The sequence below is a fragment of the Nothobranchius furzeri genome, chromosome 13 (genome assembly GCF_043380555.1).
Source record: "Nothobranchius furzeri strain GRZ-AD chromosome 13, NfurGRZ-RIMD1, whole genome shotgun sequence".
NCBI lineage: Eukaryota > Metazoa > Chordata > Actinopteri > Cyprinodontiformes > Nothobranchiidae > Nothobranchius > Nothobranchius furzeri.
In genome coordinates this window covers 48251247-48373142 of record NC_091753.1, presented here as the reverse complement: position 1 = coordinate 48373142, position 121896 = coordinate 48251247, and the positions used below count along the sequence as shown (strand labels likewise).

The window sequence follows — 121896 nt, the reverse complement described above, 5'->3', positions numbered from 1 at the left end:
GGCGATACAAACACACAGCAATTGTTGCAAGATGACTGCTCTCTAGCTGTTGGTGACACCAGGCACCATCAACCATCATGTCCTCTATCTACAACAGTGCTGTATTAATGTGGCAAAACATGCGATAATAGAAAATAAGCATAAGTTATCAATATCAAGGGAGAGTAAAAAATACAATTGGAAAAGATATCTGTAAATAACCATCTTTACTAGACAGACCTCCTATGGCTCTGTTGAAATAATATATGAATGGTTATCCCTGCCTTATGAAGCAATCAAGAGTTAGGACTATATCACACAAACATGCACCTTCCGGCTCTGCCACATTCAAAAACAGAGGCTGTATAGGACAGGTTTTGATTCAACACTGATACCACATGAAAACGTTAGAGCTCTGAGACTGAAAAACACCGAGACACAAACAGAAAAAAATGGACATCGTCAAGCACCTTGAAAAGTATGACTCATCAAATCTTCACTTGGCCTTTGAGGAAGAGGGCACCGTGAGGGCCAGGCGCTGCGATCAGAGCGTTTATTACAGGATCAAGCTTCATTTTTACAAAGCCAATCATAAGGGAGCCAGAGGGTCGAGATGGGTTTCATTTAGATCCCTCGCCCAGCGTTGGGTTGTAAATTGAAAACACTCTGGCCTCTTCGCTTTGATCAATTCGATATCAAATCAGCTCTCGCGCAGTACAAACCCCACCGGCCCTCACTAACCCCTCAGGGAATTCCCTGGCACAAAATGAGATTCATCATCATTTATGTTGTAGGGCATAGAAATAAAAGAAACAATTAGCAGCTGGCATTAGTTTTTCACACTGCTGCTTTTTTTTTTCTTTCTTGTTTTATAATTATACCAATCTGCTGCAACTCACAACAAAAATCCTTCTCAAATCAACAATCACACACAGACCCTCGTCTTTGGCTTTGGAGAAGTTTAGGACAGTCGTTTTTACTTTGACCACGTGTTCAAGGAAAACAACCGAGACAAAAATGTTAGTACTGATTTGCAAACATTTCCCCAATTTTTTAATTATATATATATATATATATATGTATGGTGATGCAAACTTTTCCCCAATTAAAAAATTGGGGAAATGTTTGCAAATCAGTACTAACACTTTTGTCTTGGTTGTTTTCCTTATATATATATATACCAAACACAACAAAAAGAACTAAGAAAATCTGTCCAATGTTCCGAGTCCTGACTTTGAGACCAGCATGGCCAGGGAAGAAAACTGCCGTTTACCGGTGAAACTTCAGAGCGTGTACCATAGGGGCCAATTGCAGTTTAGTGCCTAATTTTTAAAGATAATCTCAGAAAAGTGCCTTTCTTCTGGCTGGAAAACGTTCAAACTAGAAATCCTACGGTGCAGGGGCTGTGGCCGTCGGTTTATTGTAAATAGAAAGCCTTGTTTCAAGGCAGTGGGAGAAGAAGAGCGATTCAGGGCAGAACCCTTAAAGACAGCACCAATCCACCGGTTTTCACGAACCACGGTAAACTGAGCTGCTGCGCATCATGCCACAGTCCTGCAGGTGGCATGGCACAGGTGAGACAGTTAACCATTTCTCTATTCTACAATATAATAATCATCTGTATTCCATTTTTAATAAACTTAGTTGTATATAATAAAGTACAAAAATATTAGAGAACATATACACAGTTTTTTTGTCATATTGTAGTGACTGCGTAGCCTGGTTTTCTGAAGCATTCATATATCTTTGTGCTGAACAGAACAGATCTCAAAGTATTTTTGTTTCCTTTTGTCTTGTCATATTGTTGATGTTCGGTCTGTTCCATCTGCAAAACAATAAAAATAAAAAGGTATTACACAATCAGATCTGTGATACGTTCGTACGTGTTGCGCGTGTTTTTTGTGCCTTTATTGAGTATTCATGACAATAAAATCAAACCCATTTATGGAGGAACATCAGTTGCAGTAACAATCAAAGAAAATATTGCTGCCAGTTAATGTTTTCATTTTCTAACCTTGCTGCCATGATTTTCACAACAAAGACACACAAGTTCAACGTTGAATCACTAGTATACCAAGAACCGGCACTAAACTAGAACCCAATTTGAACTTGTTTATACCAAAGCACCAGCAAAAGCAGGGTATCTGCAGGTTTAAGGGAGCCAAATTTAAGACTTTTTAAGACCTTTTTTAAGGCCACTTTGACCAAATTTAAGCAATTTTTAAAATTAAATTTAAGCTATAATTTCCAGCTATTGCCTGGAACCGGTGCTAACCACGTCGCGAACGTGGGATTAGCCATCCAGTTACCATTAAACTTGCACTTCCCTGTGGCGCAAGCTCCCACTAGCTTAACCAGCTAATGTGCTCATCTAAAAATAGCCCCCTTTCACAACCAACTGAATGTGTACGGTTCCGCTTACATCGTACACAAAAAAATGCTGAACACTAACTAGAAATTCACGAAATTTTTACAGAATTAAAAGAATCTTGTTTATTGGGTCTTTGGTAATTTAAGACCTTTGGAAACTGTATTTAAGGATTATTTGTCATTTTTAAGGATTTTTAAGGCCTTAAATTTGGAAAAGCAAATTTAAGACTTTTTAAGGACCCGCGGATACCCTGAAAAGTTATAATCACAAAAATCCAAACCCAGTTTCACCAAATGAGACTTAAAAGCATGTAAGCTGACAAAACACGTATCATGGTCTCTCATTCACTAATTTTTTCCCCATTCGCTTGGGTCTCTTGTTTGAATGAATGCGGTGAGAGTGGTTTCATGTAGAAAAGAAAATCTGGTTATCCCGTTTCCGGGCATTAAAATTCGTCAGAGGAGTGAGGGGCAGCAACAAAAGAATTATGAGTCTTACTCATTAATATTCATGATATGCAAATGTGTCACCCCTGATTGGCTAACTGCTATGCGACTCTTCCACTGTCCCCATTTGCTATCCTTTCTTCAATAGCAAAAACACTCATGTGCTCTCCCTCTCTTTCCAAAGTTGCAAACCAAGGTGGGATGGGCCGTGAATGCTATTTTTACCCAAGGGGCCATTTTGGTCTGCATTTTTTTAAGCCAAGAAGAAGTGGCTACAATTGCAGTTCCACCCTCATCCGCTAGGGGCTGGCACCAGAAGTGAGCAAATCCTCACTGACTCCAATGTTAAAAATGCTTTTTTCACAGCAGTTCAAAAGCCTGTTTCAAAAAAACATTTTAAGTTTAATAGATCTAGTTTGCGGTCATGACAAATCTGAGGGCGGTGGATTTTTTTCTAATTCTTCTGTTTAAGTGTAATTAAATGCTTAAAAATTCTGAATACTTAATGAGCATCTGAGCCACGTGACTTCAGACCTAGCTCCGGGGAAAGGCCTCGGGCTCATGTTAGATGTTCGACCATTTCAACTCTCCGAATTTAAGTTGTGTCCTTTGTGTGTTCGTGTTGGGATGTTAATCTTGGAATTATTTGGACAAAGAGGGCAAGCTGTGGTTGACTGACCGCAGTAAAATATCATCCAGGCAGTTTCTGCTTCTTTTTATCAGTAAGTAAATTTATATTTCTATACTTTATTTCACTGGTTGAATATGGGGGTGGGGGGCAGACCGGCTCCCAGCTCCGTGTCGACACGGCCTACCAGAATGTAAATTACAGAAAAAAACTGGGTATTATTTGTCATTTCCTTCACAGAGAATATGTACCGGTATATCAGCTGTTTATGTGAATGGTGTGTGCGGTTTGTTAGCTCATCGTCAATGAGGACACTTACCCCCTAAGGCATGCTCTGTCATACTGAGGCACAGTGACTCCAGCGTAGGGTTGATCTCCAGGTCTGAACCTGGAACTTGGCATTCTTACGGAAACAAAAACAACAGTCTCAGTTCTCCAGAACGAGAGAGATTACAAATTACATTTGGAATTAGCCTTGTTTGTGTGCGTTTTACATCAGTCACTAAAGAATGCAATATTTTAAATGGCTACAAAGAAGATTTATGCATAGTTTTAGGACTGGGACGATAATCAATACAGCAATTATTTTTACAATAGATGAAAATCAACTCAATTTTTCCAGCCTCAATATATCGAGGTTAAGAAATGTACAACTCTTATTAATATTTATCATTATTGAAATGTAGTTTTGGTTGTTGACGACACTGGATAGGCCATTTATTTATTGTTTGGGAAAGACGCCTTTTTTTTCTTGTTTAGTTTTGTTTTGTTAATTTATTTAGAAGTTCTAGCTTGTGACATTCCAATGATAAATAAATGTTTAATTGTTGTATTTTAAATGGTGTATTTGCATTATTATGATATATCAACATTACAGAAGTGGTAATTTTGGTCTCGATAATGTCGAGAATAATATCGTTTATCATCAATAATTTGTTGGACAATATATCGTCCAACAAAATTCGTTATCGTCCCAGGCCTACATAGTTTACATTTTTAGTATTAAGGTTAAAGCCTTTACTCAAAAAATGCACCGAGTGGGGAAGAAGTGAAGAAGACAAATAAAAAGACAAAGAAGAAATTATTTTTATATAGCGCCGTTTAAGTAAAAAATCCTGAAGCGCTTCAGAAGAACAAAATTAACAAGAAAAAAATTATGAAAAAATATAATTAAAAAATGGGTAAAAAGGAAAATTTTAGATTAAAATTTGTGAATTACAGAAACTGCTAACTAATTAAAAAAACTACATAAAATAAAAATAAAAAAAGACAAATGCAAGGAATTTGCTCAATTAGATTCTGTAAAGGATATCATTTAAACACTTTATTGAAGGCTGGTAAAAAAAATCAACTATCAGCTCTAGGAAATGTGAGGCCAGGTGTGATTATTTAAAAACTTTCTTTAAAAATTTAAATTATTTAAGAACACGATAGTAATAAACACCTAAAATCAACACCAACAAAACTTGAATAAATGACAAAGCTGCTATGTTTTAATAGACATTAAGTTGTGAATTTTTACAGAATTCTTTGTTATGTGAAGTACATTTGTTTATACCCGTGTCTGACACACAGGTGGGGTGAGGGAAAGGTTATCTATACCAAGTGAGGTGACAGACTGTTAACTGTGACATGCCGTTAACCCGTATTGCCATTTTGTCCTTGGCACAGGGCAAGAGCAGCTCCTTATGTGATAGGAGACCATCATTCGACAAACACTGTGGAGGTTTTGCTGTTTGCAAAATATCTCTACTATGAGTCCAATCAACCACTTTAAAACAGTCGAGTTCCCGAACAACTTAAAGAGTTTAGCTTAAACACACAGTTTGCAGAAAGAATGCAGTAAAGTCGCATTTAACCAAGGACAACAGCCGGCTGCAGGCGAGTACAAGCTAATGACTAATATGTTCAACCTAGTACCGTACCTTGCTGCTGGAACAAGAGCATGGTTTGTGGGGATGTGTGGACAGGGAGTGAGTGTGTCCGCTGCACTGAGCTGCGACTCTGACTTGGCATGCTGTTACTGCCCCCGGGGTTGGCAAACCACAGGTTCTGCAGAACAAACACAAGATCTTTTTAGTCTTTTTTTCTTATCCATAAGGGTTGGTGATCTTTTCTCAATTCCTCAAGCCTCAAATCTACTATTCTAAGTAATAATATACCTTATACTTTTAATAATAATAATATATCTGATAATATGACTTCTCAGTGGCCTAGCGGTAGAGTGTCTGCACTGGGACTGGGAGACCAGGGTTCAAATCCTGGTCGGGCCGTACCACAGAATTTAAAAATGGGACACAATGTCTCCCTGCTTGACACTCAGGATTAAGGGGTTTGATTGGGGGTTAAACCACCAAATAGTTCCCGAGTGCAGCCACAGCTGCAGCTCACCGCTCCCCTCGTGGATGGGTCAAATGCAGGGATGTAATTTCACCAGTGTGATGACGACTAATGGAACTTGAACCATAATAATATAAAACAACATTTTAAGAAGAAGGATCATTTAAAGTCCTCAAAAGCGAAAGTGATCTCTGAACGGTGTGATATTATGAGACGTGTAATGATATTTATCTGCTAACAGCGATACTGACTTGTCTACCCTGGCTGGCCAGTGCTGGATTAGTGAGTGTGTGGCGCGGAGACACGCCCCCGATCCCGCCTGACAGACACAAGCGCCCAGCTGGGACTCCACGAGGGCTCATTGGAAACGGTCTCTGTCCTCTTCGACTTACACCTCCGCTCACAGAACCTGCTGTGGGGAGGGAGTTTGACCCATAGTTCCAGCTGAAACAGTAAAATACAAAAAAAGAATCAGAAATGAACGACCCACAGCATCACTCTGTTGTTGAGATCCTTTAGTTACTAATGATTTTAATGAGAAGGAAAAAGTGCAGCACAGACAAATCAAACAGACGAGAAGACATCGGGGAGTGCTGCGTTAGGTCAACTGGACGTTCACGCTGCTAAAGGAGACCAAAGGTAAGAAAAGGCCAAAAGTCTCACCCCTTCTGTCGGTATGCCGGCATGTCCGGCATAGCTTTTCGAGGGAACATGCGCAGCACCCTGAGGACCTGCTGCTTCCAAGAGACTAACCTTTTCTTATGCGTTTCTGTAAAAGCCTGACACCCAAAACAGAAAAAAAATAACATTAATCTACTCCTAAACAATTAAAAGGTATTTTTTCCTCCATTGTGAAGTGTGTTTGTGTATAAAAACGATAATCACCGATTCATCCATTAAATAGGCTACTTGAATGGTTTCTGATTGGAGCCTAAATGATGACTAATCCAAGCACAGCAAAGCTAAAACACTTCTAAAATGTTATTACACAAACTTCTGCATGGTTGTCGGTTTTGCATTACACGATTACCTTCATGGAACTCTATGGCAAAAACAAATACTACCAAAACTTAGTATTTCTGGTGGTTCAAGTCTGCTTAGAACTAGAAAACAAATTTCCATGAACTTAAAAATTGTTTTAGGGAAAGTGGCAATCTGCTCTGGAGTTAGTTTAATTCAGTGTTTATCAATTACTTTCCATCACCTGAGAAGATTAATCTATTAGCAAATTAGCTCCACCAAGCGATTACTTCGCCAGCTACTACTGTAGTCACAGTTAATCCTGGGGTTATCAAGGCTTGGTCTGATTTCTTGTCTTTTTTTCAGCCAACCACTTGTTCCGCCGCCTCTGCCTGGGTTAAACAGGCAGCCTGTCAAATAGTCTGAGTGCTGCTCCCACCTAAAGACTGGGGGGTGGTTTAGCGTCCCAACGTGAAAGATGATCCTAAAAATAAAGTATTCTCTTGCCTAGGGCTGCTCAATTAATCGAATTTTAATCACGATTACGATCCGAGTTTTGAACGATTATAAAAACAAAACAAGCCGATTATTTGCTCCTCCCGCTTGCGCTACCCCGAGTTGCAAATGAAGCGCTCCTCCCACAGTGTTACCAACTTGGCGACTTTGACACTATTTCCAACAGCTTTTCAGACCCCCTTCTTGACTTTTTAATCCTAAAAGTACCTAGCGAACACCTCAGAAACATCTCTGGTAACCCTTAGCTACTTTCTGGATAACTGTCGTCGACATTTCCTGCAGGTTAGCTAAACACTCCGCCTGCGCTCCGGACCGTTCTTCAGGACATTAGGAAAGGGAATGATGCAGTGATGTGTCAGTCGCTAAAGAAACAGCTCTCGGAGCCGGCTCCCTGTTGGAGTAACCAGAGTGAGTGACACACACACCGTACCTGCGGACTCCTGAGCCACTAAAAACAGCTAAATGTGCGCGTGCGGCGCGCTAAACACACGTGCAGCTTGCCCCGATTGCTGAGACCAGGTTGGGGGGTGGGGGGTGCAGCTGTGGTTGGGACAATTATTACATTAACTGATGGACCTGTAAATAAATAGTTTATAAATAAGGTAGAAATAAGTTCCTCACGCTGATAACTAATAACTAATCTCTCTGAGGACACGGTGCTAGTGCACTCTCCTACAGCACCTTGACACGACTCAATAAATGTTATGCAACATTTTGTGAACATCAATTTATTTGCATTTATTTGTTATAAATGCCACTGCATAATTCTTGCTGTCAGTATTTGCAAGATATTGGTATTTGGGTCTGTACTGGTTAGACTTAAATGAGTTAAACCAAGGTCTATAACCCTTGGGTCATAGACTATGAGCTATAAGTATATTGGTCTTTTTATACTGGGAATCAGGAGTTCTTTTAGTGATCATCTTGTTTCTTATTTTTGTCCTGATTGTGCCCTGAGCAATTTTATGACTGAATAAAAACAAATAAAACCAACATAAACTGAAAAATTGTCCTAAATAATCGAGATCTCAATTTCAGTCACCATAATCGTGATTATTATTTTTTCCATAATCGAGCAGCCCTACTCTTGCCTCTTGCACACCCCTGACAACCCCATGCACGCCTCACTAAATGAGAAACACTGGCCTAACTCCTAAGCAGACTGCAGAAACACACACCAGACCAGCCAAAAAGATCATAAAAGCATGAACATGAGACAGCAACAAAAATGTATAAAGCCAGTACCCACCTCATGAGTCAGACACTTTTCAATAAGTTGAAGATAACCACTAATATTTTCCTCATCTGGTCTAGACACCAGCAGCTGGGTGCACACTAAAACAAAGAAGCAGGAGTTTTCAAACTGCAACACGGTACATTAAAGGTCAACGTTACTCATTTTTAATACATTTGCAGCGGTCTCTAGTAGGAATTAATGCCTTTTATGTCAGCAGCAGGAGAAAGTAGCTTCAGACGTCAGGATTTGGAGTCTTATTTCCTGACATTTGGACATCTTGCCTCTGATTGGCCAACAGCATCACAACTCTACCACTGACTCTGTTTGCTTTGCATCGTCAATGTTTTATCTCCACAAATAACACAAGCCTGGAGGAGTTCAGCTGTGTGGTGGAGTTGCTAATGCTACAAATTAGCTACTACTAGCCGAGACGTTCTCTGCTGTTTCCTGGATGCTAAACCAACAACAGCCTTCCCGTTGTGAGCCAAGATAGGTGAGTCCATGAATGCTAGGTGACAGTGCGACGTAGACCTGTCACAATTTTAAAATCCTAGAGTTTCGCCATCTATTTTCTCTCAGAAGCTAATGCGAGAGATAGGTGTAGGAGACTATTTTCAGGTTCAGCCTGCTTGAAAAACTCAGAGTGACTGATAATTATTTAAAAATATATATTTAAAAAAATTTTTCAGTTAATTTCACCTTAAACGTGAACAGATCATCACTGATGATTTATAAATGCAGGAAACTCGAGGCAGACCAGAGTAAACATGAAATACTTAAAAAAAACATTTCTTTAAATCTGTGTTTTGTTATTCTGAAAATTATACAAAAGTTAAAATCACAACTGTATACAGTCACCAGTTTTGGATGCAACCAGTCTACTACGGTGGCCCATGCGGTTCAAATAAGTACAAAAGCCTAAAACGCATAAAAACCAGTAGCAACACAACAACATTACCATAAATGGAAGTTATAACAAAAAGGAAATACCAGGATTTTGTTTTTTAATAAACCAAAAACGTTCCCCAAATAAGTAAGTGTGTGTGTGTGTGTGTGTGTGTGTGTGTGTGTGTCTGTGTGTGTCTGTGTGTCTGTGTGTGTGTGTGTGTGTGTGTGTGTGTGTGTGTGTGTGTGTGTGTGTGTGTGTGTGTGTTGGGGGGGGGGGGTCATGGCAGACTGGTGTACCAAAACTCAGTCAACATCCTACAAAGATCCTATTTTCTCTGACTGTTGTACAATGCTAAAAGTTATGACTGCTCCTGAAGCAGGAAAGCCTCATTTTTACGGGGGTAACTACATTGACAGAACACCTGTCTAGCACAACTTCCGTTTTCCTGGTATTTTTTTTTAACTTGTTTTCCATTGTAGGCAAAGTTGTTGTTCTGAGAGGAAAAAAGTTGCTTTTCAGCTTATTCTGTTGTGCTGAGACTTTTGAATTCAGGCCACACCTCCATCAAGTTCTTACCTTTACCCATGACACGGGTAAACTGCCCCGCAATGTCGCCGTCTGAGATGGGCGTGACTGAGGAGTCTCCATCACAGGGAGGTGGGTTGCTGGACTGGAAGTCTTCCGACGGTGCCTCTTGATCCGCTCCCGTTTTTGTGACTTCTGACGAGGAAGAGGAGGAATCCGGGGCGGGCTGCGCTGCGTCGGGTGGACTATAGGGCTTAATGGGGGTGATGATAATCAGCTGAAGCTCCTGAAGGGCGTTGCGCAGGTTTCCACCTTCTAAAATATCCTAAAAATGTAAGATAAAATTAGCATCACGTGCTGCAGAAGTCATCCAGAAAGGCACATGTAGGATTTAAGTGTCTAAATAAGTTGGGTTAGGTAAATTCTGAACTCTCCATTAGACAAAACAAACGCTGGCACAAATGGAGCAGTAAGAGGAAGACGCTGAACTCCAGCAGCACTGCTTGTTTGTTTGCTACCAACTAGTGGAATGGGAATTTCCCGACAGAGCTAAATCGGGTCCACGTGATCCTCACACAAGAGGGTTTTTGAAAAAGCGCAGTGAAAAGCCACCTGAAAAACATTGTTTTCCCGCTTTTTTTAGCCTAAAATCACCACAAGCTGTACCTTTTCTAACGACTTGAGCACACTTTGCCTCTCTCGCAGTTTCTGGATGCTCAAGGCAATCTTGTGCCGTGCTCCTTTGGTGACATTCTAAAAAACAGAGGAAAGATGGGAAATAACAAGATAGCATAAGAAATCTTTTCTTGAGGCAACACTGAACAATTTATACAGTCGCTAAACAACCAACCTAATCACCATCTGGTTTTTAAAGACAAGAGAAAAGAAAAACGTACAAAACACTTGTATGGTGCTCGATATAACTGTAGCGTGCACCGTTTAATTTCATGCCTCATTGAGAGTTGATGTATCATCAGACTGGAGGGCGGCAAGAGAGGAAAAATGAAAGTCTGGGCCGAGTGAAGGGATACCTGAGACTCTAGATGCTGCTCTGTCAGAATCATCATCTCGTCGTAGGTCATCTGCGAGAACAGCGACGCGTATTTATGAAGCCGAAGACTCTTCAACCAGGCTGGAACATCTAGAAAGAAGCAGGGAAAGTAAAGAGTCACCCCAAAAAAAAAGAATGGAGTAAGGAAAGTGCAGGAAAATGTCCTGATGTGGTTTGGGAAGCAAAGAACTCTGACCTTTCATGCCACTGCCATCCTCCGTGAAGGTGTTGCGAGCGGAGCCCTGCTCTTCTGTCTGCTCGCTGCCTGAAGAAGCGATGCTGCTCTGGGGTGAAAGAGGAGCGTGGTCCGTTGGGATGAACGACTGCCGCCCCCCTGTGTCGTCCTGGGTTACCCACTCAGAACCACAAGTCTGAGGACTAGAAGGAACAATGGACATGGACTTCTTCAGCGGGCTGGGCTGCATCTGCCCCACCAAACCTAACAAAGAATACCAAAACAAATATTCAGTAAGAAAAAAGCTGATTTCAAGGCTGGATGTGATGCTCGAAGTTAAGAAGCATTACCTGTATTATTGCTGCTAATAGGTGAGGGCAGCCCGCCCGGAAAGGCCATGTGTCCGTTCTGTCCTGCGGGAGACGAGCTGGATGACGGGGACTTGTCGTGCCAAGTGTTGCCAGGGTCGAGAGCCTCGGCAGAGCTCGGCCACTCGTCGGAGCCCTGGCGTGGGTGGTACGGGCTCGACGGTACCCGAGATGCATAGCCACCTGAAAGGTGTTCCTCTAGGTGGTTTAGCCACATGGCCAGAGACGTGCGGTCCTCCAGGGTGGTAGCAGGGTGGATGAGTGCATAGGAGAGCAGCTGTCTGCTTGCTTCCACAAAGTGGCTGCTCTCAATTGTGTGACTTAGCACCTTCTGCAGCAGCTTCATGTACTCACACTTGGCCTCACAGTTACGTGGCTGCAGCAGGGGCAAATGGGACAACAGCAGGGACACCACTTTCTCTTTAGGCTCTTGATGCCACTGGCTGACTGTTGCTGGTCACAGAGAAAAACAAATATTTATCACCGATTTGTCAGCCCCAAAAGAAAGAATCAACACTCTTATCATCAGAAATGTTCTTTTTAACGAACCTTAAAGTGAGACTTACCTGCATTATTGGCCTCTGCTTCTAGGATGTGAATCTCGGTGCAGTCTGCCAGCCAGTGTTCAAGACAAATGTGCAGAAAGCGGGCCTGGGTGCGGGACACCCTCTTCAGGAGGGATAAGAGTGCCACCGTCTGTTCACACTCATTCCAGCCTTTGAACCAATCTGTGAGGACACCCACCTGGTCTCGGAACATCATGGCGTGTCTCCTTGTTGAGGAGAACGGGGAATGTGTGAACAGGGAGGGTTAGGCTGATCAGAGAGAGACAGGAAAAGTCTTGCTCCGCACAGCGGGGTTATTCCTTCAACCGCCCTGAGATCCCCTCAGATTGGACCGAGGGGCCCTCACATGGTTCAGGTACTGGAGGAATGTTGTAGGAAGTTTTTGGGAGGATGTCTTCAGGCTTAAGGTGGATGTCAACTGTCGTAGGTGATGATCCAAACAGGAAAAGCTGCTTTTTTGTTTTTTTACTCCAACATGATCTGGATCTTTGCCCTATAAAATCAGCAAAGAAACAAGGTTAAAATAAAATCACCCAAGACCAACTTCAGCTTTTAGGTCTCAAATACTTATTTAATCAAATAAATGCTAATTTGCACATGCAGAATTTACCCAGAAGTGTAACCTGTTTTGTAGTTTAGTTAATTTGCAAGAATATAATTTTATTTGTCCTAATCGGAGAGCTGATGATGCAGCAAATGGATGGATGTTGAATTTTCTTTTGCCGATACCGATGCCGGTAGATGGAGGTCACAGTCAGTCAATGGCCGATATGTGCTGCTGACGTTTGAGGGCTGATTTTCATTACCAATACCTCGGCGTTTTCTACCTCGTCTGCCTGCTACAATGTCTCTAATAACAGTGGATGAAGCGCTAAAACCAAAGGTCGCGGCCTACACCCATTTGTGGGAGTCAAAGGCGGCTACGAAATCACAGACTGATGGTGACCTGGCTTTGTTACCACTGGACTTAGAAGCAATAATATTTTTTTGTCCAACAGTGGTGGATCTTTTCACTTCTCGGCTCATTTAGTATCTGTTGGCTCGTGTTGGCTTTAGCTCGCTGTTAACACTAGCTACAGCAGGCTGCAGCAGCGTGGTTTACAACTTTTGCAATTCTGCTTTAACCAGAAGAGGGAGAAGCAAGAAAGTGTTACTTTAAAGTTATGGTGTGCATTTTCCCTGGTGATTGGGGGAAGTACACAATTAGAACTTACCAAAGGATTGCCGTTAGGGCCAAAAATCCTTGGGAGCGCAATTTTCTTAGGAGGACTTTGACTGATTGTTCAACCTCTAGTAAAACAACAAGCAAATCAGACTTCCTTTCAGAACTGGCAACAAGTGAAGAGGTAAATGTTTAAAACAACGTTTATGAATGTTGAAAGTTTTGTAACCGTTTGTTACAAATGAGTAAATGTGTTTTGTCCTCACGGGCTCCCGTGAAAGGAAACATGGCATCTAATATGACATTGCCCAGAGACTTGGGGGGTGTTTCTCAATGCAAAGGAACCTTGCCGTGACGTCTTGGACCCGTCCCGGTTGCCTTGATATACGTCATCAGGAACCGCCAAGGCATGTTCCAATGTTCGTGTGCTACCGAGGCATCTGTTCCCCGTTTGTTAGCTGTTAACCTAGTTGAGCAAGGATACATGGGAGGTACCTTGTAGCCTGGCCTTGGTCATAAATTTCCCACAATATAGTACGGTATTTTGAAAAAGATGGCAGATCAGAAGCCGGCAGCTACTTCAGGGCAAATTTCCAGTTTAAATTTAAGTCAACTAATTGAAGCTATTGGGCTGATATCTAAAATGTTTTATCAATCAAAAGCAGTTATCTTTGGTTAGTTGCAGCTTTGGTGGCTAGCAGGTAGTAACTCACTTACATATTTAATTTAACAAATATATAAACAATTTAAAAAGTAAAAGTCTCATTATTAAGGCCCGACCGATATTGGGGTCATTAACAGTATCGGCTATCGACCAAAAAGACGACCGATATGGCCGATATTGCGCTACCTATCCAGCAGATGGCGCCAGCTTTATGAACTCATGTTGTGTGGCTCCACTCCTTTGAACTTTGAACACAAATTATTGTTTTGGAACTATTTTTAAAATTTATTCTTATTTATGTTTCTGATGTGCAATTATTTCCTGTCCAGGGTGAATGAGTTCACCAAGTTAACTTCCACAGAGTGTTACTTTGTTACAGAGCACAAGTACTACGTTTTATTTATTGCTGCATTTTTATTATTTTTATATTCTTATAGGGATCTTCTGTCCCTAAACTTGTGTGTGTTGTTAGATTCCCCAGAGTTAGCCAAGTCAGAAAAAACATGTTGTAACCAGTTGTTTTAGCATAAAGCAATGGAAGGGAAGGCTTGCATTCACCTACATAAAAAACACTACAATGTATGTGAATTGACTTACATTTTTTTATGCTAAACTAAGAACACCAAGTGCTGCCAGATCATATAAGGCTGGTTATAAAATGCTTTTTCTGACTTGTCTAACTCTGGGGAATCTTAACAAGACACAAATTTACTAGGGACGCACCGATCTGGTTTTTTGCTGCCGATCACCGATACCGATATCAAAGAATGCTGTTCAGCGATACCGATCACCGAGACCGATCATGTGGATTGGCCAGAAATTTTCTACAACATTATAATGAGTGCTACAAACTACATAATCTGGGAATAAAGGAAATGTAACCTAATCTAAAATGGTCTGCAGATCGGTCTGCTTTGATCTATTTTGAAAACTCCGATCAAAACCGATAGGGGCGCTATTGGCCGATTGGAATCAAATGCCGATCCATCGGTGCATCCCTAAATTTTACTGAGTGGTGGAATATTCCTTTATGTTAAAATGTATTTGTGGAAACCACAGATTACAAGAAAAAACTTGAATGTTAGATTTATGCTGTGACTTAGGCCCTATCCACACGTAGCTGGGGATCTGCCAAAACGTAGATATTTTTCTACGTTTTGGCCTGTCATCCACACAAAAACTGAGTTTTTTCACACGAAAACGGATCTTTTTAAAAACTCCGGCCAAAGTGAAGATCTGCGTTTTCTCTGTTTTGGGTGTCTGCGTGTGGACAGACAAAACCGGAGTTTTAAGGTCCGCAACGTCACTTTCCGCGACAAAAAATGCTGACATCACGTGTGCGACCTGTGTTTACACTAGCCGACAGCATGGATGCCCTCAGAGCTGCGCTCGCTTTATCAATTGTCCAAGCGCTTTTTGCTTGTTTGTTTTTGCAAGCGGAGTTACTGCTCCTTGCGGAAGACCACAGACGAAGGACGAGGTTAAGAACGGGGGAAGTACTGCCGCCTACAGGTCTGGCATGTCCTTAACAACGTATTTATCCGGGTACGTGTGGACAGAGTTTTTTTAAAACGAGGTGGTGTGGATGCAAGTTTTTGGAGAGGCGGATATTCGTTTTTGAAAAAACCCTGCTATGTGTGGACTAGGCCTAGTTTGTTTGTTCTGTTGTTTTTGAGATCTTCTAAATAAATCTTATTTGCATTACTTGGAAACCCTAGTGAGTTATTGAGACAGTTCTTTGGCGTGTAATAGAGAAATAAGTTTGCACCAAAAAGGCAGAGAATGAAGGGTTTAAGCTTAACTCATTCACTGCCAGCCATTTCCTGATCGCTAACGGCCTTCGCTGCCAGCGTTTCTCACCGTTTTTACTGTTTTTTTAAGAGTCACAGAACGTTGCGTGCTAGGATGATGTCGACGCCAAAACAACCTAAACAAAGCGGAGACTCACCTCTTACATCAGGAAGAATCCATGTGTTTCGAGCGTTATCCGTTCTTTCATAATCCGTTGTCGAATTGTGATCGGCAGACGCTTTTCCGGTTCGCGCCTCACTTTTTTACAGGAACGGCCCAAAACGATCTCCTAATACATGGATGGTCTGCTTCCTGATCATGTGATGTGTGACGTATGCGGATGAATATCGGCTTCAGGGCTGAGATGTTTGTTCGCTCAGCGCGGGGGCTCGTTCTGATGCTCAAACAGTAAAAAAAATGCAAATGACGACTTTAGTCGTCAATGGCAGTGAATGAGTTAAGAAAATTTGTATTTCTTTTTTTTTGTGAGGGAGATTTATCGGCCATTATATCGGCTATCGGCCTTTGTTAAAACTTTTGTATCGGCATCGGTCCCAAATAAAGCATATCAGTCGGGCCCTACTCGTTATACATTTTTATTTAAACTTGACATTGAGAAACACCCTTAGACCCGCTCCCCTGTACCCAATTTTTATGGTTATATGTTACGAAGCCGCCAATATTTTTTAACTATTAGGCATCATTTAATTAATTTTCACCAACAATAAAACAATGGATGTTTACTTATGAGCACAGTATTAAAATCAAACATCTAAACAAAGTTAATAAAACAAATCAATAAACTGACCAAGTTTTAAAAACAAAAACATGAAAAATTAGAAATGTCAGGCTATAATGTTTAAAAGCATTCATTCAGCAGATGTTTTTCAGGAACCTAAATATGCGTTTAAATAAAAATTGGAAGCAGCGGGCTGCCTGATGTGCCTGATGTTAAATGGCTCCGCTAAAGAGATATCTTGGCCAATGCCAAAATAAAAACGGCAAACATCAGCTGCCTGATATATCAGTCAATCGCTAGATGGGAGGCTGATAATGAAGAATGAGCAAACATTAATAAAATACTATAATGGATAAAAGCATATAATAGTGTGCAAATAAAAGCAAAAAAGAGCTGATTTAACTGAATTATTTAGACTCAATGAAGAATAACACAAACACTTTAAGCATTCAGTTGAAATTTAAGAGTTCAAATTACCAAAAATAAATCAAGTTTCTATATTAAGCTGCTTTAACTTGTATATGAATGATCCAGATCCTGCGTTTATAACAAATAATTACAAATGGCGTGTATCCGTTACTTATTAACAGAAGCACAATCGTCTTATCAGACGATATCTTATTAATTCAATTAATGTAAAAACTGCAAACTCCCATCACAGTAAGTCATTTTCTTCCATTATAAACTTAACATTGAGGAAAAAGCAGAGCTCAGTATTAATAGCTTAGGTTCTTGTTGAGTTCATTAACTTGAACTAGGCGAACGTTTCACCCAGTGGCGAAGCACTGGGTGTCGGTAAACTGGATTTAGCCCGGTCGGCCTAGTCTGATGAGGGACTCAGGATTTGTATTGTTTTGCGTTGACGCTGTTGCTACTCCTTTTCTCCGCCTGGTACTCCAATCTTGGCGAAAGAAACGGAGCAATACAAACACAACTTTAATCGAGAGCGCGTTACTGCCAGAACGCAAAGTAAACCGGATACCAGGTAAGTGAATGACGATGTACAAACCACGAAATGAAAAGATATGTTTACCTTTTTCTCAGTTGTATCTGGTCAGGGAGCTAGGCTAAAGCGCTAATGCACAGCTAGCTCGTCAGTATGAGTAGAGGGAGGGATAGCAGGGAGCTAGCAGCTGCAGTTACGTTGGCTTAAATTAAATAGGCGTAGATCTCTATTTCACACGTAGGAACCTTTAAGGATATCCCAAATATAGCAGTGTGTCTCTGTTACTTCAAAAATAACATCTTAAAGAACGTATATACAAAAATGCTAACTGGAATACAGAAAATAAGGAGTGTACGCCTGGAGAAATCCACTTCGATTTTGAGTTGACGTAAGACGTGGGCACAACGACGTACGTCACCACGTACGAATTTTTTTTTCCACAATAGCCCCCCCCCCCCCTTCTTCTGTCCACACCATTGTTTATTCTCCATTGACTACCTTGAAAGTGAGGTTTTCTGGTTCAAGAAAGAATAAACAAATATTACATTATTTATTTCTTCACAGTCAGTATTTCAGATTTCCAGTCAGTGGTGGAAGAACAAAGGAGTACTTGATTTTTTTCTTTCAACAAAGTAAAGTTGCGTGGAAGATTAAGTTTGACAGGATGTATTCAAGAACATTTTGTCTTGATTTTGGAGACAGCAGCAGCTCAGGAGGTAGATTACTGCCAACCATACTTGTCCAGTAAATGGAAGGTTGCAGATTTGATCCCGGCTCCCACCAAAGAATCCAGCTGTTGTGTCCTTGGGCAAAACACATAACCTGCCTTACCTGCTGGTGGTGATTGGAGGTACTGGTGGTGCCAGTGTTCGGCAGGCCTTGCCTCTGTCAGTACGTCCCAGGGCAGCTGTGGCTACATTGTAGCTCATCTCCACCAGCGTGTGTGTGTGTGTGTGTGTGTGTGTGTGTGTGTGTGTGTGTGTGTGTGTGTGTGTGTGTGTGTGTGTGTGTGTGTGTGTGTGTGTGTGTGTGTGAATGGGTGAATGACTGATTTTGTTGTAAAGCGCCTTGAAAGAGTTGTAAAACCCTAAGAAGGCACTATACATGTACAGGCTATTTACCACTTAAGTAAAATTATTAAAGTATGCATTTTCAAATGTACTTAAAAGTGAAATATTAAAAGTATTCAAATTACATTTAGGTATGTGTTGTGTATATAGAGCAATGCCCACGGATCTTGGGAAAATTGCTGTAAAAAATGAAATAGAGTAAAAGTTAAAAGTAGGCCTCAAGAAAATTACTTAAGTAAAGCACAGATACAAAATAAATTGTACTTAAGTACAGTAACTGAGTAGTTGTACTAATAAAGCACTTGCATTTCAATACATTCCATCACCGCAGATGTCTCAAAATTAATTCCCATTCAAACAAATTCCATTAATGTGAATCAATCATTCTCTAAGAGAGATTTTATAAAGCCACCAGATGCATTTCTAGTTTGATGGACTAATATGCATTTTCTGGAACTGTATTGCAAATATAAATTTAAAAAATATCATTGAAGTTAATTTAGCAGATTTTAAAAGTGTGGTACACTGAGGGCTGTGGTGGCCTCATGGAGGGGGCCATCGACTTGAACACTGATGCTAACCACTTAAACATTCTCCCTCTCCTGATAATAACATTTTACTCTCTTTGACATTGAATGTGCTACTACTAGTTTACCCATTTAATTGTGGATTCACTAGGATAAATACAATAAAGTTTATCTCTCACCAAATAGAATATTTACTAAGAAATCTCAATGTAACCATAGAAACTCTACTTGGTATATATATATATATATATATATATATATATATATATATATATATATATATTGTGTGTGCGTGCGTGCGTGCGTGCGTGTGTGTGAGTGAGAGAGAGAGTCTGCTCTGTCTTCTCCATCCCCAGTGAGTCGTGGCTAATGGCTGCTTAAACTGAGCCAGGATCCTCTGGAGGTTTCTTCCTGTTAAAAGGAAGTTTTCCTCTCCACTGTCGCTAAATGCTAGTATGAGGATTGCTGTAAAGACACTGACACTAGTCAGTGACTTGATGCAATTTGCTGGGTTCCTTCTATAGGAAACTTTTTACTGATTGACTTGTTGAACTGACCTGTATTGGAATGTTTACTGTGTGAAGTGCCTTGAGACGACTCTTGTCGTGATTTGGCGCTATATAAAGAAACTTGAATTGAATTGAATTGTAAAACATTTTTTAATAATTATTTCTGATTATAAGTGGTCACTGAGTTTTTCAAGCATTTTTACACCTATCTCCGGCATTAGCTTCTGGTAACTGTGAATTCGCATTAATGGCCCCGTCCATCTTGAGTTGAGCCTGCCCACAGGAAGGCTTTATTTCACAGCTAGGAGAGAGAGAGCTGAGAGTGTTTTGGTGATAGTGACTTTGCAACGTGGCTGAATGCATTCTGTTAGCCCATCAAAAGTGAGGTGTGTGCATATCATTAATAATAATGAGTAACCCTGCTAGTTTCAGAACACCTCTGCACCACCAAATGTTGCATCGCAGAGCAGGAGCATAATAGCTTTTTTTAATGACTCATAAGGCATTGGTTAAAATGGTAAATGGTAAATGGTAAATGGCCTGTATTTGATATAGCGCCTTCTAGAGTCCTGGAACCCCCCAAGGCGCTTTACCACACAATCAGTCATTCACCCATTCACACACACATTCACACACTGGTGGTGATGAGCTACGATGTAGCCACAGCTGCCCTGGGGCACACTGACAGAGGCGAGGCTGCCGAGCACAGGCGCCACCGGTCCCTCCGACCACCACCAGCAGGCAAGGTGGGTTAAGTGTCTTGCCCAAGGACACAACGACAGCGACAGACTGAGCGGTGCTCGAACCTGCAACCTTCCGATTACGGGGCGAGCACTTAACTCCTGTGCCACCGTCGCCCCGGTTTACACTAGAGAACACTGCAATGTATTGAATAAACAAGTAAACCACACCTTTAAGTTAAAAAAAATCACATTTTGGTGTCCCACAAGGACTAATAACTTGCTGATTTTGGCCCTTGTTTTAAAAAGTTAGGGTACCCCTGTTACAAACAAAAACATGAAGTCTTCATCATATTAATGAATAAAATACTTGCATCACATTTTATGCTTCAAAAACACACAAAGGATTACCACAGTTTAGGCCATACAGACAGGTGACACAAAAAATGTAAACACTTTCTTCGCAGTTTCTATTTCTTTAGCCTCCTCTTCATCTGGACCTATACAGGTTGGGGTTGCGTGATGTAGTGAGCTTGAAGCATGCAGAGACTTGGACTATGTTGTAAGTACCCCCTGTAGTTAAATACTTTAACTTTTTTTTTGTTCTCAAAATTGAATTTCAAGAAAAAGGGCTACACATTTTTGCAGTTTTGTTTTATTGGATTGAAGGATGCCCTGAACAGGTGCACGTTTCTTTTTAACGTAACTGCCATTTCAGCAACATGCAAACGCAGTTGATGCTGCAAGACTGTGTCATTTCATGTCAGCGGAAAGAGGAAATAGCCCTGCTTCAAGCTTTATCTAAAGTGTCTGCCCTCCCCTCAGAGCATGTAAAGGAGGATCTCCTGACTCTCTGAGAGCAGAAAAAACATTTCCAAACGACCGTGTCGCCCTACAGACCCCAAAACTACACGAGGATCATCTGAAAATGGTAGGTGAAGCTATGGCCAAAAGTCTGAGAGCTCCAGGATTTTACTATTTCTATGTATTTCTGTATTTATACATGTTTATATTTCTTAAATCATCAAGTTGGCCAACCTTCTTGGAGTTTCAAACAGGAAACCACATTTGTGCACACTGTGGCAAAACGTTTCCTGCTTTTAACGCACAAAATGGATTCTCCACTTTTATTTACATTTATTTATAACCCATAAACCAATTTACTTTATTGTATCGGGGGCATAAAAACTTTCTTTGAATCTGATCTACATTTGGTGCTACGTTTGCAGTCCAGCTCTTTGGTTGTGTGTGAAGTGGATGAAAGTCTAAAGGAGAAGCTGAGAAAGTTTAGATTTCGAAAAGAAACCAACAATGCTGCCATACTGAGTGAGTGCGACACGCCTAAAGTGAATGTTGGTGCAAAAGAAATCCAACACAAACTATAGCATTTAGTAAAAAATGCACATAAAAAGTCTGAAGAGTAATTCTTATGTTTCAGTGAAAATCGACATGGAGAAACAGCTTGTTGTCCTGGAGGAGGAATATGAGGCAAGATTGGTTTTTGTTTGTTTTAAAAGGGAAAGTGGGGTTGAGGGAATGCACGTGTGTTTCTGCTTCGAAAACAACCTCAATTTGTTTTCCAGGATATTTCCCTGGATGACCTGAAAGAGGAGCTTCCAGAGCGTCAACCTAGATATCCTAACAATGAGATAATAAGCAAAGGAGCAGGAGCCTGTTCAAGATGCACAGCTTGAGAGGCAGGGCGGTCTAACCTGGGGCAAATAACACGTCTTCACAATTTATCTGCAGTTAAAGTTTTGAAACACAGTTTAAGATACTGAAGTTTAAAGGCTTAGAATACTTGTTTGATCAATACATTTGCAGTGGTCTGTAGTAGGAATGGATGTCTTGTAAGTCATACTCGGAGGGGCATGTATAGTTAGACCATTTCCAGGAACTATAGTGACCCACATCACAGATGAGCTTCAGAGGGCAGAATTTGGAGTCTTGTTTCGTGATATTTGGGCGTCTCGCCTCAGATTGGATAACGGCAACTCAACTCGACCACTGACTTTAAACCTGAATGTTTAATCTCCACAAATAACGCAAGCCTGGCAAAGTTCTGCCATGTGCTGAAGTTGCTAATGCTAATGGTTAGCTTCTACTAGTCGAGACATTCTCTGCTGATTCCTGGATGCTAATCCAACAACAGCCTTCCCCGTCGTAAGTCAAGATGGGTGAGTCCATGAATGTTAAGTGACAGTGTGACGTAGATCTGTCAGGCTTTTGAAATCCTAGAGTTTCAACGTCTGTTTCTATCAGAAGCTAATGCAGGAGGTAAGTGTGGGAGACTTATTTTCATGTTTTAGGTCTGCTTCTTTTTAATCTATATATTTTACCCTTGGCAGCCATTTTTAGAAAATTCCGGGTAAATTTTCATCTCTATGCTGACGATTGTCAGCTTTATGTGGCACTAAAATCTGCTGACCCCGTGCAACCACTGACTGCCTGCCTGAGTGAAGTCAGGTCCTGGCTCTCGGCTAATTTTCTCCATCTTAACAGCTCCGAACTGGAGGCTATTTTCTTTGCCCCCTGCTCCCCCTCGTCTGTGGAGCCATCTCTGCCCCCTTCATTGTCAGTCTTGGTGAAGCCGACAATTACAAATTTGGGGGTCACTCTGGATGCTTTTTTAAAATGGATGCACAGATAAATCAGGTAGTCAGGTCGTGTTTCTTTCATCTTCGCCGGCTGGCTAAACTAAAATCTGTCCTGAACAAAAAAGATCTTCAGTCAGTTGTTCATGCTTTTGTAACGTCACGTCTGGACTATGCCAACTCACTTTTATATGGTATTCCCCCCTCTTCAGTTGTACGCCTCCAATTGGTACAGAATGGTGCCGCAAGGTTTCTTACGGGCATAGACTGACGGCAGCATATCACCCCTGTTTTGGCAAATTTACACTGGCTTCCAGTTCGGTTTCAGATTAAGTTCAAAATTCTCCTGTTGGTTTACAAATGTATTCATGAAATGGCCCCCTCCTATTTGGCACATCTTTTGAGTCCCTATGTTCCAGTGTAAACCCTGAGGTCCTCTGACCAGCACGTTCTGCTTGTCCCTCCTGCCCACTATATGGCCCGTGGTGAACGGGCTTTTTCAGTTTGTGCACCTAAACTTTGGAACCAACTCCACCTGATGGTCCAACTTGCCCCCTTCCTTCCCACTTTTAAAGAACGTTTGAAGACATATTTCTATTCCCTGGCCTTCCCGGCTGAGACTGTGACCCTTGTGCTTTCCTGTTTTTTGTTTTTTTGTTTTTTACTTTTTTTTTTTTTTTGTTTTATCTATTTTGGTGATGTATTGTCTTGTACAGCACTTTGGTTGGCGTTGTCGCCGTTTAAATGTGCTTTATAAATAAAGGTTGATGATGATGATGTTCAGCCTGCATGAAAAACTCAAAGTGACCCATTATAATAAAAAAAATCATTAATTTTTTTTTCAGCGTTCCACCCTGACGTTGGAGAAACCTTCTCAGAATTCCCAGACTTGTGTTGCTTCCTTGCCTCAACTTAAGCTCTTTTCTTGTCTGTTTTGCCAGAAAAATCACATTTTGACTCCCTGACCAACACTGCATTTCCTTGACAACCATGTACATTCATTGTCTATAGCTACAAATACATCCATGCAGATGGAAGAGTGTCTTATCCTCTCTGCTTCATATTCTCCAGTCCGATGGGTAAGTAGCTCCTGGAATCAGAAACTTTGCTGTTCAGTTGTGCATTCCTGAAGTGTGAGTGTGATTTTACAATAATTTCAGAAACAACTGACAACAGGGGGTGTGTGTTGGCAAGAATCTGGCAATACAATAAATATCCCAAACAGCAGAGGCAATGTTATTTATTGTGCTACTAAAAGCATGATGGTTCTTTAGTTGTGTATGGTAAATAAAAGTCAATCAAAAATGTGTGTGTGCGTGTGTGTGTGTGCGTGTGTCATTTTAACAGGGTGTAAACCAGAGCAGCAGATGATGTACGCAGGCAGCAAGAATCGGCTGATTCAAGCTGCAGAGCTCACAAAGGTGGATACTGCAAAACTGTGATCTCTAGTTCATAAACATCTTTTAGATGAAAAACAAAAAATACTTGAATGAATATCTTTGGAACGTGCTTTTTTCATGTGCATATGTTACTTGTTTATTAGTACTGGTTGAAATACAATTTGATTAGGTTAGAATCCTTGCAAGACCTAATGTTTATAAAATGGGATTTTATTATTTTGATATTTTCCACTTTGTTTTAAAATTAGGTCTTTGAAACAAGAAACGTTGATGACTTGACAGAAGAATGGCTGAAGAACCGGCTGGCATTTTTTCGCTGAATATATTCGTGTCTTCCATGTCAACATTCTCAGCCTTTTTCAAACATGACTATACATTTGATTTTCTTGTGCTCTGTGTATTAATAAATGATTTAATCAAAGCAGCTGAGTTTGGTTGTCAATTAAAGGTGCAATAGGTATGAATTCTACAGTGAAATAATCACAAAACAGTCTGATATCTCAATCATATTGAAAGGACGGATACATTGAAACTGAGTTCCTTCTCAACCGGCTGGAGGTTTGTCGATTTTTCTCCTCTTTAAAAGGCCATAGAAAATAAATAAATGAATAAATAGATAAAAGGCCATAGAAAAAATAAATAAATGAATAAAAGAACATAGAAAATGAATGAATAAATACATAAATAAAAGGTCATAGAAAATAAATAAACAAATAAATAAATGGCCATAGAGGGATGTAGGGTGTTTCTCAATTTCAAGGAACCTTGCCTTGATGTCTTGGCCCCGCCCCGGTTGCCTAGGAGATACGTCATCAGGAACTGCCAAGACGTGTCATGTTCTATCAAGGAGTGTGTTCTCCATTTGTTAGCCGTTTAGCTAGCTGAGCAAGGATACACGGGAGGTGTTTGTAGCCTAGCCTTATTGGTCAAAAATTGTCCAGAATACATCACTTTATCTTCAAAAGGATGGCGGATCAGAAGCCGGCAGCTACTTCGGGGGCAAGTTTCAGGTTTAAAAGTAAGTCAGCTAATTTAAAATGTTTTTTTTTTTTTTTTTTAGATCCAAAGAAGTTAGCTATGGTTGGTTAGTTGCAGCTTCGATGGCTAGCGGGTAGTAACTCACTTATATATTCAATTTAACAAATATATACACAATTTAAAGAGTAAAAAGCTCGTTATATATTTGTAATGCTTTGCTGCATTTTTTGTCAAAAACAGTAAAATAAAGTTAGAGGTTTATCCTTGCCTTTTTTTTTTGTTGAGTGATGCTGCTTTTGCAGCTGTAAACAATGGCACTACAGAGAGAGAAGAGCTGTTTTCAGACTCAAGCCCAGACTCTGAGCTCTCTCCCCCTGAGCCTGAGACCACTGGACTCAGTGGTCACCTTTAAAAAGCAGCTGAAAACTCACCTGTTCAGACTGGCTTTGTGTGACATTCATCACCACCCTCTCCTGATATTTCTACCAACTCTACCTTTCCTGGGTTCCACTGATTTCCCTCTTTCCCTTCCCTTACATTTTTAATCACTTTTTTTTTTCCAAATTTTTACCAAGTTTTAATTTTTTTAAAAATCTTCATGAATTTTTGGTTCCTGTTAAGCGCCTTGTGATTTTTATCTTTTGAGAGAAAAGATCCTTTTCTTTCCTAAAACACGGGAGACACGGCTGAAAATGCAGAGAGAAACAGACTAAATCACAGTAAATGTTTGGAAGTCTGTGCGTTAGTACGGTTAGTACTGTGGTAAAAACAAACGGTATTTAAGTGAATTTGCATTAATGAGCTACTAAAGCAGATAAGATCATTTACTCTTGCCCAACATATTTTACTGAGGATGCTTTTCTGCTCAACATCCAACTCCATAAAGCCAATGTTGCTCCATCTTCTTTACGCGCATGCCTTCATCCACGTGCTCGATGCTGCAGTAGCAACCGCACCTCGACGACACTTATGCACAATCGGGGTTTGCCAGCAGTCAAAATCTCTACCGTTGGCTAAATTTATATCAAATCAACTGTATACGTTTGTCGTGCATTACAAGTAGAAACCGTCATGAAACTCACAAAGGGAGCGGGATGTACAGAGAGGACTCTTGTTGTGAAACATGAACTGCAGTACCCAACTTTGACCATAAGGGGTCATTCTTCATGTAACTAAGCCAATTTAGAAGTAAACCATGTACCGTAATAATCCTTTGCTGATTAACTCTACACTGGAAGTTAATGAAGAGGCTGAGGATTTCTTCAGGAAGTACATATAACCAAACAAAATGCAAAGTCTGACCCTAATGTGACCTGCTGTTTATTATCAGTTGTAAAAACAAAGAGAAAAAGATATTTTTTACATGATGCTGACAGACAATAGTGGTGTACTAACAGCTACTGGTGAGTGATTTTCACCTACAACAAAAAAACCTGGACAGAAAACAGATGTCTCATGTCGACTCACACGTCTTTTACTTCATCAGACAGCTACAGCCCAGACGAACGTATTCTGTTTAATGACAGGGTAAAGGGGTTGTGTTTGGAGCCAAACATGCAGGTGACAAAAGGTGACTATCACCATGGCGATCGCCACTGTGCCGTAAAGGCTGCAGGTCTTATTCACTGTCACTGGCCTCACTGGAGTCAGACGCTTGCTCACTTCCACTCTGAGCCTGAACGTCTGAGTGGTCGCTGCTGCGGTCGCTGTGTGCCGGAGTGGCGCTGCGACTCCTGCTGGCTCGTCTGTTCCCCCCCTCATCCTCACTCCCGCTGCCCTCCTCCCCGCTGCTCCGAGCTGAATTCTTGGGCTCGTTGTCATCGCTGTCATCATCGCTACCAAAGATCTCTTCCTCGTCTCGCATTTCCCTAGCCCTCTCCTCGCCACTATCGCTACCACTGCCGCTTGCTTTCCTCCTTCGTTTCCCTCGATCCTCATCGTCTTCGCCCTCCTCTCCGCTTTGTTCCTGGTCTTCGTCTTCCCTCTCAGATTCACTGCCGGAGTTCTCCACCTCGCTTCCGCTGCCCTTTTCTTTCTCGTCACCTGGGGGAAAAAATAAAATAATAACAAATTCAGCAAAACACTGGAAATCACCGAAGAGGATTAGGGTTATGTACAAATTCTGACTTTTGACTTCTGAAATTAAAATCAGAATTATTATTTTCTGTTCGGTGACCCTAATCCTTTTCCGTAGGAAAAAAAATAACCCTCTTGGTTTTTTCCATTTTAAAAAGGATCTGGAATGATGAACTAAATGTGGCTCAAATCAGTTTAATGAGTTTTACCAGGTTAGCTCCACAAAGCCTATTCCTATTACCTATAATAAACATCAGATGAGATCCTCCTTAAAACACACAAAAATGTATTCATTCACATCTTCCAAGCACAAATCAAAAACGGTAGTGAAAACCTAGCTGACAAGTTCAACAGATGTCAAAAAACCGCTAAAACAAAGAGAACTAACCAGAATCCTGCATGTCCTTGTCCATGTCTTCCTCCTCATCCTCTGGCTCGTGGTTCTCCAGCTGAGCTTTACGGGCTTCCTGTTAGAAGTCACATTTTTAGCATTTTCAGATAATGCAGTGATGCGTAATAACACAGCCTATCGTTCATCACATTTATAGGTTCTGCTTTTACCAACACTGAGAAAAAGAGTCTGAATGAGCTTTAATGACTTTCACTGACCTGAGCTTCCAGCTCTTTCTCATTCATATCTCTGTGCTTACACACTAGTACAGCATTAGTAGTGGACTGGGCCCCAGCCTTGGCTCTCCTCTTACTCAAACGCACCCTGAAGGTCAGAAGAAACCATTTAAGGACACCCCCACGACTAAACCTATTCTTACTGCATGAACAGAAAACAACTGGAGTGAATGATGACCTCGTCTCCAGCTCGTTGTAGTAAACACCATCTCCATCTCTGAAGATGAAGAAGTAGTTCTCTTCGTAACCTTTGCTGGCTTTGTTTTTGACGTTCCAGTTGTACTCCCTCGCAATCTTGTAATCGTACCTGAGACACACGCAGAAGATGGTTTTATACTTGATACTGCAGCAGACTCCAGCAGGAGTCCTTCTAACAAGACAGAGAGAATATTTTGTGTTTCACTCACAGATCCTCTGGCATAAAGTCCAGTCCCTCCTCAAAGTCTCTCTTTCGCTTACGGAGCGTGTCTTCATTAGGCAGGAAGTAAGCCACAAACTGATTTCCTTCCTCGTCCATCATTCCTCTGCGTTAAACAATAAAGGGATGCTTTCAGAAAAAAAAAAACACCTTTTTGTGACGTATACTTATACCATCATTTCTTTAGCAGATACCTGATCATAGCTTGAGACATCATTTCCACTCCTGCTGGAGCAGAAATGTCCTTGGGTGCCGGATCAGAGTCGAAGATGACCTGAGCACACGGGTTGATCCACATCTGAGGAGAAAATGTGAGAGGAAGGTATTTATTCAGTTCTGCTAGTGAAGCAGCTACGAAAACAACAACGTGTGTGTGTGTGTGTGCGTATGTGTGTGTGTGTGTGCTCATTCTTTAGGCGGCAAGGTCACCTTAAAGTCAGGGAACACAGGGAGGATCTCCACAGGAGTAACTCTGGGTTTGCTGTAGTGCTGTGCGATCTGGAAACGAGAAACAACAACTTTTTGGTTTATTATCTCACCATACATGATGTTTTTCCACTTTTGCACCAAAAAGCTAATTTGCAGATTAATATTTTAAAGGTGAAAACACTTCTTGCGAGCACTTTTCTGTCTCAGTTGCAAATTGTCTGCCCAGCAGGCTGCATTGCTTCCCGCTGCTGTTGGACTCATGAATGACAATCCTAGGGCCGCCCACTCAAGTCGCTTGGTTTCAGTCACATGACCCTGTGTTGTGTTTGCACCTGAACTGATCCGCTCTGATCAGTACCTACACTTTCTTGTATATAGTAGCCATTTCTCTAATTATTGCCACTTTATATTATTATTTTATCATGATTGTATTCTTACTTCCTATATTTACGTATCCCCAGTTTGTATCTTTCTTTTTGCGCCAAGTACCACAGAAATTTCATGAATTCTTGTACATATGGCACTAAAACCCTGATTCTGATTCAGCTGGATGGGGTTATAGCAGCATCATCACGGCGCACCCCTCCCCATCCAGGTAGTCTTTAGTCCAGATGCCTCCTCCCCTCGACTGTAAACACTAACACCGGGTCTCACCATGTAGCTAGCAGGGAGTTTAATCTCCACAGTTGTGAAGAAGTGATTTTTTTCTTGTCCAGTCTGCACTTTAAATAATGTCTGGAACCAAAAAATGGACGTGTGCCAGTGAGAGAACAAGACTCCTGTCTAGTCTTCCTAAAGAAGAGTTTAATCATCAGAAAATGTTGGATTTTAACTTCAGGAGCTCTCAAAAAGTGACCGTGATTTGACAGACTGCTTGTTAAACCACCACCAGCACTAGAGATGCTTTACTTCTTCAAACCAGCACCAAATCTTTTTATATTTTAAATTCTTTGTTTTTGTGAAGCGCCTTGTGATTTTTATCTTGAGAGGCGCTATAGAAAAAGATTTTGTGTCTTTCATTCCAACGTTGAAACCACCTGGTGGAGAGTCATGTAGGTAATACCAAAATGCTAACTGCTAGCTGAAAGGTTATCAGAGAAAAACTGGGACCGATTCACCCCAGCTCTGTATGTGTCACCCTCCAGCTAAAGCCTGATTCATGCTTCTCCATCAGCTCCGCAAGGGACAGACACGCACGGATTGACGGAAGCGTTTTGCTCTCATTCTTCTCCGTCTCCTGGAGAGCGTTGCAAAGCAATTCCCCGGCAGGACAACAGAGGGCGTAGCACTGTTCTGTGGTATCCTATCATGTATCGGTCCAAGATAGTGTGTTTATTTTGTGTTTTTTGTATATAAGAGACTTTTTAACACAGACAAATTTGTCTCTCACCCTCCTCCACCTCTTCATGCGCTCGCCACCTCTAAACCCACGTTTCCTGTCATTTCTGTCCACAAATAAAACGCTTGCTGCGCATCTTTTCATTCCTCCAGTCACGGGGAATTAAACGTTCATATTTTTAGAGTTTTTTCGCGAGGTATTCTTCAAGCTTCTCCGTGTCTGCCGCTTGTTATCCTCGGCTCTCTTTATGTTTTTGAGGGCGCAACAGCGGCGCAGTAGACAGCAGCGGCGTCCTGACCAATCACAAGCTTGCATTCTCCGTCTCGACTGAAGGATGTTTAGAAAAGAGAGCTCTACTCCGTCCGTCCTTGCGGTGCTCTCCGGCAGGCCCGCAAGGACGTTGCGTGTCTCCGCACTGACGCAGACGGGAGAAGCATGAATCAGGCTTAAGAATTCTACGGGGGGGACTCGGCAATCACTGAGTGGGTCATGATGAATGACCCGCACCTGTATAGCGCCTTTCAGCGTCAGAGGACTCTAAAGCGCTTTACACTACAGTGAGTCATCCACAAACATATACACACACTGATGGTGATAAGCTACAGTGTAGCCACAGCTGCCCTGGGGCACACTGACAGAGACGAGGCTGCCTTGCACAAGTGCCACCGGTCCCTCAGACCACCACCAGTAGGCTAGGAGTGTGAAGTGTCTTGAGCAAAGGACACGACAGCAGAATTCGCTGCAGGGAGCCGGAATTTGTCCTGCAACCTTCTGGTTACTGGACAACCCGTTCTACCCGTGGGGCAGCAGTAGGTCAGGTGGTAGAGCGGGTTGCCTCATGATCGGAGGGTCATGGGTTCGATTCCAGATCCCGCCAGGGGTTTCCTGCTGTTGTGTCCTTGGGCAAGACACTTCACCCAACTTGCCTGTGTTAGTGGTGGTCAGAGGGGCCGACGGCGCCAAATGGCAGCCTCGCCTCTGTCAGACTTCCCCAGGGCGGCTGTGGCTACAAGTAGCTTACCATCACTAGCAGTGTGTGAATGTGAGAGTGTGTGAAAGCGTCTTTGGGTGTCTAGAAAAGCGCTATATGAGTTCTATGCATTATTTATTATTACCTCCTGAGCTACTGCTGCTAGTCTTTGGGTCTGCAGCCGTGCACTATTGTGGAATTAACACAGATAGAAGCTGGGTTTCATCAAATCCAAGCAGCTTATTTCTGGGTTAAAGGTATATCTCACAAAAAATAACATATTTATAAAAAATTACATCTCAGTAATGCCAACAGTAATATTTTATCATATAAAGCGTCAGCCGTTGCTTTGGGAGGTGTAAAATAGCATGATACAGGCCCTATAATTGTGGCGGGTTCCTGGTGAGTTCCTAAAATTCCCAAAACCATGGTTAACTGGATCAGGAATGCTGATCTTTGAGTTAGGTCTGGGTCCCTGCAGGAGCGCCAGGGCTCCATTGGACTTGTTCTTAACCTGTAACCTGGGTGAAGAGAGCCGGTTTCTGGGTTAAATCCCACCCACACAGGGTCAAACTGTGTCCACGAAGATAATCTTCATATAAAAGAACATGAAATGTTATTATTCAGAGCCGTTAAACAAACGTCAAACTTACCGATTTCTGAGCATCCTCGAATGTTTTCTCAATGGCAGAAATCTGACTGTCTCTGTCCTTGTAGATCTCTTCTTCTGTAAACTGCTGTTTCACAGAAACTCCAATCCTAAATGCAAAATAATAATTAAAAAAAGACGCCTACTAACACACACACACACACACACACACACAGACATATAAAACACACACTAAGAAAATCAAACTTACTTGACTTCCACCTTTTCATTAGATACACCATATCTGTTGAACTCTGTGGAGATGTATTCTGTTTTTCTCATCCACGGCACCACTTTTGCATGTTGTTGTGATCTTAAAAATGTAGAATAAACATATTCATTCCCCAACATTACAAAAAAATATGAAATGATAACGCCATATTTATCTTAGAGTTACCTTTTGGAACTGGACGGAGCCTGGATGTCTTCTTCCAACAGTTTTTCATCAGCAGGGTCCAAAAGAACTGAAAGGGTTAAATATTCAAATGTCTTTATTAACGTAACATAATCTAAATAGAAAACAACATATAAGGTGAGTCTGTAACTGGAAACTTACCGTTAGAATCTATGCGGTAGGTGTCTGGGTTAATGAGATCAATTGTCACCCCAAGGTCTGGTTCTGTCAGGAGCTCATGTTTGTGCTGCTTCTCCAGAGATGTAGCTTTATATTGAACAAACCTGTCAGAGCAGATCGATAAATGGTGTGTGTCTGTTTGTAACCTTATTTATCGAACTCAGAAAGCAGGAGAGTGAAACTACCGATGCTGATCGAATGGATATGTGATGAATTTGGGGTCAAAGGGGATGTCTGGCAGGCTGTTGCAGTACTTCACTCGACAGACAATTCCCGACCTGTCATGGGGACAAAAGAAAATGATAAGTCAAATCAATATGCATGACATGTAAGATATACATTTTAAAAGAGCTGAATTTACTTACCTTTCTGGAACAGTTCTGTGAGAAGATGGCCTACTGGGAAATAAAAGTAGTTTTTAAAAAATGCCAAGAAACCAGGAAAACTGCAACCTTTTAGCTTTGTCCCCCAAAATAACACTGGTGGAGACCTTTCACACCAACGAATGCAGCCCGAAGAATATTTACGTCGATAATAAACCAAATACACCAAAAGCCACAATGAGAACTGAAAGAAAACAAACGTTTGGATTTCTACTGTTTTTCTATATTGCAAAAATGCAAAACTATTCTATTAAACATAATTATTTTTTATATTTATTCCGACAGTCTTGAAAACACATTTTTTCTCCTTTCTTTCTTCCCATGGATCTCTGGAGGGAGCTCCAAGTCCCAGAGATCCAGGAGCTGCCCCAGAGCACAGGGACCCCAGGGAGACTGCAACCAGAAAAGCCCCTGCCCCCCTCGAGGGACGCAGTGGATTGCCCCGGAGGGCCACAACCAGCAGCGTCCCGGGAGATATCAGCAGCAAGCCCACAGGCCCGCCCGCAGCCTCCCACCCCCCAGCTGGCCGAACCCGGTACCCAGCAACCCAGGACCCACCACCGCCGCCGGGGACCCAGCAGAGCCCAGGGACCCAGATCCCACCAGGCAGCCACCGGGATTGATTAGGCAGACGCCAAAAATCTTAAACCCCCTGACCCGGGAGCCACGAACACTCAGGCAGACCAAGGCAACGCACTCCACATCAGGTGTGAGGGGGAGGGGAGACGAAGATGTATAGCATCAAAAGAAGTCCCATGAGAGGGGAGGAGTCAAAGGCCCCACCTGACATATATGGTCATACAAAGACACAGTCACACACTCCCTCCCTCATGCTCACACATGCACATACAACCAAAGACTTACAAAAATTCATGCCGGACACCCAATCATGCTCCCCATACACACCCTATTCACTCTGGTCCCGGTACTGCTGCACATGGGGTACAACCATTACCGGTTCCCAGAGTTCGACCCTTTCTGTTGGGGTGATGGTGAGCAGGCTCCCCGCCTAACGCTGAGCAAAGCAACCCACCACCCAGACCCCAACCAGACCTCCCTCCTAGCCTCCAGCCCCGGGAAGCTAAGCGACAACAGAGGTGTGCCAAGACCCCTAGTCTCCCTCCGCCTGCTCCAATACAGTGTTAGCGCATGTTGATGAGGTGTATTCATGGCTGTGGTGAGTGGGCAGTTCGGGCATCGTCTGGCCTACGCCAGCTGATGCCACCACACCACCCCACTTGCACCCACAGCCCTCAGTGTCTAAGTGCAGTTTAAAATTGGAAGTGGGCACTGGCACTCGGGATGAGACTGAAAAATCCCCCTGCCAAATGCCGTTAAATGTGCTCACTCCCAAGGCCCTAAGTAAGTAAGTAAGTCAGTAAGTAAAAGTTTATTTATATAGCGCCTTTCACAGATATAAATCCCAAAGCGCTGTACAACATGATAAAGATCAGGGCAAATACCTCTAACCAATAAAAACATCAGAAAAACAATAGCAGTGATAAAATCATGAGTATAAACAAAGTGAAGGTGTGAACCCGAACAAAGCCATCTTTTTGAACATTTAGGGAGGGAACGCCTGGATGAAAAGGTGAGTTTTTAGATGATTTTTAAAGACCTCTACAGTGTTAGAGAGACGGAGATTTGAAGGTAAAGTGGTAAAGTGTGTGTTTGCGTGGAATGTCGGTGGTGGAAGTGTTTAAGGTGCAAATAAAATTGGGAGGGCTAAAAAAACACTTTTTACAATGCATCACAACCCAAAGTATGGTCCGATCTAAACAATCCCTGAGTAATTATAAACCTGAAACTTTGTTTCAAGTTTTTATGGCAAAAATATATATATAAACTTTTAGTTTCTAAGACTCTTTTATAATAAACATCAGACAAAACGTGTAAAAGTGTGCAATAGTATGTTCGAGTGCAAAAACAAGCAACTAACACATTACTTTTAGTTTTTTATACCCTTAAGTTTTTTGAATGATATAAAGCATTAAATTATAATTCACTGTGTTAGTAAAAATATTTACTCAAAGCAGTAATTAAAAACGTGCACACTCGTTTACACCAGTAAGCACATTAGCTCAAGAGGCTAGCATAAACTACTTTAGTTTATTTTGGCGATTTTGTTACTATTAAAGAAAACAAATATTAACCAGATTAATTGACTTAGGAACTTACGAGCCATTTTACTCCACGTACATTTACGTAAACATGTATATAAATTGACAAGTATACACAACTAAATAACTTAAAAATTAATAAACGTACCTGTGACCGTCCTCCCGTTGAGCTTGTGTCTGAATCGTAGGAGCCATGTTTTAGAGAAACCGCTCCCAACTAAAAGCGACTAATCAACACAGAATTGACAGTAGATACCCGAAAAATTAATTTCTATAACGCACGGAAGCCAAATCTACACAAAAAACAACAGACAACACATTTTTGTTGAGCCTACGGCAAAACACATCCGGGTGATTTAAGGATTAGCTTAAGAGCGCCACCTTCCGTCTTGGAGGAGAATATCCATGTAAAAAATACTGTTTAGATGGGAAAAAATAAACAACTTCAACTTAATAATTCATTTTATTTAGTAAATTCAAACAATAGACATTCAAGTATATGAAAACAGGCCTAAATCGAATGTTCTCAATAAAAAATGGAAAATACTAACAGACGAAATGTTTTAGATTCTAAATATTTTTAAATTTGTAATGCAAAATATATAATACACGCAATTATATCAGTAAAATTGAATAAGCAATTAAACAGAGCAATATCCTTGTACAACGAAAATAAAGTTCAACAACATGTAATAGAAATGTGTGGAAAAATTAGGGATTGACAAATGTGAAAATGTTTTCATTGCTATTCATAAAAGTCGATCAAATAATTAGAGAATGCAGAATATATAAAACATAGAAAAATCATCAACAAAGTATTCTGTCATATTTAATACTCAAAAATAGCTTAGTGTTAGAAGTTGTAATACACAACCTGATCTTATTGCTGTAAATAAACAGACACGTGTTCAGTTGAACAGATTTACTGTAACCTGTTATCTAAAATGAAAAATATTTATAATACTGAGAGCAAGTAATAATTGCATAGAATCATTTTAGTGGAAAAAATTGTATGTAGTTTAGAAGTTTTAAAAACAAAAACACACAGATTCACTCTGCATTTTCAACTTGGCTCTTCCAAAATCTGGCAATACAGGTTTGCAGCTATGGAAAAGATGTATAAAGCTTTTGGATGAAAATTGCACTTCACCAAAAATGCACCTCTTCATTTGTTATTCAAAGTGGGTTGTGCATGTTATTGTGACATGCAAAAGAAGAGGAGTGGCTGGTTTTCTTTATCTTTTCTTCAGTCAAAACAACTGCAGCATCCCTGCATGAACTTGTTGGTCCAAGTTCAAGTCTGAATCTCTGTCTGTACAGGGCTGTCAAGTCTGCAGAAAGGAACAAAATTAAAACGTGCATGCAACAACCTTATCAAAATCAGACCTAAACGCAGTTAATCAAAAGATTGCATGCCTGCTCAACATGTACATCATCTCTCCAGGATCATCTGCGACCACCCTGTAACATCAAATAAATACAAAGGAAATAAAACTTTCATTGCATGCTATTTTACTTTCACTTATATGAATCCATTTTTATTTGCAGGATGTGTACAAAGCAAATGAAACCACGTCTTACCCATCTCTCCAGTGGTAAAACACCTGATCCTGGTAAAACATGGACAGAAACAACCATACGTTTATTGTCTCGACCCAGAAGATGACAAACAGGAACCATAGCGACGAAAGAAAGATCTCACTCAACATCTTGAAGTTCTGTGAGGGGAGAAGTCAATAAAAACAGAATAGACAACGTGATTGGTTAAATGGGTCAAACGGAATCCCCGCAATACCAAGCCGGACGTCAACAATGATGGCTAAAAACGTAGAAACTGTACTTTTAACATGTGTACTTACTCAGGACCTTCTTCAATTTTGTTTACAAAGCTCGTCACAATGCACATCAGGCAGACTTCCGCTTATTACTGGCTGGGCTCACCCGATTGGTTATTAGGAAGGCACGTGCCGCTCGAGAGACAGCTGCGCGCATGCTGCGCGCGCTCCCGCAACACCGGCTGACCGGATGTTGTCAACTTGTTTTTGTTCTTGTTAAATTATTCTACTATGTTCTAATTTTTAAGGCTTAATTTGTTTCCATCTTGATTTCTTTGGGCTTTAATTTTATTCCTCGGTTAATTTATTATATTTACTAGTTTAATAAAGCCAGAAAAAGTGCAAGCTGGCAAAGCCACCAGAAAAAGTACAAGCTGGCAAAGCCACCGTACGTCGTCCCAGCGACCACGGTGACTGCACTTCAAATATAAAATCCAAAAACAATGAATCAATCACTACAGACAACATTGAGGCTTGAATAGAACAATTTTTTTAGTTTTGCACAGCAGTCATCAACGCTTGCTTTTCATTACAGTGAAAGAAATTTATTTTGTTCACACCTGTGACCACAGAACCTGACATGTTATAGACTCACAATTAATATTTATATGGATATATCAGATTAGAATTTAAACTAAACTAAAAAAAGAGGGTGCGTAAGGAGCAGTCAAAATGTCAGAAAAAACAAATTTGAGTGCTGAGAAGAAATGTTGAAACAAAGATATTTTCCAAAATTTTCCAAGTGAATGCAAGTAATGTGCCAGAGTGTGACTCCACCCAGGGATTGACCAACCCTTAAGTACAAGTCACCCCCTGACCGGATCTTGTGGTGCGATCTGGTCATAGGCGTCATTTTAACCGGGGACGCTGGGGACATGTCCCCGGCAAAATTTGTGATTGGCAGCTGCGTCCCCCCCACTTTCAAAAAAGCCTGCTGATGAGGATTTTCATTTTTGTTTTTACCAGCTCAGATCTTATGGGCTCGACACACGGGAGGCGACAACCGACCGCGATCAGCGAAATTTGTCGCCGTCACTTTTATTACCTGACACACGGGAGGCGACCCGCGGCAGCGGCAAAGCCGTTGACGAAAATCGAATCTTCCGTTGTTTTGATTGGCTGTTTCAGGTTGGAGGGAATTAAGGTTATTTAAGTGGTTCAGAGTAAAAAAGCGGTAGATGTGATGTTTCACAAGGTGCTGCTAGAGCTGTGTGAAATCTCCCTTTTGATTTTACTATATAAAAAAAACCCGAGAATGGGTTAATCCCATAATAAAAACCAGAGAAAGAAACGGAGAATACCATCATTTAATGAGGGACCTCAAGGACGACCCTGATAAATCCCGGACCTACTTTCGCCTCAGCCCAGAGCTATTTGCCCATCTTCTCACCCTGGTAACCCCAAAGATAGAGAAGATTCACACAAACATGAGAGAACCAATAAGCCCAGAAGAACAACTTGCCATCTGTCCAAGGTGAGTTAATATGATACAGTAATTATATTTTCATATACACTCACCTAAAGGACTATTAGGAACATCTGTTCAATATTAGTATGGTGTTCCAAATAATCCTTTAGGTGAGTGTGTTTTCTTATTACCATAATTCAATCAATCAATCAAAGCTTTATTTATAAAGCGCCTTCCGCAACCCTGTCAGGAAGCCCAAAGCGCTGGGCTTTTTAAAATTATTTTTCACGTGTTTACAATAGCCCCATGACACTGTGTGAAGTAGTCATTTGTAATGTTCATAATGTATCACAACATATAGAAAGTAGAAAAGTTTTTATTAAAACTCACAGCGCTCGACTTGAACGAAACGAGGTAGGCAACAACAAAGAAAATTATAGTATATAATCTGCAGTGCCTAAAATGTGCTTTGCTGCAATATATTAAATTAAAATTAAATAACAAATAACTGCCCTCTGGGTCTGTATTAAAGAACAAACATACACAGACTATGCTGTGTGTAGAACAGGTGAACTACAAAAAAAATAAACTTGTAGAAATGTCACTCCTCTCCAAATTCAATTTTGTGGAGCACTTTCATGATCTCCACCTTGGCCATAGATTTTCTAGCTCCTGTCAGACGCCTGAATGTTGGCAAAAGGCTCTGAAGGTACAGTTCATCCTCATCACCCTGCTTCAGCTGGGCTTGAATGTTGTCCAACCTGTTGAGGATGGTTGCTTCAAAGCTGTCAGCAGGCCGCTTTCGTTTTCCATGAGCTGACTGGTGTGTTTGTTGAATTGAAGATGGCTGCTGGAATGACTGGTCAAGTGAGAATGGACTACTGGTGTCACTGACCATATCAGGGTTGTGTGAAAAAACACTGGAGCTATCTTCCTCCTCTAGTGCTGGTTCCAGAGTCGATATGATCTCCTCTTCTTGCTGGAGGTCATCTGCTGTTAGGTTTCCACTTGTGACTCGCTCTTTGAGGTGTGGCTCCAGGAAGGACATGATCTGATAGTACTTCCAAGTCTTCTGCCCGCCAGCAGCTGAACCACTCTTTCTTTCTTTCAGAGATTTGCAGACTCGCATGTATGTGTCTCTTAGATTTTTCCACCGCTTTTTGGCCTTTTCACCTGCAAAACCAGAATAAAATGCATAATCTTATCAATATTTTACTTTAAAATTGAAGTACAAGTCTGATATAATGTTACCAATACAAAAAATGTTAATAACCATATTACAAACAAACACTGATGTCATTTTTCCTTTTTCAGATTTCTTGCAACAGGAGACTCCTTCTCCGTTTCAACTACCGTGTGGGGCGCTCAACAGTTGGAGAAATAGCGGGCGATGATGTCTCACAGGCCATTTGGGATGTGCTGCAGCCTGAATACATGCCAGAGCCAACAATGGAAGATTGGAACGCCACTGAAGAGGGTTTCAGAGAACGATGGAACTTTCCAAACTGTATAGGTGCTCCTGACGGAAAGCATGTTGTGTTGCAAGCGCCTCCATCTTCTGGCTCTAAATATTACAACTACAAAGGCAGCCACTCTATTGTCCTTCTAGCTGTGGTAGATGCTCATTATATGTTTAGAGTTATTGATGTGGGTGGTTATGGGAGAAACAGTGACGGGGGCATACTGTCAGAGTCTCCCCTGGGGAAACACTTAAAGGCTGGGACACTGAGCGTACCTGAAGACACCACACTACAAGGCTCAGAGCACCTGGGTCCAATGCCACACGTACTGGTGGCAGATGAAGCATTCCCCCTTCAACGCCACATTATGAGACCATATCCAGGTAAAAATCTAGAGAGAAACAAGAGATGCCACAACTACCGCCTGTCTCGCGCCAGAAGAATAGTAGAAAATGCATTTGGCATCCTTTCTGCACAGTGGCGTGTGTATCGACATGTTGTGGGTATCTGCCCAAAGAAAGCCGACCGTATATCACCACAGTCAATGAGGCAATTCTACACCACTATCGAGTCCATCCTCACCTCCTCAATCACCGTGTGGTACGCTGGAGCTACCACCAGGGACAAGAAGAGGCTGCAGCGTGTCGTGCGCTCTGCAGAGAAGGTCATTGGCTGCAAACTCCCCTCCATTCAAGATCCGTACCCCTCTAGGACATTGAGGTGTGCAGGTCGGATAGTAGCTGACTCGTCTCACCCTGGACACAGTCTATTCGACTCGCTCCCATCGGGCAGAAGGCTCAGATCCATTCGGACCAGAACCTCTTGCCACAAAAACAGTTTCTTCCCCTCTGCAGTTGGACTTTTGAAGGAAAATCCTAGGGCAGCCCACTCAAGTTGATTGGTCCCAGTCACGTGACCCGATGCTGTGCTTGAACCATTCAACAAATACTCAGATTAATACCTACACGGAGTAGATAGCTGCTTCTCTAATTCCTGCCACTTTTTACATTAATAATTTTATCATGAGTGTTTTATTAGTTCTTATATTTGCTTATCTCTTAATTAATTTTTTTTCTCTTACCTTCTGCACCAAAATACCGCAGCAATTTCCTAATGTTGTGACTTGGCACACATATGGCAATAAAAACTTCTGATTCTGATTCTGATTGTGAAGGCCACCTGTGTTCTTCAAAACTACATGCGGAAAAATGGTGAGGTTGACAGAGCTATACCTCAAGCATCACCCACTGACAACATGACAACAAATGATGGTTTGCAGCCCATCCCTCACACTGGATCCAACAACTCAAGCAGAGAGGCTTATAGAATAAGAGACAAATTCTGTGATTACTTCTCCTCACCAGCTGGAGAAGTGCCCTGGCAGCATGACATAGTTTGAAATTATGATGACCACATGCCCTCTTTTCTCAGAACACTTCCACTTTTCTTTCTGATCATTTTTTTAATGAATCCAGGGAGCATTTATTTTTCACAAAATTCAGAAATAAGACTTTAAATATGTTGAAAGGAAAGTTTTCTTTAACTAAACGGAGTACAGTTGGAAGTGTTTCAGTCCTGGGCCAAGAGCCCTTGAAAGTAAAAATATGATCATCCTAATAAAATGTAAAAGAAATGTTTCACAACCAATAAAGCAATCCAATAAATTTGTTGCATTTAAAAAAAACGTTAGAAAAGCAATTATTGATAATATTGTTTGTCACCCAAAAAAGAATGACGTTTTAAGTGATTAGATTGTACATGCATAAACGTGTTTCGTTAGGTTTGCTATTGCACTAGATAAACTTACAAAACCCTTTAGCGGTCGTAAAGTACACTTACCTGATGTGTTAATTCTGGCACCAACAAGTTCCCATGCCGCGGCCTTTTTGTGAATATCTCTATATTCTTTCGCAGCGGTATTGTAAAGTTCGGGGAAGTCCGTCACAGCAACAATCAGCTTCTCCTCCATGTTTGCTCGGAGATGTACGGAGCATCCTGCCCGCTCATTGGTCAGTGAATAAAACCTCCGTTGATTGGTCCTCGTCCGAGCGACAGCGATTATTAGACAGATTTCTCACCATAACATGCAAAACTAACAAAACGTTTAGTATGTTCAGCTTAGAGTTGCAAGCACTACATGTAACACTGGTTTTAAACGCACTCTTCTTTAGTGTGTTTAGTAAAATAAAAACATTTCACCCAAAAGTTGTTGTTATACGGTGAGGTGCAATTTTGGATTTCGAGTTCTGAAATTCTTCTGAGTTTCTGGCTGGGAGGTCCGACTTTGGGTGGCATTTCATTTGATGTCTCCTACTCGGAGCTCGGGATTTCCGAGTTCCGAGGACAAATCAAACGCACCATTACTTTACCATTACCACCATAACTTGGGGCAGCAGTAACTCAACAGGTTGAAGAGGATGTCCAGTAATCGGAAGGTTGCAGATTCAATCCCAGCTCTGGACAGATAATTCTGCTGTTGTGTCCTTGGGCAGATCACAACATGCCCTATAGGTTATAAATTGTAAGTCGCTTAGGATAAAAGTGTCCGCTAAATGAATAAACATAAACCTAACCCGCCATGCCTGCTGGTGGTGGTCGGAGGGACCGGTGGCGCCTGTGCTCGGCAGCCTCGCCTCTGTCAGTGCGCCCCAGGGCAGCTGTGGCTACATCGTAGCTCATCATCACCAGCGTGTGAATGAATGAGTGATACACTGTAGAGTGAAGCACTTTGTAGTCCTCTGACTCTGAAAGGCACTATAGTGAGGGTCATTTATCATTACTCCATCCAAACTTCCTGTTTGAAAAATCTGCTTAAAGAAGGCATTGCTAGGCGAACCAAGAGAGATGATCTGAGACAGTGACTGACAGCAACCCCGCTCAACCCCACCCTCACGGAAAGACCCTCTCGGAGTTTCGCCGTTAAGCACACGCGTGATCACTGGAAGCTTCAGTGTGCATTGGATACAACCAAGTAGTGATGTGTGGGTCGCGAACGAACCAGCTCTAAGAGCCGGCTCTTTGAGGTGAACGACGGGAGCCGGCTCGTCGTTGGGAGCCGTCCCTTCCCCTCCCCCCTGCCCCGGTGAAAGCCACAGGCGATTGGTCAACATGTGTAACTGTGTGTCCAGACTGTCCACACACAGAGCAGTAGGGGCGGGGAAGAGGGACGATCATACTCCGACAGACACATAGCAGAGCACATGTGGGAGGAGGGAGACGAGAGGGAATGAGGAGGAGGAAAAAGGCGAGCGAGAACAATGCGGCTCAAAAATTGAAGCAATATCCTGGAAGTACCAAAATTGCAGTTCCACCCTCATCCGCTGGGGGCTGGTGTCAGAATCGAGCAAATCCTCATTGACTCCCATGTTAAAAATACCAATTTCACAGCAGAAATAAACATGTTTACAGCCTGGTACCAAAAGATGTTTTTGGTTTAAATGATCTAGTTTACACTCATGACAACTCTGAGGGGGGTGAATTTTTTTCTCACTCTTCTGTTTAAGTGTATTAAAATCCTAAAATTCTGTATAATTAATGAGCATCAGACCCACGTGACCACAGAGCTAGCTCCGTGGAAAGGCCTCAGTAGAGCCTCGGTCTGGCCTGGAAACTGTTCCGGGATTTTGAGTCTCTGTGTTTGTGTATTCTTTTTTGGATATTTTTTGTGCAATTGTTGGACAAAATGACTTGCTGTGTCATTAATTGCACCAATAGAGCATCCAAGGAGTCTCCACTTCATTTTTTTCAGTAAGTAAAATTATATTTATGTATTTTAGGTCACTGCCGAGCTGAGCTTAGATTTTAACATGTACTGTTTAACCATGAAATTTAAATGTAATAGGCTAAAACCCAGTGCATTTAACATAATGCTGCATTTTAGAAAATGGGTTGAAATATAACATGTTGGTGGAGCTGGGTTCCGACTATCGGCTTGTGGAGCTCTCGGGAGACCGATGTTTTCCACCCGTTCCCCCCTCCCCGCAGCTCGGCGCATCTCTGTCTGCTGCGCGGGCTGCTGGCTTGTGGAGCTCTGGGATGGAGAGCTTTCCACCCGGTTCTCCCCAGCGGCAGCTCTGCGCATCTCAGATCACAGCGGTGCTTGTCTGCTGTGCGGCTGCCGGCTTGTGGAGCTCTCGGAGACCTCTGTGTTCCACCCGGTTTTACCCAGCGGTCAGCCCGGCGTATCTCTGACTCAGAAGCTCTGGTGTTGTGCACAAACTCCGGTTGTAGCTAGGTTGCTACCTCCATTAGCTTAGCTCCCACCTCTGCATTAGCTTCGGGTTAGCTTGTAGCTAGTTCAACCGGGTGTCATCAGTTGATCCCAGCCTTACAGCCCCACCCTCAGCACCACCTCTCTTCCCTTTTGTAGAATTGTCTGGGCTTGATGGAACCTGTGACACGGTCAAAATGGCGGTGGTGGCCACCTCCCATTTCTCCTCAAAAATGTGTTATTGGAGCCTATGGAAACCCATTGTCCATATATGTATATGTCCATGGAACAGTAACATTATGCTACAACAACTTACGGATCATTACAATATTTAGAAATATTTTCAAATGTTTATGGTGTTTTGTAATAATTCCTAATAATTATAAGATGAACCCTAATTCAATTCAATTCAAAAATACTTTATTAATCCCCAGGGATGAAATTTTGATTTCAGAAGTGGGGGGGACACAGCAGGCTTGTGCGGATTTGGGGTGGGGGTGTTATGTAAAGACCCCTTGACACGTCACGTGCCCATCTCAATAATTTTTCCATCCTCAATATATATATATATATATATATATATATATATATATATATATATATATATATATATATATAAGTTAAAAAATTTACAACTCTATTATTATTTTTATTTATTATCATTATTGAAGTGCAGTTTTGGCTGTTGACAATGGATAGGCCATTGTATTTATTGTTTTGGGTCTTTTTTATTGTTTTTGGTGCAACATTTTCTAACAGGGAGTGAGATTCCTTTTTTATTTAATTTTTGTTTGTTATTTTTATTCATTTAGAAGTTCTGGTTCTGGACATTTCAATGTTAAATGAAGGTTTCTTTGTTGCATTTTAAAGGGTGTACTTGCATTATTATGATATATTAACATTATATTAGTGGTTATTTTGGTCTAGATAATGTTGACAATATCGTTTATCATCAACAATTTGTTGGACAAAATATCGTCCAGCAAAATTTGTTACTTTCCCAGGCCTAGTCAAAAGTATAAAAATTATTTATACATAAACGGTCCTCCTGAGATCTGGCCGTTTGTTCATTTGCTGTGTTAGAGGACATGCTGAACTAATGTTTTACACATGATCATCACCCTAACATTTGAGTGTATAAAAACATATTAAATATGTTTTTTCCCTTAAAAGTGTTTAAACAGTTGTTGCATTTCAACACACAAAAAATAAATGGAAAAAATAAGATAAATCTAATGAAAAGTGTACATCTTTGACATTAAGCTTAAAAAAATCTGTTGACGATGATGATACTGTTCATTTTTCAGAGCTTTTTAATGTGAAAATATACATTGCAATAGATAAGTTTACAATAAAGTTAAATGATAAAAGTTTTGAAGTTACACTTCTACTACTACTACCACTACTAGTAATAATAATTATGATGATAATAGTAATAAAAAAATAATAATTATAATACGAATAAATTGTGTCTGAGGAGTCAGTTATGTGGAGGAGATTAGTTTGTAAAAGTTAATTTTGAGTATGTTTGTGAAGGAGGAGGTGAGTCTGAGCTTAATGCAGGGGTGTCACATGTTCCAACTTACGTTTTGACTTTGAAAGAAGTCTCTTATATCCACTTTTCGTTTTCTTGACATGCTGCCTCCTGGCTGTGCCTAACTACCAAAGACTCACAAATGAACACTTATTCAAATGTTATGTAATGGAAGCTGAGCTGAGCTCTGATATTACACAGCGTCTAGTTGACGATGTGACTCAGTACTGGTGTTCCCCAGCGGCTCCAAACTAGCAAAACAACGTGAGCACGTTCTGACTGTTTACAACTTGAGTGACAGCAGCAACAGCCAATAATACGTTAGCAAGTATCAGCAGAGCCAATAGATTAGCTTTTGGGCGGGTCTAATAGTAAAGCGGTTTCCGTTTCGGTCCTAGTGCTCAACCAAATCCATTTAAAGGAGGGTAACATTGTTTTTGGACGGAAAAAAGTGCAGGGGACCAAAACTGCCTTTTGAAAAAGTGGGGGGGGGACATGTCCCACCCGTCCCCCCCCCAAAATTACGTCCCAGTTAATCCCAGAGGGAAATTGATTGCTGTAGTAGCTCAGAATAATAATAATAATCAAGTCATCAAAGAGTTATTGTATATTACAATGGCTGTTGGCAGGAAGGATCTCCTGTAGCGGTCAGTGTTGCAGCGAAACTGAAGAAGCCTCTGACTGAAGACACTCTTCCGTTGTCGAACAGTCTTGTGAAGAGAACGCTCAGGGTTGTCCATCATTTTCTTGATTCTCTGGAGAATCCTTCTTTGCATTATCTCCTCCAGTGGTTCCACAGTCGTCCCCAGAAGAGAACCAGCCTTTTTTATTAGGCTGTTGAGCCTTTTCAGGTCCCTGCTTCTGATGCTGACCAGCACCTGATTTATCATTGCCCATTATGATCGATGGAAGAGATGGTTTGAATTTCCTCTTTCTCTGTCTCCGTTTTGCTCCCGCTCTGCATCCACGCTCCTTGCATTTTAGCTCATTTGGGATTTGTGGCTTCAGTTGAGGTATTATTTCAGCCTTTCCAATGTTAATCAGCTGCTCCCGATTGTAAACCAGCTTGTTATCATGGTTACGCATCATGACAAATGCTCAAAAAGTGAAAAAATTGCAGTAAAAATCCTTCAAGCTTCACAGCACCAGAAACAGAAAAGTAAAATGTCAAAAAAAAAGTTTTTCTTGAGAAACTAGAAGAAAAAAATGTCCAAAAAAGGCAAAACTTACATATAGTGAACAGAGCTACTCCAACATGCAGCCACCCAGAGCAGCGCAGTTCCAGAACAATTTTCACTTTCTGTTGATTTTTCCGAGCAGGGACGATCTAAATCTCATTTGAACCCTCCTATTTCGGCACAGTATTGTAGCTATAAAAATGTGTAATGTGTAAATATCACTAATGAAGTACATTGTCTTTACATGTTGAATTTATTAATTGAAAACTAGAGGATCAAATACATCCGATAGGGAAGTACATTGTGATGTTTAAAACAAGATGTGGACTTGTAAATTCTTTTTAATATGTTGAATTATTTCAAATCGCATCATGAATTGTATGGAATCAAAATCGTTTTAAAATCATAAACGTTTTTTTTTTTTGTTGTTTTGTTGAGCTGTCCGGAAAGGGAGGAGACTAAGACACTCATGTATAGTTTATCAACAAAAAAAAGTAGATCTGGAGGAACTTGACCTTTAAAAAAACTTGTTGAAAATGTTTTCTTGCAAACGGGCCTCTCTAAAAGGCAGCTGGCCCCCCTCACGGTTAGAAAGAAAGAAAACTATATTTTATATAGCGCCTCTCAAGATTAAAAATTAGGTGCTTCACAAAATAAAATAAAAAAAACACCAAAGTATAAAAAAGATTTTATATATGTTAGAGAACCTCCCCTGCACATACCTCAAAACATTTGAGGCTTATAAAAAAATTATTTTCCATTAAAACCCTGACAAAAAAATACGGCACACTTATTCTAAACACGTTAAGTATACCAGTAACTAGTTTGGCTGCGAGAATACTGAAGTACAGTCACATTTATTTTACTTTTCACTTACTTTTACTTAAATAAGTACACTAATAATAATAAAAACACAGGGATATTATACTAAAATTACTTTATTACAGCTGATTTCTGTTCAACTCCCCCTCTGCCAACACAATGGTAAATACAATACAAACAATATAGTAAATGGATCCTATTTTTTACTGTTTTTTTTCTTTTTACACAATTTAAATCCACTTTTAGTACTATTACCATCTTTTATGTAGCATCTTCATAATCTCTGACATTCAATAACAATCTTCACCATCTATACATTTTAATACAGGTTATAGGTTGTAGTGGTAATGTGCCAAAAAATAAAAAATAAAATACTGACGTCTTCAAAGAAATGCAATCTTTTCATCATCTGCCTGTCACACTTTTTTCTTCATCAGCCACTAAACCAAAGCCAACTGGTCTTTGTGTTTCATACATTTCACGTCATTAGCCTAAGAACAGGTGAAATATTAGAGAAAACAGTTGCGTTGATGTCTGGGCTTGGCAACTCGGGTATGGCACAGTGTTTGACCATCAGTCGTTGTTTTGTTGCCGTTTCACATCTAGTATCCTGCTCACTTTCAGTCAGTAGAGCAAAAACTGGCAAAAGTTACTTGTAACTAATAGAAAGAAAACCCATAAAATGACATAAAGGTTGGTGATATCCTCTGACCAACAATATTATTTAGACTCCAACACAAGTGACGTAAAAGTGAGTCAAACTCGATATAAACCTAAAGGTTGGCATGTCAGGGAGGTTGAAGTGGCCTAACATTCAAACTCTGGGTATTGGCTTTTGACTCTTGGTGAACCTCCGATAAGAAGTACATCCTTATTTTTACCAACCACACATACATCCTAAAGGAAATGAATACACTTGGATAGTCATTGGAATCAAGTCAGAGTACTGGGACCCAAAGTAAAAAAATTTAACTAGGTAGTTGGGGTGGGGGGGCTGCACTGGAGAACATCTCCTGCAGAGGAAATGATCTGCTGACTACATGAACATTTAAACAGGATGGCAGCAAACGCAAGAGTGAATCATTTTTCTGGTGCTCAAATACCTCCGTGCACAACTCAATACCACGTAAAGGACAGAGTTGGATAATGGGCTTATTTTGTATCTTGTTCTTTAATTAAATCAAAAGTACTTCAGCTTTGAGATATGGGGAGCAAAAGAAGTCTTTTCTATCTGTTATTTGTTGTAGTAAATTATTTCTGAAGGCCTCTGGAACACCTTTATCTGAGATCGAATTAAAAACTGCAGAGAAAAAAACTAAAATAATCAGAAAAAAATGTTTGTTATATTGGAAACTTTTTTTTTTTTTTTGCATTTGCTCAAATTTATCATTACTCAACTACACTACCAATTGTAATTAAATAGAACTTTTATTTTTGTTCGGATGAGATTGTATGAGTTTTAACTTGGCACCTTTTTGGATTTTAACTTATTTGGTCCTGAACCTTTTTTCATGATCAGTGTTTTAGTTCAGTAGTGAAACACCTCTTCTTCACGGTCGCTACCACTTCCTGCACATCAAGGACTCCTCTTTAACTTTGTTCAGCTTGTTTTATAGAAACTGTAACCAAAACATTACACGAGAACATTGCAGCATCCTTTAGCACGCTGTTCAATCAGACATCAACAGGTAAACAACCCAGAACAGCTAGTGCCACAAAGCACAATAAAAGCTGTAAAAAAAAAAAGATTCTCTTACATACTGTATGCCAACATGCACAAGTTTCTGGTCTCTACTTGGGAATTTGCTCCTAGAAAGAAAAAAGTCACAGCACATGTAAGTTTGACTCGTCTATCGATGTACCGATGAAACATTCCTCAACCAGAAGCTTTGGGGGGGGGGGAAAAATGTCAAATATAACTTCTAAAAGCATTAAGCTGTATAAAGTGCTTTAAAAAGGCAGCAGTTTAAAAAGGCACTAAATAAAGACAAGCACTGGGATTGTACTTCAAGGCAAACTAAGGTTCAGATTTTCCCACAATTCCACTTGAACGTGTAGTGACATTAGTCCGTCTCAGGGATATACAATTCTTGGAAGTTTAGAATTAAAACTCCAACCTGACCTGAACTGAAAACCATAAATAACCTATGGTGAAATCTGAAACTGAACGGTGTCAAAGCTTTAAAAAAAAAAAAAAGGCACAATATTAGTAGAAGCATTCATCTGAAACAATTTGTTTTGGTTCTGGATCCGGAAAAGTCCCATTTTGGTTGGTTTCAGTTAAAAAGAAAAAGTAAACAGTAAAAAGGATGCGTGGAAATGATCCCACTGACCATGGATGAGCGTTACAGCAGGCTGGTAGACAGCTAAGCATCCTCAGGTAACTCTGAGGAGTCTTCCACCGTACCACAGAAATTTGGCCAGTGCGTCACTAAATGTGAATGGAAGTTAAAAAGAAAAGATCCTGAAGCAAAACCTGCTAAATGAGAGCGCTTGAAGCTACTTTTCTAGAGGCATGGTTAACATTAAACAGCGTTTTCTGTGCAACATGAGAGCAATGGCTGTGATTAGAGCTAACTTATGATTTTACAAAAGAATATTCTCCGTAGGAGAGAACTGTGAATAAAAACACATGGGATGCTGACACTCAGACCGCTTCTGTAACATACGAGTAAGAATCTGTGTGTGTGTGCCGATAAACTGCTGTGAGGACAGGCCATGCCTCTCCCAGCCCTTTTGACCTGAGCAACATTTGTTTCATCACACATCTGTACAGGTGTAGTGTTGCAGGAGGGAGGGGGGGGGGGTCTAAGTGTAGGAGAGGTGTGACCCATTGGAGATCTGAGAGGTGACACTGGTGCTCCTACTCATACCCTGCTCACTGTGCCCTCCCGTGGGTGTCATACCCATCACTTGGGGGCTGTTCTGTATACTGCCGCTGCTGCGAGATCCAGCAGACTGGTGGCCCCAAGGAGGCGGACCCCCTCCACCATGCATGCCCTGCCCCCAGTTATGCTGCATAGGTGCTCCTCCTTGACTGGAGTGATAGTGGTGATGGCTGCCCTGGTGACTCGGGCCTAAACTCGAACTGCGGCTGCCCCCCCAGCGGGACCCTTGGGAGCTAATGGACGAGTGCAGTTGCTGATAGTGACTGGGATACCCCGAAGCCCCGGGAAAGCTGTTGTTGAGCGCCTCGGGGGAGATGTTTGATAGCACCATGTTGCTGAACCCCAGGCGCAGGCTTTCTGAATCAAAAGCTTCGACTTCTCGGGCTTGGCGCTCCAGCAGGCTCCGGATTCGCTCCTGCCGTCCATTCTGTAAAGTCTGCATTTCCTCCTCAATCTACAAAAACAAAACAACTGTCATGAGTAACCGAGGAACGGACGTATTCAGACATCGGGACAAGCCAACACGAGAAGAATATATGGAGAGGAGAACCTTTTGCTCTAGTAGTGCTCGTCGGAGTAACACCCTTTGCTCCAGGTGCTTCTTCTCACGCTCATGCTGAGCATCTGTCTGCATCTTGATCTTGCTCTGGTAGGCATTCAGAAGCTCCAGCTCCTGCTGCAGCTGCATTCGTAAGGCTTGGCACTGAGATTCCTGAGTTTCATCCAGGCGTAGCTGAGAAAAAATAAAGGAAACGGGTGTAAAATATGTTTAAGGACATTAATTTTTCTCCTTAGGGGGCATGGTGTGTTCTTAATTTGACTGCTAGGGCATTACTAAACTCACCGCCTGAGTGGAAAGCATCTCGTTGATGGAATGATCGTATTGCTCAGCCAAAATGGCGAGCTTGCGGTGCTGCTCCTGCTTCAGCCGTTTAAGGATGGCTTTGTGCTCGGACTTTGGCGTGGTCTCCAGAAGGTGGTTTCTCAGTGCTTTATACTGCCTGGTCTGGATCTTACACGTGTCCTGGAACTGCTTCTTGATCTGTAGCTCTTTTGACTAAGCAGCAGAGAAAAGGTGTTACATAGAAAAGTAGTGATGCCCATCAAAAGAACATTTGAAGTCATCAGACATCAGAAGCGAACCTTGAGGCTCTTGGGCTGCTGGCGAACCTCCATGGCATGTTTGCGTCTGAGTTCCCTCTCTGTCCTCTTGTTGTACTCCTGCTGATTGGTGAGCTCTGTCTGGTGCTGCGTGCGGATCAGCTCGTTTCTCGTCTTTTGGATGGTGTTGAGATGACGGAGCTCCAGCTCTTGCATAGACTCATGGTGTCGAAGAAGCATGGCGTGCTCCAGGTCCTTCTGGGTTTGACGCTTGTTTAACTCCTAATGATGAGCACATGGAGACTTCAGCAGGAATTAAAGTAACGTTACCTGTCAACTGTAGACTAAGACATCCTTTTCCCTCTGGGATTAATAAAGTATCTTTGAATTGAATATTCAGCTTGTGAAGAAATAAAACTGTATTTATAAGTCCTGACCTCTCTCACTAGGTCCCGTTCAGTGGAGTGACGGGCGGTTAAGATCCTCCTTTTGAACCTGCGAGACTCTAGCTCCAGGTACTGCCTCTGTCTGCGCTGTAAGTTGGCTTCCTCCTCAGCCTGGAAGTGTTGGAAGTTCTCTTTCTGCTTGGACAACCACTCCTGTTTTTCCTTTTTGGGTGTTGACTGGTTTTCATTCAGCTCCTGAAGAGGAGGAGGACTTCAGGTCAATAAGTACAACTACATTTGTAATTCTCTGAGGTTTATTTGTCGTTCAAGCCTCTAACCTCTTTCAGCTGCTCCTTGCGAAGTTTGTATTCCCGTTTCTGGGACTCCAGAAAGCTGTTGAGTTCTTTCTTGAGCTGATTCTGGATATGCTGTTGGAACTTCTTTTCATCATTGCTACAAGCTTTTGACTGAAAAAAAAAAAAAAAAAAAAAACATTAGCAAACTGATAAATGCTCAGTAATGGCCAACACAGTAGGAACGGTTGAGCTAGACTTCAATCACAAGTATCCAGAGCCTTTAGTGGTAGAGCGGCGGAACAATAGGCCTGTTTCTACTACTAGAACTTCCAGGTAACCTCACCGATATGTGCGCATCTCTATTTTACCGGGCGCAGTCCTATCTTTAGTGGCGAGGCGCGGTGTGCTGCTTCTGGGACGCGCCTGAAAACTGCCACGCCGCGGCCGGTTTGAAGCACGCCATAGACTATAATGGATTCTATTTGATGCAGCGAAGCTCCGCTGCCATTGCGCGCCGCTGATGCTTTCAGTATGAAATAGGCTTTAGTGTTGCTGAGGGGTACTTGTGTTGAAATCATGCTGATTGGTTGTCACTCAGTAGGAAATTAGCAGCAGACTACGTCCGACAACTGGCACTTGTAAATCTGGAATTTACTAATGAAGCAGAATGGAAGGAAAAGAGAAAAAGCAGCTTTGATGCTGCTTCAGAAATGTTGTTTCTAAATGGCCACAGCCATATGACGGAAATCCCCAACGACGTTGGCCGTGTTCTGGTCGCCAACAGAGCATCGTAAAAATGGTTGTTCTGGTCGGTATAGGGCTGGGCGATATGGCCTAAAATCAATATCACGATATATCAAGGATTTCACCTTGATAACGATACATTTTCGATTTATTGCCCAGCCCTAGGTCAGTTCCACTTTTTACTTCACACTGCCGCTCTCCTGGTCCCCTGAATGGAAACAATTGATGGCTTAATTTGAGAAAATAAAACTTTTAATGTTTTTATTTAGGGGAGCAACGATATGATACGATACTTGGATCTGAGTACTCGCCGATACCGATTACCAATACAGATACTTCTACCACACAAAAAAATGCAATAATTTGGAACACAGATTTTATTTTCTTCTCTGCTTTCAACAGGAAAAGACTGTGAGGTAGATAAAAAGTAAAATATATAAATGGAAATCATCACAAAACTAAAATATTAGGTGAACAGAAATGACAAGTTACAGTGAAGCCATTTTCAAGCAACTGCACTGGTATCGGTTTCTGGTATCGGTTAACTTTTACCGATACCGGTATTGGTATCGGCACAGATACCAATTCCGGTATCGATACCAGTATCGTATCGGTGCATCCCTATTTTTATTGTCCAAAGATGTTTTTGGGCGCTGACCAGTGACATCACACAATGTTCAGTCAGTGGCATTATGACGTCGTTTTAGCAAAATCTTGAAAGGGACGTATTTGTTTGGAGACACAAGATTTTCCCCCTCCCAGAAATTTCCCAGAACTCCTGTAGTGGAAACGCGACTAGTGCGGGTCATTTATAAGGTCCTAAACAGTAATCATGTCTGGCTGCTTTAAATAACAGAATGCCATACGAACGACATCAATGATAAAACAATCCAGCAGCAATAGCTTAAATGCTGAAATGAACAAAGTGGATGCACACAAATATCCTGCAAATTAAAACTGACTGTTGCTCCACATCCACTAAACTCAGAAATCTCTTTTAATCTTTGCCAGATGAACAAAGGTTTTTAATTTGACCCGTTTATTAAACTCAAACACAGGAGAAAACCAGGTTATTTTTATTAGTGATGTAAACATTTCATACAAACAAATAGAAAACGAGTGGAAAGCTTACGTCTTTCTCCATGGACGCCAGGTGTTTCTTGATCAGCTTCTCCATCTCCTGAGCAAAGTTGTTCCTCTGGTTCTCCAGCTCTTTGTCCAAGCGAAGCCTGTGCTCGTCCATCTCAGCCTTCAGCTTGTTTTCCAGAGCCATCAGCTGTTTCTGATGCTGGCGCCGCATGCGTTTGTAGCCCAAAATCTGCTCTCTTAACTCGGAATTCTGCTCGTGCTCCTTAATTTGGCGAGTCAGCTGAAAAAGAACATTCCCCCCCCCCCGAGATGGATTAGATAAATGAAAAAGTCTTTTCATCCTCATAGCACTGACAGATCATGAGGTGGGATTTGTGACGATTCCTTGTTAAGATTAAAGCATAGCTTGTCCTGCAGATAAAAGCAGCAATGAACCTTTTGTTTTGTGCACATATAGAATAAGTGTGTTTACCACTGAAGCTGTTCGTATTGTAGCAAAGTGTTCACGATTCCGGTTTCTTGGCCTTTGAGTTTGTGCAGAAGGGGATTGTGGCTCTGTTGTGGCTCGGTTCTGAAGCTCTGGCTCTTCATTCCTTGTCTCTTGTTCCTAAATGGTACAAAAAGAAGCCTAAATGAAAATAAATCATGCAAACGTGTGTTTGATCTGAACAGATACTGATGAGATCTTACAGGTTTGAGATGAATGACAGAGCTGTTGGACATCACTGTGTGGTCTCCCTTCATGTCCCCCTCACTCTGGTCATCGCCTGCGTCAGTCAGGCTGTTGACGGAGCTGCTCTGGGAGCTGGCACTGATCGACATGCTCGGGATCGACTGGCTGCTCCCCACGCTGTTCACCGTGCCTGTTCTACTCACACTGTGCTCTGGTTCCTGTGAAAACACACGGCAGGCAGAAACAAGCTCACAACAACAATCAACACAATATTAGCAACAAGCTATAGCCTTTTAACAAACCTCCTCGTCATCTTGCGCCTCAGTTATGGGACCATTGTGAGCTTCCTGAAACAAGATCTTCTTCATTTTACGATACTGCAGATTGTCCAGCTCCCTCACTGCATCCTTGGTGCGATTGATCAGGTCTATTAGAACCGACTCTGGACGCGGACGCTGCACAAATGCATGCTGGAGAAAGAACACAGAACACACCCCTAGAATTAAAGTCACTGGCCGTGTCTCAATACCCAAGGATGCTGGTACGTTCTTGTGTACTTGACAAGTATGTTCTTGGCAAGTACAGCAGGAAGTCCGTTCTACCGAGTAGGGGAGGGCGAGGATGGCAATTGGAACAGAACTATTCTCTGCTGCGTCATTGCAGTGGTTAAAAAAACGTCCTGACATAAAAATAAAAGTCTAGTTTGTCCGTTAAATTAAAAAATAACAATTAACACACATTATTTGTGTAATATATGGTCCACTTTTGATTAAACTTGATAAAATACCAGCATTTCCAGCTGTTAAATGAAGAAAAAAAGTTTAGTTTTCACCAAAATGGAGCTATTTAACAGAGCATGCAAATGATCAGTTGTTACTTTGTGTTCTGTTTGCTCGCACCGAACTGGACTAAAGGGCTTTCGTTCACTCTGCTCCTTTTGCAAGGACCAGGCTGCAGGAAAACTGGAAATTAACGGAGTTTATCTCCTTGACTACATTTAAAACCAGACTGAGAGCCCTTGGGACGGATTCCCTGTGTTGTGACTGCCTTCTGTTATTTTGTACATGCCATGTCTGTGTAACTGAAAAATGTTGTAAATGTAACTTCTGCTGCCAGGACTCCCTTGAAAATGAGGTTTTTAGTCTCGATGGGACCTTCCTGGTTAAATAAATAAATAAATATTAGAGGCAATGCTACTTTTATTTTGATAGTGGGTTAGCTAATTAGCACTTTGAGGGAGTCTGGATGAATTTTACAGGTTACACCCAATTATTTACAATGACAGGCAACTTTACATTTCTTTATTAGTATTTCTGCTATAAAACACTACCAGCGTTTCCCCTACACAGGCTCAGGCGTGGTGCTGGCCCTTTAAGAACTAACCACGAAAAGAGATATCTGTAGCAGCTACTTCAGTATCTCACTTTTAGGAGTTCCTCGGAGTTTGGCCTGTCCTGAGGAATCTTCTGAAGGCAAGAATCGACAAAGTTTCGGAAATAATCCGTCCTACAGTGGAGTGGGGGGAAAAAAAAACACAAGCGAGATTAAGACTGCAGCTGATAAATGAACAATGACTACATTTACGTCAAAACTCACCATTCACTAGATTGCAGAGTTGGGCTTTCATTCTGTGCTATATGGTATAAGGCACTCATAGCATTCATGTTGAACAGCGGAGGCTTCCTCTCGGCTACAAACCAGAGAGCACTTTAAATGAGTCAAACGGGAATAACCCTAAGCTGTAACTTATCAGACCACTGAGAACATGTACCAAGTATGCACTTGACTCGAGCTTTCATTCAGTTTGGAAGAGGATAAAATAAAATCCAACAAAGCTGACATGCAGAAGATCAACATGGATGTTTCTCATTTTTTACACTTTTACAGGAACAGCACTTCCTCGACGAAAGCAGACTGACTGTTGGATAATTACAGTACTGCTTATGGAAAACTTCACCACAGATGAGAAACAATGCAGTAAAAAAGTCCCCAAAGCATGTGGACACCGAAACCAGGAAGAGTGGAAAAGAAAACTGGGTAGAACAACTACTTAAGTATTCAAAATTAGAAAAGAAAAAGTTCCATTGATGACAGTTAACTTGCCCAATTCGATGCAGGTTATTCCTAAAGACCAGATGTCCACCTTTCCATCATACTGACCCTCATCCATAGCCAAAATAACCTCTGGGGCCATCCTGGGAATGTAAACAAAAGCAGTAAGTGAGAATGTAAATAATAGACCTGTGGAGAATATGCCGAGTTGCTCTAAGATCTCATTTTAAAATTGAGCGTACCAATATGGCGTCCCAACAAAGGAGTTTGCAGGGCAGGCGATGGAGGCAGAGCCGAAGTCTGCCAGTTTCACCTGGCCGGGTTCTGTCAGCAGGATGTTTCCTGCTTTGATATCCCTGTCAAACACACCGAAGCTTTGAAACGCCTGGCGGCAAAATGTCTTGGCATGCTTGAAACACTTAAGGCACTCACCGATGAATCATGTTGTGGGAATGAAGATAGGCCAAACCTTGAAGAGCACCATGGGTGATTGCAGCTATTTCAACTTCTTGCAAAGGCTTCTTGTGAACTGGAAGGTACGCATCATCAGTGATGTCACAGTGGGATTTGAGTGTCTAATTTCACAGCCACTCACCTTCTAACAAATCTGAAGCTGATCCTAGACAGTACTCCATCACCAGCTGTAATAAAATCAAGCCTTTAGTAGGAAATGGTGTTTTCATCTTGATTTAAACAATGATCTTTTTATTTTACCGGTACAATACTGATACCAGTAACTGTCTAATGAAAATCTTACCCAAGCTGTATGCTCTCTCAGGTAACATCCTTTGTACTCTATGCTGTTTGGGTGTTTGATTTGCCGCAAAAATTTCACTTCCTTGATTATGTCTTGCCATTTCTGCAAAATGAGTCAAATTTATCACATTTTTAAATATTTATAACCAATCAAAAGTCTAAATATTAGAGTCAAAGAGAGAAATGGGTATTCTTTTTGAATGAAACACTATAAGCAGCAGAATACACAAAATGTAAATAATAAAATAATGTTTTACACCATTATCTGAAAATCTGACAGTAAATAAATTCAGGTATTAGCTATTAAAAAATGATGGATCACTATATCAGACCTCATTGGATTGTTTCCCACTATAAGACATCTTCTTGATGGCAACCACGTCATTTGTCCGCGCATCCTGTGCCTAAAACATCAGAACATTGGATGTTTGTGATCGTCAACGAGACAACAGATTATTTTAGCAATACCTTCAACATGACCACATTATTAAACACATTAGAAAACCATCTTATTGAAATTGTTTCAACTATTCTATTACCAAAAACCAATAAATATCCTCAAACATACTATTTAAAGACCAAGTTCAGTCCTTTTTTTCAATAAGTCTGCAGTGGTCTCTAGTATAAATGAATGCCTTGTGAGTCGATCTCTGTGGGGGAAAAAGCTCTGGCGCTCCTGTTTCAGGAAGTAGAAATGAGCCTGGGGGTGTTTCTCAATGTAAAGGAACCTTGCCTTGATCCCACCCCAGTTGCCTAGGAGATAAGTCACCAGGAACCACCAAGGCATGTTCCTATGTTCATGTGCTACGGAGGCGTCTGTCCTCTGTTTGTCTGCCGGTTAGCCAACTGATCAAGGACACATGAGAGGAGCCTTGTTGTCTTCCCTTAAGCTGAGCATACACTGGGCGACATTTTCACTCGTAGCACTCAGCTTCAGCTCAAACTGTACGACTTCCTCGCGGGCCAGAACTCACGAGTCATGCGCTCACACTGTACGACCCAGTTCTCGGATGTGACCGGACAGCTCACACTGTACGTCTGGTAGCAACACGTCGGACCTAAAAATATGCTAAAAATAGCAGTTTTTACTCAATACGTCAGACTTTTTTGTCTTGTTTTGCCTGTTGTCCTTCAGGAGTGCTGCAGGAGGACACACAGGGATTTATGGAGGTTGGAGGAGGAAAACAAAATAAAGAAAGTAAATCTGTGTTTTGTGATCAGTTTAATTTGACATGAACACGACTAACACGCTTTCTTGACAATCTTTGTGAGTAAAAAATGTGCAGAAATTAAAACGAACAATGTGTGTTATTAGGGAAATAGCGGGCAAGCAGTGTTGATGCAGGATTGCGCATGCGCCGTGAGCGGTTCTGATACTTTTTGGGTCGCAGCTGCTCGCAGCGCCGCTTCAACAGCGCGATACCCTCACGAGGGACGAGCAAAATATCAAACACGCCAGAAGTCCGTGCGAGCTCACGATTGCTGATCGGCAGCTGGTCACGTGGTGTTAATCGCCTCTCGTAACCCCCTGTACACTACACGACGCTCGGCGCAAAACTCGCCCCGATCTTGTGGATTCTCGCACGAGTGGAAAATCGGCTCAAAAAAGTGAAAAAGTCGCACAGTGTACGCCCGGCTTTAGTCAAAAATCCTCAGAATACAGTGCGGAATTTTCAAAAATATGGCGGATCAGGACCTGGCAGCAGCTACTTTGGGGGCAAATTTCCAGTTTAAACGTAAGTCAACTAATTCTAGCTATCCAGCTGATCTCTAAAATGTTGTTTTTTTTAGATCCAAAGCAGTTTTCTGTGGTTGGTTAGTTGCAGCTTTGGTGGCAATAGGGCTGTTGCGGTTGAGGAATTCCCCCTGCGGTGATTCAGGGTGGCTTAATATTGCGGTGTGCGATATTATTGCAGCACTTTTTTTTATAGCAGTACTATCTAAACATAATGTTTACACATTTAAAAAAAGTTAAAAATTGCCGTGCCTTCTTTAATAACACTTTACTGAGTGCAGATCAAAGGGCAGTAACAACACAGATCGCAGTAACGAATTGTTTCTTCGACAGTCGGAGTCCGACTGAACTTAAAAACAACAAAATTCAGGAGAAGGTTAAACTTTTAAATGCAAATTTGGCTGCAGCATCTAACAAATAAGAAACAAGTCCCCATTTTGTTTAGTTGTTTAAAATCAAGCATAAAAAATTACATGTACCGGGCGCGCGCGCGCCGGGGGGGGCGGGCGCACTTTCAATTCACTTTCACACACACGAATGACGGTGATTTATAGCTCGGTCACGTCCTTGTTACCTACAAGTAAAACCAGCATGTTAACCATATACGGTTTGAGAGAGGATCTGAGAGGGGTGGCAACATTTGCAGCAACACTGAAAACCCTCTCGGATGGCGCGCTCGTTGCACTAACACACACGTACTTGCGTGCGACTCTGGCGAGCAAAGGGAATCTCTCCCGGTTGTTGCTCCACCATGTCAGGGGGGTTTCTTTAGGGTGGATGCATTCCTCCTGCAGGTAGCGAGTGAGTTCCAGCTCGGCTCAAACTCTCTTCGGGACGGTTGCAGAAGCAGTGCTTGTCCAGGACTTCAGCAGGTCTCCGAGCGTTTGTTTATTTATTTATTTTTTTGCCGCTGGTGGCAGCTCTGTCTCGGCCAAGGACTCTGGCTGCGCAGCAGCTGACATACTCAAAACCGGCGAAGTAACGTTTCGTTTTGATACCAGTGCAGCCTTCCTTCTCAACATGCATCATTGAGTTGTACCAAGTTCAGTAATCGCGGTGGCCCATGATGCAGCGCGGTGGGTTTCTTCATATTGCGATATTTCATTTTTGCGGTTACCGCGACAGCCCTAGGTGGCAAGCAGGTACTTACTCGCTTACACACTTAATTTAGCCAGTATATACACAATTTAAAAGGTAAAAGGCTACTATGATAGGCGGGACGTAAACAGAGCGCGTAAGCAAAAGACAGGCTCTGGACAGCCGCGGTCACATCTGTTCCATTTAACAGACGAGTGTTTCCTCATCGTTTTTCTATCAGAAAGCTAATGCATGAAATAGTAGAAAACTATTTTCATATTTAGACTGCATGTGAAACTCAGAATGATCGATCATATTTTACAAATAAGTGAAAAAACAGTTTCTCGGTGAACCTGCTCTTTAAAAATGTTTTTGTTTTGTTTTATTTTAACCACTTCTCTCCAACTAGAATGCTGTATTCTCCGAGGCCACAGCAGTTCAAACAAAGATCAGACTGAAAAAACATTTAAGGCTTAATTTTCTCGTAGATTACTCACAAAATAAACAGCACCAAAGCTGCCATGTCCAATTTCACGCAGATCTGTGAAGAGTTTCTCTGGGTCCTCCCTAAAGAAGAGGTCTGCGATTTCGGGGTCCTTCAGGCTCCCCACCCGACTGCTGTTGGGCATAATGTGGAGTTGGGGGCAACGTCGCTGTCACCGGGAACTATCTGGGTCTGCGACGGTAAAGCCCCCAGTGACGGCTCATCTGAAGGACTGTGCTTTCATGTGTGTTCAGGGCTGAAAAGAGAGAAACAAAATATTAGTCATGGAAAGTGACGAATCAGAAGGAGGGAAGCTTTCTGCTTAGCGTTTATGGCAGGAGAGGTTCTGATATCAACTAGAACTGAAATTTCAGGATAATAGAAGAATGGCTAGTTAGAAATCCTAATGCAATGTCAAACTCAGACCCTCGGGCCAAATTTGGCCAGGGGTCTATTTTTTTATTTGGCCTGCAATACCAAATATATATTAAAACTGGCCCGCCAGTTGATTTTGCTGCAAAGACCACAAATCCCATAGTGCTTTGTGGCGTTAGCGCGTCTGTTGGAGCACCCTCTCCTTTCTTTTTACATTCATTAGCATCCACGCTGCTAGTGGCTTCAGCAGCGCTGCCTCCTCAGTCTCGGACAAACTGAAAACTCTCCTCTCTCTCAGCGCCGAGTTTACTCAGCAATTTGACGACTTTGAAGCCCAGAAATGAATTTTAACAGCTCTGTTCTCGGCCGACATACAAAGCGCACCAACCAACTTCCAGACCAAGATGATTTAACTCCAGTTTAGTGACACACTCAAGACAAGTCAGTATGACTGTGGCTGCTGCAATTTTTATCTTTCCTCCACAACACACTGACTACACTGTGTGGTCAAGCTGCTCAGATTCTCTCCATGTTCAGCAGCACTTACCTATGTGAGCAACTGTTGTCTGTGATGAAGATGAACAGAACACAGGAGTCTCACTGATGAACTCCTTCCTCAGAGCCCAACCACAGAGATGTGGGTATCAGGCTGGAACAGGTGAGCATCACAGTAAATCAAACTGAGCTTGAATTATTGTGGGTTTTATGCACCTTTTCTGCTCCAAAGCATTAAAGTTAACAGGTCAAATATTACATTATCATTTAAGGGAATTACTGTTTTTCTTATTTTTGTTGTTGGCCTGTGAAAAAATATTTAACCCACTTTAAAACAGGAACTGGAAAGATTACAGAAAGATGACGAGAATAGAAAATCCCCTTATCCTCAGTGGGGGAAGCTTGGTGTCACATCAGCCATAACATTCATTACAGGAGAAAACAGGGGGAGTAAAAAAATAAGAATAAAGAGTAAACAACAAGAAAACCTAAAACAGAAATACTTAAAAGATCAATAATATATATTAGGGATGTGAATCTTAGAGCAACTCACGATTTGATTAGATTCAATTCAATTGTGCCGATTCAATTCAGAATCGATTCTCGATTTAAATCGATTCACAATCAATGTTAACAAAGAGTTTCAGTTCCAGGAATAACTACTTAGTTGTACAAGTTAGTTAAAGCTATGGGACATTTTTATTTGACTTTAAAGTGGTCATGATCAAAAAATGCAAATTTACAAGGTAAACTAAAGTGATTCTAAAACTGTAAACAGAAACAATCTTTTGACCAAAAGGCAACATTTATTTTTGCTTACCTTGTAAAATAAAACAAATCTTTAGTTACCTAACAGTAGCTTTGAAAGTAATATGGTCAAATACTTTTTAAGTATGTGTGGAAACATGTTTAAAAAAGTGCCTCCGATTTCTTACAAAGGAAAGTGTTTCCTCTCATTAATCAATAACAAAATAAATACATGAGTAATCCTGAGTACTCACTTATCAACTTAGAAAATAAATGAGAATATCTCAAAATTCCGAGTATGGAAAAAATTAGTCAAGTGCCAACTTAGCAGATTTCATAAATAAATCATCTCAATTTATGGGACCACAAAAGTAATTGGAGTACTAACTCTCCTAACAAAGATTAAAAAAAAACAGACAAAAGTGCATCTCAAACCTGTAACATGCCAAACATTTGAGTTCTTGCAATCGATTCTGAACCTTTATAAATAAGATTCCCGATTCAGACTTGAATCGATTTTTTTCAGCACCTCTTAAATATATATATATATATGCTATATAATAAAACGTTATGTTTTTGTGTTTTTTTTGACGATATACGTTGCATTGGGTATGATCATGTATTCTGGGGGCGTGGCTTGAAGGGGGAAACTTGAAGAAAAAGGGTTGGACCTTTAAAATGTAGTTTGCTCGAACAGCTTTCTGGATCATCTGGCTACATTTAAATATTAGCAGCAAAATGTTGAATATCTTCAAAATAAGTTTGGTGAGGTAAAACTTTCCTAACCACTACTTCACACTGGAAGCATCAGCGGCGCGGAACGGCCGCGGAACGTCACTACTTCCAATAAAATCCATTATAGTCTAGAAGGTGGGGGGGTGGTTCAAACCATCCGCAACGTGGAAATTTTCAGGTGCATCCCAGAAGTGCCAGGCCACACCACGTTGCTAGAGGTGGGGCTGGGTTCTATTTCTGCCGCAGGATACTTCTGGGACACATCAATTTCCAGTTAACATAAGGCTAGACAGGAAATCTTTTTTTGAATTTGTTGAGAATTTTTTGTTTAATGGCGGATGGCACAAACTCGAGGGATTTTATCATCTCACAAGTTCATCGAGGAGCTCGGCAGAGAAGCCGCCCTGCGACTGAGATTCCCCCGGTGTGTACTGGCATGCAGCTAAAACATCAGTAAATTGTTCCACAGCTATTCCACGCAGCTGATGTGTCCAGTGTGAATTAGTAGTAGTAAATCTCTGGAAATATCCATTGAAATGTTGTTGAAAACGGGGTTAGAGTAAGAGCTGCATCGCCAGACATCAAAACGTACGTTTGGATAGAGAAACATTTTCTAGGAACCAGATTTTTTGTTTGATCTTTTTGGTGGTTCTTTTGTCAGCTTGTTTGAGCCGTACATAATGATGATCCATTTCTTTCTCTATAGAACATGCAGTGTAGCAAGTCAAGCTCTGTTAATAAGGCAGTCCTGACATCGGTTAAACCCATCTCTTCCTTTTTAATGAGAGGTCTTACAAACATAAACCTGCTGCTTTTGAAGCAATATTTACTGTCTATAGTATTATTCCCCTCTAGAAAGTACCCAGGAATGTATACATTTACTACATTTAACTTCAAAATAAAGCACCCATTAGTCTTTAGGCAGACCAACACTTAGACTCATGGGTGTATTTACTACCTTAGGGCTTCTGCATCTTTTGTGTCTGCATGTCTAAAATTATTGGGACCATGCCAACACACACACACACACACACACACACACACACACACACACACACACACACACACACACACACACACACACACACACACACACACACACACACACACACACTTGTTTCACTTACTTGTTTGTGTGGACCTCCATTGCCTTCCACTAATTTTAGTGACTCCACTATGCCTAACCCATACCCTAACATTAACCAGTGGGGTTCTGTTCCTAACCTTAATCTAAACTAAAAGCTAATTCACATCATACCTCTAAGACCACATTTTAGGGTGCTTAGCATTGCGTGGACCAGCAAAATGTTCCCATAATGTGGAAATGTCCACACAGTACAGGTTAAAGTTAAACTATGTCCACTTAAAACATAAAAACAGGTACGCACACACACACACACTTGTATTTTACTACTTTTTAATCTATTGTAAAGCGACTGCTCCAGCGTCAGACTAATCAGTCAATACGTTTTCACACCAGACTGACAGGCAGTGATAAAGTGCTGAAAAGCGAGTTTGTCAACTGTAAATTTAAAAAAGAAAATACATCATTCTGAGTGATGTTTCACCAGGAATTTGACACAACTTAGTCTATGTTTCCCTCTTGTTTCTGCTCAAGGTACTTCATGTTCTGAAATGATGTTTAATCACAACAATGTCTAATACGCCTAAGAAAACAAGAAATGTAGTGAAGGTCATGATTTTGCTTTGTAAGTGAATAAATTAAAGGCAAAGATGTAATTATCTTTGACTTAGAAGTAAACCACCAAACTATTTGTTTTCTGAGGATATGGTAAAAAAATAATTATCTCAGTTACTTCATTTTGGACTAAAATCAACCTTTTAAACATAAATCCATGAGTGTTCACTCCATTATTCAAGGCTACACTTTTATCAATAAAACTCTTGTTGCCACAGCTGTTCCAGTGTAACTGAATTTTTTTTCCTAAGTCCATGCCGCTCAGATGATCAGTTGCTAGCAGATGCAGAGCTGACGCTAGTCACAAGACTTCTTCTTTCCCAGCCGAAGAGAAACAGCCCCCAGTCCAAGCAGACATCTTTTGTCACACAACAACACTGAACAGCACACTATTTCACACAAATGCAGCCACAGCCCTGAAATAGAGCCTCATTACCATGCAAGACTGTGCCTCTTTATTGCCATTGTTCTTTTACAACATTGCTGCCACTCAGCGAGCTTTGTTGTCTTGTGTCATGATCAGAGTTTTCAACCACAGACAAAAAAGTGACGATAGTCGATACCTTCCTAAACCACCCAATCCTTCAAACCAGTGCATACAAATGCAGAAGAATGCAGCAGGACAGGACAGCAGAGCTGGAAGGCTGGAATTCCCAATGTATGCCCTCACTACACTGCATTTCTCAGCATTTCCTGTTAACACTGCAATGGGGAGGTAGGAATGGCTTCTGGTGAACATTCTGACATACCGTATTTTACATCCTTGGCATCAATGCAAAAACAAACAAAACAATGAGACATTTGACAGTGAATTTAAAAGCTTTCAAGGATAGAAATAACGGGCAAATCATTATTTTTGTGTGGGAAATTAAAGAGTAAGTCACCCCCAAACCAACTTTTTTTTCTGATAAACTAAATAAATGTGTGTCTAATCATGCTGCAGACACATGTAGTCAGCAGTTTAGCACTTTAGTGCATTTTAGTTACATTTTTTATTTTCTGCCTAAAACTGTCAGTGTTGTGCCATTGTCATGTAAAAAACTGCACTGTATTTGAATATGCCCTATTGCTATTGGCTAAGAGGTAACCTAGAACGTTAGCTGGTACCATATGATGTCACAATGTCATTGTGAGCCTGTGTGTGTGTGTGTGTGTGTGTGTGTGTGTGTGTGTGTGTGTGTGTGTGTATTTGTTAGCGGCTCTGCCCTCTCGGTCTGCTAGGCAACAGCATTTGTTACATTTTTCAAACAGAAAGTGGGAGTGGAGCAATACTCTGGTAGGGGGTGACTTGCTCTTTAAGTAAAGAACACCAAATTTCATATAAAAACAACCAATTTTTAATATTAGAGCAGCTGTATCTCAAAAATCTAATTACACAGAAATAAATATCAATATCTGACTTATTTCAATCCATCCACATTAAAAATATGATTTTTTTAAAAACTTTTTAGCTTAATTTGAACTTTTAAGGACTCCAAAGAGGTCATTTAAGAGGTCTTGTCAATTATGTAACTGCAGTGGCATAGCATAAATAAAAACCTGTTACACTAATTAAGTCTGACTACAACAAATAAGGTTGTTGTGATGGTTGATTTCTAAATTCTGTCCTGTTATTGCTGTGATAAAAAAAATCTTTACATGCCATTATGTTCCCTCAATAAAGCCTAAACGAGCACTTTCGGGATTAACTATCACTTCAATAGCTGCTGCGTTTCAATCTAATCCTGACAGTAAACTACATTTGGCACCTGAGGGATATAAATGAGTTAAATAAAACAAAAGTATAAACGGTGGAGTCTGTTAGCTTAGCCACTTAGCCGAAACTCCCTGCTCTGACAGGCCAGCTCTGAACGCTGTTGTGGAGAATGTCGTCTACTGAAACAGTACGGGAATATAACACAACGCTCTCACAGGCCCAGTCTCAGAACAAACACTAAGAAAACCCTCACGGTTCTCCGTGCTGTCAGTTCCCTGCACTAAACACACAAGTGAAACATTTAAAGATTAAAATGCCCACCCTTGAAGTAACTGGGGGTGCCAGAGTAGTCAGATCCCACTCCCAGGAAAGGTCCAAAGATGGCTGCCGAGCGCTCAACCGCCGCCTCTCGTTTGTAAAAATACGCTGGGAAGAAAAGCGAGGGCAGTCGAAAAACTTCCCAAGCACCCATAAAACAAGCCGCGATAGTATCCGCGGAGTCTTCTTGACGAACCGGGTGTTTAACCTACCCCACTGGCATCTGAATTGTTAAGTTATGCGTGCGTAGCTAACTCTGCCTGCCTGGTTGTCCGTCTCCCTTCGACATGCTGCTAGCAGCAGTTCCGCCCTGCCTGTTGCAGTAAACTCTGCCTGACCCAGGAACATCCAGAAGCGGAAACACTGGAGCATCATTTAAAATACTACATCTGCAATTGTTTGCCTTGTAAATAATAGAGCAGTTCCAAAATAATTGTCAAGGGAAAAAAATAACCATTTTTTTCTGTACTAATATGCTTCAAAGTGTGGAAATTTTGCTTTGACATAAGGTTGATACAAAACACGTTGATGAAGCTTTTGCGCTAAATCCCTCTCACACAAAGTGATTTCATCAGTTTTATTCTCGACATTTTCAGTATCTTCCAAAATGTGCTGTTTCAGAACAAACTGGGGCTGGCCACGCCCCCCCCCCCCCCCCCCATGTTGCTATAAGCTAAGAAGCTCAAATATCTGGGAGGGGTTTGGAGTAGAGCCACTGCTTCTCCAGCAGCGGATTTTTTTTTTTTTTGCACATGAGAGGTGATGGTGTGCTGAAAAGAGCATGCCTGCCAAAATTTGTACTATTGACATGTTTGTTATCTGCAGGTTTCCTTAGAAAACGATGGTTTATGTGTAAATTAAATTAATTATTGTTTATTACATGTTTTTGTATAATCATAATTTCATCATATTTCTAGTCCAAAACAAACTTTTTTCTGGAGAAATGCAAATTAGGAAAGTGTTCGCATTCTAAATCTATTAAAAATAGCCTCATCGCTCAATATTCTAATCGTTTACGTCCGCAATTTGCGATTGTTTCAACAAGGCATGCACATTTCGGCAGGCATGCTCTCTTCAGCACAACAGGTGTTCTATTTTACTTTTCCAGTTTGTGACATCACAAATGAAGACTTTTTAAACAGTTTGTTTTAGGCACATAATTTATATAACCAAACACTGACAGAAAACGGATAGACTGCCTTTTGAAAATGATTGGACGAGTCATCGGGAGCGCCATGACATCTCACAGGCCTGATAGCCTGCTATTGTTGCAGACACCCCCACCCCTCTCAATCTGAGAGTTTACGGGGAAATCAACCTGCATACAGTCTTGGATTCCACCATGGAAATTCAAGCTGCCACCAAAACAGAGAGATACAGCAACCGCTTGTATTCTCTGGATTGATACTGAATTCCCAACCTGGAGGCAGTACATGGTAGCACAAAGGTGATTTTTGCAAAATCTGTCCCCGTTAATATTTTGTGATTTTTTATTTATTTTTCCTACCTCAGTTTGTTGCATAAGACACAAAATTTCAACATACTGTGTTTTGCTCTCACGCCCATTTTAATGGTCTAATGAAAATACACTACAGCCTGTAACTTCACTGTCCTCAGAAAACTAAGGGCAATACTGCAAGTTTCTCAAATAATAACGAAAAACAAAAAGAGAACTCTATCCATTTCTCAGACATTTTCTCAAACACAAAGGCAGGCTTTATAACACTGGCACTCTGAACAGATGCTTGTGCAGAATGAAACAGAAGTCTGAAATTGTTATGGGTTGAACACCAAATTTCTATTTGGAGTTCATTCAAATTAATTACCTCTTTAGGCTTGTTATTCTTACACCCTTGGGTGGGGGGGTGGGGGTGGGGGGGGGGGGTAAGTATGAATGGCTAAAAATTACAATTTTTGCTTCAAAATAAAAAAAGGAATTTGAAATGAATTCCTGCCAAACTTAGCATATTGCTAAAACAAATGTGATGCAAATATTATTAAAAATGAAATAAACATGCCCTTTCCAGTTTGTTATTTTAAATGTATTTTAAAAAGGCCACACAAGAAATATTTATAGTAGAATTTATTTAAGATGCTGATCTAATTTTTAAAAATAGTTTCCATAATTCCATAGTTTAGCAAACCCAGATTTCATTAAAAAAATGAGCTGATTGCCTTGTGGTGGTTTAATTTGTCACGTAAAATAATTCTCACATTGCTGCTGTTTTATTTATTTTTGTTCCTTGAAAACTGAGACTTTGAGTCATTTTGCGTAAACCCTTTCAAAAGTGAATACAGAGAAGAAGCGTTTAAGATTAGTTTTTGACTGACATTTAAAGCGTAAAAGCATTCGATGAGCTCGAATAAAGCTTTTATTTTGAAGGAACAAAATCCCAGAAGATCTGAAGACTCGCCTTCTTCCTGTGACGCCACCGAAAGTGCGGAAGTAGATTAGCTGACATTCCCACGTGGTAAGAAATGGCTGCAAATGAGGAAAAGCAGCAGGGCCACAGAGCCGGCGTATACAAGCAAAAAAATAAAGAACACAAACATGGTAAACACCGGACGAAAGGTGAAATTGAAAGAGAAAATAAAGGTAAGGCACCTTGAGTTACGAAATGTTATAAATGTTTACGAGCACTTGACTTTTTCCTCAGTAAACACGTGTTTTCACCTTTTCACTCATGATGAATTCAAAAGAGGACCAAGTTTAGTGCAGATATTCCCTTTATTTAACTTAGATATAGTTTTATTTATTAACTATAGTATAAAATTTAAAATATCTGATCTGGACGTTGTTTAGCTAAATATATTTACAGTACATGAGCACTAATCAAATGTGGCCAGAAATGGTTAAGCGAAAATGTTTATTGTTAAATAAGTTTATTATTATTTAATTTCTATTATTTACATTTGTGTTAAGTCTCATAGCTTATATCACTGCTTGTAAATAAATTACTTAGTGAATAAATAAACATTTAAATGTTACTGTCTTGGATCATGTTCTTTTGTAAATAAACTTATGATTACTGCATTTAGGTAATTTCTTAGTGTATTTCCAATTTTTTAACATATAAGACCTGCTTGTTGCAAGGGCACAGCATGAGCTGTTTTATTTACACTTGATAATAGTAATAATAATAATAATAATAATCGTCATAATCATAAACCAGTCTGCAAATTCTAATCAGATACCTTGTTTGATTATGAGGAAAAAGCTGGAAGTTTATGTTGGACTTTTGAATAATAATCTAATAGTTATTTTACTCTTGGAGCTTGTTTTACTTTTTTGTTTAGAGTTGTGCATGTTTGTGTATTTTCTTCTGCACAGTTTAGACAAAGTGGACACTATACACCTTGTATTAACGAGTCAAACATAATCTCTTGTGTAATCCAGAGTATTCCAGAATCAAAGATAAGACTTGGAGCCAAATCTTGAGTAAAATTTGATCACAGAACAATGATCCAGAAGCAAGTCACCAACATATTAGTTAATTAAAAGAATCAAGGAACAGCAACCACTCATATTTGGTTGAATAAATAATATTAATTAAGTTTCTGTTCTATTGATTAAAGATATTTGGCTGCTTTAGCTTCACACTGAGAAAATTTTCTAAGAACAGTAGTAAAATGTTTTGACCTGCTCCGCAGGGAGGGTGTCGGTGATGTCTCTTACCAAAAAACAGAGTAAGGAACAAAAGAAGATGGACCGGAGACACAAAGCTAGCCAGCTACGCAAAAATAAGAAAGACATGGTGGGTGATTTTCTTTAACATTCAACGAGTTGGATCCCCGGAATTCCTGATGGAGTTTTCTCGTGTTGCTGTAGGTTCTGATGGAAAAGCGGCGTCTGGGCACCAGGGACGGTCCTCCACATTTGGTGGCTGTGGTGTCCCTCCATGCTGGAGCTGATGCAGCAGCTGTTATCAAACTGCTGTGTGGAGAAGGTGCTGGGGGCCTTGTGCGTCAAGAGCAATGCGTCAGTGGTGTCGGCGACAGTTTTGGGCTGATTCTGCCTCGCTTCAAACAGAGATTCACACTTCTAACCCAGAGCACTGGTAGGTTTACCAGATAAGATTATTTGTCTCCTCAGTGCTTTTTCATCAGGAAGTCTTTGTTCCTTTGAACAGCTGACATGCACTCCCTTCTGGATGTGGCAAAGGTTGCTGATAGTCTGGTGTTTGTGTTGGACCCAGCTGAAGGTTGGGACAGCTATGGAGACTATTGTCTCTCCTGTCTCTTTGCTCAGGGTCTCCCCAGCCATGGTGAGTTTTCAGTTTGGAGGGGGGGGGGAAGGGCAACCTAAAAGATTTTGTTTATTTTCTGAGCTCTGCTCTCTCTCCTCCACATGCTGTGAGCAGCTCTGGTGTGTCAGGGTGTGTGTGACATCCCTGTGAAGAAGAGGGTTGAATCCAGAAAGACTTTGTCAAAGATCACCGAAGTTCGCTTCCCCGATGCCCGACTCTTCCCTCTGGACACTGACCAGGATGCGACTCTTCTTCTTAGACACCTGGGCTGTCAGAAGCAGAGGAAGTTGGGTTTCCGTACCAGACGGCCCCATCTTTTAGCACAACAAGTCACTTTCACACCCAACTGCCCTGCTGAAGGTGCAAGAAGTGGGCCTACTGGACTGGGTACCCTCCGTGTCTCTGGGTACGTCCGTGGTCGTGCTCTGCGGGTTGATAGACTCGTGCATATCAGTGGACATGGAGACTTTCAGCTCAGTCAGATTGATGCTCCATCAGACCCACTTCCTCTCATCTTCACAACAACCAGACCTGTAAAACCAAGCAAAGGAGGGGACTTTGAGATGCAGGTGAGTGATTATTTTTCCCCTGGAGGTTCCTGCATACAAAGAACTCCAGGCTTCAAATACAGATATTTGTCTTTAGTGAAAACTTCTTTGTGTGTTGCAGGATGGGGGTGAAAATGAGGCGCCGGTCCGTGTGCTCATGAAGGCCGACCCGTCCTGTCAGGAGAGTCTGCAGACAGAGGCTGAGGTGGACCCTATGGATGGAGAGCAAACGTGGCCGACAGAATCAGAACTGATGGAAGCTGAAGGTGAAGAAGCTCGAGCTGCACAAAAAAACAATGCAGGAAGTGAAAATAACAAGAAACCTGAATGGTGCTTCACTAGTGTTAGAGGAAATAACAAAAGGGTTGTCAGAAGTGCAGATGTTGGCACCGTCACATACCAAATATTTTTTTATTTGTACCATTACCTGTTAGATATGTTAAAAATGTCAAAATGCTAAATCGATTTGAATCCATCTCCTCCCTCTGTGTTAGAAGATGGCTGTAAACTAAGTGCAGCTTTTGCTTTCTCAGTGCAAAGCACAGAAGAAAGAAGCTAAAAGGCCTTTTCACATCAGCCGCTGACAACAGAAACCATAACAAGGACCTACAGGAAGGCGCTGCAAGCAGAAAACCTCACATTTGCATTTTAATTCTTAAGATAAGCTACCTGTTGCTGCTAGTAGCAGGTGTTTTGAAAATAAAAAAAGGAAAAGGCAACTTCAAAGAATTCTTAAAGCACATAACTATTGTTATTATTGTTATATTTTTATGAATGTATTTAAATTTTTGGGTCAAAGTGAATAGTCAAGTAAATGTCATAGCTTAGAATTAGTTCAGCACACATTAATTCAGGTTACTAAAGACCTTTTGCATCACTCACGTAAAATCGAACACACACCCCACACACTTTAGCATGAAATCTACAGGAAACATGTGAACAATGAAAATGAAAGTAAACGTGGGCAGTTGGGTAGGATTTGTTTTGTTTTATCAGCTCCAGTGTAAAGTGAATGCTGTTTATAAGCTAGGCTAAACTAGGCTAAACCATGTGACGAGGTGATCTAGGTGCCAAGGGTCAATGTTGCTTTTTAGAGGTGCTGAAAAAAACATCAGTTCAAGTCTGAATCGGGATTCTTATTTATAAAGATTAGATTAGATTAAGTTTATTTGTAATGGGACAGTACATATTAATGGACATATATATAATTACACATATGTAAACATGCAAGATTATAGCCAAGGCTAATTTCCATCTTTAGTCCCTCAGCAGTTGACAGCTGCTACACATGTGTGAATACAAACAATCAGGAAAACAAATACAAAACAATGTTGTGATCTTAAAATTAAACCCAAAAATAAAAAAAGAATTAAAAATAAAACATGTCATAATACACCCTAATTTGTACAATTAACTACTTCTGTTTACCCTGTATTAAAACTTAAAAAGTAGCCGCACATGTTAAAAAATTTCCATAGATACATATAAAATATAGTCATACACCGTTTAGCAGCAAGACAATATAATAGTCCCCACCTCAGTGGAAAAACACTCTTTACCTTGTCCTTAAATGTACTGTTATGTATTCTGTTTATGTTTGATTGTGTGAACAGATTTGAGTATCTAATAGCCACAATTGAAGTTCTTTGCTAAAAGAATTCCCAGTATTACGTTCACGGATCGCTGTTGGAATTGTATTCCATGTTCTTGAGGCGTGATAGGAAAACACCGTCTGTCCAAGGGTGCTTCTTCTGAAGGGAATCAGACAGTCACCCCTGGAACTCGCCCTGGTCGATATATTGTCTTTTCCTTTTTGTTTAATGTAGTCTTGTAATGGAATCGATTCCAGGAACTCAAATGTTTGGTACGTTACAGGTTTGAGACACACTTTTGTGTGTTTTTTTGGTCTTTGTTAGGAGAGTTAGTGCTCCGTTTACTTTTGTGGTCTCATAAATTGGGATGATTTATTTTTGAATGTGCTGATAAGTGGGGACTAGAATGTAATTTTTTCCATACTCAGAAATTTGAGATATTCTCATATTTATTTTCTAAGTTGATAAGTGAGTACTCAGGATTACTCTTGTGTTTATTTTTAGTTATTGATAAATAAGAGAAAACATTTTCCTTTGTAACAAATCCGAGGCACTTTTTTTAAACAGGTTGAGGACTCAAATGTTAAACTTGTTTCCACACATACTTAAAAATTATTTGACCATATTACTTTCAAAGCTACTGTTAGGTAACTACAGATTTGTTTTATTTTACAAGGTAAGCAAAAATAAATGTTGCCTTTTGGTCAAAAGGTTGTTTCTGTTTACAGTTTTAGAATCACTTTAGTTTACCTTGTAAATCAGCTTTTTTTTTTTTTAGCATGACCAATTTAAAGTAAAATAAAAAATGTCCCATAGCTTTAACTAACTTGTACAACTAAGTAGTTCATCCTGGAACTGACACTCTTTGTTAATATTGATTGTGAATCGATTCTGAATCGAACCGGCACCCCGAGAATCGGAATCGAATCGTGAGTTGCTCTGAGATTCACAAAACTGCAAACTTTCTCTTCTACAGATCAAGTGAAGCAAGATCTTGTTGCTCTTTAAACAAACGATTAGTGATTTTAAAATGGTCTGTAGTTTAGCAACAAACAGGTGAAACAGAATAATCTAACTTTTCTGGGCTGTTTCTGGTCGTTTTTACTGTTGCAGAGGCCAGAAAGAGCAAGCGGGTGATGAAGGTCCCCAAGGGAACATCAGACTACCAGGCCACGTGGATCGTTGATGAAGACGAGGAGGAGAATGATGACCTGGATGAAGAAAGCAGTGATGATGATGATGATCTATTGGATGAAGCTATGGATGGAGATGAGGAGGAGAATAATTCTCAGGTGCACACATCAGATTTATGGTGACGTAGATTAAATTCTCTTTCACACGCGCTCATCCTGAACAAACCTACAGGATTGTTAGACATTGTAATAATTTTCAGGATGGAGAAACCTGGATGGTTTGGTTTACAGAGCGGTGCATACGTGACCCGTGGATGGCGCACCTCGCTGTTTGTTTTCGCTGCGTCTGTCTCTGGGCTGCAGTGCCATGCTGCTCACCACAACACAACAATAGTGTTAGGAGCTCGAGTCCCGAGAGAAGACTCCTGTCTTCCTGTCTTGTGAACGGAGCTTCCTGTCTGGACGGAGGGAGGGGTCAGACATTTATTTATTTCCAGCTCTGCTTGAAAAGACATCGGGGGAACTTTGCTTATGGAATGGGTTCATTACGATGTGTGATTGTTGGAAGCGAGCGTTTGATGTCGAGGTTAGCATACAGGATTTTGTGGAGGGTAACAATGGGAGAGGGGGGCACTTCAAATAAAAATGATTATTATTATTGCTGCCAGGATGTTGGAGAGTTGTGAATCAACCCCGTGCTGTGGACTTTTCCGCTTGTGACGCACCGACAGGAATGTAAAATAACGATAAAAAGGCTTGGATGTGTCGGTGTGACCTGCCATTAAAACGGCGAGATTCCTTAAAATCAGCGCTTCTCATCCAAAGATCACCTTAAAGGTGTTGAACGCTGAAAAACCTTATCTTAATTATTTCAGATTTATGATCATGAAACTCTAGGATTTGAAAATCCTGACAGATGTACGTCACACCGTCACTTAACATTCATGAACTCACCCATCTTGACTCTCGAAGGGGAAGGCTGTTGTTGTTTTAGCGTCCAGGAATCAGCAGAGAACGTCTCGGACTTTAAATATCTAAGTCTAACCGCGGGTATCCGCGGGTCCTTAAAAAGTCTTAAATTTGCTTTTCCAAATTTAAAACCTTAAAAATCCTTAAAAATGACAAATAATCCTTAAATACAGTTTCCAAAGGTCTTAAATTACCAAAGACGCAATAAACTAGATTCTTTTATTTCTATAAAACTTTTGCGAATTCCTAGTTAAGCATTTTTTGTGTATGACGTTGGTGTAAGCGGAACCGTACACATTCAACTGGTTGTGAAAGGGGGCTATTTTTAGATGAGCACATTAGCTGGTTAAGCTAGTGGGAGCTTGTGCCATGGGGAAGCGCAAGTTTAATGGTGACTGGATGGCTATTCCCACCTTTGCGACGTGGTTAGCATCGGTTCCAGGCAATAGCTGGAAATTATAGCTTAAATTAAATTTTTAAAAATTGCTTAAATTTGGTCAAAGTGGCCTTAAAAAAGGTCTTAAAAAGTCTTAAATTTGGTTCCCTTAAACCTGCAGATACCCTGTCTAACATGAAATATTGTGATATTTTAGTGCATTGATATTTTTTTACAGAGGTTAGCAGTTAGAGACAGAAGTGGAGCCTGGAAATTCTACCTTGTGTTGGGGGCAGCTGTACTTTGCATGTCTAAATAGTTCGATGACTGATCTAGTCTGCCCTAAACACACCAGGAAGGAAAGCAAATCTGACATAAAGTCATATTAAATCAGATGTGCATTTCCTATCTTCTCAGGAGCCTGCTTCATGCTGTGCTTCAGAAGAAGAAGAAGAAGAAGAAGAAGAAGAAGAGGTGTGCTCCACAGAGCGAGCTGGAGCAGATCAGCGATACGATGAACACATGGATGAAGCAGCAGAGGAAGAAGGGCTGAAACGCTACCGGGAGGCTCGCTCCCATGAGATGTTCCCCGATGAGGTGGACACGCCCATTGATTCTCCGGCTAGAATCAGGTCTGGGAGTTTTACGAATGATCCCACTTAGTTTTTTTCTGCCTCGGAATGATGGAGCATCACAGTTCATGTTGTTCCCTCCCAGGTTTCAGCGCTACAGGGGCCTGAAAAGTTTCCGCTCCTCGCCTTGGGACCCCATGGAGAACTTGCCTCTTGACTACTCGCGAATTTTCCAGTTCCAGAGTTTTGAAAGGACTCGCCGGCGCGTACTGGCAGAGGCTGCAGCTGAAGAAGAGGGGGCAATGGTATAAAAACAACCGGAGTGGATTTTAGATAGTTGAAGGAGGTATTCTGTCTCACGGCTGCCTCTGCTTAAGGTCGGCTGGTACGTTACGCTGCACATCGTCGACGTGCCTTCCTCCGTGATGGAGAGCGTCCAATCTGGCAAGCCTCTGGTGTTGGTGTCTCTGCTGCCTCACGAGCAGAAGGTATGCTTCCACGTGATGCACAGCGTCGTCCTGACAGACGTTTCCGGGCTCATTATTTTTCTTGCTGTGAACAGATGTCGGTGATGCACGTCCTGGTGCACAGACACCCCAGCAACACAGAGCCAATCAAATCCAAGGAGGAACTGGTCTTCCACTGTGGATATCGGCGATTCCGGGCCTCGCCTATATTCTCTCAGCACACGTCAGGTAAAACATCTGTTGTTAAAATGGCAAATGGAGTCTTTTTTTAAAAATTGCAGTACCCTGCTGACGCAGAGCTCGTGGAAATGAGCCGACGTTGGTAACAATTATTGTTGCGTCAGGTTCTTTTTAGATGGTGGGGATGAGATGGTAGAGCTGGGCGGAAACCTGAAAATTACCAAAGTTTCTGACCCGTACCAACATCATTTTGCCCATGTCGGTATAGAAAATAGCCTGTATGATAAAGCTGGAACCCCCAAGGTGCTTTACAGCACAATCTGTCATTCCCCCATTCACACACTGGTAATGATGGGCTACATTGTAGCCACAGCTGCCCTGGGGAACACTGACAGAGGCGAGTCTGCTGTGCTCCGACCACCACCAGCAGGCAAGTGTCTTGCCCAAGGACGCAGCGACAGACTGAGCGGCGACCCTTCCAATTCCAGGGCGAGCAGTTAACTCCTGTGCCACCGTCGTCCCACCAGTATGTTCGGTATTTAAAAAAATGAAAATACAAGGTTGCTGATGTTCGTGTTCCTATTAGATGCTGAAACACAGACCACTAGTCACGTAGAGTCACATGACTCAACCGCATCCAGTCTGTAAGAAGGAGGGAAAGACGAGGAAATGGAGAATGATTCAATTATGGAAGCAGTCGGCTGTTTGTAGCTCGTTGCTCTGTGTCATTCACTACCCGCGGCTGCTTTCTGCCCAGGGCTGCCCGTCCCGTGGTGCTCGGTGGGCGGCCGCTAGCGTCAGGCAGCGGGCTACGAATGGATGCGGCTGTAGATCTACCAAATCATACCAATTTATTTCTAGAGCACAGCATGAGAGCTGAACGAAGTGCTGTACAATAAATGAAACAGATAAAAAATCACCAACAAGACACAGAGCAAGGAAGAAACAATAATCAATGAGAAATGCCAGATCATAAAAGTAGGTCGAGAAGAAGCTTGTTCCTAAAAATACTTCATCGACCATTTGGCAAGATTATGGATTCAGCGAGGACGACGTGATGAGAACAAAGCAGAAATGTAAACTGCAGAAAGACTGCAGCAACAAGTCAAGGTAACACCTGCAGTGCAACCAAACTTTATAGAGAACCTGATGCCATTTGATGTCTCAGAGGTGACAATATTTACATGATGCAGCACTTTGTGATATTTATCTTTAGAATATTAAAGATTGTATCATAAATACTTTGTGTTTGCAGGAAATTTGAGAGCTTTTACTTTAATACTTGTTCAGTTGTGCTTGGTTTTTCAATCAATCTTAGCTTAAAGTACTCAGTACTAAGTATTCAGTTTGCAGCTTTTTAACTCATTCGCTGTCAGCGTTTCTCACTGTTTTTACTGTTTTTTTAAGAGTCACAGAACGTTGCGCTCTAGGATGATGTCGACACCTAAACAACCAGAACAAAGCAGAGACTCACTTATGTCAGGAAGAATACGTGAGTTTCGAGCGTTATACCGTTCTTTGTGATCGGCAGAAGCTTTTCCGGTTCGCGCCTCACTTTTTTTTTACAGCAGTGGCCCAAAACGATCTCCTAACACATGGATTTTCTGCTTCCTGATCACGTGGCGTGTGACGTATGCGGATGAAGATCGGCTTTAGAGCTGAGATGTTTGTTCTCATGGTGCAGGGGCTTGCTCCGATGCCCACACAGTAAAAAAATGTAAATCACGACTTTAGTCGTCATTGGCAGTGAATGAGTTAAGAAGCAATTAATCTGTTTCAAAAAGTCCCTGTTTGTGATTAGGGTTGTCACGGTGTGAAAATTTAACCACACGGTTATCGTGACCAAAATTACCACGGTTTTCGGTATTATCGCGTTTTTTTTTAAACGTGCTACATTTTCACACAATTAAATAAACCCTGTATGTCAGGAAATATTGTCCTCAGTTTGTGTCTAAATTTAGCCTAAAATGTGTTATTTTGTAATTATGATGTTTATTTGTTTACATTTTTCCCCTTTAGTCTTTAAAATACCAAGATTTGCCCATAACTTCTTATTTTTTGTCTGTTTGATGTCATCATTTAAAAATATTAGATCAGAAGATACTCAGTACTCAAGTAGCCTTCTAATCAGATACTTTTTACCCTTACTTGAGTAATAAACCCTATATCAGGAAAATATTGTCCTCGGTTTGTGTCCTTCCAGTGAGCGTTGCAGATGTGGGAAAATGTCATCAGGCAGTAATCATTGTTAAATTCATAATTATTCTCGGAGAGAGACCAACTCTTATCTGCCCCTGGGAGCTCCGTAATGCATAGCGTCATTTCAACATGGGGGTGTCCGCAACACGGTTTATATGCAGGTAGCGGTGCTGCGGCTGCTTTATATAGCGACTCGTTGCATTCTCCCTCAACCCAAATCCTCGGATCACGCATTTTAGCTAAAACGCTAACGTTAGCTTGCCTTGCGTTGACTGTTGCGTTGTGGGTGATGGTCACGCAGATGTGTCATGAGATTTGAAGCGTTGCTGCCTTTCACAGACACTTTTTCTGCACGTGCTGCAAACAGGATAGCCGTCTCTATCAACTGTCCCTCGGCATTCTTCAAATATGCAAAAGATGCCCGTACTTCCCACTTTGTCTTCTTTGAGGGATAATAAATGTCCTGAGCACTGCCGTCTCCTCCTTTGGCCATTATTTCAGCTTTAGCTTCAAGAAAGTTTTGGTTGTAAACAACAAAGTGCGCATGTGCCGCCGGCAACTTCAGCGGATGATACGGTGGCTGGTAAGGGTCACCGCGCCTACACCGCAGCCACGGTAATCCACCGAGATAATATAGTTTTTTAAAAACAAGACGGTTATTATTATTGTCAACTTTTTTTTACCGGGGTTTACCGCTACACCGGTTACCGTGACAACCCTTTTTGTGATGTCACAAATGGGAAAATGAGCATAAAGCAATGATGGGCCTCGAGGGCTGGTATCCTGCATGTTTGAGCTTGAACTCTGCTTAAACACATCTGATTTCAATCAGCAGGTGATTAACAGGTTTCTGCAGCGCCTGATGAGCTGCTGCACAGGTGATTCAACCACTGAATCAAGTGTGTTGGAGCAGAGAAACCACTAAAACGTGCTGTATACAGTATATCAGTCATAATCCTGCCACGTCTACTTTAACAGATCACACAAGAACGTGGGATCTCACCAAACCAGAAAAACTAACTCCATTTCTCAACATAATTTCAATATTAAAGTTGAAATAGATTCATTTTCTGGGAACTTTTTTGCCATGTTGCTTGAAATAAATGAAACATTTTAATAACTAAAAAAATTGAATAATTTCATTGCCTCTGAAATGTACTGTCCTGCAAAAACCTCATTAATTATTGTGAATGTCTGATTCTTAAAGGGACTTACGGAGTTTTGAATTTTTATGCTCGCTATTTCCCCCTCAGGCCAAAAGCGTAACGGCAGCTTCAATAGTAGGCTCGTGCACGAGGCGCTCATGCTGTACGTGCACACTCCTTAACGAAAATAACAGCTGAGAAAGTCCCTTGTGTGTGTGTGTGTGTGTGTGTGTGTGTGTGTATGTGGCCCGGAGGACAGGAGAACGCACAGCTAATTAATGAAATAATTTGGTTCTGTACCTTTCTCTTCAGCACAGCCGACAAAGGTTTATGATGGGTCAGTCCTCCTGCATGCTCAGATCATTCCCTTCCCTTGCTTGAAAAATTGTTCCAAAATGAAAGTTGAACCCACATCTTTTTTATCGGTGAATTCAATGCCGTTCGGCGAGTCTCAAAAAAAAAAAAAAAAAAATCGGGCATCTTACTGTAAAAAAAGTACCATTAATGTAAAAAAGAAACTCTAAATAAATTAAATTTAAACCCGGAATCGAACCCGGGTCTCCCGCTCAAAAGTCCATCGTCTTACCAGGTGAGCTATAGTGCAAGCGATATACTTTAGATCTGTAACATTTATATCCTAGATGACAGCTGAAACAGCGTTCAAAGAACGGTTCGGAGCGAAAATGGCTATTTTGTTGCTAATTTGCAGGAAATATCTTGAAGAAAGTTCTACAGAAAGTAGCTAAGGGTCCTCAGAAATGTAGCTAGCTTTGTCACTAGGCGTTAGGAACAGCGGCAAAGACTAAAGCTACGGATAGCAAACGCTACGGGCTATGCCTGAGCGTGAATGCGCATGAAGCAGCCTGCTCGGCCCGAGCATCTCTCTTTTTCTGTGATTTTACAGAAAAATAGGCAATCACAGTAAAAATGCCAGGGCTCATTCTACAGGACCAGGGCATTGCAGGAGAATGTATGAAGAAGAAATTTATTATACATGTTTTGGCTGTCAAACTTCCATAATGCCCCTTTAATGATTGGAGCCTGATCCATCCATCAAACTGCCCTTAGGTTTTATGAGACCCCTGAAGAAAGGGGACTGGACCTTAGAATTGTATAAAAACATCTTCTTTTCCACCTTTAAATTATTTGTCCTTTGTTTTATGTTGCAATATATTTATCAATGTGTCCCTTCTTATCGTAAATATGTTTGTTTTAAATCTTTAGCTATAACTGTAATTAAAGATGAGAAGCTGTTGTCGTTCTCCAGCTGACAAGCATAAGATGGAGCGTTTCCTCCGCCCAGATGCCCCCACTGTGGTGTCGGTTTATGCCCCCATCACCTTCCCCCCTGCAGGAGTGCTGCTCTTCAAGCAAAGAGATGACGGTGAGATTAAAAATACTCTTTTCACGTTAAAATGTTGTTTTCTTTAACCGACCCGCGCTTGTTTTGTGTCCTACCAGGTGTTCAGGACCTGGTGGCCACAGGCAGCCTGCTCAGCTGCGACCCACGACGAGTCGTCCTGAAAAGGATCGTGCTGAGTGGACACCCGTTCAAAATCAACAGGCGTTCGGCCGTTGTCCGTTACATGTTCTTTAACAGAGGTGACACGATGTCCCCGCTCTTTCTTTACTCTGCATGCTGGCTGCTCATAGTGCGCCGTGTTCTGTTGGAGGTTTCTTCCTGTTAAAGAGGAGTTTTCCTCTCCACTGTTGCCACATGCTTGCTTAGAAGCAGAATTGCTGTAAAGCCTCTGACATAAGTCAGTGACTCGATGCAGTTTACTGGGTTTTCTTAGATAGAAAACGTTTAACTTACTGGAATAACCAGCTGAACTTAACATCTAACTGGAATGTGAAGGTCCTTGAGACGACTCTTGTTGTTTGATGCTACGTAAAGAAACCGAATTGAATTGCAGAATAATGTGACACGAGCTTTAATCCTCTTTGCTTTTACCAGAGGACATCATGTGGTTCAAACCAGTGGAGCTGCGGACAAAATGGGGTCGGAGAGGCCACATCAAGGAGGCTTTAGGTGAGGAAATCAGATTTTTCTGCAGCTTCTTCAAACAAACAGTCATCTGATGTGAGCTCCAACTGTCCGACTTGTGATTTCAGGAACACACGGTCACATGAAGTGTGTCTTTGATAACCAGCTGCGCTCGCAAGACACAGTCCTGATGAATTTGTACAAGAGAGCGTATCCTCACTGGACATACGACCCCTACGTCCCCTCAACGTTACCTTGGTTCAAGAGAGATACCATGCTTGATTTGGATGAATTGGACATGGAATAGTGAGAGGACTGCTCAGCAATGCAAGACGTGAATTCAAGTTAGCAGCAACACGCATTGTGTTCAATAAATATATGTAATAATAAAAAATGTCATTACTTCATGTTATGCGGCTCTTTTTTAAGAGTTTGTTTTCGGCCACTAGATGGCAGTCATGCATAAGTGTCGCAAGCACTTCCTCTCTAATAAGATCAGCAACTAGTCACCTCTAAACAAAAGGCCGTTACTCCTAACAGATCTGTGTACATTTAGAACATAATGACTAAACAAATCCAGAGACTGTTTGCATAACAACGTGAAACAATTCTAACATTCAGTCATGCATCGACCTCATGGCTTTCTTTGAAGTCGTGTGCGTGTGGCCAGATTTCATGGAAATGTAAGAAAGAGTGAAATAATTATGTAGATGTGATTTCTGAGGAAGTGCAATCATGGAACGAGAACTCCCATGTTGTGCTTGTCTTTAATTTATCAATGAATTATTTGACTGATTATTTGGAGGAAATAGCAGCTGTTAGGTTTCTTTTATTTTTTATCTGAAACATGCTTCAGTGGCACTTTTCTTCAGCTATCAGAATATAATAAATCATTGTTTTAGTTGGATTATTTAAAAACGTATGAAGCGATGGAGCAAAATACAAATAGTGTTACGGGTATAAGATGGGGGGATTACTTATGTGAAAGTACAGATGAATGGGTAAATTCAAGTAAAACATGAAGTATCCAAAAAATAGACAAAGTATTTTCAATTATACTGAGAAGTAAAACTACTCAACTGACAATTAAAAATACATTGTGTGTGTGTTGTCCAGACAATGGAATTCCTGCTGGTCCCCATCAGACTAGGGGTGGGGTGGGGGTTGGACAAAATGCAAATTAAAGTACTTTAAATTTTGAAACTCTAGAAAATGTAGTTGAGTAGGAAGTGCAATGTAAAATGTAATAGAGTAAAATAAAATAAAATTACTTGTGTAAAGATAGAGGAAAAAGAGTCGATGTGTAGGTTTTACCATTAATCTCCGGAAATATCCATTGAAATGTTTAAATGATGCCCAGTTGTTAAGACTTATTGGGGGCTTCATAACAATCAGGTCTAAAATACATGGGAGTGGGCCTGAGTCTCTGGGGGACGGCCTATTAATACAGGGTATCCGCGGGTCCTTGAAAAGTCTTAAAAAATCTTAAATTTTCCAAATTTAAGGCCTTGAAAATCCTTAAAAATGACAAATAATCCTTAAATACAGTTTCCAAAGGTCTTAAATTACCAAAGACCCAATAAACTATATTATTTCATTTCTATGACATTTTTGTGAATTTCTAGTTAGTGATGAGCATTTTTTGTGTATGATATTGGCAAAAAGTTGTGGTTGTGAAAGGGGGCTATTTTTAGATGAGCACATTAGCTGGTTAAGCTAGTGGGAGCTTGCGCCATGGGGAAGTGCAAGTTTAATGGTAAATGGATGGCTAATCCTACGTTCGCGAAGTGGTTAACACCGGTTCCAGGCAATAGCTGGAAATTATAGCAGAAATTTAATTAAAAAAATTAGCTTAACTTTGGTCAAAGTGGCCTTAAAAAAGGTCTTAAAAAGTCTTAAATTTGGCTCCCTTAAACCTGCAGTTACCCTGTAATAGTTGTGCTTCCATTACCAGAACTTCAGGGTAACTTCTGGGAGAGGGAAATTGACCGGGAGATACGATGTCCCAGTCCCCTCATCTGTTGTCTCCATTCACATCCAGCCCTTTCAGGATTTTGCACAGACGTCAGCATATTGCGACTGCTTCTGCAGTGAGTGATGTCACTGATCAGCGCCAAGAAGCGTCCACAGTAACATTAATAACATTAAAAGCATTTATTCTATCATGATTTAATCCATTCGGAGCACGAGAGCAGAAGACGTGACAGTTTTTATGGCACTCTGTGAGACACCAAAGCCCCGTTAATGAAGTTGTGGGGACAGTTTCCCGTGTCGTGAGTTTAGTAACAGCTGTGGGGGGATTCTGCCGTGTTTTCCGGTGTCGGGAGTTAGAATTTACAGTTTTTTACAGAAGTTAGGACCCATTTCTCAATACCTAGGTCACATTTTCAAAACTCTACATACAGTGTGCACAACAGAAGTCTATGTGGGCCAAACTGAGGATCAATTATCATTGCTTTGGCAAAAAATGCATTGAGTGATTACATCTCTCAAATGTCATGGAAGTCCCTTCTCACTCAGACACAACTGCCAAAAATCATTGCATTTTGCACTTGCTTACATACTGTTCACAAAACTGTAAAACTTATGTTCAAAACAATAACATACTGCAAAACTGAATATGACAGCAAAATCCAACAGCAATATGTTATTGAAACATAAATGCAGTTTCACCAGCCACAGCTGACTAATTGTAGATGAACAGCTGCACAGGTGTTACACTTTCAATGTCATTATAAAAGTAGTCAACTGCTGAATAGGTTTGTGTTGTGATGTAAACATGGACCCAGCCAGAAATGGAGAAGTGGCTGAAACAGTATGGCGCGGTATGGGGGCCAAAATTAAGACTACTGCCCAGCAGCAGGAGGCTATATAAATTCTGAAGCAAACTACCGACCTGATTAATGATAAGCTGGCGCCGGTAACTGAGAGGCTGGCGCTGCTTACTGAGGAATAGCACCTTTACTGGCGTTACTACTAGATACGCTAGGGACTAGCAGCCCCTGGCTGGTCATTGACTGGTTCACACACTCCCTTTGCTGTCTATTAGCATGGATAGGCTAGCGTTAGCCTGGACGGGCTGGTGTTAGCATTGGAGAGGCTATCCATTAGCGTGCCTAGGCTGGCCACTAGCTGACTAGTGACTCTCTGAGACACGCTAATGGCTAGCCTCTCCGATGTTAACGCCAGCCTATCCATGCTAACGCTAGCCTATCCATGCTAATGGTCCGCCGAGGAGGTAGGAAATCCAGCTAGTGGCCAGCCTAGGCATGCTAATGGCTAGCCTCTCCAATGCTAACACCAGCCCATCCAGGCTAATGCTAGCCTATCCATGCTAATAGACAGCAAAGGGAGTGTTTGAACCAGTCAATGACCAGCCGAGGGCTGCTAGTCCCTAGCGTATCTAGTAATAATGCTGGTAAAGGTGCTATTCCTCAGTAAGCAGCGCCAGCCTCTCAGTTACCGGCGCCAGCTTGTCATTAATCAGATCAGTAGTTTGCTTCGGAATTTTTATAGCCTCCTGGTGCTGGGCAGTAATCTTAATTTTGGCCACCATACCGCGCCACAGAATAGAGGCTGGGAGAGGGCGAGGAGTACGTATGCGTGGTGGCAGAAGAATAAGAGGAAGATCAAGAGCTGGAGTCTCAGATGAGATCAGAGCTACTGTAATTGATCATGTAGTAAATCATGGTCTCTCAATGAGAGAGGCTGGTCAGAGAGTGCAGCCGAATCTGCAACGCTCTACATTAAAAATAAATGAACAACATGAAATATTGACTAATTCTGCATCATGTCTGATTCATTCCAGTAACATCTATTGGAAGTATGAACAGAGATGTGTCCTTGTTTTACACAAGAAAAAGTAATGCTACATGTTGGTAGTGTTTTTTAGGTCTTTGTTTTGTGGGTGACAAAGTGTGTTTGTCGGCTGTCAACCTTTGCTAGTGTTCTGGAGGAAAGTGTTTATTTGAGACCTGAATGAAGTGCTTTGGTGGTTGTAGTGCACTTTGAATGTGAAATAAACTGTTTTGCCAAACTGAAACTCAGTTAGGAGAACTGTGTGGTGTCTAGCAAAAGTGACATTAGTATTGAGAAATGGGTCCTAACGTCTGTAAAAAACTGTAAGCGCGATCGATGCTTACTTTCTTTTGCTTCCATTCTAATTTTGTCCAGGACAACGTCTATGATGTCATTTCCTACTGAGTTACAACCAATCAGCGTGAAAAAGGTTCCACTCAGCTACTCTACCGGGCCATTCAGAGTACCTACCCCTGATCAGGTACTCGGGAAGTTCCTGTAAATCTACCCTGAAGCACCTATTGTTTTCTTCTACGGGAGCCCGTGAGATCAAAACACATTTAAACGGTTGCAAAACTTTTGCCATTATTAAACGTTTTAAACATTCACCTCTAAGCTTGTTGCCAGTGATGAAGTCTGATGTGCTTTTCATTTTCCTGGAAGTTGCGGTTCCAGGGATTTTTGACCCTAAAAGCCATCCGTTGGTAAGGTCTTAAGCCTGATTCATGCTTCTCCTTCTGCGTCAGCGTGGAGACACGCAACGTCATTATCCGTCCTTGCGTAGGGCCCCGGCAGGCACGCAAGTACGTACGGAGTCAAATCCACTTTTTTAAACATCCGTCGAACAAGACGGAGAACGCAAGCTTGTGATTGGTCAGGACGCCGCTGTTGTCTACTCCGCCGCCATTGCGCCCTCAAAAACATAAAGAGAGCCGAGGATATCTAGCAGCAAACACGGAGAAGCTTGAAGAATACCTCGCGAAAAAAACTCTAAAATATGAACGTTTAATTCCCCCGTGACTGGAGGAGTGAAAAGATGCGCCTCAAGCGTTTTATTGTGGACGGAAATGACAGGAAACGTGGGTTCAGAGGTGGCGAGTGCATGAAGAGGTGGAGGAGGATGAGAGACAAATTTGTCTGTGTTAAAAAGTCTCTTGTATACAAAAAAACACAATATAAACACACTATCTTGGACCGATACATGACAGGATACCACAGAACAGCGCTACGCCCTCTGTTGTCCTGCCGGGGAATTGCTTTGCAACACTCCCCAGGAGACAGAGAAGTATGAGAGCAAAACGCTTCCGTCAATCCGTGCGTGTCTGTCCCTTGCGGAGCTGACGGAGAAGCATGAATCAGGCGTTACTCTAACACAAAAATGCTGCTTGCTTGCCAGGATTTAGGTATGCACTGCCTCTTATCACCTGGGAAAATACACATTGTCACTTTAAGGAGTGACTCACCCCAAAACCAACGTTTATTTTGCTGCCTCAGCACCACATTCTCGGTCCGCCATTCTACCCAGGGGTTGCCTAAACCTTCAAAGTTAAAGTTTTTCTCAGAGAGCACCACCTAGAAGAAATGTATTGCACGTTAAACCTCCCCATACTTCCGTGATTCTGTCTGGAAGCAACACCTCATTCGCACACCCCTCTAGCCGGCTAACAGAGATAAAGCACATTGTTTCACAATGACTACTCTCATGTTAAGTTGTTTATGTTTGAATAAAAAATGTGTTGCCAACACTGCAGCAGTACGTCGTCACACGCGCACACACGCTCTGTGATTGACATCTGTATGGCTGCATGGTGGCGCAGTTGTTAGCACTGTTCATTTGCAGGAAGAAGGTTGCAGGTTTGAAACTTGGCTGCGGTCTTTCTGCGTGGAGTTGCATGTTCTCCCCGTGCATGCGTGGGTTTCCTCTGGGTACTCCGGTTTCCCCCACAGATCACAACATGCTCTGTACGTCATTTCAGATAAAAGCATTTTCCAAATAAATAAACATAAATAAATATGTAGTAGGAGTCTAACACTATTGGCTAATGCCGAGTGGCATTCAGTTAAAATTGCATGAATCTCTACGGGACGGGGGGCGGGCTTAGCAAAAAAAAAAAAAAAAAAAATCCTACATCATACCACAGTGAGACTTTCCCTTTTACAGATTTCTACAAAAGTCATAATTTCTGAAAGGGAAAAACTGCGGATCGCTGCTTAAAGTACTGAACTGAAGTACTTGTACTTCACCACCAGTATTGCATCACTTTGAAGGCCAGGACAGAGGATAATACTGATCTAAAAACCTAAACACTGATACTACTTTGCCACTTATCAAAGGTCTTACACAGCTTTTCCTTCTACACGGTGGCCATGTCAAATCCAGTCAAACAGATCATGATGTTCATGTTGTTTTGAAACTCAAGCTCCACAGTTTGTGTTCATCTCTGCCCTCTACCCTTTCGTTCCTTTTTAGGAAATCACTCATTTATAACATTCAATATTCATCATCAAAACTGAGCCCTCGCCTGCCTGCAGCTACGTGATTCATCCCTGAGCTGACTTGGGACTCCACCGCGGAGGCACGCCAATATGTCTGGGAAACCAGAAGGTGAAGGCTTTTGGATGGAGAGGAGAACTTGATCCAGGACGGGGGACTTAAAAGTTCACGCTGTTCACTTTTATTTGATTACGATGGGAAATGGGGAGTTTTGATAAAGGGGTTGAGAAAGACAAACGTCTACAATACCCAAGAGCTGGGAGCTCTGGACAGTTTCCTCGCAACACTCAATTCATCTCCAAATTTCTATTTTTGTAATGAAGCAAATGTGTGGTAACTAATGTGTTGAACACGTCGTGTTACAACTGAAGGGTATGGGGGTTTCAGAGCCCCTGTGATGGATGGTGATCCTTACAGTACGGCTCTAAAGTTGGAACTTGGATTTAGATTTCGTACTTTGCATTTTTCCTGACACTATCAATTTGAAAGAGATAAACATTTAGCTGCTTGGGGACCGACAGCGACGTGGTAAGACTGACTCCAGCCCATAAGTGAAGTGTGTGTTTGGCACACGCCGTCTTCAGAGGACACGAATGCTGGTGACTTAGTGCTGTTTGGATCAGGAATGCCTTGCGGTCCACAGCTCACTGCCACCACACTCCGTTGGCTCTCCCCAAAGATGTAACGGGTGAGAAGGAGAGAGAAAAGAGGAGGTGTGGAATGAGAGATAAGAAAAGATGCTCGGAGTGAATAAAACCAGAAGAAGAGGGAGGATGCAGTCGAAAGAATGTGGAAAAAGGGGGATGCATGGACTTACTAAATTAAAATGAAACATTAGTGGGTGTGAAAAAGAGACAGAGAGAGGGAGAGAAATGGATGAGTGTGAGGCAGTGTGGGCGAGGGAGTAGAGGAGCGAGAGTGGCTGGCGTTTATGGATTGCAGATGTGGCGTACTGGGGTTTTGGCAAGGGCCGTGCACGCCTGAATCCTGCACCGGCTGGGTGGCACCAGGGTGAGAGGGAGGTCACTGCACCGCAGCACACAGCCCATAAAACACAGAGCAGTGGGGGAGAGGAGAGAGAGGGAAAAGGCATCAAATACTGACTCCAACCCAGGGCAGCAGGGGTGAGCAGATTACAGCTCAGGATCGGTCCTGCAGCAACAGACCTGCACTTCCTGTGTGTTTAATCAGGCTACCAGCGAAGTCACAGGTTAATATGAAACACTTAGCAGGAAGCTGATAAGCGTTTCTCAGATTTAAAGGATGAGCTTTCTGCACACGTTTAAGCCCTCAACCGTGAAAAATCACATCACTTTAGCAGAAAACTTTCCACCTCTCCGCTTATTAAGGTTGAATTTATTTGAACTGCTTTTGACAAAATGAAACGAGTGAGCCGAGCACAAAGCCACAAAGTTAATCTGCTTCTCTTCTGATCCTGATGGTGAAACAGAAAATACAGGAAACAATCTTGCACGTTGTAAGTGCTTTTCATTGCCAGTTACTTTTTTCAGAATAAATGTTGCTTATTTGTTTATTTAAGGATCCCCATTAGTGTTCACAATCCAACCCAATCCAATCCAATTTTATTTATATAGCGCATTTAAAAACAGCATGTCAGCTGACCAAAGCACTGCACAGAGTTAAACCTAAAAAGCCATTTAAAATACACATACATACACATTAAGCACAGATAAAAGCTGTCATAAAATAGAAACACCTAAAAACAATACAAATGTGTAAAACAGCCAATAAAAGAGAAGTCAATAAAAACGGAAGTCAGTAAAACAGAAGAGCCACAGCATAAAAGACCGATCATTGACCAAAAGCCAAATTAAAGAAATGTGTCTTCAGGCTGGATTTAAACTGTGCCAGTGAAGAAGCCCGGCGTACCACCAGAGGGAGTGCGTTCCAAAGTCTTGGAGCTGCAAAGGCGAATGCACGCTCCCCACGAGCTTTTTATTTCATTTTAGGGACTATGAGCAATAGATGATCAGCAGACCTTAGTGACCCCCGGGGGGGGGGGGGGGGGGGGGGGGTGAGCAGCTCTGACAGGTATAAGGGGGCTAGACCATTCAGGGCTTTGTAAGTAAAAGTTAGAACCTTGTGTTGAATTCAAAATTGCACAGGAATCCAGTGTAGAGCCGCCAGAATGGGAGTGATGTGGCAGCGTCTATTAGCATTAGAAAGAAATCTGGCTGCAGCATTCTGGACTTTCTGCAGACGATTTAGGATAGATACATTTACACCAATTAGAACCGAGTTGGAAAAGTCGAGTCTGGAAGTGATAAATGCACGAATCACTAAGTGTGGCTTAAGTGTGGCCTCTTAAGAATGGGCTTTAGTCGGGCAAGGTGACGAAGCTGGAAGAAGCAGGATCGAACAGTGGCATTAACATGTGCACTCATTGATAAGTCAACAATTAGTCACAATAGTGAAAACTATTCTTCCTGGGGTCCACTTGATAAAAGAAACAAAAAGAAAAAGAAAACACATACAATATCACATAGACAGTGTAGGATTAAAAGTACAGTATTTCATATACAATGAAAGAAAAACCCAAGAAACTCCTATAATCAACCTCATAAAACAAAATCATAAAAAAGCACTAAAAAGTCAATTTAAAAATGGATCAATGAATCAATAATCAATAAAACCTTTGCTTTTGCTTATTCTCTCATGTAACCATTCAGACAGGAGACAAATTAAAGAATCTTCTTATCTTTGACCTCTTAGGTCAGCTTGTGTCCTCTGATAAACAAACAAACAAAACAAAACAAAAAAAAAGTTCATCCTATTTCCAATTTCTTTTCCTTTCTTATTTGATCATTCCCAAAACAAAAGGACACAACAAGTCTCTGCTTGGTTGCCTATAGTTGTTCTAGTCACCTGGGTTTTACTCAGATGACCTGTAGGAGGTTTGACTTCCATCCATCCATGTTCTTCTGCTTATCTGGAGTAGGGTGGCAAGTCAGGGGTCGGCAACCTGTTCCCATCAAAGAGCCATTATTACCCGTTTCCCACAGTAAAGAAAACACTGGGAGCCACAGCAGCCGTGGCGTTGTGGGCGGGGCCTACCCTCAGACAGCAGAGAGCTGCTTTAACCAATCACAACAGGTGACAGCAGCCAGTACCGGTCGCTCGTGTACGTCAAAGTTATCTTTCATAAGACGATAATCAATAAAACGATTATATAAAGTGGATCCAGAAGTTGTAGCCCGTCTCTGCCTACAATATTTTGATATTTTTCACCCTGTTGGTGGTTTTACTGAGCAGGTGCCACTTTTGTTATACGTTTCTTTTTAAAACATGTTTAGACTGTTCAGAATACAAATCCAGGCTCTTTCATGTTTGATCGTTGTAATTAAATGTTGTAGGTGGGGAAGGTCAGAAAAGGATCCGATCATTTTGTTTTTCCCTCGTTTACAGTGACGGAGATAACGGTGCAGTGCGCCTGGCTCTGGTGTTAATCAAGTTAAATTATATCTCTTTGCAACAATTTTCACAAGAAAACAGAACAGTTAAAAGCAGGGCTTGTTTCGTGTTGACCGGACAGTTCCCGTATTTGATCGTTTATTTTGACGGAGAAAGAATAGAAAGAATGACTCCGACGCATGCAGACGAACTGACATTTTATTTGTTTCGCACATCGCAGATGTAGCTAAATCACTCAAGAAAAGATTCCCATCTGAACATCTGAGCTGGACACTGCTCAGCGCAGCTCACTGTCAGCGTGTACTACATAAGGTACACAGTGAGCTGAAGATGTGGAGAGGGGCTTGGAGCATGTCGCAGAACCAGAGCACATGCGGGAAGATTCCTCCGACTAAAGCGAGACTTGTCACTTAGAAAATGTTCCCTGATTATGAAACTTTGGCTGAATAGCGCTTGTTCCTGTCTCCAATGTGGCGACGCATCCAGGAGCCTGTCTGAGGAGAAGCCCAGAATCTCACATCCTCGTCAGCTCAGGAAGCGCCTATGATTACGCACAAGCGTGACCCCTCAACCCGGTCTCACAGTAAGACCGGGTTGGAACTGTTCAGGTTTACACAGACAATCTTTACATTTAGAATTAGCTTACAAATGTAAAATTAATGCAGTAAAATATAAAGCATTTTATTTAAATATCCATTCATTATTTTACAAGCACAGAGAGCCGCATCAGATGGATGGAAGAGCCGCATGCGGCTCCAGAGCCGTGGGTTGCCGACCCCCGGCCTAAGTCAAGAGGCCCAGACTTCCCTCTACCCACCTCTTCCGGGAGGATCCCAAGGCGTTCCCTGGCCAGCCAAGAGGAATAGTCCCCCCCAGCAAGTCCTGGGTCTTCCTTTAAGTCTCTTACCTGGTTGGACATGCCCAGAAAACCTCACCAGGGAGGTGTCAGGAGGCATCCTAATCAGACGCCCGAGCCACCTCATCTGGCTCCTCTTGAATTTTGACTTAGACATTAATTTTCACACCTTCTTATTTTATAAAACTTAAATGAAGGAACATCTGGAATTCTTGTCTGACTCACAGCAGCGCAACATCTTAAATGCTGGTTGCTGATAGATTCTTTAAAAAAAATCTATCACTCATCTGTACTTTACACACACTTGTTATTTTTATTAATCTACTGTATGTTTAGAACATCTAACAATCATTTTACAGAAATCTCTCTCAGCATATTAAACACGGGTTAAAGTTCAATTCTAAAAGCAGCTGTTGTGGTGGTGAACATAAAACAGGAAAGAGAAACTGCAAGAATCGTAAGATTTTAAATGAACATGTTAAAAAGAACAACAACAAAGAAAGAAAAGCATATAGCTTTTTGAACAACAACAACAAAAACATCATAAACATCATCTAAACAAACTGGTTAACAGATTTCGGGTATCTTAAAGCTGTTGCCTGTGGGGTGGCCATGGCTTCCCCTATAAAACCTTTCTGGGGGCACCCCTGCTGTATCAAAGAAGAGATGGATCTAATCAGAGATAACTACATTATGAAACTGTTTGCTTCAGAAAAGCTTTAGTTTGCCCATAATTATTTAGAAATGTCTTGATTTTAGCTTGAACATTCCTGAAATGCTAGAAGTGAAAGCAAAGAAGGCCAAACAGTGTCTGTGGTGTGCGTGTCGAAAGAAAAAACTTCAAAACTTGTGTCTTTGTACTAAGAAAGTCCAGTTCTGCCCCACAGACAGTTAGGAATTAAAAATAGTATTGAATCTTACAAACATCTTAATTGCTCTCCATTTTTCCTCTTTATGTGAACACATTTGTTATCAGACCTTCTCTGTTTTCCCTTTTTCCTTTGTTCTATGTTTCCTTTCTTCTGTTGTTTCCCCCATTTTCTCCCTCTCAGCCTGGTCTTGACTCTCTGGATCCTGGGGCCTGGCCAAGGCCTGCGTCCCTGGAGGAGCCACAGAAAAGATGGAGGTGGGGGGCAGTCGGGGGTGCAGGAAAACCACAGCTGCTTCAGCACCTCTTCTCCCCAAAAGTCTCCTCTTATTGCCTGGCACTGGGGAAAGGGTATTTTAATAAGAAGTGTGATGCTGACTGTGTGTGTGTGTGTGTGTGTGTGTGTGTGTATGTGTGTGTGTGTGTGTGTGTGTGTGTGTGTGTGTGTGTGTGTGTGTGTGTGTGTTTGCTGACTGAGAGCTGGATGGGTTCGTAGTGATGGTATGGAGACCAGGATCTCACAACAAAGCTCCAGAGTTCACCCAGAGAACAAAAGGGGGTGGGATGAAGGATGACTGAAAACCTGGTGAGCAGATTGGGGCTGCCAGCGACTCGGAGAAGTTTTTCACATCTCAGAACGTGACAAAGACATCTTAAGATGCCTTAAAAACCTTTGCGCTGAACATTTCTTGGACACAAGCACCAAAGCTGCACCTGCACACCAAACACATGAAGGCCAGCAAGCAAGCCAACGGTCCATGACCTGACATGTTAACAGATTACATCAAAATTCCCTTCAAGGTGTATCCCTCATTCCCTTCTCTGATTATCCAGGTGGGAATTAAATCTAGAAAAAAAATCATCTAGCCCTCTCTGCTTTCACCCCCAAATGGGCCTCCCAGAGTGCTTTTCTGATGACTTCACTTCACTTCGCAGAGGCCTGGCAAGCCAATCCCTCTCTGCTGCTGTATCATTCCCTTTCTCCCAGCTTCCTGTCATGATGATGTCACACAACATATGGTTTTCAGCCGGATAAGTGATTTAGTCAGTGGAGAGGAGAAGCAGGGAAAAGGATGAGGGCTTTAAGGGGACACAGTTTGGACAAGCAGGACTAAAGTTTCCCTTTCCCCCCACCTTGTGTGTACCAGTTGATCATGGGGGTGGGGGGGGGGGGGGGGGTGGAGTGTGTGTGTGTGTGTGTGTGTGTGTGTGCTTGCATTGTGTGAGGCTAATGAGGAGGGACCAGGGAGCAGAGACCATGCATCGGACAGCCATGTGCAACACAGACACACACGTGGACACCAAGAAGCAGATATTTTAGTTTTGATCGGATCTTAGTGTCGGCTGGTGAAAAAAAATTTTTTGCGGCGCTGTGTGAAAACATTTGGAAAATAACTACTATTCATGAAAATAATTTTCCTTTCTCCAAAGAAGCAGTTTCACAGCTAAATTAGACTACAGTAACAATGGTAGCACTCAAATACATACACAGTGTTGAATGCAGTCCATAGTTTCCATTTTTGTTCTTATTCACATTTTATTTAGACCTTAGTTTTCAGTCTCCAACAGCCTGTGTGCCTAAAGCCGGGCGTACACTGCGACTTTTTCACTTTTTTGAGCCGATTTTCCACTCGTGCGAGAATCCACGAGATTGGGGCGAGTTTTGCGCTGAGCGTCGTGTAGTGTACAGGGGGTTACGAGAGGCGATTAACACCACGTGACCAGCTACCGATCAGCAATCGTGAGCTCGCACAAACTTCTGGCGTGTTTAAAATTTTGCTCGTCCCTCATGAGGGTATCGCACTGCTGAAGTAAGCGAGCAGCTGCAACCCAAAAAGTACCAGAACCGCTCACGGCGCATGCGCAATCATGCATCAACACCGCTCACCTGCTATTTCCCTAATAACACACGTTGTTCGTTTTTATTTCTAAACTTTTTTTACACACAGTGACAAGGATTTTCAAGAAAGCGTGTTTGTCGTGTTCATGTCAAATTAAACTGATCACAAAACACAGATTTACTTTCTTTATTTCGTTTTCCTCATCCAAGCCCCATAAATCCCTGGGTGTCCTCCTGCAGCACTCCCGAAGGACAACAGGCAAGACAAAAAGTCTGACGTGTTGTGTAAAAACTGCTATTTTTAGCATATTTTTAGGGCCGACATGTTGCTACCAGATGTACAGTGTGAGCACATGACTTGTGAGATCTGCCCTGCGAGGAAGTCGTACAGTTTGAGCTGAAGCTGAATGCTACGAGTGAAAAAGTTGCACAGTGTCCGCCCAGCTTAAATGATCTGCTTACAGCTGAGCTCTTCAAAGTGCAATACTTGGTTCCACCAGTAGGTGACACCAGCACAACATAGAAGTTTTCAGTTTTGAACACTAAAATCATATAAAATTAAAACAAATCGACACAGTTTACTGAAACACCTGCAGGTATGATTTCAGCTCATACCAACAATGAGTGTGTGTGAATGAGAGAGAGAGAGAGAGAGAGAGAGAGAAAGAGAGAGAGAGAGAGAGAGAGAGAGAGAGAGAGAGAGAGAGAGAGAGAGAGAGAGAGAGAGAGAGAGAGAGAGAGAGAAAGAGAGAGAGAGAGAGAGAGAGAGAGAGAGAGAGAGAGAGAGAGAGAGAGAGAGAGAGAGAGAGAGAGAGAGAAGGAAATCCAGAACCTTCTTTTATAGTTAGCTTTTTGCTGTAGCGGGACCAATGCAAAGAGGCAATGCTGATTGGACAAAAAATATCCACTTCTCCCTAGCAACCAAATGTTATTGGCTGTTTAGCTGCAATTCAGGGGCACATTTTCCATCAGGAAATTCACTGCTTACTGAGAGACAGCTGGTGAAAAAGATGAGTAAACCTCTCAGATTGCATGTAGGTGCACACAATTTGGAAAAACTGACACATTTATAGTAAATATTTAAATAATATATATACACATATATATTTACTTTTAATTGCTTTTCTGTCTTCATTCAGGTAGGGCAGCACTCTAGCACCCCATATAGACAAGTTGCCAGAGAGGACATCTAAAAAACAGAACACAGAAGCAGGTGAAAATTTAAGATAACTCTGCATCGTGTGTCATAGTGAGGCATTTGTGCTCCGTAGGCTTTTGGAGACCTTAAATTCACATGATCAGAAAATGTGTTCCCTCATTTTGATGATACAGGAGAATGCTGCTCTGCTGGGTGAAGATCTGATGGCTGCAAAGCTCATAGCAGATGATTCACATTATTTCCAAACTGATCAAACCATTCAGCGATCCCTGATGCTCGATGGAGGACTGACATCTGGGCATCTGCCAATGAGAGAAACAGTACTCCTCTACACTGGATCTTTCCTCTGAGGGAACAAGAAATAATGCTGGCAAAGTGCACATCTTATTGTGCCATATAAACAACATCATTGTGTTAGTCAATAGTTCATGTTTTTTGTGACAGTCGAATCGCTCCCTGAGCAGATTATAGAGACTCGAGTCAAAGCTACCAGAAAAACTCACATTCATCAAGTAAAAAAAACAAAAACGGATTCAACATCAGTGTTGTGTTGAATTCAAGAAGTTAGCCATTGTTTTAACTCAAGGAAAGAAAAATTTTGTGAAGACATTCTTGAAATGGTTGTTCCAGTGTTTGTGGTCACATCAAAAGATCTTCCAGGGAAATAAATATTCAGGATAACTGAACAAACTCAGCTTAGAAGGATTATCTTATCAAATCTCCACAGTGGTCCTAAAAGGGACATATCCGCCATTCCAAAGAAGAGGTGACTGCATGAAGGTGGAGAATGAGGGACAAAGTTGTCTGTGTTAAAAAGTCTCTGAAATACATAAAAATACTATAAATAAACAATAGAAAAATAATGCACTATCATGGACCAGAGACCCCCAGAAAAGCGCTTTGCCCTTTGTTGTCTTGGCAAGGTGGCATTGTCATGATGTAGAGGTGGTTGCAGTAGAGCCCAAATGCAGGTGCGCAGGAAGAGGAGGCAGACTGGAAGGCAAAATAACTGTTTCATATAAATAATGGTAGGTGGAATGAAACAGGAGGAAGACAAGACAAGGATCTGACAAAGATGAGCACTAACAGAGGGTTTAAATACATGAGGATGATCACCTGGCTCCACAGGCCCAGTGGCCAGCGTGAATGTCCGCTGGTGGCTCCATGAACCTTGCTCCAGGCCGGACACTGCTCAGCCGTGTCCCTCTCTTGATGCGTTCCTTCTTTGTGCGCTCCTCCAGGCCAGAGGAGCGAGTGACTGAGCAAAAAGATGCACTACTTAGGGAATGGACACACAATGCCCATGCTTGATGGAGTAACAGCGATCAGACAAAAAACCTGCCCTGGTGAACCCTTTCTTGACCCTCACCGACGTCACCTACCATCTTGTTTGGCAAAAGCATGTAAACAGTGAGTGACACGAGTAATCAAAAAAGGCAAAAGTAGAGCTTGAAGTTAGTTTTTAGTTGTTGTTTTTCACGATTTTTAGCATTCCTTCTACTAGTTCAAGCCCAGTTCAGGAATCAGAAGGAGTGGCGCACCTAGGTGGGGCTCAAAGAGAGCGGTATTTACAAAAGTGTTAAGTAGCTTACGAACGTTAGCTTAATTTCTTTCTGCGGCCATTCACCGATGTAAAAAAGTTGCCCACTTTGCTAGAATTCACATTATGTTATAAACAGCGATTCAGTTTACACCAAAGCTGATTTAAAAAAAGTCCAGATCCCTTCCAGGTTTCATTGGTGGTGGTGTCACCGGTTTCAGCTACTGCTCTCACACCGGGGTGAGACAAGATATCTTAATAATATTATAAATAATTATCTGGCATTTCTCTACAATAAAGTAAAAAACTGCACATTCCAGGGTGGCCTTTTATTGTGGGCAGTATAAGGTACTCCTCATGATGTCGGATCAGCATCTTGATGTGGCACACCTGTGAGGTGGGATGGATTATCTCACCAAAGCAGAAGTGCTCACTATCACACATTTAGACTGATTTGTGAACAATGTTTGAGAGAAATGGTAATATTGTGTATCTGGAATGAATTTTAGATCTTTGTCTATCTCATGAAAAATCGGAGCAGAAACAAAGGTGTTGCGTTTATATATATATATATATAAACAAGTTAACCTTACATCCTTGTCTGTTAGTTCAGCCAACCGCACAGCAAGCTGTTACCATTTTACTGTGAGATCAAGTAAATAAAAGCGGTATAAGGCTACAAACAGGCTTGTTTTGACTAGTTTCACTGGAGTTTCAACGTGTGTAAACAGTCTTTATGCCATCCACCATTGCAAAGGGGGTGGACCCATGAGTGGCGTGATGTCACGTGCAAAGGAAGCCACCAGAGCCCTGATTGGCTGACTCCCTCATTAAGGTAAAGAGGCAGCAGGTGGAGCGATTCACTGCACTCTGCGGCCCAATCCCAATACTTGCACTCCTCCCTTGCGCCCATCAAAAAAGTGCAATCCTATCCAGGGATACAAGTGTCCTGATTCTCAAGTGTGGAAGGTGACCACGTCCTTTTTGCACCCGTGTTTGGCCCTTTACCCAAGTCCGCATCGAGTCGACGCAGACTTGGGTAAAGGGTATTATCCACAATCCATTGCTGCGTGGACATTTTGAGAAGACAGAGCAATGACTCAAGTGCCCTTTCTGAAAATAGGTATTTTTAAATGAAATAATTTCATTTTAGGATGATTAATGATCTTTATTTATGCTCTGAATGTTTTAGACTAGAATTTAATGTGGACAGCAATGAATGTAAATGTTGTCAAATAAAAGTTTTTTTTAAAAGGTAGCACAAACAGCAAACCGCATCCTGGAATGCAATTTTTTAAAGGTTTTGGAATCCTCCATTGTAAACAAAGAAATTCTAAAGGTGCAACATAAGCACTGTGTCTCAATTCAGGGTCTGCATCCTTCGAAGGACCCAGCCTACTTGGCCGACGTGGGCTGGGTCCTCCGTCGGCCAAGTAGACCGGATGTTAACGGCTGTGAATTTGGACAGGCCTAGCCTTCATGAATACCCGCCTCTCCCTCGGCGAACGTTCCGTCGCCTAGCAACTGTGGAACCGCTGAGCAGAAGGGAGAAGGAACTTTAAACGATGGAGCTCGAAGTTTTATTTAGCTTTTAAATAATTTCCTTGACTGTTGGAGAGCTAATTCAGAGAAAATACTTTTGACAAGCTGAGCCTGAGCAAAGATGTGATAATAGTTTTTAATACTTTCTAAGGGTCTTCATTTGACCAAAACTGATTTATCACCTTTTAAGACTTTTCAAGACCCAGCGGACACCCTGTAATATTAAACAATTCTCATTTGTAAACAAAAATAAAATTCAAGTGTTTAATACAGAACTGATTTTATTTAGATGTTTCTTTTATATGTACATGTTTAATCTTCCTTAACCATTTTTTTCTAGCAAAGTAAAAAGCTGTCAAAGTTCTCCCTTCTCTCCTGTGCCCTCTGCTGCTCTGCCTCCCTCTGCAGCCTCATGTCCTCCCTGATCAGCTCCAGAAGCTGGTCATCGCTGTCACCTTCCCCTGGATGCCCCTTTTCTCCAGAATAGTCTTAACAAACATGTAAGAAAAAAAAAACAGGAAGAGAAAAGAGGACAACGGGTTATTCCTTTCATGTTTTCACAGAAAAAAACTAAACTCAAACGACAGTTTTTAAAATATGAGATGTTATTGTACCTCCATGCCACAGCCGCCGAATACTTTGCTCCAGTGAACATGTGGTCCATCTTCGCCCTAAGCTTAATAAAGTCCATGGTTTTCTCTTTTGTCTCTAAAATACAAACTCCTATTAAAATCAGGGGGAAAACTTAGCGGGGAGTGGCCGAACATACGAGCCGAGACCGCAATACAAGCACTTTTACTGTAACATTTCTAATGTATCACAAAAAGTCCTTAACCTAACAGTTTTCAAGTTTATACTTACATTTATATGAGCAATCCTCTCCGACACCTTCCGCTTCACTGTCCGCCATTGTTTTTAAAAGTTCTGCCGTCTGGTCCGCAAGGCATCTTGGGAAATGTAAACCATTGAAGGACACACCAGACCCATCTTTCATGCAGGCGAAAAGAAGGCCGGATTCGTCAACCGCATTTGAAGGAGTCTTCGAATTGGGACGGGTCTAGTCGCGGCGCTGTGACGAATCCGGCCGACGAAGGATGCAGACCCTGAATTAAGACACAGTCATTGAGTATTTTATTTTTAAATCTTAATATGTTTTCTGATGAATCTAAGTTTTAGCTCATTGTGTAAATTTCAATGACTACTTGTTGGACTGTGCAGTGAAACCTCCAACAGCATTAAATCTCCCTCTGATTAAGGGAGGATGAATACATGGCTTGGTGTCAGTGTCCACAAAACCAGAAGCTATTTTGCCTCCATACACGCTTCCCTTCTGCGACTCAAAAAACAAAAGTTAAGAAGTATTTCTTATCTGGCACTAATCATGGCATGATAATTGTCCATCACCACCAGATGGGCAAACTAGAATAGCGACCGAATGCACACAACAACTCTTCTCATTTAAATGACATGTCTTGCACGCCTGTGCACTAAAGCTGTCAAAAAAGTGCTCATTACAATGAATTAAGAGGGGTCTGAGCGCAAATGTTGAGCCTACCATTCAATTTTTGGCGGTGAAGGGAATCTGACGCTTGAGGGGTGTGTGTCTGGGATGGTTGGGCGGTCACAGCAATCATCTGGAGATATGTGTGGCCCTGTCCCTTGGACTGAAGGAAGGAAAGTTGAGCAGTGGGATGGAGGACAATAAAAGAAACAAAAAGAGACCAAAGGGCCTGGAGTTAGGAGGCTGTGAAAAGTGTGGAACATCTGTTTTAAGGTGATAAACTTTATTTTAGACTGTCCTGCCTATTGTTTACAGCCCTGTCTCTTTCTGCTGGCAGGTTGAAGTGGAACAATAATAAGGTGATTGCATGATTCGTCAGTGGAAACCGACGTGGAAACGAGTCGGTTTGGGCCTCAGAGACGTGGTGACCCTGCAACATGTCCGATCCCGGATGTCTGAAAAGTTTGGCCGCAGTCGTTCTGAGTTTTCAGCCCTTCATTGAGCTTCCAGTGCCGCATGTAAAAGCTGCAAGCTTCACACATGGAGGAATGGTGGAAAAAGGTGTGTGATTTAGAGGGCGACAGCAGGCTGTTAAGGGATTTAGCTGCTCCGTCTGCCTTATCTCCGGGTTACTGACTGAGCTCCAGACGTTCAGAGCTGCATTCGCCGCTCACTATTTGCAGCTTTAATTCAGAAAAAAATCAGAAATTTTAAAAGCTTTTCCTTTTTTTGGTTCATCAAAAGTTCAGCTCTTCAGGTTTGTCGAGATTAGAGTATGTTGATTTGTGTTTTGACATGCTGAAGTTTAATGTCCAGCAAAGGCCTCGAGAGTCTGATTGATTAGTTAGATAAAGCAAGTCTGGGACGACATCGGCTTCACCCAAAACAAAACAAATCAATCTGTAGTATACACACATATGAAAAATATCATTTTATGAGACATTTTTACTTTTATTAGACACGGAGCTCAGCCCTCCAGCAGAAATCAATCTGGAAGCTTTTTGAATTTGGGGGAATTTTTAATGACCTAATAAGCAATTTGCAAGCACTGTTGATTACATCTCTACCATTTGATTGGTTTTCATTCATATTTAAGATCATCTTCTCGTTGGATCATAAAAGCTGCTTCAAGAAGTCTATGTCATAAAAATCTGCATTTTTGGTTTGTGTAATTGTTGCACAAACTAATTTAGACATTTGAAAGACTAGAGCTGGGTGTGCCACAGGGGTCTAGTTTAGGCCCACTTTTGTTTTCTATTTTTACTAACGACCTTTCTTCGGTCGTTATTATTTGCTCTAAAAATTTATATGGAGATCATTTGGTTCTTTATGCTTTGCATTGGTACCTTTTTCACTTACAAACTCAGCTACAGTTAACTTTGACTTGATTCTTCATGATAATACTAACTCATTCACCACCAGCCGTTATCTGATCAGAAAGCCCCTGGCTGCCAACGTTTTTGAGCATCTTTACTGTTTTTTTTGAAGAGTTGGAATATACTCTATGACAGTTTAGACACCAAACACACTTCTTACATCAGGAAGAATCTGTGTAATTCCAGCTTTTTTCGTTCTTTCCCAATCCGTTGTCGAAGTGTGAGCTGCAGAAGCTTTTCCGATTTGCGCCTCGCTTTAGGCATAGTGGCGTTCCAAACCGATCGCCTAATTCATGGATTGTCTGCTTCATGATCATGTGACGTGTGACACACATGGGTGAAAATCAACTTTAGTAGCATGATGTTTAATCTCAAGGTGCACAAGCTCGTTTCCAAGCTCGACCTGTTAAAAAATTGATGACTTTAGTGAGCGGTTGGATTTAGAATGATGCCTTTAGTAATCAATGGAAGCGAAAGAGTTAAAAAAAACCCCGCTCTATGTTTTTGAGTACTCACTACAAACTTTCTTACTCTCCATTTTCTTATTCTTGTGTACAGTTTGTTGCTGATACCTTTAATCTTGTTGTTGGCTTGATCCAGAAGTGAACTTTAAATCTGACTGTATTGTTAAAAGAACATATTCCACTCTGAATCATCACCGTCTGCTTACTGCTTTAATCTTAAAGTTAGGAGCAGAATAATGACTCAACTTATTTGACCTGTTATTGATTATGCTGATATTAAAATACTTTTGAACGAAATTTAAAACCTTTAAATGTTTCATTCACTCTGTCAATTGACACTTAAATGTCCTTTTTGAACACATCTTTATATAGCACTGTATCTGATAACCTAAATTGGTTACTGCCTTCTAAAAGGCAGCAATATCATTGGAATGTACTTTTGTTTAAATGCATATACTTTGATTTTCCTTCTATTTAAAACAATCACTAATTCCGACATTCAAATTTAATTTGAATTGTGTCTTATTAAATTCTGGGTCAATTTAAAGACCAAATATGGACATAACTTTTTGTTAAACTTTCACAGCCCTGATTTTAATTAAATCTATTGAAATTCTTTCAAAAACTAATTTATGGACGTAGACTTGACTTGCAGGCAGCATAATACATCATTATGTGTTTCCGTTGGTGGGAGCTATTTTTGACCATGAATTGAAAAGCTCACATCCTTGATAGGAGATATCTATTCCCTTCCACAACTCTGCCTACCTCTGAGGTTATCATCAGTTCATCGAGGAAACATGGAAGTGGGAGACAATACCTTCCTGGACTTCACCGTGTCTCCCGGGGAGGATCGCATCGTTGCAGTGACACACCGGCACCTTGAACTCTTGTAATTTGAAAAGGAAGAGACGCCTGCGTGCGCTATGAGATTGTCAGCTGCTGCTGTGATCAAAACAAACACGAGGAAGCCTCTGAGAGTTGTTTTTAATCTGGGTTATAATATGTGTCACTATTTTTAACCATCAAACTCCTCTGGACAAGTCTGAGGTCAAGGTCTAGGTGACTTTGTTAATAAAGATTAGATACATTTATCTGGAATATATTGGATCAATATCTTTAATAATGTAAATGACACAAAGACACTAAATGAGTTGAACACTTGTTTGCAAGGGCTTCTCGTAGAACCTTGTAAGTCGTACAGGGGGAAAAAAGCTCTGGTGCTCCTTTTTGTGGACATAGAAATCAGTTGCAGGAGAAAGTAGCTTCAGACGTCAGGATTTGGAGTCTTGTTTCCTAAAATTTGGACATCTCATCTCTGATTGGCTAACAGCAACGCTGCTCTACCTGACTCTGTTCACTTTGCAATGGCGATGTTTCATCTCCACAAATAATACAAGCCTGAAGGAGTTCTACTGTGTGGTGGAGCTGCTAATGCTAACAGTTAGCTTCTACCAGCCGAGACATTCCTTTAAGAAGGAGGTGAAGCTGTCACACTGCTGTTTCCTGGACGCTAAACCAACAACAGACTTCCCCGTCGCGAGTCAAGATGGGTGAATCCATGAATTTCAAGTGACAGTGTGACGTAGATCCGTCAGGATTTTAAAATCCTAGAGTTTCAATGTTTATATCTGAAGCTGATGCAGGAAATAGGTCTAGGAGATTATTTTCATGTTCAGTCCGCATGAAAAACTCAGAGTGATCGATTATAATCAGAAATAAGATTGAAGAAATGGGTGTTCACTGTTCAATGCCTTTGAAACAATGACAAGAAAAAAATGCAAGTTTTAAAAGAAAATAACAAATTTAGCAGTAAATGCAGAGTCACTGCTTGGATCAGCCGTTACATATTTTGCAATTTGGTCATGCAATAATCTTCAAACCAAAAAGAAGATTAATGTGTTTTTCATTTTTGGGAGAAACCAAAGCTCCTCGTCTTGTGCAACTAAGAAATGTAACTTTTAGTCCTAAACTGGACTTTTACTTGTGATACATTGATTTGAACTTGCTTCACGTTGTTTTTTTCGAGTTGTTTACCTGCACCTGCACACCTGGTTCAACGGTGGAATCACCTTTTCACTTGTATCAGGTGTGTCAAAGCAGAAACCATGCAGGAATGTGGCAGAATTAGACTGCAGCTCAACAAATGACTTTTATTTGTGAATTTTAAAGTCAACACAAGGAAAAGTGGCTGCTGATGGAAAGACAAGTACACATTCTTCTGATTATACGCATTTATGAAGATTTCACAGTGAGCATCGTTTTATTTTTGACACACACCAGGGTTGATTTCATTGCAGAAACCTAAAAGTCAGATTTGAGACTTTTGATCAGCATAAAACGAGTCGTCGTGGCTCAGAATGGTCTGTGGCGCGCGCGGCCGTTGGGTGTCGCTGTGCGCGCGGCGAGTCTCATCCTCATCCCGGTCCTCGTGTTCGGTCCGACCGGTCCAACGCTCAAGCTCAGGCTGAAGTGTCAGATTTGTCTTGTTAACACGTGAGATACTCTTGAGTGTGTGGGGCAGAGGAGGGGGAGCTGCGAAAATTACGCGGAAGAGAACTTTACTGTGCGCGAGCTGCTGGACTCGGAGGGATCCGCGCGCTGATCTGAGGAGGGATGCCGAAAAGGAGAGAGGACGCACGGCGAGCGCACCAGACATGAGTCCGAGGTAGGAGACGGAGCAGGGTCCTAGGATGGCACTGGGGCAGACCCTGGGTCACCTGTGTAGATCTGACTCAGCTGATGTGTGTTTTTTTTACAGTTAAATGGATGCTCCCTCTTACTTTAGCTTATTATTTAGTCATTTTCAAAGTGAAGCAACTTTTGAGTCACCTTTATAACGTGTCAGTTATAGAAAATACATAATTAAAAGTTTTAAAACGATAAAAAACATTGATTAAGAAATCTTTAATCATAATATAAGTGATAATATAAGCTAAGTGCCCACTTGTTGTGACTCAACCAAGAATTCTACTATATAAATTTTTTTTCAGTGGCCTTTAAATGGGTCTGTTCAGAAAATAAAGTAAAAAAAAAAACAACACCAGGTGACTGCAGGAGAGAAAGTGCTCAATGATTTTAATAAACCCTCTTTAATTTTGATTATTTTTCATTCAGGCTCATTTTGAGACAATTCGTCAGGTTAAAAACGAAATACCGGTTAAAACAACCTCACAAACACCGGCTGTGGTTATTTTTTTAGCTTGTAAGACAAAATCTGAGGCGTTTTAACAGATTTTCTCACCTATAATTACTTTTTTTTTACACAACACTCACAAAACAGCCGCCTGTCTCTTTAAGACGATGTGTTGAGAAGTTCACGTCGGGGTCACGCGAAGTTCCTGCCCTCGATTTTACCTTTTAGTTTTATTATAGACTGACATCACACGGGGCGCTAAAACACTTAAGGCGCGTAGAAACTCCATCATCATCCGCGTTATTGCGCGCGCTCAAAAATGGCGAAGAAAATTACGAGAAAGGAGAAGAAAAAAGAGGAGGAAAACGATGCTGGTTTAAGTACGTATGTGTGTTTCTTCCTTCAGGGGATGAAAAAAGGAGGGAGAGGAGGGGCGGTGAGAGACAGAGGGGAGGAAAGTGGGTGGGAGGACGGACCCAAGGAGCGAGAAGAAATTCATATCAATTAATAATCAGGAGGGGAGAGAAAAAAAGAACTGGCAGACGCGCTCGGAAAACTGGCATGGGTTTTTGGAGGCTGGCAGTTTAACGTCAGATATGAGTGTGAGATACTGCTGAGATGATCATTAAGGGAGACTTAGATCGGATGGCAGAAGACTTCGGGCATGCAGGTAAGCGCAGAGCCGCTGAAGGGTATTCTAACATCTGCACAGAGAAGGAAGCTTTACGTCTTATTTTGACTTAATTCGCACCCTGCGCCGTTTGCACTCGTGCGTAATTTTGCATTGTGTCAAAAAAGCGCTCATCGCTTTCCTTATTATGCCTTTTAATCTGAGTCTGATTCACAGATTTTTTACTTTTCTGTAAAGAAAAACGAGATAATTTCTTCAGGATTTAACTGCGTCAAAAAAGCAAATATTATTTAGAGAACACGAATGTTTTTATATGAATTTGTCATAAATGAGTGATCGGAGTAAAGATTACATCCTTTTAGTTTAACTTTTCAAATTAAAAAAAGAAACGTTCATGTACACAAAGTTTTATCATTATTTTAATTCTAGGTTATATTGTAATTATTCCTTGTTGTGGTTGGATTTTAGTATAAAGCTGCACGTTTTTAACGCTTTTTACGCATAAATAAAAATGTTGCTGATGAGAAATCACCCATGTGGGCATACCAGACAGATTAACAGTTTTTTTGTGTGTTTAACCTTTTGTCTGATATGAGAACAGGATGGATTCACTCGTGATTTGGTTTATTCCTGCAGTTTGTGAAGCGCAGATTAGAGGCTGAGAGAGAACGGGTCCTCGGCGACACAGTCAGCAGCACTTCCCTGTTTGCTTAAATCGCCTCCTGAAACTCTCGGAAATAATTTAAAAACTTTATTTACTAAAAATAAAGTCCACTTTGTGTTTAAAATTAAACGTTTTAATGAAAGGGCTGAATCCAAAATCAAAAAGTGTCCATTTGGTCTAAAATCTGCCAACTGTTTTAAAACTATTTGATAATTTCACACGAAAATAAGTTTTAACTGTTTAAAACACAGTAAAGTGACTAACTGGCATAAAAACAATACAAATTAAACACTATCTGGGAAAATAAGGCATCTTTAATGATTGTGACTTAAGGATGAAAAAAAAGCCCAAAATGTTTCAAATAAGTGTCAAAAATAAGAGTTAATTAGAAAAACTCAGCAGAATAAAACTGCAGTGTTGGATTTAAAAACATCCCCACACCATGCTGAATGTTTTATGCTCCAATGAGGGAAATTTGATTGTCAACACAACGTTTTGAGCAGATGTCAGAAGTGTTTATGTGACTGGGGGTGAATGCAGAGGTCGGAAGTTGAGTCCAAAACCACAAAATGACAAAACAGACAAAAGTCAGCGATAATGCATATTAATCGAATGCAAATGACTGAATCGATGCTTCCACATCATCAGCATGACAGGTCATTAAAACTGAAAACAACCAGGCATCCCAGAGGGCATCCACATGGCTTTTCTTAGGCTTTTGTACCACATGTGCAAGAATTACAAGTTTTTTTTATAAAATATATAAAATGTAGAAAGAGTGGTGCAGATCTGTGCTTTTGAGATCACACATCCTCCAGATCTGCTGTGATGCTTCTCTGATTAAACTGATGAAAAACCCCAAACAGCAAAAAGATAATGTAACCACAGCCACTAAAGTTTTTTTTAGTAGCACTAAACAACCCCCTAAAAATATTTCATATGTGCAATGCTTCTTTATTCCTTCATAATAAAAGCTTAATTTAAATACATGGAAAGTCACAAATATAAACTGAGATGCGTGGATGGTTTATTTCTCATCTTGTTATGCAACAGAATCGAGAATATAAAGTGATGTTATCTGCGAGGATGTAGTGTGTCACCCACTGTGCACTGCTCAGCAGCCGCTGACAGTAAGCTGAGAACAGAGGAGACAAAAGTTCACCAAGTATGGAAAAATGCATCACATCTGTTTCTAAAGGGCTGACGGGTGATACATATAGTCCCGCAAGTCAAAGCCCAAAACAGGTGGAAACCCTGACTGACACATTCTTTCTAATATTCTATCACAAAAATATTATGACATATCTAAAAGATGTGTTCAGATTTAAATACAAATGAACCAATGATGCTACTTTGACGTGTTTTAAGATGAATTTGCCCTCATCCAAATTCTGTTTTTCATTGATAACCTTGTATTCTGAGCCAGAAACGTGACCAAAATCGCCCTGACAGGTGAGTTTTAAAATGTATGCAACAATGTGGGAAAAGAAAACGATTGGGAGATTTTTTCACGCTGTTAGTGTTTCTTATGAGTTTAAAAGAAACGCATACTTCCTTATTCTAATGCTTACGCTGAGTGAAATAAACAAGAAGTGAGGGAGCTGGTGTCAGGAAGGCTATGATCAGACAGATGACATGATATTTATTTAGTTGCTTGTTTCCCATCAGTGATACTTGGTCCTCGGGGACCGTTTCAGACGTTTAATCTCACGGGTAAACTATCCTGAAACGCCACGGCTCGAACAATACAAAGGGTTTGATGCATTCAGCCAACGTGGTTTATTTTGGGCTTGATGGAACAATTAGTGTGTGTGTGTGTGTGTGTGTGTGCGCCTGTGCTGTCCGATGTTGATTTACCTCTTGTGTGCTCCGTGTTCCTTATATGACTGAGCAGCTGAAGCTTCTTTCTTTGGTTATGCCCCCCCCCCCCCCCCCCCCCCCCCCCCCGGTTTATACCTGCTGTTCATCACGCTCGTGAAACATTCACCCCGCCCTCACGTTGTTTAAAATTCACTGATTTGTTTCTGGAACGCTTTAGCGAGGATCTTACAATATATGTATCTGTGGTTTGGAATGGTACATGTGTCATTGCGCTCCCTTTTTTTTTGTTTGCTGCAGATGAAGTTGAAGTAATCGGAAGGTTGCTGGTTCGAGTCTCGCTCAGTCTGTCACTGTCGTTGTGTCCTTGGGCAAGACACTTAACCCACGTTGCCTGCTGGTGGTGGTCAGAGGGACCGGTGGCGTCAGTGCTCGGCAGCCTCGCCTCTGTCAGTGCGCCCCAGGGCAGCTGTGGCTACATTGTAGCTCATCCCCACCAGTGTGTGAATGTGTGTGTGAATGGGTGAATGACTGATTGTGTTGTAAAGTGCCTTGGGGGGTTCTAGGACTCTAGAAGGCGCTATATCAAATACAGGCCATTTACCATTTACCATTGAGGCAAAGAGGTGTCTTTGTGATGAAGACATGGCTACAAATGGTCACATTTTATAAAAAAAAAAAGAAAAAAAAAGGGCCCACAACACCAGTTTTTAGTGAACAAAAACAGTCTTTATTTCATTTGGGCTGCATGGTGGTGCAGTGGCTAGCACTGTTGCCTCGCAGCACGAAGGTTGCAGGTTCGAAACTCGGCTCGGCTGCGGCCTTTCTGCGTGGAGTTGCGTGTTCTCCCCATGCATGCGTGGGTTTCCTCCGGGTACTCCGGTTTCCCCCACAGATCACAGCATGCCCTATAGGTTATAAATTGTAAGTCGCTTTGGATAAAAGCGTCTGCTAAATAAATAAACATAAACATAAACATTTGGAAAATCCCTTTCTGATTGGCTGATTCTCATAAATTGAACATACAGTCAAATAAAACAGTTTTGTTACTCGGATATTTTAATTTGATTGAATTCACAAAGAGCATCAGTGGTTCTCCTCCGCTGCCGAGAATAAAAAAAATTGCAGATTGAATTTGTCTCATCCTCAACGTCCCCGTTTGCATGACATTTCACAGATGTTTGTCGTTGCAGGTGGTGTACTGAAGACAATGCTGGACGCCATGGAAGTTCCAAGTCATGCTAGGGATCTCCTCTTGCAGCTCAACAGCCAGCGCACCAAAGGCTTCCTGTGTGACGTCATCATTGTGGTGCAGAACGCCCTCTTCAGAGCTCACAAGAACATTCTGGCGGCCAGCAGCCACTACTTGAAGTCCTTGGTGGTACATGACAATCTCATTAACCTCGACCACGAGATGGTGAGTCCAGGTGTCTTCCGGGTCATTCTGGACTACATCTACACGGGACGCCTTAGTGAGGGAGACCCCAACTCCCCCAATGAACCCAGTCTGGGTGCTGTCTTGGCAGCAGCCAGCTACCTGCAGCTGCTCGATTTGGTGGCCTTATGCAAAAAGAAGCTTAGAAGAAATGGGAAGTACCCTCCTCGTCCAGGTCCTGCGTTTCTGCCCTACGCCAAGATGGGGCCAAGCAGCATGGGCCTGGTGAGTGGAGGCAGGTATAGGGTTTCTACTCCTGTAATCCAGTCCTGTCCTCCTGGAGGAATGTTGAACGCACCCAGGACATCACCCCTAGAAGACCTGGTTTCTCATCGACTTGCCATTCACACTGGGGAGTTGTATGCTCCTACTTCCAACCAGAGCTCCCAGATGTTCCCAGCTCTGCCTGCCCAGCTGGGACGCTCGGCCCACCCTGAGAGGAATTGCTCGCCCAGCTTTGGCCTTGATCTTTCTAAGAAAAGCCCCACGTCCCAGTCTCAGCTCACACCCTCTCAAAGCCATCTGGCTAACAGTCACAACAGCGAGGAGCGAGACGGGTCTCTGAGTGGACGCGCTAGTCCCATTCAGGGTACAAACGGGAGAGCCTTTCCGTCTGAAAAAATGGAATCTACCGACCAGGGAGGTCCCCTCACTCCTCCACCTTTCTCGCATCTGAACCAGCCTTTAGCCCCGCACCTGCCCCACTTGCATCGGTCAGGCTCCCAGGGGACAGACCGCTACCCTTGCCCTGCCAGCCCCGACACCCCTACAGACGTGGGGCAGGTAGGCAGAGAAATAGGCAACATTTACCGCTGGGTGAAACACGAACCGCTTCAGTACACGGCCGAAGATGAGGACGAGGAGGAAGAGGAAGAGGAGGCAGGTGAAAACGGAGAGCAGCATCATAGTCATCACAAGCCGGGGGAAGAGAGTGAAGGAGTTGACGACAAGAGCGGGTCAGGCACAGAGGAGACGGGCAGCAGCGAGGGCCGCCCGTCCCCAACGGGACCGATGGGGAGGTTCCACATGCCGTATGAGCCAGAGAGCTTCGGGGACAATCTGTATGTGTGCATTCCCTGTGATAAAGGCTTTCCCAGCTCAGAACAGCTCAATGCACACGTGGAGACTCACACGGAAGAGGAGCTCTACAGAAACTCTGGTGGGGAGATGGGAGGCAGCAACAACAGCAGCACCAAAAACATGAGCAGCAACGCAAACGGTTACGGGAGCCTCAACAGCAGTGGCGCTCTGAACAGCCTGTCACCTCTAGAGATGAAGTCGGACCAGGGTCTGAACGCAGGAGGCATCGGGGAGATGATTCGACCGTACCGCTGCTCCAACTGTGAAAAGTCCTACAAAGATCCCGCTACTCTGCGCCAACACGAGAAGACCCACTGGCTAACGCGGCCGTACCCCTGCAGCATTTGTGGCAAGAAGTTCACGCAGCGCGGCACCATGACGCGCCACATGCGCAGTCACCTCGGTCTCAAGCCGTTCGCCTGCGACTCCTGCGGCATGCGCTTCACCCGCCAGTACCGCCTCACGGAGCACATGCGCATCCACTCTGGGGAAAAGCCTTATGAATGCCAGGTGTGTGGCGGAAAGTTTGCCCAGCAGCGCAACCTGATCAGCCACATGAAGATGCACAGCGGCGGAGGGACTGCAGGAAGCCTGAACGTGGATGGGAAGCTGAAGCTGGACTTTACAGAGGGCATCTATCCTCTGAGCAAGTATGCTGCTGAGCACCTGGGGCTGAAGCAGGAGAAGGCCAATGAGCTGCTGATCCAAGCTCAGCAGCAGCTGGTGGCCGACGCCAAGGTCATAGAGAGCCTCTACCCGCTCTCCAAGCTGGCCTCAGAGCACCTGGGCCTCACCCATGACAAGATGGACATACTGGGCCAACCACTGCCCCCTCCCCCTCCTCCACAGGCTCTCTCTGAGGCCCGAACCATCGACCGCTACTCGCCCAGCTAAGCTGTAAGACGTGTGTAGATGGCGATTACCATTAGGTCTGCGTGCACACACACTTTGCAGTATTCTAAAGCCATTCACCTCAACTTTCTCTCCTCCGCACCTCAAGACTCGGACCACGTAAGTGCCTTTCCATGCATCTAATGTATCTCTGCACCCTCCTTCACGAAGGAGCTCTGAGCTTTTACGTGACCAAAGGACGCTTGTTGAAAGACCTGCAGTATTTATGTACAGTCTATCCAAAGAAACTGTTCTTTGATTCCAGCTGTTGAGCCATAGTGACACAACTTTTTAAAGCCAAACATGTTTTTATTTATTTTTGTATGATAAGATCCAAAGAAAAGTGTGTTTCAATGGAACGTTTTGCAATCTGACCCTAAACCTGTGTACTATTCATCTTTGTATGACGAGAGAAAGCACATACAAACAGACCTGAGCAGGACTTTTTACCATGTGGAAATCCAACTCACCTGAACTTTAAGGCAATATTTTCTTTTTTTTTTCATTTAATTGCTTTTCTTGGGGTACTTGATAATTTATCTTTATTTTTTTATTATTTTTATTATTATTTTGAATTCCTGCTTGCCCTTCTTCCTCATGTGACACAGTCCCAACTCATTTCACAAAGTGCTATCTGCTTTTGTCTTTGTAAGACCCCAGTCTCTGTTTTTGTGCAGAAAAATGCTCATATTACAGTTTTATATATTTTATAGGAGCTAAAGCTTCGCGTTTGTGATGTAAGGAGCGCCCTGTAACTTTCAGCCGATGCTGATGCGTAGCGGAGCCTCTTAATCTGATGAGTGGGCCTCGATTGTTCATCTGATGATGGTTGTCCATGAGGCGTGCAGCTCATGGTTTTGCAGAAGCATGGGCGTTTCTGATTTTGTGTATGTTTTTTTGGACACAGCTCAGTCGAGAGGCAGAGACCAGGATAAGGTCTGTGACAAAAGAAAATGTCATGTCGTTAACTAACGCTTCCAAAAATAGCAGCGTGATGATAAATCATGGCGTGATAGTTTCAGCCGTTCGCCTTCGAAGCTCTCTCCACAGTGAGCTGCTAATCTGTCAGCGTTACGAACATAATAAGGAGTTTGTGGCTCTTCCCCTAGAAGCCGACGGGTGAGCAGCATTCCCCAGCTGCTGTGCTTCACTAATCCCTGTGAAATCTCACTTTCTCCTGAGCAATTCGCACTGCTCGCCGGCGTGATGTCCCATTTTTCATGCCTGCCATCTCTCTGGTCTGGCGGATGTCCTCCCCTGGCCTCGCCTCTCCACCCAGCTAGTGTCTGATTTTGAAAATGATATTTCTGTGTTGACTGAGCAGCAGATCTCGAAAACAAAAGAGCACTTAAAGCTTGCAGGTTCATTATTTTGTCTCCAAATCTTTATTACAAAGATCACGTTGGCCGCTTTTCCCCTTCTTTTCCATATTTCTTGATGGTAGAAGTTTGACCACTATAGTGCCAATGCCAACCTCAGTAGGTGAATGTGAAGACTAAAAGCCATAAATACACTGTGATAGATGGAGTGAAAAGGCTTAAAAAAGGAAGAAAAATGTGCCTGACTTTAGGATATTTTTGTAATTTAAGGGCTTTTATCTGTAGCACATGATCATATCTAACATGTTGCATCCTGTGACTTTATTTAGAGTTTTTTTCATAATTTTTATTTTATTGGAACTGAAAGCAGCGCTCGTAAAACTGGTGCTTACCTCAGGACTGAACCCAGCGATGGGGATGCTAACCTTTTGTAAACTTTTGCTCAAAAACACACACATGCACACAATCACACACACTTTTCTTTTTAATTCCTTGCCCACAGGATGATTGTCCTGTATTAAACCTGTGTTTTTTTTGTTTAAACGTCACCTTTTAAAGTTTTTACAGGAAAGATGACATATATAGACATTTTTTTTCTTTTCGTTGTAAATAAACTGTTTATTATTTTAATAATGAGGTCCTCAAAGAGGCCTTTTGTCAGTTTGACCATTGTTACACCGTGCTTTGTTATGGGAGTAGCTTTCATTTTTGTAATTTCTGACAATCTTACTAAATGTGTTTGATTTTAATCACATGCAAAGCAATATCTAGGTGCATTTTGAAAAATTTTCCCTCCCAAAAAGGTCTAATGAATCATCAGCACTTCCTTTAAAGAGCAGGTTCACTGAGAGACAGTTTTCTACTTATTTATGAAATATGACGGTCACTCTGAGTTCATCGTACGTCTGTTGCTGTTTCTGGCATTATCCCCTAAAATAAAACAGACGTTGAAACGCTCTGGTCCAAAAAAGCCACACAGATTCTGTAGATTATCATTCATGGACTCACCAACGGGGAAAGCAGTTGTTGCTTTAGCATCCAGGAGAGAGAAGAGAACGTCTCGGCTAGCAGAAGCTAACCGTTAGCATTAACAACTCTATAGCTCAGCAGAACTCCCCCAGGCTTGTGTTATTTGTAGAGATAAAACATCAATGTCACAAAGAGTGGCGTTGCTGCTAGCCAATCAGAGGTGGGATGTTCATAAACCATACAAGTGGATGAGAAAGACTCCAAATCCTGCCGCTTCCTGCCCCCCACACTTCTGGCTAGCTTCTACTTCCTGGAACAGGAGTGCCAGAGCTTATTTTCTGCTGAAAACAACTCTTAAGGCATTCCTTTATAACAGACACCAGATTTACTGAAACAGACAAGCAGTAGCTTCCAAGCTAGCCTCGAATCGGTTGGCCCCTTTTCTCCACAAGATGGTGAACCTTTGACACGAGCCAGACTGAGGTCGGGCTTGCACAGAAGCACACAGGAAGTAGATTTGTTTTGCCTCAAGTTCGGGGGGCTATGTTGTTTAGCATTGTGACAAAAAAAAAATTAAATGCACTGCTTAAATGAAACACTGGTCATTCAAACGCGATGCATAAACAAGAGCATGTGCCATCAAATGTAGGACAGAGCGGATGCAAGTCGTGGGAATTTCAGTTCGAATCAAAATGTGACCATTAACTTTTTTTTTTTTGCAAGCACCACAAAAAAAAGTTTCCACAGCCACTTGAAATCTGTGCAAGGGGGAACAAGGAAGATAATGTTTAGCTGTTTTTTGCAGGATCTGCACAGTTTGAAGTGTGGTGTTGCATTGTTGTGCACAACAGCTAGGCAGGGCAGAGAGAATCTATAGGGAAGGGGAAGTATTTGCTTGTCTGTTTGTGTGTCATCGTGCTATTTGGGTGTACGAGGGGCTGATAATGCATGTCCTGGGAATTAGGTTGGTGTGAAGGAGAGGAGCTGAAGAGCAGGAAGTGAACTTTTGGCTGGCGTGTTGAGCTGAGCAGGATGTGCCGTTTGTGTCCGTGTGCGTGTGTGTGTGTGTGTGTGTGTGTGTGTGTGTGTGTGTGTGTGTGTGTGTGTGTGCTCAGGAGCAGATAGAGTCGGAGAACGGGGCGAGAGAGTGCAGCAGGGTGGACATGATCCATTGTCTCAGCTTGAAAACTTGTTCATACCTCTAAAACCCACTTTTTTAGAAAACAAGCATCTTCTCTGGTCCTTGTTGGGAATACACCTCGGCTGTGTTTCATAGTGATGATCAACTTTTAATAAAAAAATTCAAATTGCATCCATTTGGTGCATTTTTCTCTAAAATAAAGCCATCCTTTTATTCTGACAGCTTAATGTAAATGATAAATAACTAACCAGCAGCAGTTCCCTTCTCTATGGTTTAGTCAAATTTGATGAGTTGTGTTATAATTAGCTGATATAGCCCCATGTTTTTTTTTGCCATAGACAATTGTTGATACATCCCACACCAACCCAGAAAACCTCCCAGTGCCGTCAAAGTGGCTCAGATTGCGCTGAAGCCTCTCAAAGATTATTTTTCATCACATTGATTGATTTGTATGATAATATCAGCGTTAAACAACGGGTTTAATCTAAAAAAGTATGACTCAGAGCTCAGGAGAAGGTCACTGTGAATCTGACTACTGGCTGAGTAGTCTTGTGATCATTCCACTGTTCGACTTTCATCGTGTTTTACAGCAAGTGCCAAAAAAAAGTCTGAAGCAGACTCGAGGAGTGAAATTTAAAAAGCTGTTTTTGGAGTTTTCTCAACGAAAACCGATGATCTAAAACTTTTTCTTGTTAGAAAAGTCATTTTTGGAACTAATCAATGTCCACATTAATCATTAGTTTTACATATAAATCATATTTTAATGGACGTTGCAGCAAAAAAAGGACCAGTAATTATGTCATATTGTGAATCCTTTTGAAATTTTGACTTTACTTGTAATATTTTATGCAATAATTAGCCAGATTTAAAAAAAATGCACCTGTCCATTTACACGTCATGTCTGCTCAGTTCAACAGTGTAGAGCACAAGACGGATATTTTACACATTCAAGAGGCTTTATCACAAGCAGCTGCTTTAGATTTATTTTCCCCCAAACTGCACTTTAACGGGAAAAAAAGTCATTGAATTGTGATTTTTTAAAAAAATATTGTATTTTATTGCTCTCATAATCCCCATGAAGTCCCACAACTGCCCTCCTTTTGACACTCTGCTTCCATCTCCTTCCTCCTCTTCCTCCCTCTGGTGCACAGCTTGGCAATGCTGCCCTTTTACCCCCAAAGCCCTGCTCCTCTCCCCCATGCTCTCTCTCTCTCTCTCTCTCTCTCTCTCTCTCTCTCTCTCTCTCTCTCTCTCTCTGTGTCCCTACACTTCACAATCCACTGACCCACAGCGCACGCCGCCTCCCTCCCCTCCCACGATCCACTTACTTCCAGCTGTTTTTCATGCCGAAGACAACAGTTGTCTAAATGTTTACGCGAACAGCTACTTTCTCTTTCCATAAGGCCTGATCGATTTACAAAATGAACTTCGTGGCATGTTTTAGGAAGCTACAGTTGATGGGCCAAAAAGAAGAGAATAAAATAAAATGGCTTTTGCTTACAGATTTTAAGCCAAGCAACTATGTGCAAAGAGAAGATTAAAGCGTGTTGTTGAGGAAATGCAGAATAATGTGAGGAGGGAAAATGCTCAGAGAGATGCCAGTAAAGTAAACATGTCCGAAGTTGCACAACTGGCTGCACCAGCCAAGTCATGCGCTGAGATGGAGAGAACAACGAAAGGAGAAGGGTTGTGAGGAAAAGAAGCAAAACAGAAAGGAATGATTGTTTTTGTTTGAGAGTTACAGTCCTTTAAGGACAGGATTTTTAGGCACAGCCAAGGTGTGGAGGGCATCCGTTGTGGTGGCCTGAGGATCAGGTCTCTGCTTTTTGCAGATGATGTGGTCCTGTCGGCTTCATCAGAACGTGATCTACAGCTTTCGCTGGAGCGGTTCGCAGCCAAGTGTGAAGCTGCTGGCATGAGAATCAGCTCCTCTAAATCTGAGACCATGGTCTTGATTCAGAAAAGGGTAGAATGCCTTCTCCGGGTCAGGGATGAGGTCCTGCCCCGAGTGGAGGAGTTTAAGTATCTCGGGGTCTTGGTCACGAGTGAGGGAAATCTGGAGCATGAGATCGATAGGCGGATTGGTGCTGCATCTGCAGTGATGTGGGCGTTGTACCGGTCTGTCGTGGTGAAGAGAGAGCTGAGTCAGAAGGTGAAGCTCTCGATTTACCGGTCGATCTACGTTCCTACCCTCACCTATGGTCATGAGCTTTGGGTAGTGACCGAAAGAACGAGATCACGGATACAAGCAGCCAAAATGAGTTTTCTTCGAACAGTGGCTGGGCTCTCCCTTAGAGATAGGGTGAGGAGCTCGGTCATTCGGGAGAGGCTCGGAGTAGACCCGCCGCTCCTCCACATCGAGAGGCGCCAGTTGAGGTGGCTTGGGCATCTGGTCAGGATGCCTTCTGGACGCCTCCCTGGTGAGGTTTTCCGGGCACGTCCAACCGGGAGAAGACCTAAAGGTAGACCCAGGACACGGTGGAGGGACTATGTCTCTCACCTGGCCAGGGAACACCTTGGTATTCCCCGGGAGGAGCTGGCCCAAGTGGCTGGGGAGAGGGAAGTCTGGGCCTCTCGCCTTAGGCAACTGCCCCCGCGACCCGACCCCAGATAAGCGGATGAAAATGGATGGATGGATGGACGGAGTTACAGTCTTATTTCTTATAAAAAGGAGATTCAACAGTGTTTTCTGTTTTTCCACATCTTCTACCAGCCTATTTATTTTAGACTGAAGTCAGGAATCAAGGGAAGACTTGTTTTTAAATACTTCATCAGTATTTTTTGATGATACTAATATCAGTAGGCTGAACAGTTATCACGCAGTCGGCTCACAGCTTGCAGCTTGGACCAGTTTTTTTCTTTACAATAAACACGTAGAAAATGATGGAGTGGATTTAGCCTTGAGTCATTTTTTTATTTAATGTGTTAAGGTTCTGCTCCAGGGGTTTAAATTTAAAGACAAACAACAAGCAGGAAGTTGGAAAATTTTCTCTCTCTCTCTCTCTCTCTCTCTCTCTCTCTCTCTCTCTCTCTCTCTCTCTCTCTCTCTCTCTCTCTCTCTCTCTCTCTCTCACACACACACACAACACAGCTGGATGGCAGACTGCTTCTCCGGATTAGGTCAGATTTAATTAGGTTGTCCTGCTCTGTTTGGAGTGTCACTTCTTGTTGAAAAAGCCATTTTTAAAGAAGAGGCTATCCCATTGATGGCTTTACACACACACACACACACACACGCACGCACGCACGCACGCACACACACACACACACACACGGTAAATTACAAACTAATGGACATCTCTCTGTGGTATAGGGATACAGAAGTTCAGTGGAAACACAAGAGCTTGTAACTAGCTGGAAAAACCCAAGACTAAATCCACACGTTGCATATTTACAATGGAAATGAGATTTTTCAGAATTTTAGTCTGGATCCTTTTTCTGCAGACAGTTGTGATGAAATTAAAGAAATTATTTTTTTCCTCTTATGATTTTACAACATGTACCACAAGGACGATTAAAAGCAATACTTTAAACCAAACAGTATTTTTTTCTGTGTTAGTAATGATTTTTATTTGCTTTCATGATATGAATGTATTTATTGCATGTCAAAAATGTTTTATAGCACATTTTTTGTAAATTTTTCATTTAAAAATCATTCAATGATGTATTGATAAAGTTGTGTGGATAAGGCTTTTATTTTTTAAAAGCCAATGTGAAAATGTCATTTTTTTCTTTGCTACTATAATCGAAATCAACTTGGCAATAAAACAAATTGCATAAAGGAATCAAAACGATAATGTTTCATTTTTTCTTTGCTTTGCACACCAATAAAATCAATCATTCATAGGAATGGACGTATGCCTTTACCCTTACTGCCTTGGTCTTAATCAGTCTTGATTTACAAGGATTTAAATTTTTTAGTAGTAGTAGACCGCTGCTGCCTCTTGTGCTTTTGGCTTGTTCATTGTGCATGAAATGGGTTTTCATTAAGAGAGAAAAACATGGGACAAAACAAGCTCGATAAATACAGTTCAACCATGATGATGACCACAAGAATGAGTGGTTCTTGCTCCCTGCAGCACACTCCCGATCCCAGTCCATAATCCCCCATACGGAGACCCGTGAGTGCCTCATTTAGGGCAAAGAATTTCAAATGAATTCCATACATCACACAAGGTTCACATGCAACACTGTGCAGATCTATTACTCTGTCAACAGGAGCGAAACCAGCCAGGCATACACACACACACACACACACACACACACACACACACACACACACACACACACACACACACACACACACACACACACACACACTTTTTCAATGCGTAAAATTCTTATTATCACCAGCACATAGGAAATCATAGTGCCTTCCAGATGTTTGATATGAATCAAGCAACTAGCCACAAACCACATCTGGATGTTAAACAAATTAGCATTTCTCCTCTCAGGTGCTGTAAATCATCAACATTCATGAACTGGAGGTGTTTCCTGGAGAGATCAAATTCGCCTTGTTGGAAATCGGCTGCTCTACTCCGTTTCACCAGTAGGTGAAAACAAAATGAGCAGTTTGACATCCGCCACGTGTCTCATTCAATTCTGTTTCCCGATCCTCAGAGTGCAGCCACCATTTTTTCCTCTTATTTACTTAATTCCTACAGAAACTTAAAGAAAGAAAGAAAGAAAGAAAGAAAACAATCTTTTATTTAGCGCCTTTCAAGATAAAAATCATGAGGCACTTTACAAAAACTAAAAAATGAAAGTGTAAAAAGATTAAAAAAATGATTACAAATATGTTTAAAATGAGAAATAATTGTGATCAAAAATAGAAATATAAAGAACGGGAGAGAGAAAATGAACAGGAAAGAGGGAAATCAGAGGATCGCGGGAAAAGCGGAATAAGAGCAGAATAAGGAGAGGGTGGTGATGAAAGTCACACCAAGTCAGCCTGAACAGGTGAGTTTTCAGCTGCTTTTTAAAGGAGACCACTGAGTCCACTGATCTCAGGCTCAGGGGGAGAGAGTTCCAGGGTCTGGGGGCCACAGCAGCAAATGATCCGTCACCTTTGGTCTTTAGCCTATTAAAATGTTTCTCATTAGGCTCACAGAATAGATTCTGAAAAAACAGAGAGCTCATAGGTGAGAGAGGTTGTGAACACACCAAATGAAAGGTTGAGGTAAACCAGCCAATAGGAGGTCAAGAAAGAAACTACATCAAGTAAATACAGTTGTTGTATTAGATTGCAATTCCTGAAACTGGCGTTTGAGTGTTTATTTGTTAAAGGGGTCATACGAGTTTTTCACAAGATAAAGTTGTTCTACGCTTTCCAAAAACATGTTTATGAAGTTTGTTGCACTAAATACTTCTCATTTTAAATATCTTCAAAAGCTTTATTCCTCACATTTTCAGTACTTTCCAGAATGAGCCGTTTCACAGCCCTGTCACTTTAAGAAGACAAGCTGGCCACGCCCACTCACCCTCCATTCAGGCTGCTATAAGCTGAGTAGCTCCAACATCCAGAAGGGACTCGGAGTAGAGCCACTGCTCCTCCACCTTGGAGAGGTGAGGTGTTGTTCTATTTTATTTTATTTTTTGAACCCTAACCCTCATAATAATAACAACTACAATGATAATAATAATAATAATAATAATAATAATAATAATAATAATATTAATAATAATAATGTAACATTTTATTTTAAAGCCACCTTCAAGACACACAAGGACACTTACAACAATGGAAGGAAAATAGAACTAAATAAAAACAGCACAGAAATATGTAAAAAACACTAACCGCTCGTTTCTACCGGAGCAGTCAGCAGCACGTTACTGCAGCAGCACGTGTTGCTTGCGTGAGCTGCTGCTTGGCCCTTCCCACCAGAGACGTGTAGCAGCAGGGGAGCAGCTGTCACCGACAGACCACGAAGTCACATGAGTGACTTCGTTAGTAAACACAACAAGCAGGAGAAAACTGCAACAGGGCTCCAAAAGGTTTGTTTTATGTTATGTCCATTTTATAATCACCAATAAGGACC

The 121896-nt window shown here is 41.7% G+C and overlaps 7 protein-coding genes and 1 long non-coding RNA gene across 12 annotated transcripts; 3 read left to right on the top strand and 5 right to left on the bottom strand.

Annotated features, from left to right (window-relative positions):
• Positions 1 to 1593: 1593 nt before the first annotated feature.
• LOC107380110 (protein Smaug homolog 2) lies at positions 1594 to 12475 on the bottom strand. The gene is made up of 12 exons (XM_015951180.3): positions 12052 to 12475; positions 11468 to 11938; positions 11139 to 11381; positions 10923 to 11032; positions 10558 to 10644; positions 9943 to 10216; positions 8490 to 8575; positions 6428 to 6543; positions 6016 to 6208; positions 5350 to 5476; positions 3744 to 3827; positions 1594 to 1804 (listed from the first exon to the last, which is right to left on the bottom strand). The coding sequence occupies exons 1-12, from the start codon at positions 12245 to 12247 to the stop codon at positions 1776 to 1778; spliced, it is 2016 nt and encodes a 671-aa protein (XP_015806666.1). The 5' UTR covers positions 12248 to 12475; the 3' UTR covers positions 1594 to 1775.
• Positions 12476 to 17247: 4772 nt separating this feature from the next.
• LOC107380113 (glia maturation factor gamma) lies at positions 17248 to 24554 on the top strand. The gene is made up of 9 exons (XM_054742564.2): positions 17248 to 17392; positions 20607 to 20701; positions 20965 to 21070; positions 21369 to 21465; positions 21578 to 21627; positions 21723 to 21772; positions 23730 to 23812; positions 24081 to 24154; positions 24382 to 24554. Exons 2-9 carry the CDS (start codon positions 20697 to 20699, stop codon positions 24451 to 24453), a joined length of 537 nt encoding a protein of 178 aa, XP_054598539.1. The 5' UTR covers positions 17248 to 17392; positions 20607 to 20696; the 3' UTR covers positions 24454 to 24554.
• Positions 24555 to 26415: 1861 nt separating this feature from the next.
• On the bottom strand, positions 26416 to 35058 carry paf1 (PAF1 homolog, Paf1/RNA polymerase II complex component). 2 transcript variants are annotated; one of them, XM_015951182.3, is made up of 14 exons: positions 34845 to 35058; positions 32559 to 32591; positions 32379 to 32471; positions 32176 to 32297; positions 32017 to 32083; positions 31831 to 31932; positions 31624 to 31729; positions 28662 to 28730; positions 28427 to 28530; positions 28222 to 28338; positions 27993 to 28121; positions 27797 to 27902; positions 27576 to 27654; positions 26416 to 27154 (listed from the first exon to the last, which is right to left on the bottom strand). In XM_015951182.3, the coding sequence occupies exons 1-14, from the start codon at positions 34889 to 34891 to the stop codon at positions 26730 to 26732; spliced, it is 1599 nt and encodes a 532-aa protein (XP_015806668.1). In that variant the 5' UTR covers positions 34892 to 35058; the 3' UTR covers positions 26416 to 26729. The 2 variants fall into 2 exon arrangements, with proteins under 2 accessions (XP_015806668.1, XP_015806669.1); XM_015951183.3 differs by having other exon boundaries at positions 32559 to 32588; positions 34845 to 35048.
• Positions 35059 to 35341: 283 nt separating this feature from the next.
• On the bottom strand, positions 35342 to 36676 carry LOC139062521 (uncharacterized). Its single transcript, XR_011516063.1, has 4 exons — positions 36556 to 36676; positions 36278 to 36414; positions 36113 to 36157; positions 35342 to 36027 (listed from the first exon to the last, which is right to left on the bottom strand). It is a non-coding gene; the product is annotated as an uncharacterized lncRNA (long non-coding RNA).
• A 1623-nt stretch (positions 36677 to 38299) lies between these two features.
• Positions 38300 to 41389, bottom strand: LOC107380116 (transcription factor Adf-1). The gene is made up of 2 exons (XM_015951186.3): positions 41239 to 41389; positions 38300 to 39112 (listed from the first exon to the last, which is right to left on the bottom strand). Exons 1-2 carry the CDS (start codon positions 41366 to 41368, stop codon positions 38541 to 38543), a joined length of 702 nt encoding a protein of 233 aa, XP_015806672.1. The 5' UTR covers positions 41369 to 41389; the 3' UTR covers positions 38300 to 38540.
• Positions 41390 to 49721: 8332 nt separating this feature from the next.
• On the bottom strand, positions 49722 to 66703 carry taok1a (TAO kinase 1a). Of its 2 annotated transcripts, none has more exons than XM_015951187.3 (20): positions 66493 to 66703; positions 60438 to 60680; positions 57461 to 57532; positions 57130 to 57231; positions 56968 to 57013; positions 56805 to 56901; positions 56615 to 56728; positions 56424 to 56515; positions 55917 to 56010; positions 55745 to 55826; positions 54623 to 54790; positions 54338 to 54538; positions 54120 to 54254; positions 53691 to 53927; positions 51857 to 51985; positions 51570 to 51773; positions 51175 to 51414; positions 50876 to 51088; positions 50582 to 50764; positions 49722 to 50485 (listed from the first exon to the last, which is right to left on the bottom strand). In XM_015951187.3, exons 2-20 carry the CDS (start codon positions 60567 to 60569, stop codon positions 49952 to 49954), a joined length of 3075 nt encoding a protein of 1024 aa, XP_015806673.1. In that variant the 5' UTR covers positions 60570 to 60680; positions 66493 to 66703; the 3' UTR covers positions 49722 to 49951. The 2 variants fall into 2 exon arrangements, with proteins under 2 accessions (XP_015806673.1, XP_070399322.1); XM_070543221.1 differs by lacking the exon at positions 66493 to 66703 and adding an exon at positions 61347 to 61365.
• A 2224-nt stretch (positions 66704 to 68927) lies between these two features.
• tsr1 (TSR1 ribosome maturation factor) lies at positions 68928 to 82311 on the top strand. Its single transcript, XM_015951188.3, has 15 exons — positions 68928 to 69085; positions 70141 to 70244; positions 70319 to 70547; positions 70620 to 70754; positions 70851 to 71305; positions 71406 to 71550; positions 73990 to 74168; positions 75772 to 75986; positions 76072 to 76231; positions 76304 to 76414; positions 76489 to 76621; positions 81185 to 81301; positions 81379 to 81519; positions 81875 to 81949; positions 82033 to 82311. Exons 1-15 carry the CDS (start codon positions 68968 to 68970, stop codon positions 82209 to 82211), a joined length of 2496 nt encoding a protein of 831 aa, XP_015806674.1. The 5' UTR covers positions 68928 to 68967; the 3' UTR covers positions 82212 to 82311.
• Positions 82312 to 105316: 23005 nt separating this feature from the next.
• hic1 (hypermethylated in cancer 1) lies at positions 105317 to 112660 on the top strand. 3 transcript variants are annotated; one of them, XM_015951190.3, is made up of 2 exons: positions 105317 to 105442; positions 110217 to 112660. In XM_015951190.3, the coding sequence occupies exon 2, from the start codon at positions 110234 to 110236 to the stop codon at positions 112430 to 112432; it is 2199 nt and encodes a 732-aa protein (XP_015806676.1). In that variant the 5' UTR covers positions 105317 to 105442; positions 110217 to 110233; the 3' UTR covers positions 112433 to 112660. The 3 variants fall into 3 exon arrangements, with proteins under 3 accessions (XP_015806676.1, XP_054598537.1, XP_015806675.1); XM_054742562.2 differs by lacking the exon at positions 105317 to 105442 and adding an exon at positions 106154 to 106290; XM_015951189.3 differs by lacking the exon at positions 105317 to 105442 and adding an exon at positions 106397 to 106580.
• Positions 112661 to 121896: the final 9236 nt, after the last annotated feature.

Coding starts and splice junctions, on each gene's coding strand:
- hic1 (XM_054742562.2), top strand. CDS start 106,230: ATGGCGAAGAAAATTACGAGAAAGGAGAAGAAAAAAGAGGAGGAAAAC. Junction 106,291..110,216: donor GGAAAACGATGCTGGTTTAA/GTACGTATGTGT, acceptor TTGTCGTTGCAG/GTGGTGTACTGAAGACAATG.
- taok1a (XM_015951187.3), bottom strand. CDS start 60,569: ATGCCCAACAGCAGTCGGGTGGGGAGCCTGAAGGACCCCGAAATCGCA. Junction 57,232..57,460: donor GTGGGAAACAATCCAATGAG/GTCTGATATAGT, acceptor CTCATTTTGCAG/AAATGGCAAGACATAATCAA. Junction 55,827..55,916: donor ACTCTGCAATCTAGTGAATG/GTGAGTTTTGAC, acceptor ACTCCACTGTAG/GACGGATTATTTCCGAAACT.
- paf1 (XM_015951182.3), bottom strand. CDS start 34,891: ATGGCTCCTACGATTCAGACACAAGCTCAACGGGAGGACGGTCACAG. Junction 32,084..32,175: donor CTACCGCATAGATTCTAACG/GTAAGTTTCCAG, acceptor TAACCCTTTCAG/TTCTTTTGGACCCTGCTGAT. Junction 27,655..27,796: donor AGAAAGAGCTGGAAGCTCAG/GTCAGTGAAAGT, acceptor GACTTCTAACAG/GAAGCCCGTAAAGCTCAGCT.
- LOC107380116 (XM_015951186.3), bottom strand. CDS start 41,368: ATGGAGGAGAAGCTGATTGTTGCTGTGACGGACTTCCCCGAACTTTAC. Junction 39,113..41,238: donor TGCCAGAATTAACACATCAG/GTAAGTGTACTT, acceptor CTGGTTTTGCAG/GTGAAAAGGCCAAAAAGCGG.
- LOC107380113 (XM_054742564.2), top strand. Junction 21,466..21,577: donor CAACAATGCTGCCATACTGA/GTGAGTGCGACA, acceptor CTTATGTTTCAG/TGAAAATCGACATGGAGAAA. Junction 21,628..21,722: donor TCCTGGAGGAGGAATATGAG/GCAAGATTGGTT, acceptor TTTGTTTTCCAG/GATATTTCCCTGGATGACCT.
- LOC107380110 (XM_015951180.3), bottom strand. CDS start 12,247: ATGATGTTCCGAGACCAGGTGGGTGTCCTCACAGATTGGTTCAAAGGC. Junction 11,382..11,467: donor TATTAGCAGCAATAATACAG/GTAATGCTTCTT, acceptor ATTCTTTGTTAG/GTTTGGTGGGGCAGATGCAG. Junction 6,544..8,489: donor AAAAGTGTCTGACTCATGAG/GTGGGTACTGGC, acceptor TTTGGGTGTCAG/GCTTTTACAGAAACGCATAA.
- tsr1 (XM_015951188.3), top strand. CDS start 68,968: ATGGCTGCAAATGAGGAAAAGCAGCAGGGCCACAGAGCCGGCGTATAC. Junction 71,551..73,989: donor AGAACTGATGGAAGCTGAAG/GTGAAGAAGCTC, acceptor TTACTGTTGCAG/AGGCCAGAAAGAGCAAGCGG. Junction 76,232..76,303: donor CTGAAGAAGAGGGGGCAATG/GTATAAAAACAA, acceptor CCTCTGCTTAAG/GTCGGCTGGTACGTTACGCT.